Source organism: Thermobia domestica, chromosome 9 (assembly GCF_964235325.1).
Source record: "Thermobia domestica chromosome 9, izTheDome1.hap1.1, whole genome shotgun sequence".
Lineage (NCBI taxonomy): Eukaryota > Metazoa > Arthropoda > Insecta > Zygentoma > Lepismatidae > Thermobia > Thermobia domestica.
This window is the reverse complement of record NC_137462.1, coordinates 57444973-57566868: the sequence shown is the minus strand read 5'-3', so window position 1 is coordinate 57566868 and position 121896 is coordinate 57444973. Positions and strand designations below refer to the sequence as shown.

General features: G+C 35.7%; 1 protein-coding gene across 2 annotated transcripts; it reads right to left on the bottom strand.

The window, feature by feature from the left end:
- Positions 1-246: 246 nt before the first annotated feature.
- On the bottom strand, positions 247-63950 carry LOC145694676 (cyclic GMP-AMP synthase-like receptor). 2 transcript variants are annotated; one of them, XM_081771172.1, is made up of 8 exons: positions 63689-63950; positions 39056-39226; positions 33704-33786; positions 28262-28400; positions 24852-25022; positions 20026-20181; positions 12978-13106; positions 247-1048 (listed from the first exon to the last, which is right to left on the bottom strand). In XM_081771172.1, exons 1-8 carry the CDS (start codon positions 63809-63811, stop codon positions 800-802), a joined length of 1221 nt encoding a protein of 406 aa, XP_081627298.1. In that variant the 5' UTR covers positions 63812-63950; the 3' UTR covers positions 247-799. The 2 variants fall into 2 exon arrangements, with proteins under 2 accessions (XP_081627298.1, XP_081627297.1); XM_081771171.1 differs by lacking the exon at positions 247-1048 and adding an exon at positions 4274-10139.
- Positions 63951-121896: the final 57946 nt, after the last annotated feature.

Genomic DNA, 121896 nt, shown 5'->3' with positions numbered 1-121896 from the left:
TCAAGCCTACTGAATTTAGTTCAAACTTCCTTCTGTCCCAGTTTCCATGTTTGAGATTTTAAATTCGATCCCTAATAAGTGATGTGATCTTGGTGCGAAACTGAACTAGAATTCAAAAGAAACGAAATTTAGCTAGTAAATATGACCATAATCACTGCACTTACTAGTCATTGCAATGTGTTTCATTCCTAATTTTCTATTCCCTCTTTGTAAGCATTATCTTCACAAATAATTCTGAACTCATGATTACTTAGATAAAATTGATTAGTTTTTATTGACATGGAACTTGTACATTTCACACATACTTAGTATTTTTTTTTTCTTTCTTTCTTTAGATAATTATTTCAATAATGCATGTTCTATGTATTGATCTTTCATTTGTAAAATGACCCAATGTAACATGAAAGATATTTAATTAAAAAAATTGAGAGAATTTTCGAGCTGCTGAACATAGTTTGGCAACCTAATATTTTTTTAAAAAAATCACAACAATAGGTCTTTTTCTAAATGATCTTTAACCTTATATTTAACAACAGATTTTTCATTTTCTTAGGCTTGAATAAATGATATTTTAATATATGCATATATCGGTTAGAAAAGACCCTTTGCAGTAGATAAGTCGATTGGATTTTCATGTGTTACAATTACAGATTATACATATGTTTCACGCAACTGCATTATTTGAAATACCAGAAAACAAGAGTTTAAAATGATTGTGAATATAATTACTTTTTTTTTCTATTACTTTTCATTTGTTCAAAACAGACACTTCGATGAAATTGGTCATGACATATGAAGTTCAAAGTCTCAGCTGACCGAAGTTGTGGTTTAGCTGCGACACAGGAGGGCTTATTTTGAAAAAATCGTAAAGAACCTGAGCTTTCCTTCCTTCTGTTTCTTTTAGAGCCATTTTTCTGAGAAAACCTTGAATACAGCCCGAAATGTTGGTAAGTGTCACATCATTGACGAAATTTAGGAGGTTGCATTTCTCATCCCAGAAGAAACCGATGCGTTTCTGTTCCAAGTGTGAGTTCAATAACACCAGCATCTGAAATTACAATGAAAAATCACTGCAGTCTTAGTAAAGACCATTTAAAAATTTAAGAGTATATTGAGATGGGGTTACCACAAATTAGGCTGAATTGTCAAGAATTAGGAAGCTCTCTGTGCTGGTTTAGTGACCAGCACGTTCGCCTTTGATGCACGTGGTACCGAATTCAATTCTCGATGTGGGAGAGCACAAAAATTTTAATTTCACTATCATTCATTTTCATTAATCGTCCACCTTCTGTCTCCTAAAAGGCATTATCTAATATGTTAACTTTTACAACAACAACAAAAAAAAAAATCCTTATCAATAACAACTTTTTAAACAAACTGCCCGGATAAAGAGCATGGTGAACATAATGTGTTGATATATATGTACGATAAAAATCAGGATTGATACTTTGACTCCTTCCCCATTGCGATCAAATTAACCTTTATCAACTTTAAATTAAAATGCATTTCCAGTTATTGCACTAAATGAACGTTTACGGGTTTCGTATTACAGTAATTCGAGTCATTGGGTCCTAATTGCATCAATAATATTGTTTGAAAATGAAATGTAATATCATGAAGAAGAAAAAATCATGTGTAATATCCCATTTAGAATGTTTAGAACGTATGTGGTCATAATTACAAATGCAAAATGTATGAGAGAACTATTACCGAATCACCGTTTTTCAGCAAATCGAAATTCCTTCCAACGTGAGGGGTCGTCGGTAGTCTCCCCATTCTTGATTATATTATTTAAAATACGATTACACTATTACACCCTCTCGTGATGACTATTGGCCCAACTCATAGCCGGTAGCATATTGTTAGATGCTCACTCAGTCTGTAATGTATCTATTACTTGTGTATTATTGTCAATTAGTTTAAAGCCAAGTCTTGTCACCACACTACAGATATGTCCAAACTCGCACTTTTTTTACGCAATAATTGGAGGGTGAGAACATGTGCTTTAAGTGGATAGCGAGCAAAAGCCTGAATGCGAGTCTAAGCGATATCTATTGCGGATAAGCAGCTCAACCTCAATCTGTAAACCAATTCAAATGTGAATCTGAATTAGCGCGAGTGAGCCACAATTGTAAAATGGACATCTCTACTATATTGTGCGAATCCAAAGCTGCTGTACGCTATAATACTGGGTTAAGAAATAGTTCATGACCTTTCTTTCTCAAATTTATTTTAAACAAACAAATTAACCAATAATATAATTTCCGTTGTTGCTTACTACTACTCTCCATCGTTCAATAAGTTTTTCGATGACTCGGCAAGAGAAATCTCTCGATCTCGACACAAAAAGAGTTCGTCCAACCAAGCCTTCAATTCCACGTCATTATTGATCAATGTATTGCGCAAAGCGCTCGAAGAGGTGGAGATCTGACGACGTTAAGTGTGTAGAATGAGACAGTGGCTTCCCATTCGAGTTTCTCAATCGCGACTTTGCTCATATTGCTGAAGTGAGAACAGGCATTGTCGTGTTGTAGAAGAACGCCATTTTGCCTATTCGGTCTTTTATACTGAATTTCTTCCTTGAATCAGTGCAATTGTTCAACGTAGAGCTCTACATTGAGTGTTTTGTTGCGCTCAAGCAGTTCGTTATGTCTTCCCTGTCTCATCATACACACAATATAGTCTTTTTGAGGATGAAAATATCTTTTGCTCGCGGAGTCACTTGGTTATCTGCAAGTCTTCTTTTTCTACTTCATATTGACATAAAGATGCCAGTATTCATCGCAAAAGCAATGCGGTTAAGAAAACGTTGTTTGTGAACATGCGTTGAGCGACGTCAAGCGAGTAAACCAGCTACGATTGTGGAGCGTTGTTTCTTGTTTTCGCTCAAAGTTTGACACCCGCGCGTTGTCCACTTTTTGTATGACAATCCATCTGCTCTGCTAATTTTCTGGTCGTTTAACGTGGATTTTCGTGATGAAGGTAATTCAACCGCTCTTCATCGAAGTCAGTTGATCAAGCGGTGTTTGATCCGTCCTTTATGTCAATATTTGCATTTTGAAGCACGAAAACTAACCGCGGGTGGCACCTCTCAACGTAAATTCACATTCTGCTCGTCTGTAAATATTGTAAATTTAACCTGTATCATCACAGAAACCTATGTAAAAATGGAAGTAAAACGTGATCTCATACGTTTCTCCTCTATAACAATCAACACGTTTAGAATGCATGTTGTACTCTCCAAATATCCCCATCATGATAGTGAACAACATACCTGACAGTTGAAAATTCCACTAAAATGAGTATTCACAGGTTGGGGCAGATAGGGGGTTGTAACTATTCTACGCTCTAGTCGACTTTTTTTAGCTACTTTCAAAACTGATATTACTGCATTTTATTTAAACCAGTTCAATACAAGTTGTCGCAAACCACAGCTTTTTAACATTTTTGACAGCGAAATACAAAACTCCTATTCTTTATGTTCAATTTTACAGCCAGAATTCATTTCGGGAGCCGAAGTGTAAATCGTTGATTCCTGGATTATTACTGTGGGAGAACTTTGATACTGGCAGCTGTATGTTAAGTAAATACCTCTTCATGGCTCTGATACGTTCTACCGATAAGAGTTTAGACCAAAGTTTCTTAACCTATGGTACGCGAGCCGCTGTTGGTGGTACGTACGACTTGTGGTGATGCTTTGATGGTGTAAAAGGTTGAGAACCCCTGGTTTAGACGATTTGTAGACTGATGAAAGAGAAGCGTAGTTGCCACACATGGTTACGTGGGCAGTAGAATCATCAGTAATTAGTACGTAAACTGTCAATACCAAATTCATTTCTTGTCTACTATAAACAGTTACTCTTTTGCAATATTCCGATACACCAGTGAATACTTAAATTTGCGTACATACTCCGCAACTTGCTACTTAATTGCAAAAGTAAAAAAACAGAGCCACAAATTAGAAAACAATATAAATTTTAACCCTATTTTTTTCGTTGTCTTTCACATTTTATATATATATAAATCAAAGATTTCAATCCAGAACTTGAAGGTTTTCATTTACAGCTAGAAATAAATTTAAAATGAGAGCAAATTAAAAACGAGAAATTTTCACGGAGAAACACACTAACACTGTTCAAAAGGAACGAACAATGATTTAAAAAAAAAAAAATGATAATATAGATTAATGGTTTAAGAAACCAATTTTATGAAGGATGGACAAATAGGTTTTGTAGCAACTTTGTAGTATTTATTTTAAAAGAAAAAACAAACGTAAAACAAGATAGTTTAATAAAAAAATATATGTAATTTACAGATCTAGTGTGTTAATTTCTATATTTGGTTATACAGTTTGAATGTTTATTTACTACAGAGTCCATATTTCTACACTGAATACTAATAGCTAAAATTACATCAAAGTTGCATACGAATAGCATAAAATTTCACAGTAAATATAGGTAATTAGAATTCAACTTTGTTTCCTGCTAAGCATGTTACAAATCTTTAGTACATTCATCAAGAAGTGTTCCTAACACCCACTAATAGTTTCCCTATAAATAATATTTAAATCTATGAAATACGTCTTGTCAACTATACAACATAATATTTCTGAATGGCGTGTACTTTACTTTATACTCAGCAATTTATGTGTTAAAATAAAACTTCGTTTCCTTAAATTTTACTTTATAACGTACATGCTAATAGAAAGTGACATCAATGATAGAACATGAAAAATGAATACCTATATACGCATATAATCACATGCAAAGTATACGCCATAAAGAAACCGAACTATTTTTTTAAAAAAATAACCAACTTCCTTAAAACTGTTACCGTAGTATGAAAACACTAGAAAGACCTACTATACTGTGCAAATTAATTGGTAGAAGTTTTTTTTTTTTTTTTTTTTTTTTTTTCAGAATTTTAATGAGACTGCCTGTTGTTTGCACTCGGCTTAAACCGTATGTTTATCTGCCTTGATGTTTGACTTTAACCATAAGAATGTATCGGTTCAGACACTTGAACGTGGTATGACTGGTTTCTAACTGATAATAGCCACTTCAGCTTGAGTTATGAGCTTCTGCTCTTTGTAAGATATATGTTGCTTTTCTTTATTTAAAAATGGATATTACTCCAAAGAAACGTGAAAAAAGTAATTATCCTTAAAGAGTACACCTCTATAACAATGAGAAATATCATGTGTGCAATTGGCGTAGGCAAATCAAGTGTATCAAGAAGCCTTCCCTAGTGGCAAGAAAGCTTTCGGCCAATTGGCACGTGCTTGGCTTTTGGCTTTCTACGCTTGTACTTGAAACGCATGCTTTCATACAATCTGCCTTTTGTTGTACTTGCAAGCGATGTTTAGACCCTTCACAGAGCGTCATAGCATCACTGGCCGTTCATTAGCTATTGACTTGACCTGATTTGTAAAATACGTACGTCAAGCTTGAATGAAACATTGAATGCAAGGTTGTCCCCAGCAACTTAGTTACTGGAATCCAGCTCGCGGCATGCTTGCACGTTTTCCAATCAAGCTGGATGCAAGCTTGGCCAACTTGCAATTCAAGCTTACAGCAAGCGGTTTGCAGGTTGTCTCTGATAATAGGGTTACGACATCCAACGTATCTGGCTCACCGACTCCAAAACGGAGACGTAAATATGGAAGAAAAAGAGAAACAACTACACGAACCAATAAAATTCTAATCAGAAATAGCAAAAATAATCCAACACAAATAAGCGAAGACCTTCAAAAAAATATATTGGCTAGTGATTATGATGTTCATTACTCAATTGTACGCCATCTGCTTCTGGAAGCTAAACGAAATGCTGGAAAACTAACGAAAAAAAAGAAAAAGAGCAATACTTGTCTGCTACTATAAAGAAAAATGCTTAGTTTGGGCTAAAAGATGTAAATAATGGACTGCTGGTAAGTGAACGAGGGTGATTTTCAGTGATTTATTTGTACGGGGTTACAAAGCAAATGTCGTTAGACGAAGCAAGTGCTAACCCTTAAGTCATGAACATGTTCAACAAATTGTACACTCCTATGAAACACATGTTTTGTGGCTTTTTCTGAAAAAAAAAGAAAAAAAGAAACTGGAAGCTTAGTTCTTATTGAAGGTATGAATTCGTCCAAGTACTCAGAAATATTACGACGTAAGATCGTTCCATTTTTGCATAACTTTGACGAGAATTTTTAACATGACTTGGTCCCAAGTCACAATTGAAAATTGATCAAGAAATTTATGCTGGAAAATAAAATTAACGTGATTGACTGGCCTGGAAATTCAACAGACTTAAATCCAATCCAAAACTTCTGAAATATTTTGAAGAGAGATTTAGGTAAAATGAACTGTATAACCAAATTACACTTGACAACGAATGCTATACAAATATGGTTCCACGATGATGATAGTCAAAAATATGTGCACTAAATTAATGGAGTCAACATTCACCGACCGATACAGATATATATCAGTGTATATTAAGGCATAGCATGATAAAAAAAGCATTATTTTTTTAAAGAGTTTTTTTTTTTTTTTTTTTTACTTTGTTCCAATTTATTTGTACAGTATAGCATATCTACTTCCTATTAGTGTCTGTGTAATCGGTTTCACACAATTTGGTTATGGTAAGCCTGCAACAGATGGATGTAGTCTGAAGTCGTTGTACAAAACATGTGCGTCGAATCCAACATTAAGTTTTGTTGGATAAATCTTTTACCGAAACGTTGCAGATGGTGTGACCATTATATGCTGATGATGTGCTTTATTAAGAACCTACGTGAATCAATCGTACACCCATGTGGAAGCGAAAATATTAAAGAGGATCCAAAGTCAGAAGTCCCTTGAATGTCAAAGAATGAGGAAAATATAGAGAAACTGTGCACTGATCAAAGCTGATAAAGACATGTAACTACGCAGCGACTATTAGCCATGATTCAGATAAGCAAAGAAAGTTGTACGTTAGACTTAACCAACGATCTGAAAAATGAGAAAAATGTGTGCTTGTTTTGCAAAATGCCTCGCATTTTGACAGAACAGCAAGAAACCAATAGGAAAGAGTGCTGTGAGGACTTAATAGTTAGCGCAGTACACTGATCTTGCTTCTTAAAGAGTATCGTTATGGTAGATGACACCTGGTGTTCACAATGTGACCCAGAAACAAAACACTGTTGTCTGTACAACATTACTTTGCTTAGCATTCAATGGCATTTCTAGATTACCCATCATATTCTTTAAACTTATCAAATACCGATTTTTTTCGTTTTTCCTCAAATTCAAGATGATCATGAAAGGGCATGAAGTTTGCACAGATCGCAAACATTAAATCAAATGCTACCTGTATTTTGCAAACACTTACTGTTAATTATTATTAACAATGTTTCCAAGACCTGTACAAGCGTTGGAGAAAATATATTGCCTCTTGTGGTGATTATTTTCAAGACGATAAACTCACTTTAATGTTAATACTTGTTTCTTTCGAATAAAAAGTTAAATTTCTTTGTGGTCGCACCTTGTTTAAAGCAAAACACATTATCAATTTTATCATCCCAGTTACAAGCATACATACACATAAATAACATTCTACAGGTAACATATATCACAAATGGAATGAAATGTTATTCAAGGTTGCGAAATTTGAAATGCAATCCTCAAATTCCAATTGTATGGAATCACATAGACTCGACGGAGTTATTATGAATATGAAATCTAGATCAATACAATTAGTCGTAATCAAATACGTACGTTAGTAATATATTACACTACTATATATTCCACTATCACAAATATTCATAATTACCAGTTACAGCTTCTCACACCATGATAATTATCATCGTAATTATCATCGATTCACACTCAGCTAGTAAGAATTTAATGACGACTTAAAACACAATTGGAAAAATAATGAATAAAATTTTCAACGAATTCAAAAAGAAAAATCTCCAAAACGAATATTTGTATTAACTTAAAATCCTAAAATAGCGTCATCATTAATATCTACAAATATGACACTTCCACCCAGAATGCAAAAAAGAATTAATAATTAACAATATCTTTATATCACAAAATCACTTTCACATAAAAGAATAAAAACAAAAATATATAAATGGAATTACCTTTGAAATAACTTGTAATATTTTGAATTCCTTTCTTCATATTTTAATACTAGTAACAAGGAATAATGTTGAAAAAGAAAAAAAAAAACTAACTCCAACGATTATTATTATTTTTTCAATCTTGTACGAATATTATTGTTCATATAATTAATTCGTAGTTTAATTCCACAGCTATATACAGTTTTTTTTTTTTTTTCTTTCAATGCGAGATTCAAGTCATATTCACAGCAACATTAAATAAAAGAGAAGAAACAATCTGAAAAACCTTTTAGGCCTATATACTCTGTGCATGCCCACATTTCTATAATTGTTCTCTGCAAGTCAGGGTGTGGCTTCAGTTATACTTCAATTTACTAAAAATCATAAGCAAAGCTGTTTCACATTTTCATTGTCTTTCAGGAAGCCTTCGACATCCGCTTCATAACAGCAGCAACGATGCAGCAAAGTCGCAGTTATCTTCCATATTATCTTCCTCAAAAGTGTCGTTTTTGGTGATTTTATTCCAAGCTGTTGGCAGACCTCCCTGCGAGGAAGAAGTAGCAATGACAGTTCCATTTATTGATCTCATATGACTGTCATGAAATGAACTATTTACTGAAGATATGTCTTTGATTAGATTCTCAGTCTGAATACACGCATCTTGGGTATCGTGCTTGCTATTTTTGTTGCCAATTTCGAATAGTAATTCTGGAGGTACATTACGTACATTACTAAAATATTGTCCGTTTGCTTTCTCAGTCATTGCTTTATTATAACTGCACGACGTAGGTTCTAAGAAGTTTGAAGTAAAATTGTCGGCAGTTGTTGGTACATCTTTTCTATTCGTACCAACTGAGTTTAAGAAGCACAATGATGAACAAAGCTGATCTTCATTGGTCTTACGTGAAATATTTTCCTTCTGTAATGCTGAAAGTAGTTGAACATTTTTGCCACTATCTTTTGATGGTCCTAACGGACGCACGGTGTTACGATTATTGCTACACTTGACTCCTAAACTTTGAGATGATTCGCTACATACATTTGTAAATTTTTTCATACCGTTCTGTTTATCTGCATTATACAATGCACAAAGGATCTCAATATCTTTCCAACTAGAATTATATATGCTTAATCCTTGTTTAGAACTACACTTTTTCTGACTTGCAGAGTCATTTTGTACATGTTTCTCGATATTTAAGCCTGAAAGTTGATTCGTAACATTCTTATATTCATTAGTATTTAATGCAGATGTAAACGTAAATGTTGCGTTTGAACCAGTGGCTTGTTTATATGTGGTTTTCCCGTTTATACGATCCAATGCACCTAATAGCTCTTTAGAAGCATCATTCGACACAATCATGTGACAATATTTTGAGGAAACATTGTTCTTCCCACCTTGATTGGTTAACGAAGACAGCAACGTTTCACTTGCATTAGTACTGACAATAGTTGTTGGTGTACCTTCATCTCTTTTCCCATTACATAGCGCAGACAGCAACTGTGTTCCCACATCACTGTCACTAGCACTGATTACTCCTACTTGCCCTTTACTTCTTCCGTTTTCCAAAGCAGATAACAATACTAAAACCCCATCTAGACGAAACGATTCCGCTCCTAATTTGCTACACATGTTGAGCGCTCTTGACAATAATTGTTGATTTTGAATACTTTCTGTAGCAATACAGTGGTTTGGAAAACCTTTCGAAGGCAGATTATGGTTCAAATTAAGTTTATCAGGTCTGACGGCCTTTGAAACAGTCTGTTGATAATTGACGCTTTTTGAGGTAAGTGACGGTATCGTAGGTTGCGTACACAAGCCTACCTGGGGTCGAGACGGATCCATCTTAAATATGTCGCAAATCAAAAGCTGTTTCTTCATACCCTCTGATTTCTTTTCACCAATTTTATTCATGATCTTCACTATACGATTTCTAATAATGTTTGTAGTATCTGAGTTAACAAAGTGGAGTAAATTAGAATTTGAGTCCCAAAAGAAAGCAATATATTTCTTGTCAAGATACTCCTTCATCCGATTCAGCATCTGCAAGGGAAGGAAAGTAACCATCTCTAAGAAGAATCAGAAATTGAAGTTCTATCAATATATTAGCAAATTTTTCAGCTACAGCACTTCATTGGTGTTTTCAGGGTCAATGCTATAATTAAAACTAATCAATACACTTTTTAAATCACAGTTTAAGACAGATAAAAGAAAAAAAAAGCTACTAGCATTAAATTGCAACTTTTATATGTATAAGTTCACAGCCTTCCACATTTAAATTTCTCACCTCTTTAAGTGTACAATAATGTATTCCCTGTGTTTAATTTCTATATAGCCTTCGATTAAATATAAACTTTTGGTCCGGATATGTGACTACAGCCATACTAGTTTGCTACGAAGCAGGCCAACCCGAGTATTTGAGTATCGTTCTCAAAACAAAAAAAAAAAAAAAAAAAAAAAATCTATACTGTACAATTATAAATATTAATGCACGTTTTAATTGAAACAATAACAAGTCTGACGTCACACGACTCACTCTGGCAAGGAATAGGAGGACGTGTCTCCCTTTTTCTTGCAATGAATAATGCGTTCAGTGTAAACAATATGAATGTTGTAAATTTTTATTTGTTCCTAACAAGGAACATCACCCAATTGTCCGGCTCCGATTTCATTTTATTTTTCCGATAGAGGACATATATTCATTATTTGTGATGGCAGAAATGTTTGCCATGGTGCATGTTTTCTATTTGTCTATAATTTTTAAGAGTTGTGATGTGGTTATTAGAGAAAGTCCCTCACTACCCTTTGTAAACTGAATGTTAATGAAAGAACAACCATGTAGTTACATATAAGGCCTAGGAGGAAGTCGTATGGTAGGTATGACCTTGACCGCAGCCATCTTGAAATCCACCATTTTGAATTAAGGTCAAGTTTTTTTAATGGGAATTGGGTAATATGGTACATAATGTCGGGCTAGAATTTAATCAGGAAAACAATGGTGAAGTTAGTTTTAAGATACGCCCATTTGGGGAAAAGTTACAGGCATATTAATTGTTTATACTTACTACGTGCGTCTTACCTCTGTTTGTAACCCGCGTATTAATGATAATAAGTGGATAAAAGCTTCCGTGATATATATTATGCCTAGAGGGAAGTGATACGGTAATTGTATCCTTGACGGCAGCCATCTTGAAATCCGCCATTTTGAATTAAAGTGAAGTTTTCAAAAATTAAAACCATAGCATGACACACCTCATTTTAATAGTAAATTTTTCCAAAAAGTCAATGGTATGCTTATTTTTGTTCTATGGTTAACCAGTATGAATTTAGGACTGCTTTAATGTGCACCAAATGTCCATTATTCGATCTTTCAAATTGGCAACACTTTTATTTTTCACCGCATGTTTTAAGATTCCAACTGGCACTTTGCAATTGTTACCATGGTTCATGTTTTCTAAACTTATTACTTTTTTTAAGAGTTGTGGCTGATTCGAAATGATTGAGCTGTGGCTACGATTTCTCCACAACAATTTCGAGCCTCGATTATAGTGTACATCGAGCCAGACATAATCTGCTTGAGAAAAAAAACGCTAATCAGTTTATAAGGCTAACCGAAGATGACGATTTAGAAAACATAGAAAGCCATGATAATGACAACTCATCTGACAATGACAGTAAATAAAGGTAAGATAAATAAGAATATAACACATTAAAAAGAAAAAGAAACGCATACGTCTATCACTCATTGCATATAGTACTTCTGTCATTGTTACTAGTACGTGGTACACGTCTGGTGATGACCTTGCACGCTCGGAATATTGTTTTTATAACGCTTCCTGCTGTAGCCAACCCGTTTCCCTGCGCGCTAGCACACGGGGATATGAAAAATCTGGCGGTTTCGAGTGTACGGTTCCTTAACACCGAGTTTCAGTAACATCATAGGTTTCCTAATAAGTTCCCCAACAAAGTATTTGCCGTCCAAGTTCGTTTGTTAATACTACAGTAAAATAAACTGTATTAAATTTTGAAACTAGCTTAAAAGTGGGTAAATTAATATATGATTAAAGAAAATATGGATTTTGTAACTATAAACGAAGAACTATAAATGCGTGAAAAAAAATTACACACACAATCCATAATAATAGACTCACACCTAAAAGGGTAGGTAGATGCTTCCGAAGATTCATTTGTTTCTACACATAGGACACTAGTAAACACATTATTATTATTATTATTATTATTATTATTATTATTATTTGAACGCAAAGTTATCAACTACTAACGTCACAGCTAAGAATAAATTTCCTAATTAACCAGCTGTAATGCACATAACTTCCAAGTGCAAATACTAAAAACAGAGTTGCCATTAGAATATCTGGATAATCTTCTACCTCGAAGATCAAAATAAATTGTCTAGTCTAACACGGTTTCAAGCTAAATCGATTGCTAGAACGCTCCTTTTCATTTTATTCAGAAGAAAGTAAAAGAACCTTAAAATGAACACAAAAGAAGATCAATCTAGGATCACGATACAGCATGTCACATGCACCAGGATCTACTGCATTCTCTTGGCCTTGGAGAGTTAGCAAATAGATTTCTTGCATAGCGATTGTCCCAGGATAACTTCGACACAGTTATTATAAAAGCAAATCAAGAAATCTTGAAAGTTATTATTATGTAACTTACATACCGTAATATACCGCAGAATTGTTTCAATTGATCGCTGGTATAATCACTTATGTTTATCACCTGATTAACTTTATCTATTAACTATCACGTAAGCATTCCTTTGTATTTTACTTAACCACAACTGGCGCTGTGCTTCTATTTTCAATCCTACTCAGATGTCGAAATTAGTTATTTTGCTTCCAAACAACTTACCTGACAAAACAGTTTTCCCATTGGTGTTTTCCATTGCTCAACGTTTTTGTTCTTCTTGTATTCTAATAGGAACACCGTTTCTATGTAGTAACTGGCAAGTTTGTCCCACTTATATGTGTCACGCAATTTCTGAAACATACACATGAATATCTTTATTTTTTTATTGTCCTTCAGCGATAAATATTGATATGTTTAAAAAAAACGTATGAAGGGACCAGTAAAAATTTCGAGTATTCCAACTAAAATTTCTTTCTATTGATAGAAAAGAAAACATGTTAAAATCATTGAAAAAATTAAATCCGTACAAATGCGAGTATACTTTTAAAAATATATCGTATACCTATTATTATGTGCAATTAATATCTTATATATAAAAATGTTTGTTTTTCCGGTACATAAATCCAAATGGTTGGTCTGGCATAGTTCTAAGTACCTGTATCGAAGAGACTGTAGGATACGCATGTGAAACTCGCGGACCGCATGCGGCCCATGACTGATTTTTATTCGGAGAAAATAATATGTCTATATATATATATATATATATATATATATATATATAGGGTGTTTCAAAAAACACCGACAACGTTTGGGAAATGATTCGAGACACCGAGATAAGACAAAAAGTATAAACCAAGCTGGGTGCGCAAACGCTTCCTTTCGGAGTTATAGGCTGCCGAAAACATGAATAAATGAACTTTAAAGATCCATAGCTCCAAGACTATGGGATCTACTCTAGTCGGGTCAATACTTAACTTAATATGTGTCCTATCCAAAAATCCATATTCAGAATCCTGCGGTACTTCCGGAACATTTTTATAGAGTTGGTAGTTGGTGAGTACTTCAAATTATATGCCGGTAGCGGAACTCCCTGTATAAAAATTGTTGTGGAAATACCTCAGAATTCTAAAACATGTATCTTTGGGTAGGACACATATTAGTTCCTAAGTGAAGTCTTCACCCGACTACGGTAGGTAGGTTCCTTAGTTTTGGAGCTATGGACCTTAAAAGTTCATTGTTTTCATGTTTTCGGCAGCCAATAACTCCGAAAGGAACCATTTGTGCATTCAGGTTGGTCTATACTTTTTGTCTTATCTTGCTGTGAGGAATCACCTTTCAAACGTTGTCGGTGTTGTTTTGAAATACCCTGGATATATATATATACAAGGAAAAATATAACTATATTAAACATGAATGGTCAGGTATAAACATTTGAATGCGAATTATTACTCTGGAAGAAACGTTTAAAAACGAGAACTTGACACACTTCTCAACTTGTACTAAGTACAAAACAAGTTCAAGGAAGTCTGTTTTAAACGAAACGTAAGCCGAAAAAATGTTCATGTTTGAAGGCTAAATTCCAACAAAGATTCTGGGATGTCAGATCTATCGAAAATAAGCTCTCCCTGTTTTCTTTCCTTTCACGAACCGACGTTGAGAAAGCAAACGCAGTACGACTCAGTTCAAAAAGCAATAATCCAGTGAAGTGGTTATCCCTAAATTTTACAAATACGACACTTGCGTGAGCCGTTCTCAGAAACCATCAAATTTGCATCGTACATGGTTTTCATGTTCGATGTATCAATGTAAACTACTTTTCTCACTTGAGATCCACATTAAGACATTCCTGTGGCCTCTGTTCGTAGTGCGTGCACCATGTCTCCGGACATTGGAAGTTGATTGCAGGAGAAAGATGTCCAACGTTGGGAACGAAATAATAGGAGGTATCGTTTCCATCTATCACCCTAATTTCCTTATGTTCCTTTTTTTTTTTTTTTTTTTAAAGAACTACAACATTAAGTAAGATTTTGTATTTACTACAACATTAAGTAAGATTTTGTATTTACTCACTATATATTTTTTATTTTTAATTATTTTATTTATTTATTTATTTATTTATTTATTGCAGCCCGGTACTGTTCTATACTGATGATTATTTGGCTTACTTGAGGTACTGAGTTTGGCATATCTCCTATAGACTATTTAGAAATTTTGACGCGCATGCTAAGGGTTAAAGAGGGACTTCAAAGGGAAAGAGGTAGTTTAAAATTTCTGCCAAAATTAAGAGTGTCTCACCAGTTCCTCATGTTAGGAAGATGAAACAGTGTGCAAACTCATTTTTAAAGACAAGTTGATGTACACATGTAACTTAAAATTTGAAAAGGTCGCTTAGAGCCAAATAATCAAAGGAAGGGGGTGACTATAAAAATAATCGAAAACATCCGACATTAGTGTCGAATCCATAACTTTGGGGTAGATGAGATGAATAGCGGCACATAAATAAGTATGATATCGATACTAATATACCGTGTGGGACATTGTGAAACTGGAGCAGTGATTTCTGAACTGACAAGACACAAAAAAAGACAGAACACCGTTTGGCAGATGATGAGAGGTCAGGAAGATATTTCACAAGCTTAACGATATCTACATATACGAAAACACATCGGCAGCTTGTGCATTAGCATCGTCAGAACATTATGAAGAATATTGCTGCAATTCTGAATGTTCATACGGAACAATATGGTCAATTCTTACGCGTGATTCGAATACGAATCATGTTGTTATAAAGTTCTCGTCCACGCTTCTGTGCTGAATTTTGTCAAGGGCTTCAGCAACGTCCCATGTCAAAGGTCATCATTAAATACGAGAATTGAATCTACTTGTACGATTCAGACAGTATATATATTGGTGTTTTATTTAAATGATATCGCATCGTAATTTGCTACACAAAATCATACGAACTTGATGCAAACGAAATATTGGATCAGAAAATGCGATGTTTTTACGATCATAATTCAATATCGAAATGATCTACTTTTGCAACAAGAAACAGTTGTCATCATCATCTTTCCTTCACGACAGAATGACTCTCTTTTAATGTTACATATAGTTAAAATTCAGTGATAAATGATTCCGCAAAAATCAGGTGTTTTCTCTAGGGGTCTTTTAGGTTTTCAATGATACAAATCAATCTACTACGGACCATATATCATATTACTGAAGTTGAGTTGATTTTGAGTTTAACATCCGTTTTAGAAGCGAGGTTATATGAGACGGGACCTAATGATTAACGTGGAATCCGAACCACATGAGCTCCCGCCGGGAATCGAACCAGGGTCTCCCACGCCAAAAGCGCATACGCTAACCGCTTAGCCACAAAGAAGCTTATCATATTACTGGAGACTGCCTATACAGCTGATCATAAAGGTATCTTGTGCACATTGATATTCCTCCTTGGCGTTGAGCTCATTTGGAAATAAAGCTCCTCAATACCTTTTAAGATGCAAGGCTCTAGTACATGTTTCGAAAACTAAAATCATTACCAAAATTACGGAACTTTAGCTGTACTCCCTTTTCTGTTCCTTCGTCTTTTCATAGTTGTTTCAAGTTCTGGTAAAATAACTCGTCCTCCACTGAGACATTGCCGTAGAATGAAATTAAACATTTTCACAACATTCCACAAACTAGAATATTCTTGTTTCTTTGACATTACCATTGCAAACAAATCATCTAACCTGATGCTGCTCATCTCCTCTTCGTAGTCTCTGAAGTCATGAGACCCCTGAATTTCAGTACAGAAAGACATAAATTGACTCTATGCTTTCTCAGCTATAGAATCAGATATTTTGTTATGCTCATGCAGAGTTTGTAGGATGCGTTTCATCCTAGTCTGAGCAAGTTCTAGATTGTTCTTTTGTAGCCTGAGTTCAAAGCTGACAGAGCACGTACCAGTTTGTACTTCAGAGGGCTCTTTTCCTTAATCTTATTGATTGTGCCGAGCACAAACTTTCGACAGTCAAGCCTGAGAACTAGTTTATCTTTATCTAATGCTTCCAGTTCTTTCAGTAGTTTTTCTGTCTTAAAACCGATATCCACGAAGATCACAAGACATACTTCGATATCTGCTTTTACATGATCAATCATCCCTCTCTTTGTCTCACACAAAGTACCTCACTCCCTCAGCACGAAGTAGCAGCACTACATCACTATCATCACGCGAATGCTGTATCATTGTGGTCCTCTTCACATGTTAATCTGTACAACTGAGTGAGGAATCAATGTTAGATCGAAAAAAAGAATGCAGATTTACGTTCCCTGACTTTCCATGACATTTTACGCAAAATACATGATTTCCCTGATATGTTTTATTTCCCTGACTTTCCCTGATTTTCCACAATATGGGAACCCTGTACATAATAATAGTAATAGTAACCAATAATACCGAAAATTTGATGCAAAACTTACAAACTGCTACTGAAATTTAAATTTGTTTAGCAGCTTGCTACCCAAAAACCAACCTATATATATATATATATATATATATATATATATATATATATATATATATATATATATATAGGGTGTTAATGAACTACACTGACAAAAGAAAAAAAGTTCATATGGGCCTATGGCGAAAAGTGCATAGTTTCAGAGCTAGGGCTGTTCAAAATTGCGAAAAAGCTAAATTTCAACAGGCCCTATTTCGAATTCCAGAAACTGTGGATGGTGGTCCTTATCAACATAAAGGAAGCTAAGCATACACAATCCCAAAATGCATATTTCATCAATTTTCAATAAGTGTACAGGGTATTCCCTACAGGGTGTAATTCGCAGATATGTCTCAATAGAATTTTTAGATATACCCTGATTTCAAGGAGGGTCCAAACTTGGCAGGAGGTAAGCCTTGACAACATTGGACATCCAATACTTCGGAGGGAAGTCGGAAGTGTTAGGAACCGTCAGCTCCATGTTCTTTTATGTTCGGAATAACGTGTGATGGGATGTATTTCGTCATGGTATATTTCACGTTTTCTTCACTTATAAGTGTGAAAGAAAACATCACAGCATGCGTTTTCCCGAGTACAAGAGACCATGCTGCTGACGATCCTTAACACTTCCGACACTGTGCCAAATGATTCCGTGTTCACTGCTATCAAGGCTGATCATCTGCCTACTTTGAACCAATCATAAAATCAGAGCATATCTCATAATTCGGTTGATGGCTGTCTGGGAATTTCACCCTGCAGGGAATACTCTGTACATCAATTGAACATCAATGGAATATGCATTTCTAGATTGCGTATTCGTGACTTCCTTTATGCTGATAAGAACCACCATCCGCTGTCTCTCGAATTTGAAATAGGACCTCTTGAATTTTGGCTTTTTCGCGATTTTGTACAGCCCTAGCTCTGAAACTATGCATTATGAGTTTGCCTACAAATGTCATACTATGAACGCCAAGACCTACTACACTGATTATGGGGAGATCACTCGGTGAAAACGACCTGAATTGTTCTGAAACTATGCATTATGAGTTTGCCTACAAATATCATACTATGAACGCCAAGACCTACTACACTGATTATGGGGAGATCACTCGGTGAAAACGACCTAAATTGTTCTATGTTGGCAATTATGACAATGCACTTTTCACCGAGACCATGTAGTGTGCAAGTTTCTCACTCATAACAGCACTATCATTCTTGTGCAACCCCTCCACTCACCAAATGTAATCTCATGCAGCTTCTTCCTTTTGTTGCAGATGAAACTGAAGCTAAAGTTCGCCGTGGAGAGCGTGAAAGAGATCCAATGGGAATTATAAAAATTCTTTGGTACGCTTCAGAAAATGACTTCCGACATGCCGTTTGACAGTTGCAACAGCAAGAAAGATGTGACTGCACTAAGGGTCTATTTTAAAAGAGACACTATCCCACCTTAAATCAAGTAATTTCATTCTATACTATACATTCAGTGTCGAAATTTTTGATACATCCTCGTATATGCATCTCAAAAAATTCTCAACTCGACATTTTGTATTCGGACCTGGCTAAGGTTTTTGATTCCCTTCCACACCATCTTTTTATATACAAACTCAGTTCTAGATTCAATACATGGTAAATTACTTAGTCCACTAGAAAACTATCTCAGTAATAGGACACAACGAGTTTCAGGTTACTTTTCAGACTTTATTCCCGTAACTTCTGGAATTCCTCAAGGCAGTGTTCTGGGTCCACTTCTATTCCTATTATACATGGACGATCTGCCTTCTTTGTTCACAAACAGTTCTAAGCATATCCTTCTTTCGCTGATGTTTGCAAATTCTACAGACAAGTTCAATATGAGTACGACGTTCTTGCTCTTCAGTATGATGCTTCAATCTTTCTCAACTGGTGTAACTCTTGGAAACTTAGCTTAAATACCGAAAAATGTGCTTCTCTTACGATCTTTACTTTAAAAAAAAACTATAAACCACATTTACAAAATTGGTCATAAGAACATAAATCCTGTTTCCTCTTTCAGAGATCTTGGTGTTATTATTGACAGTAAGCTTACTTTCGCAGATCATATAAGCAAAATATCTTGTACTGCTATGAGAAAACTGAGACTCCTATATCGCTTCACTGACATAAAAAAACCTAATTCCTTAAGTTTTTTCTATAAGTCATATGTTGCTCCCACTATTGAGTACTGTTCTGTTATCTGGTCTAGGCCTGCCCTACGCATTTAAAATAAATAAATTCTATAATTAATTTATTTTTAGCCATTGTAACCTATCGAGTACCTCACCTCCGAACACTTCCAAAAAATGACGTTCTAAATTCCCTCAATATCAAACCTCCCCTAGTAAGAAACAAAATTTCTGATCTAATATTTCTGCATAAAATTGTAAATGGCCATATATCATGTGAACAGTTATTAAGTCAGATCAATTTTCGCGTACCCGCTAGAACAACATGGTCGAGCGGCGAGGGTAAATATTGACCATAGGTCTCTTCTAAATCGAATTATCAGTACTTATAATCAGTTGCCAGAAACTGTAGACGTTTTTTTTCAAATGAGTACACATTCAGATCCTCTATAAATAAGCTATTTTTGTAATGTTGCTGTTGTGCTGTACCATCTTGAGCTCAAATTGTTATTCAATTGTTATTATCAAAATGTTAAAATGTTTCAGTGTAAAATGGCTTAGTGCTGTATCTGAAACCTATTATAAATAAATAAATATATTTCAAAGAAAGAAACAAAGAAAGGAAGGTGCAATACTTACTTTGAACAGTTTTATGATTGGCTTCATGTGAAGTAAGCCATTGATTATATCCTTCTCGTGGTCATAGAAGGACAATCTCCAGAAAATGTCTTCCAATTCCTTTCCATCTTTTGCCTTTTGGGCCTTAGGGACTGCATACCACGCCCGCGTTTTCAGCTTAAATTAGAACAACACATAATTTTGAAGTGACAAATGAATTAAAATACTGAACACATATATCGAACATTCACACATAATGAAGTTCTAGTTTCGTGATTTTAATTCAGTGAGTAATAATGATATCAATTACGAAACAATATACAGATGGTTATCAAAATAATAGAAAATGCAGCTGAAGAAAGTACAACTTATGTGATTAATGTGACGTTGGACTACATTTCGGCCTTAGAATAGCTCTGATGCGATGTGAAATGTCGCAGAGGTAGTGAATGATAGGAAGTAGAATATTAGACAATTCTGTACGCAGTGCATCATTCAGTTCTTTAAGAGCGATGGATTCGTGGATTCGTATTTCCAGTTCTTTAAGAGAAATCTGCGATGGATTCGTATTTCCAGAACGTACAACAGATATTCAATTATGTGCAAGTCCGGAGATTGGATAAGCCAAAGGAGGTATTCCAACCTCATCCTGATAATCTTCCAGGCACGCAGTAACCGCTCCTGCTGTGTGAGTAACCAGTTTATCATCCTGAAATATGGCCTCATTGCCTGGAAACAGCATCTGAACCGTAGGATGCACATATCCCCTAAAATGGCAGCAGAATGACCGTGACGCAACCGATAAGCGTTAGCATAAGCCCTGCTAAAAACCAGGATATTGAGGTCCGCAGCATCACAGAGGTTGTTTCATGACTGAGGGATGACACAGCGGATCAAATGCTTTGAGCTACATGTAAACACGGCCCGTGGCTTGAAATAAGGTGAGCGATAAATCCTACCATATCACAGTTATCAGCGGTTCATGTCGCACGTTCATGGCACCATTGGAGTCATGTTAGAGCGTTATGGTCCCTTATCAGCGGTTTCTCCCGTATAACCTGACGCCATATATTCCTGTCATGTAACTCACGGCAAACTTTGTCACCTAGACTATGGGAGGCGTCACTTTAGTATCTCCGTCACTTGCAGCGCAGTCGTATGATGATTCTGAGTGACAATATCCGGTTTAATGATCGGCGAAATCTATAATTAGGGTTGTCTTCCGATGACTGTTTCTTTTCGTCGATGTGGTTTTGCTGTCAGTTTTGGAGGCAATGAACATTTTAGACACTGTCCCTCGCGACACATGTAATACACCACTTTCGTCACACTCGCACCACATAACCAAAATGCTCTGCTTAGAAATTAGAAGTCGCGTATTTTACACTAACATCGTTTACTCAGTTCATGACACATTGTTGTTCTACTGCTCCTCACGTAGTACGGAGTTTGCTCTAACGTCCCACCACAACCTGGCGCTACGGTCGCCACTGACCGTTACCAATCCAGATTCAGTTTATTTTCAACTCCAGATATTTCTATTGTTTTGATAATTATCTATATATTTCCTATATACTTTTCCGAATGTTCACAGTATTTTGAATCCTATGCTCAATATTACCTGGTAAAAATCAGTATGTTCTCATGACACAATTTGCTAGCAGAGAATTGAACTATTTTCCTTTCTTATACAGTCCATTAACTCTCTCTCAAGTATTTTTTTTTTTTCCTCTCGGGGTAACCGTAAAATTACCGTAGCACCTATTTTGTTCTTCATAGGATGCATGGAAGTAATATAACTGCGAAAGGAACTAAACTAACGCACGATTGTAACCGTTAATTTCAGGAAATCGTATAAATAGTTATCAATGCCGAAATTTCAATGAGAACTCCACTTTCGTCAGCAGTATATTTATTTACGCAAACACATACTGCTGTTTCAATCATATTTCGTGGCTTGGTTAAGCCTCACCTATATTACAATAATCTGGAAACTAAATACATAAACCATACCTGGGGAGCAGCAAATATATTAATATTTATGTTCCAATCACTTATTAGGGTTTCAGTTGTATTATGTAAAAGATTTTCTCAACTATCAATCTCAGAATTCTAGTTGAAGATCTATTAAGTTAAAAGGATAATCAGAGAATGTAATGTTTTTCCATGAAGCCAGAATAATGAGAACACCCTCTTTGGCATTGTATAAAGATTTTAGTTTCCAGTACTATAATCATGCCACTGTATGAATTGTCCTCCAATCACGTAGCAGTTGAATCTAAAGCAGAAGAAAGCGCCAAACGGCGCGCTTGTCGCTGACGAATGATTACTTCATGCCCTTGAACACACTCGGCTGTTACCACATCACGGCAATAGGCAAAAACAGTATGGCCGTAATTGATTGGGGAAGATTTAGAGGTGTGTGTGCTAAATTGCAACACAGCATTAGTTCCACGCGCTTTCAGGTCAGCGAGGTACACACGTGGACTCGATCAGGCCGGCAGTTACAGCGGGAGTAGTATAGTAAACAAATACACGATAAAAGTGTGTCATGATAGGAAAAGAGATTACAAAACAGGGCAATTCTGTATCTAGGATACAGAATATTTAGCAACTCTGTACAAGAAACTTCTTTCAGAGTTTTCGTTTTGATTTACAAATATAGAGCAGGTGGTGTAGTTCTTTACCTACCTGAGTTTTGTAGTTTTCTGTATTTTGTAAGCCATTCCAAAAAAAAAAAAAAAAAAAAAAAAAAAGTAAATATGTTCTTAAATTTCAAATTTTGGCTTTTTTCTGCTTGAAGTTTCTCCTTTAGAACAGAATGCCCACGTCATTCACGAATAAGCAATTCAATCTCGAAGTCTCAACGACATATAGTCAGAAAGTAGACAAAATAAGGAACTCACGATTTACAGCGACATACAGTCATGGGCGGAGCTATAGGTGGCATTGCCCCCAACTATTTGACAAAAAATAAAAATGCCACCTATAAGATGGCCACCTACCAAAACCCGTCAAAATTTGAAAGACCGACTAAGAGGTCTGCCCCCTCTCCAGCAGAAAACCTAACTCCGCGCATGCGTACAGTGTATAGGCCTAAGGGCTATAATAAAGGAATGTCACCTATAAGAACCCTAGTTTAAATTGAGTGCGTGAAAATATCTGGAACTGTCTACGATTTTCCTGTTTACAGAATCACAACATTTAGTCATCTATACACAGGATCAGTTCAGAAAAGTTGAATCAAATGAAGCTGTAGCTTGAAAATGCTATTATTTGAAAGAAATTAAACCTTACTGCTCTCACAGATACAAAGACATATATCTCGACAAAACTAGTTATGATTGTGTCGACAAAACTACTTGGCGAATAAAGAAAGATCCTACGATTGTAAAAATTGCATGATTGAAAGTTCAGATAAGAAAAGGGGAAAGGACTGTGATTTTGCATCATAGTAGACAATTGATTTCGTGAAACATACTTTATATATAACATTAAAAAAAAAGAAGAATTGTGTTCCTGCCGATTATCATTGTAGAAATATGTGAATGCTAGTTTCAGAACTTCGTATCTGGTAAAAGTTTTAATTTGGTGCTAAGTCCGATAACGATAGCTGCATGTGGTACAGAGTTATACTACTGACGTAATGCGGACATTTTTTCTTTTCAACATGTCAGTGGATTCTATTATATTTATGCCTTAGTTCATTTAACATTTTTCATTACTCGTTTTTCTTATTATACAACTCAAGCATTTTGTAATGACAGTTCTGTATACAATAATAAAATGATTTTAAAAGTTCTTACATTCCTCAATGGCTTTTGCTGAAAGGAACAAGATATGGTGTCCACTTTCGTTAACGAAAAATTGTGGCAATATTGTCCCCCTGCACGGGAAGAAAGTATGTTGTAGGTACTTCTGGTTATGCTTGCAAAAGGGGCTCCTTCTGATGAAGGGTACAGAGAAAGGCCCTTTAAATCTGTCCCTGGCTTTAAATGGTCTTGGTACGCATAAGTAAAAGCTTATTGCGTTTTACAAATTTAATTTGATCAATAATATTTTTTTTTTCTGGAAAAGCGATCTTCACAGTGTCTCCACGTGAAAATTCAAACTAAACCCAAGATGGTTAACATTAAGACGGTAGCTGGTACTGAGTATGTATTCATAACATTTCCTTCCATCCATATTGCTGATCTCTGCAGTCACTTCTAGCGTTCACTTTCATCAGTTAAATCATCCGGTCGAAATTTTTGAAACGCTTTATTTATATCGTTACATGACTTCGCTAATTCTAGGTAGCTTATATCAAAATTCGTAAAGGATCACCTCTGTTTCCTACCGTTTCATTTTAGCACAGTACTACTACGTCAGTATAAACAGTGTTCCGGAAAGAAAGTGAACACTGGACATGGTGGTTTACTGGTAGAGAACGTACCTCTGCTACTAGAATCTCTAGTTCGATTGCAGGCTAGGTGAGTTTGCGTTGTGCAAAATCGTGTCCGTGAAATTTTCTCGGCCTTCTCCCGTTTCTTCTCATATTTTATTTCCACCAATTCCTTTATAATTATAGAGTTTCACTAATCACTCGCCTCCTTTAGCTTGTAAGACATAGAAGTAGAATACAAAACTGTAAGATTTTCGGGAAGAATCGGTAAACTTATACATGACTGTGTTAAGTAATCGTAACACTCATATAATCTTGTAGACAAAACTTGTAATTGGTAGTAATCTTTTACTTATTTCGTGTAATAAAATTAATTCCGCAAAAAGTTAATCTGAAATGCTTAAATTCCGTATTATTCAACTGAAAGTAATACGACAAATAAGAATTTTCAGATTTCACTTACTACATCTTTGCATGGTACAAAGTTGAGTTCGGAAAGTTGGAGCACTGGTTTTGGTGGCCATTGCTGTGAGGTGAAGTCTATTACTGGAACCAAATCCACAGAAATGATTCGATTTCTTTGTGGAGTACGAATCTTCAGAGTGTATGCTGGTCCAGATCCAGAACGTATGATCTGCAATTAAATCAGAAAATAACACAAAAATATAAATTAGATTAATGCTTGTACGTAACGTTTTTAAATACGTCCCGTAATAGGAGCGCAAACTGTGATAAGTTAAACAGCAACGATACATTTACTACTAGTACTACTAGTAGTACTAGTACATTATAAATGATTCATCGGGTTTTAAAGTGAAATATATAGAAAACTACTCGTACAATACATTTGTGCTAATGATGAAATGGAAGAACACATTAGAAAGCTTAATCATAGATGAAATAGTTAAATTTCTTACTTTCGTAATCCTGGTTCATGGTGATAAATGGCAGCACAAGCCTAGTTTCTAAAATGGTGTCTATGCAACAGAAAGCTTTCTGTGTGTCGGAATATGAGAAGTATTTTTCCGTTGTTACCGTACAGTGTGTATTCCAGAGACAGTTTGCTACTGCAGTAAGCTCCAGGATCGCGTTACAACTGCATTTACGACCATTAGTAGGGAGATGCTAGGACGAGCTAGACTATCGCGTAGATGTGTATCGATTATACATCTTTTAATACAGCTGATTCAAACCCAATGAATCATTCATAATCATCCTGTATTATTATTTATTATTGTGAAGTTTGAGAATATGTTTACAATGAATATTGCTAGGTGATGCAAAGGATCCAAAATTACCCTAGGATGCAAGCTAATAAAAATTACACTGCAGTTATTAATATGAAGATCATTTTTGTACCAAGCAGAACTGTTGACGGTACAACTTCTACAGACTTATAAATGGGCAAACGTTCACATTGAACTGGGTGATACCTGGTTAATTCTTTTATACCAATGTCATTATTTCCGACTTTCAGTACATAATTTACTTACTTTTCAAATTCCCTTTCGCTTCTCAGTTAACACATCCTCACATTGAAGATAAAACCGGGAGCAAAAGGGGTCGACACAGTCAACACATGTTCTCCCGTTGGGAATCAGAACCATGAGCAAAGGAATCCACACATGTGCGCTCATTGGACATCAAAACCAGGACAAAACGATCAACATGTACGCACCAGTTGGGGAACAAAATTGGAAGCAAAGGAATTAGTATATACTTTCGATGAAGATAGAAGCCGGGAGCAACTCGGCCAAGACATATTCTCCCACTGGGAATCAGAAACGGAAGCAAAGGGATGCAGAAGAGCCCCTATGTATGCCCATTGGAGATCAAAACTGGGGGCAAAGGGTTTAATATATGCTCTCATTGTGGACGAAAACCTCGAGTAAAGGGACAAACACATGGTTTCTTGTTGGGAATCAAGAAGCAGTAGCAAAGAACTCAATACATATACTCCCATTGCCCACAGAAACCGGAAGAAAAAGTTATCAAACATGCTTCCATTGGGGATCAAAACTGGAAGCAAATAGGTTAACATGTGCTCTCATTTGGGATCGAAAATGGTAGCAAAGGGATCAACATATGGTCTCCCATTAAGGATCAAAGGTGGGAACAAGGGGATCAATACATGTGCTCCCATTGGATCGAAACCGAGAGCAGGATGTTATCAAGTGTGATTCCATTGAAAATCAAAACTACGACAAAACTAACCAACACATGTGCATCCACTGGTAATCAAAACGGGGAGCACAGAGGTTAGTTTGTGCTGTCATTTGAGAGCAAAACTGGGAACGAAGGGGTCAACACATTCTTCCATTCGAAATAAAAGTAGAAAATAATACATATCCCATTGCGGAAGAAAACAGGGAATAAAGGGGTTAACATGTGCTCTCATTGAGGATCGTAACCAAGAAGAATTGCTCAACATCTGTACGCCCATCGGGGATCAAAACTAAGAGCAAATGCATTAAAACAAGTACTTTTCCATTGCAAATCGAAAGCGGGTACAAAGGGGTCAACGCACATACTTCTACTGAGAATCTAAACGAGGACAAAATATGACAGGTCATATATGCCCATTTGAAATCAGAATTGGATGCAAAGGAGCTCAGATTTGCACCCATTGAGGATGAAAACCGGGAGCTAGGGTGTCAACACATTCTCTCACTGGGTATGGAAGCTAGAAGCAAGGGATCAACACATGTGATCCAATTGGGAATCAAAAGCGGGACACAAGGGGCCAAGACATGTATACCCATTACGACCAAAACTGGAAGCAAACGGGATAAGATATAATTTCACTAGGAATCGAAATCGAGAGAAAAGGGGTCAACACATGTGCTTCCATTGAGGATCGAAAGCGGAGCCAAGAAGTCAACATATGCCCTCCCACTGTGAATCAATTGAGGGCAAAATTGGTCAACACATGTACGCCCATTGGGGATCAAAAGTGGAAGCACAGGTTTTGACATGCGTTTTAATTGGGATCGACAGTGGGAGCAAAAAGATTAATACATGTATCCCCACTGAGAATTAAAAGCGGAAGCAAGGGGTGGACTCATGTGCTACCGTTGGGAATCAAATTTGCGAGCAAACAACTCAACATGTCTCTCTTTGAAAATCAAAAAAGGAAGCAAAGGTCTTAACAAATCTGTTACAATTGAGGATCAAACCCGAAGTCAATACATACGTCTTCTGGAAATCAAAATTAAGACTAAGAAGTCAGCAAGTGCTTCCAATGGGTACAGATAAGGGAGCAAAAAGGTCAACACATGTACCCGCTTTGGCAATCAAAAGCGAAACGGATGTGTCATACATGTGTTTCCATTGGGAATCAAAGAAATCAACACATGTACCCCATTGGGAAACAAAAGCGGGAGACAAGGAAAAAATGAAATGAAATCTTTAAGTTTTACGTCCCACGATTATGCCGGTTAGGCTAAAGGAGACGGTGATAATGAGAGGTGAATGAAATGATGGAATGAAGAAAGTGGGAGAACCCCGAGAAAACCCACGAACACGATGTTTGTCCACCACAAAGTCCACACGGCGCGAGCTGGGATTGAACCAGAGACCTCAAGCACCGGAGGTGAACGCTCTACCACTGAGCCACCACGCCCCCCGCGGGAGAAAAGGAGTTAACAATCGTGCTTCTATACAGTTTCAAACTGGAACCTAAGGGATCAACACATGTACGATCATTGGATATCAACACTTGGAGCAAAGGGGGTCAACGGATCAAACGCGGAAGCATAGGATCAAAAACCAGAAGGAAAATTTAATAGTTTAAATATTTTCAGCTAACTTAAATAATTTAATACAACCTGTTTATGCGTACGATAGTTTTGAAACAAAAGAGCATGAAATTACCTCGCATCCTCTGATAACGCATCTTCCACGGTTTTCTTGCTCTATTTGATTCAACGCCTTATCAACAACACTACGAAACCAGAAGAAGAATGCATCTCGTTTCAAGTATCCATCTTCTCGAATCCACTTCTTAAAAATTCTAGAAACAGAACAGAGTAAACTGAAACATCGTCTAGGAAAATATCCAATGATTTTTTCCCTAGTTAGTCCATAGCATTCCAAGGCATTGGTAATTTTAATGAATTTTTCATCAAACCAAAGTTTTCCTTTTGTCATTGACGAACTTCCTTTATAACACAATTTATTGAATGCATTTAAAAAAAGATTTCAGAAATCTCAGTAAGTAATACCAACGACTTTGAAGGAAACTTTGTGTCATACTATGAATACAAACTAATGCTTAACAACTTCTCACATTTAGAACCACGATGATAAAGTACTTACACAAAACAAACTGAAACATCTTAAATAATTAGAAAGCAAATTATTATTATTATTATTATTATTATTATTATTATTATTATTATTATTATTATTATTATTATTAGTAGTAGTAGTAGTAGTAGTAGTAGTAGTAGTTGTAGTAGTAGTAGTACTAGTAGCGGTAATATATTGCTATGTTGTTTTAGTTTCACAATTATATTCTATAGTAGAATTCTACCATAAAACCTTGTTTTACTGTATCAGTTTTTTTCTCTCTCCCTAAAGTTGGTCACGTTTCTTATGAATCAATAATGCAGAGTTCTTACTGCTTTCACCTCCACATGAAGTTCTTGTGAAATCAGCCCCCACGTTCCCCACAGCCTACGCTTTCTGCTAACAATTTCTCTTCAGTTTCTTTCTTGTACTACCTTTGCTTTTATTTATAAGTATACTGTCACTATTCTTTTGTTTTTTTTTTTTTTAAAAAAACTCTACAACTGTCTACAAACAGAATTACATATCTATACAATATGGTGTAAATGTGACCGAAACTTTAATCGAAATGGAAAACATCAACACTTAAAGAAGGTTAACATAAAATCCTGACCAAACGTTGACCTTTGCCCCAGGAAGTTACTGAAATTTAAGTCAAAGAAGAAGTTCGTTTCATCTTGATCTCGCTCAGTTCGGTGGCTAACTCCTTTTGATCACTTCCTTCTTTCGGACGTATGCTCTGTTGCTCGAAGTTTCTCATTTATGCATCCAATATTCTCTTTTCAGCTTCCTTTGTCTTGTACTCACTCATTTCTTTCTTCTGCTTGTGCAAATACTCTTCGTAGCTTCCCTGGAGCCTTTCACGTAAAGCAATATCTTCTACTTCTAGTGATTTCCACGTGTTCAGTGCCTGTTGTACCTGGTTATGAATATGTCTTTGTCCTACAACAGTATTTTCATGCATTTCTATGCGAGAATGAGTCAGATCTATACTATTTTTCATAAATGTCCGTATTCTTTAGTGCCAGCAAGCAACTTGCTGTAACCAGAGTCAAAGTCCGAATCCGTTACAACTTTGAAAGATTTCTTCAAGTTCTGCTATATTTACACTCGGGAAAGAAATGTATTCTTTCTTAGAGTTTTCAGCAAGCATATCATCTATAATATCAGACGTATGAGGTTCATGTATTAGAAGAGATCCTCTTTTGCCCTACATGGAATGAATGCTAAATTACCTGCGTATTATAGAAGACAGGCCTTTAACTGGTCTGTTCTTTAAAGGATTTCTCTGTTTAAGTTTGGGAATCATAGAAATTAGTGGCAGAGTCAGTTATGTAAAAACTCCAGTTTCTGTTTTTCCCTAACTTAGCTTCTGTTCCTATTTGTCCAAGAACATTTATGGCGGCATATTCAAAGTCGACATTTTTGCTCATAATAAGATTGTTTTTCCTTTTGTCACATGAACATTTAATAGCTGTCTATCTGTACATTTCAGCAATTTTAGTTTGCGCATAGAATCGTAAGAACTCGTAAAAGTTTTCCTACAGCATCAAAGACGAATGGAGCTATTGATCTTGAAGTCTGACACTTATACAGGCTGGCATTCAATACCTATAATCTTGCAGAAAGCCAGTTTGCATTTTATAAATGAATCGTTTACTATCATCCTCAGGGTTTCTACAGATCTCGTATTTGACAGCTTTGTTTGCAGTAGAAATTTAATTACATAGTCTCAAATTCACAATACCCTCTGAAAACAGGTGCCATTTTCGAACTATCGAACGCCACAAAACTTCACTGTAAATTCTGTGCATCCTGATCTTAGTAAACTTTCTCGATGATTAGTGATTCAGTGAGCAGGTAGTGTAAGTGACGCAGGAAATTACACATATTCCAGTCCACCGATTCAATTCAACACTATGTTTTATCCCGACATGGATAATATGCATGAAGAATTTACCGAGATTTAGCAAGCTTTCCCTTGACTTACCAGTAATCGTTCTGATGAGGTCCTGGAGGCGAGAAACTAAGTTTAAATTGTTTAGACCATCAACAGAAATTTGTAACAACATTGGGAAAATTCCTTTGGCAGAGGAAGGCAGAGGGAAAATTCCTTTGAGAAACTTGTTTGACAGTTCCTCTGTATAGACTTTCCTTGAGGAACATACTGATTACGTAACATGTAACAACTTTGATCATCACCGCTGGTAGAACCTTGCAACTATATCTATTTTCCCCTTCTGAATAAAATCATTTAAAGCCTCATCGAAGCAGATCAGAAATCGCAAGCTTTCAAGCGGTCTAGTAATTGCTCTTGAAAAAAATTGTTCCAATCCGATACAATTAGATACCAAACCTTGTCTCGTCCAAAGTGAACGATTTAGTAATTTGGCTATCGGAGAACATCGTCTTGAACACAAAATTTAAGTTTTTGCTCGAATTGAATGACATTCTTTTGCACACAACTGACCTCAAATAATTTCGGCTTTGCACATTTCATCTTTTACACTTAAAAAAAAAAAAACTGTCGCGATTTTCTGGATCATTTTTCTTCACCTTCTTAATTTACGTTTTCTTCACATCTATCTCTCTAGTTGGAAGCTAAAGACTCTGGAGGCCCAAAATCCTCTTTGATATTCTGAGCTTGTAGAAACGGAAGCTAGGTTTGTGTGTGTGTGTAAAAAATAAATAAAATAAATAAAATAAATAAATAAAATAAAAGCTGACAAAGTGCAGACTAGTCATTCTCCTCAAATTTTTCAAGGCTGATCCTTTGGTGTGAGACTACAAAGCTTGCTTTCCCACACTGATTTAATTTACACTGTTTTACACGCTTTACAAAACGCTTTAAACCTATCACTCTGCACAGTTCCTACCCATGATAAAAGATGTGAGTCTTTGAGGGACTCGATATAAAACCAATGATTCATAGTGGCATTACGAACAAAGAATCTTGAAGTTACATTAAAGGCTTTTCTGGCATTCCTCTATTTATTTAAACAAAACCGTTCGAGGAAACTTCAAAAATCTCTCCTGACTTTCAATCGATTCTCCTGACATCCCCTGATCATCTTTAATTTACCGGACTTTCCAGTTTCTAAGAACAATGCAATGGTCGTCATTTAAGTAGTTTCAAAGCTTATTGAATGCATGCATTCTCGAATCCATGAGTGGTTCATTATGTGGCCGTTAACCAAAAAATGATGCACTATCCACGGGAGAAAAGGATATTCACTATCATGTTCTTGGTTCAAAGCTCTCAAATTTAGACTGGATGATACTGCAATTTAATTATGTTTATTATTTATTTATTTTTTAATAAAAATGTGACAATAATCCATCCCAATTTTTGTGGATCCCGATTGTTGATAAGATATAGCAATATAACTAGTTATGAATTTTATGGGACATTTCGATCGTGAATCCTTGGATATTCATTGGGCATCAATAAATATATTCAATTGCACATCCAACGATGTCCATAAATAGTCCTTCCAGCAGGCATGATATCAAGTCCTGAACTTTAATATGATCAACTTTTGAACATACGTTTTGTTACTTTTTATTCATTGGTATGACATGATTAAATTACTGAATGTTTGTAATGAACATGGTGAATAGTTCAAAATATAGACATCGGTGACCAATGACTGTGCCAAGCACTAATAAACTTGCTGGACGATTTTTAAGAATAAACAACCTTCGAACCAATGCTGTGTTCATACATGTATAGAGCTGTTATCTTTCTTTCCATACCTTCCTCGTTTCTGCCTAGCAGTTCTTGTCCAAGAAGTAGTCCTGGAAGAGGTACTGCCTCCCGAACCTGATTGTAATGGAGGACCAGGCATACTCCTCCTCCTAGAATGAAATTAATTCTTTAGTTTCCCCATTCCTGATTGTGTCGTCTATCTTATACGGGAAACGGTCGATCAGTTCTTGTGAACACTGATAAAATATGGAGGTTAAAACGGGAGAAACTTGAAAACATCAGGAACTTATTCTCCACTAGAAGTTCACACGGCCTGTGTTCAGATGAGGATCCATTCACACCAAAGGCAAGCGCTCTCAACACTGAAACACTGTATTCATCTGAGCACTTGGAATGAGATACGTACGTCAGTAATGAATGTATGCTTACAAGGGAAATAGTTCGAGGAAGAGGTGAACTCTGTCAAATGAAACTGAGTGAGCAAAATTTTAATGCTAATGCTGGGCAAAATATTTTAACCGATTTATTAATCTTTCAGAGGTTAGCCAAGCAATACATATATTACGTACTTTCATATTCCAAATATGTATACTGAGGAAAAATATTAGGGGACTCGATCTACAAGGTGAACCTGTAAATGCTCATTCTTGCGTAATGAAAATGTTTTTCTTTATTTACATTTGTTATTTTTTCAACGACACTGGACTGCTTAATGGAGAGAAAGCAATATTATTCAAAATGGCCCTAAATTGCCTAAAATATGAGCGATATCAAATTTCTGCAATAGGTCAACAAAGAAATACAACTTCTGTATTTTTTAAATGTTTTTTGGTACAAAGTAGTCGAAATTATATTTAATTTTTATTATTTTAGAAGTGTTATTTTGATCAACTTCTGTATTTTTTTTAATGTTTTTTGGTACAAAGTAGTCGAAATTATATTTAATTTTTATTATTTTAGAAGTGTTATTTTGATCTTTTAATTTATTTATATTCTGAAAAAATCTGTACGCCATTAGCCTTATTTTGACAAGACATATAGCCTCGCTACTGACATCCTCACTAAACCCTAATTAATCAGTCAATTGACACTTGTGTATGTCTTTGGCTTACTGTAAGAAATAATAGTAATTTCAATTTTTTAAAAACAACGCTGAAATCTGCGAACCACGATTAAACACTTGGTGGTTTAGTATATAGGTACTACCATAGACCGATTTGCAATTGAGTTCAGCATTTTCTTATGACCATATACAGTATACATTTTTTTTCTGTATATACTTGTATTTGTACCCATGTTTACGAATATTAACTTACCTTGTGAGTACTTCTGTTTTTTCTTCGCCTGGTGACTTGATTTTCAGCTTCACAGCGCCAGGAGCTTTACCATCGTACAGAATCTGGAAGGATATATGAATAATATTAAACATTTATCTATATTGATACTCCTAAAGTTCGAATAACTATTCGAACAATCTACTACAATAAATACATAATTATTCGAATAACGAAATGATTAATTATTGCAATAACGCATGTCCGAGTAACTTTGATAACATTAATCTATATCTTTCTTCTTTGTCAATAATACAGCATTATACATTCTATTATTATTATTATTATTATTATTATTATTATTATTATTATTATTATTATTATTATTATTATTATTATTATTATTATTATTATTATTATTTGAATGCTAAAAATCCTTATGTACATACATTGTAAAATGTTTTGAGTATTTTTAAATAGGAAACTAAAACTGATGCAACAAACAGAACATAGAACAGTATTATAATTTACAATCGTGAAAACGACAATTAATCTTATATCCATATATTATAAATTGTTAATCACAAATAAAGCGATTTTTGCCTAGTTATTTTACATTTAAAATTTAAGAATCAAATATACTTATTATTTGATGAGGAATGTAGCTATTTCTGTAACATAAAATATTCTGTCCAAAATTGGAAACTTTCGAAGTGAATGCCACAAGGAGTTTGGTGAGAGGAGATTGATTACAAAAGGAAAATTTCGTCCAAAGCTTTTCCCGGAGGGAGAGTTCCTAGTATCGCGGCTACGTTCCCTCTTTGCACAGCCATACTTATTCTTTGAATAAGATAGGATGAGGCTCGGGTGTCTTCTGTGTTAATAGTTATGCGGTGTCCAACTTCCTTAATGAAGTTTAGACCTTCCTGACCCCAGGACCCACAAGTTTCAATGGCTATGGTGACGAAGTGGTATTTGTCCAAGAGGTTGTTATATTTTCGTCTCTTTTCATATTCTCTGCGAGTTGCAACCGTCCCAGCTTTTGTGGAAGATGAAGGAAGATTATTATTATTATTATTATTGCTAAAGAATGGTAAATTGTCTAGATTCGGGAAATTTCTTTTAACAATGTGGTTCTAGAAAGAAAAGTACTTTTAAATCCAGTAACAGACACAATAGCTGAAATACAAGAGAGCCTAGATAATAATAAGTTAGCTGCTTAGCTATATATAATGAGCTATATTTTAAAGAAAGCCTTTTAAATGCTCAAACACAACATTACTTATATAAAAAACAAAGCAAGAACGAAAAAAGATAAGATAGAGAACGTAGGTTTTAGAGGGATAGCATATTTATTCCCGGTGTTAGAAGTAGCTTGTCCAAACGATTACAACATGTTCCAGTAAATGGAAAAGAAAATAACAAAGTAATAACAAAATAAAGTATACTTCAAAACTCTAGATCGGGAACCTTGTTATTTCTAATATATGTCAATGATAATGCAACTTGACCGAAAGCAAACACTTCCTATTATTAATCTGAGTTACAATTTCGATAATATAACATTGCCTTCATCAGACAAGTTATTCGTGTAGCTACAACGAGTAGTATTCGGACATGAATGACGTCCATCTCAATTTAAAAGGCAGAAACACATTATTTTGTGATGATGGTGCAATATTCTATAAAGTAACACGACTGAAGATTTGATACATAGAGAAGAAGGTGGTAATATGAGATGTTTCTCTTTCAATCACAGATCAAGTTCTATCACTTTCGATCATAGATCAAGTAACCTTTAGTCCCAATCACTGAAATGATAAAGCAAACTATGTTGAAACTGAGCTTAAATTTATTGGAATATGTATAGACAGACAACTAGCCTGGAAACAAGATGTAAAATATGCGTGTACAAAGCTCTCCAGAGTGCTCTTTCTGTTAATAAAACTAAAAGATACAATTTCCCATGAGCATATAAGAAATTCATATTTTGCATTATTTCACATTATAACTGGATATGAGATTTTGTTTTGGGGTAACAGTAGTCTGTCAAATGATGTGCATGTTTTGCAAAGGAAAGATGTCAGCATCAGGGAAGCTGATGGAACACATGAAAAAGAACACTGTAACCCAGGGAAGCCGATGGAACACATGAAAAAGACCAGTGTAACACTCTATTTATCACGCATAAGATAATGACGGTAGTTAATATATATATATTTATGAAGTGCTACTTTACACTAAGCAAAAGCTTGCAAATATGAAGCGCCCTTTTATTTAAAATATTACTAGGCTGTGTATTATAGTATTTACCACCAACTGATTGTTTATATGGTAAGCTCTATTTTTTCTTTTTATTTGTATCTATACGTCTATCTCATTCGGACGTTGTTTATTGCTTCCAAAGCGCTATGGCAATATTCTATTCTATTCTATTCTATGGGCATCACTTTTTGTGGGCGAATTATTTATTTAGTCATTATAGTGGTCAACGAGCAAATGTAAAAATGGAACACGTTTCAGAGTAGAGACCCAAAGAAGAGTGGTGGTAATATAGGAAAAGGAAAAATTACTTTCTTAAGCATAAACATAACAGGAGAAAAAGTTAGTGGTTGTTAGATTCCATATTCGTTTACGTTCACCCTATTGAGATGATATGTTTCTCGAATTCCAATTCGAATATATCGACACTTGTCGTGACATTTTCCTTGTTGAAATATCTTGCTTTTGCTTCCGGTATTCCATACTTTTTCTAATACATTTTTCGTTTTTAAAACGGTTCATGAAGTGATCGAACCAGGCACGACACGCCATGTCGTTCTTGAAGGGATTTTCAATATTACTTCGTTTCGCTAACTGATAAGACTAGTCTTTTTATATCCTTTCATTCAGTCCCAAACATTTACTTTCCACAAGAATAAGATGCTCGTGCAATTCTTAATCCAAATCAATTTCGGAGAAACCACACTTCAGGCGTTTTATTCACTGTAGATTAAAGCGTAAAGAGCGTTACTTTCGGCATTTTGGAACGTTTAGATTCTTCCATTAATTTCATTTTCCTCTCCTTACCTTCAATTACTGATTATTTCGTACCATTCCAAAATTTTCTCCTAATTTCATTTTTTTTTTTTTTTTTTTTAACCTTGAGGAATTGGTCCTAGCTTTTACTGAAAATCTTTGAAGTAACACAACCTATGACGAAAAAGGGTTGTAATACGGAAATCATGATTTTAACAATTTCCACACCACCACCTACGTCATGTTTTCAATAAACCTTCCTAAACTGTCTCTTGAAATGTTATTACGTATTAAATGCAATCATATTTTCATTCTTTTCTTCTTTGCACTGAAATAAATCCTTTAAAAATCGGACATCCTAAAAAAAGATTGACTCGATTTGACATTTTCAGTACGATCAAAATTTTGTTAATTCTTTCTGTCCCAGGAAGTATGGCCCATAACTTTTTTAAAAAATTATTTTAGTGGAACATGTCATAACTAAAACTGAATTTTATCTGTTCTTGTGATGATGATGAATGATACTTCTGGAAAATTAATTCTTTTTTAAAAACGTTTCATGCAATTTTATGCTATAAAAATGGAAATCACAGGCCTGAGAGTTACAAAAATATACAGGGTTTTCATAAAGTATGGACGGATTTAATTCGCTTATAATTTACATAAAAATGCTCATATTGAAGTCAAATAAAGTGCAAACGGTAGCGGAAGGATTAAATTTTTACCTGTAATCTGCACCAGCTCAGTTCATTCACCGCCAAACCTCCAACTGGGCGTCATTTACGTCCACACATTCGCGTAGGACCGTCTAGGAATCGACTTCTGTGGGCTGTTGATGATGCTTTCCCTTACCCTGCTCACTGTTGCAGGCGATGTTGGCGGCCTCCCACTTCGAGGACGGTCCAGGACGCTTCCTGTCTCCAAGAACTTAGCATGCCACTTTCGGATTGCACTCTCAGTCGGTGCCGGCTTTTTGAACTCTTTGGTGAACTTTCGACACACCAGAATTGGCCTTGCCCTCCCTCTCTCTCTCTCTCAACGTGTTCAGAGTTGCCGCTTATCTAACAGTGCTGCCAACTAAAAATTTAAACCTTCCGCTACCGTTTGCACTTTATTTGATTTCATTATGAGCATTCTTATGAAAATTATAAGCAAATTAAATCCATCCAGACTTTATGAAAACCCTGTAGATGTATATCTAGCTTTATGAATATTATATATATATATATATATATATATATATATATATATATATATATATATATAGGGTGTTTCAAAACAACACCGACAACGTTTGGAAGAGGATTCCTGATGCCAATATAAGACAAAAAGTATAGACCACCTGGGTACACAAATGCTTTCTTTCGGAGTCATAGACTGCCGAAAACATGACAAATAAACTTCAAAGGTCCATAGCTCCAAAACTATCGGACCCACCGTACTGGCGTCCAGACTTCACTTACGAATTAATATATGCCCTATCTAGAAATCAATGTTTCAGAATGCTAAGGTACTAATGCAAAACTTTTTAGAGAGAGAGTTAGGCTACAAGCATATAATTTGAAGTACTCACTAACTACCTCTATGAAAATTCTTGCGGAAGCACAAGATTCTGAAACATGGATATTTGGATAGGGCGCATATTAGTTCCTAAATCAAGCCTTGACCTGACTACTGTAGGCCCAATAGCTTTGGAGTTATGGACATTTAAAGTTCATTTTTATATGTTTTCGGCAGCCTATAACTTCGAAAGAAAGCATTTGTGCACCAGGTTGGTCTATACTTTATATATCCCTATATTACAAATCTATTTGGTAACAACTATGTTCTTCGTTTCTTAACTTACCCGCAGATAAATGAGTATGCACAGGCTTATCATCAAATATTTGTCCAAGAAGGGGTCAGCTCCAGGCCGGTAGCCAGCCCAAAATTTTAGGGGGGCCCGGCTGAAGTTAGGGGGGGCCCGTTCCAAACATATTATAGTTCATCACCATATTATACTTCACTTGCAAGCCTACTGTAAAATTTTTAGAGGGGGCCAGCAAAAATTTAGGGGGGCGGCCCCCTAACCTCCCCCTGGATACGGCCCTGGTCAGCTCATAGTTGGGAACCTTATATACACAGTACAATCTATCAAATGCAAAACTCATCTTACCCAAAACTGAAAACACAAGGTATGCATGGAATTCAATTATTGTTTCAGTTATCTGTCCCTCAACTAATGTTTTGAGTTCAGTAAGGCTTCGGAAAAATGATTATAAAACTATAGTACTGGTATTTTGTACATGCAGTGCAGTGAAAACATTCAAGAGTGGTCAGATATGTCACTCAGTATTATTCGAAATTCGAAGTATATGTGTACTAATAATAACTTACCTGCATTTTGGACTTCAGCGAACCAGGATTAATGACAAGATTTAAATCAAATTCATCTGGCTCTACAATTTTCAGGTTGAGATAAGTACTTCCTGTAAATCGGATGTTTTTGTAGCACAGTTTAAACACCTCATCTTTCTCCTTCATTTTCTTAGTTAAGGTTTCCATCACCTGTGGGAATAGAAGACCATTGAAAGAAAATCTGAGTCATTAACCGTGTAGTTAATATTTTGTTTATTTATTTAAGAACACAACAGGTAATTGTACCCAATTACAGTGTTCACATCAGAGTTACATAGAATAGCTGTAATACATCTGTGAAATTTATCTTGACTCATACTGTGTGTATCCAGAACATTTTTACATTTACTCAGTGAGTTGTACCCTGTGCCCATCCTCCACGTTGGTAAGTATTTTATTGCATTTGTTCGAGATTTCTTACAATTAAAGAAACTTCTATTGCCCACACATATCGTCCCTCTCGAGACAAAGAGAGGTATGCAATATTTCTGCCAACTCTGAGATCATTTTTCCCTAGACAAAGCTTGTACAGAAATACAGTTACGATAAGACCCCCCTTCTGTTTTTATATCAGGATTTTTTTCTATTATTATTATTTTTAACTTTGAACCTGTGGGGAGTTGGTTATTAAACACATTTAAAAGATAAGATTAGGAGAACGAGCAAAGAGATAGTGTCAGGTAGTTTTAATTTGCATATAAACATTATATTTTTGAAGCTAAACAATGTGAATTATTACAATCGCTTACAGAGAACATTCATTTTTACTTGTTAAGAATTAGTGGCATACGACATATCTACATCAAAATCTATACCTGACTGGCACAAATAATTTCTCGAAATCTTTTTATCTATTATCTACTTGTGATAACAGTCGTTCCGCTATCTTCCAATCAACTAATATATGTTTATTATGCATTTTCATATTATCTTTTCACGTATCTCTCCTGATAATTCTAGTTATTGTGATCATAATTCTGTAAATGAATTCCAACATAATCCAAAATCGATCTGTCTTTTATAAGAGGGTGTCTACCAAAATTCCAAAATGGAATTTCGTGACTTTTTCGTGACCTTTTCTTTACCAAACCATAAAATTTCGTAACATTCTCCAGAGCGAATTTGAGTACGAATTAGACCGAATTTTCATTCTTTGCTTGCGATTTAGAAGCATCTAAAGCCGACCATTGACATTTTTAGTGGTAAATTTTGATGTTTTATAGAACAAAATTTTCCAATCTGTACTTATATTTGTACAGATAAAAAAAAATATCGTGATTCAAAAGCTAAATTTCGTGACTTTTTCTTAACTTTCATGAATGTTTTCTGATTTCGTGACTTCTCCGTGACCGATAGACACCCTGTATGATCTTTAGTAAGACTTGAAATTGTTTGTTTAATTTTTGTTGCGAAACTTGTAAAAAAAAAAAAAAAAAAAATCCCACATAATCGAGCCATGAATCAGAATAAAAATCACCATAACTTCCACATAGCATAAGTACGTCCACGGGATGTCCGAGACTGAGCCCGCAACGGACGACGGGACATCCCGGGATTATCCGAATGTGCTCCCGGGACATCCACAGGATTTCCGCGGGAGATCCAGATGTCCGCTAATATCCCGGGATACGGGATATTCAACGGGACCACAAAGGGGTGTCTATTGGTTTTCCCTCGGACCTCCTGTCCCATCTGGGACGTCCCGTGAACATCCTACATGGGAATCCTTCAGGACGTCCCATGCAGGACGTCCATGGGATGTCTTCTCATTGTCCCGGTAATCCCGGGAACCGAATAGGATGATTGGGATCAAAATAGGACATCCCAGGGACGTAGTGTGCTATGTGGGACTCCTGACAATAAATTGTCTGAATTGACAATAAAATGACAAAATCTAAAACGAGGAGAGTTTTGAAACTTGGTTTTTCTTAACCTTTAATTGAAACAAGATACTACCCTACTATCGAATGAACAATATTAACCAATACAGTAAACTATCGATTATCTGCAGTCTTCCTTTCCTCTCCTTTCATTCTTTTTTACTTTCAAGCGACGAAAGGAGAGAACAAAATCTGGTGATCGTGAAAAAACAATCAAATTCGAGATTTTAACAGATTTACACGTTTCATAGCCCATTAAAAAAAAAAAAGTGATTTTACGACATCTGTCTGTCCGTTCCGATTTGACACTCATCTCGAGATCATATCGTTCATCGTCAGGCCGGCTCGCAACAGGCGCATTTGCACGGGGCAGCAAATTTACAGGGGCGGCAAAGTCTGTCATAACTATATTATTTAAATTAAATCTTTCTTATTGGAAACAAGACTTCATGATGATGGTAGTTAAATTTACTACGCTGACCTATTTGAATACTTCATTCATAAATCATGTTTAGGTCGCATTAGTTTAAGGTCACATGGACAGTGCTAAAGCAAATGGTCAAACATATCCCACCATCAATTGCTTTATTGTTGTCAAATACAAGAACTCAATTCTCGAACAGTAGCGAACACTTGCTCCATTTAGTTAGTTAATGCAGTTTTGATATAAAAATAGTCTTGTCACTAACAAGTTCCTTATCATTGAAGGTGGAAACAAGTTTATATATATATAAGAGCTATTGCACTGGAACTGCAACCTGGTATATTGAGATTAAAGCTCGATGTTGAATTCTATAAAAAGGATTATCATGTTTCCCCTTCAGGTGTGTGAGCTTTTATCTTTCAATAACACAATAGATTAGTATTTAAAGATAAAAACAGACATAACGAAATTGTAGTCGTAGCGTTTAGGTCTTTCTGAGTGCGAGTGCTCTTTCCCTCCCCTTCGTTGTTCACGGTGGGATAGCATACTTAAAATCGTGGCTTTTAAGATTTGTTCTTTCTGGAGAAAGAGGAGGAACAGCAAATGATGTCATTGCACGGGGTGGCAAATTATCTAAGGCCCTATTCATCGGATCGAGACCAAATTGTAAACTTAAAGTTTTTATGTGATCCTCCATTTTTTTTAAACTTTCTTGCAACCCTTAAAAATAAGGGTAGTTTAATTAAGGGTAAAAATAAAAATTGTGATTTTCGCAAAAACGGCTCTAACGATTTTGTTTATATTTCACAAATTAATTTTCCAAACATACTCCATTACAAAGTAGGTCATTTCTCTGTGAAAAATCAGCGAGATGTAGGCCTAGTTTATTCTTGAGAGTGAGTTTTCTTTCGAATGATTTTCTTGAAACAACTCAGGCGATTTTTTAAAAAAAATATTTCACAAATATTTCATTAATGACCTGACAATGTGGCATAACTCGTCTACAAAAATGTACGAGGGACAGTTTATTTTTGGGGATGAATTTTTCTTGAATGATTTTCTCAAAAACGACTATTTTCTCAATTAAACAACTCAGGCAATTTTCTTTATATTTTATAAATAAATCATTAATAACTCTATATTATTCTGTAATTTTTTTTTTCGTAAAGAATAAGCCCACTTTTGGCTCGCAGCACAGCAGTAACGCGGTTTGACATTGAAGCAATGAGGCCTTACTAGGTGGCTGAAGGCATGGCCCATTACATCTGCACACACAATCTGCACAAACAAAAGTACCGGTAGCTCTAAATCTGTAAACATGTCAATGAACAACAAAGATTTCAATGTCATATAGATTTTCAAGGACGGATCCAAGGGGGGGGGGCTAAGGGGCTATAGCCCCCCTTGACGCTCAAGTTTACACTGGATAAAATGGACTTCAATTCTGCTTTACACTGGATAAAATGGCAAATTATGCTTTAGCCCCTCCCTTGATGATATCCTGGATCCGCTACTGTAGATTTTAGTGGCAAATTCTACAGCAGCAGTTCGTGATCATGTGTTCACCGGTTCTACATCGGAAAACGGGGAGGGGGCGAAGGGGGACGAGAAAAAATATTGGGGTGGCGGTCGCACCTCCTCGCCCCCCTGTGTCGCCGCCACTGCCAACCAAATGACCAACAACTTTGGGAATAACCACAGTGATTCATGAGGGAAATCACACCGGTAAAAATTAGTTTGTTTTTCCGCTTGAAATTAAAACAAGAAAAACGACAATTAAGAATACATTAGATAATTTTTATTCTCTTATCGGACTTCCCTTACGAGCGCCTCTGGCCAAATAAACTAGTTAATTTTATTTTTATTTTTTTAGTACTTGCATACTTGTCTGTCTACTCATACTCGCTGACGGTAACATCAACATATCTGACTTCCCCTCAACCACCTTCCTCTTTCAACAAGAAAATATTTTCTGCGCATGATCCACACACTTGTAGTTGTTTCATGCTTACCGGGATATTCCCGTCGAGTGAACCACGGTAAGTTCTAAGTATATACTACAATTGCATCATATGTTAAAGCTCATGGAAACGGGAATCTTTACCTAGAAACTAAAATAATGCAGTGTTGGCAGTTATTGATTTTTTGCAACATTCCTCCTCTGTTTTATCATAGAAAGCAACGAATGGTAATAATAATAATAATAATAATAATAATAATAATAATAATAATAATAATAATAATAATAATAATAATAATAATAATAATAATAATAATAAAAGAACAAAAAGAGATAATGTAAAGAAATGTAATCTGCTTTTATACGCCTGTAAGAGCCTAGATGTAAATAGTAGCAAATTCTAACATTACAACATTGTGTATCTAGCTACTCGCAGACGTAGTCACACGAAACGAGTCCTAGCATTGATATATTAGAGTTTAGGGAGGAAATTTGTTGAAACGTTTAAGCCACTTACGAACTGAAAACTAAGAATTTAAATTGTAAAAAACAAACACGAGATTATTGCGGTCATAACCACAAACAGGCGCGTTATACAGGAGCAAAGGTACAATAGCCCTGAGCACTGGTGCAAATCCCTGGTGGTGAGGGGGACATGTCCCCCAATCTTGGAACTGGGGGACTGCCCCCCCCCAATAATCCGATTTGAATTTTTTTGGGGGGGAGAAATGTGATGATTTGTGTCCGACTGCCACAAAGAAAAGAGATGAAATTGATGTCCGTTGCTGTATAATATACAGCAGGTTTACCTCAGAAATCAGATTCATCTACCGTAATATGAATCTCTCCTCCCCCCTCCCACAATAAGCCTCAAATCTCGCCCCCTCGCAATGCTGAAGACAACTCTGCTCCCTTGATCCTTCACAGGATTATTTTCCAACTTCATAAGTATTTTGAACATCACTTAAAAAAAAAAGGAACGATCTTACTGGTCCCCCCCCCCTTATGTTGAAGACAGATTAGCGCCCATGGCCCTGAGTAATAAACATATGGGCTTACTAATCAATAGTATCGTAATATAGGCCTACTATTGAAAAAAGTTGAACTCTATTATCGGTAAGAAATTCCCCCCGCTCTCTCTAGCAAAACCGCAAATAACACTTCTACATTGAAAATGAAATCTTTCAATTTTACGTCCCATTATTATGCCGGTTAGACTAAAGGAGACGATGATTATGAGAAATGAATGAAATGGTGGAATGAAGAAAGTGGGAGGAAACGGCAGAACCCCGAGAAAACCCACGAGCACAGTGTTTGTCCACCACAAAATCCACACGGGGCGAGCTGAGATCGAACCACTTCTACATTGAGGAAACCTTAAAGTATATTAGGTGGAGTGGTAGGAAATGTTAAAGGAAATTAAGGAATATATCATGTACTATAAAGAACTGGAAATACCAGAGTGTCTTTGGAAGGGTTGGCTGTTCGGTACGTTATATTAGATTTAATTTCCAGCAACGAAACAGTTTCTTCTAACTTTATGGCGTTAAACAAGATGTAGAAGACCAAAAGTCCGGTTTCACCGGCGGAAAAGTGGGGAGCGAAGGAGAAGGAACCCCTTTCGAGGCTACTGGGTTTCTCATACACTTCATATCGGGATTAATAGAACAAACCATTGTCATCGGAGTCACCCATCCATACATAGTCTCGAGCAATTAGATCGGTAAAAAGACAAGAAATTAATTCCAAAACGATCCACATTACAGGGGAAGTTTCTTATTAAAACACTACTACAAGGAACCTTCCCAACATTAACTTCATTTTTTTTTTCAAACTGACTTCGATGCGATATTCAACAAACATTTCCATTTGTGTTAAGTAGCAGAGAAATCGGAATGCCAGAGCACTGATTTACTGTCTGTTGACTTTTATTTTCAACGCTAGCGACGTGCAACAGCGATCAACTGTGGTTCGCTGAGTCCCTACTTCGATTCCAGGCCACGTGTGTTTATGGTGGACAAAATAATGTGTGTGTTTTTTTTTTTGAGGGAGTTCTCTCCTCCTACATTCCTATTCCACAAATCCTTTGCTATTCAGTCTGTTTCATAAATCATCTGTCTTCTTTAGCATATAAAGCATAACCAAATTATCTTTCAACATCAGCGGCAGTAAAAACATTGGGCATCAATGTAGATAAAAAAAAGTACGCCCATTATACTACTTAGAAAAAAAGCTGAAATCAAAACAAGGACTCAATGCACTACAGGTGAACGCTCTACTACTGAGCCACCGTGGCCCCAATAATAAATATGGTTTAAACATTTTTATATCTCTCCCTTCGTTAATTTGTCGTGACGCAGAAGGATCCTGATAACTTTTAGATAAAATTAAGAAAACTATCAGGCCATAAATTTTGAACATTACTTTATAAAATGATACAAGAAATTTTCCAGACGAGATAAGAGAAACTTCTAGAGAATCGAGACGAGACGAGATTTTTTACAAAATTTACGTGGGCAACTCTAATAATTAGTTACAATCAGTTTTAAGTGACTGTAACAGTCAACGCCTCTTGTTAATGCATTCTAAATTCTAAACTTTCGCGAGCCACTGGTTGGAAATCACTGGCTTAATTATTCGCGTAAACTATTGCATTACATCCTAACTTTAGAATACTGTGCTACGAAAAAAAAACAAAACAAACAAACAAATGAGTATCCATTATATATCCGTGTATATCTTTCATTGCATTACTGCTAGAGACAGGCACGCACCCAAAAATTTTGTTGAGACAGGTCCAAGTTTGAGGAGGTAGTCTAATAATACAAGTCACTATGTTCATGTAGTATTGAACGGGTGTTACTCTACAGCCGGAAAAAAAAAAAAAACATAAGTAATTTTTAAAATGAAATCTTTGAGTTTTACGTCCCACGGTTATGCCGGTTAGGCTAAAGGAGACGGTGATGATGAGTAATGAATGAAATGGTGGAATGAGGAAAGTGGGAGGAAACGGGAGAACCCCGAGAAAACCCACGCACACGGTGTTTGTCCACCACAAAGTTCACTTGGCGGGGGCTGGGATCGAACCCGGGACCCCAAGCACCAGAGGTGAACGCTCTACCACTGAGCCACCGCGGCCCAAGTAATTTTTAAGTACTGACACTTATGTTTTCACGAAAAATGATAAAATTCTATTTTTTTTTTCACCAACAAATAAACAGTACAGATGATGAGTAAAGTTCAAAGAGCTATATCAAGTATTTCTTTCCTAAACAAATATTCGTTTTATTAAGAAAGTGTACAAATGTATATCGATTTTACAAAGTTTTAGAGATCATTACATGTTAAGTCATTAAAAATCACATTCAAACTCTCTCTCTCCAAAATAAATAAATAAATAAATAAATAAAGCACTAAGGAAAATGAGAGAAAAATCGTACTTTTTCATTGGATAGTCTGGCAACACTTGTGGAGAGAACTTCTATTCTTGTGACTACACTGAGGAAACTGAGGAAACAAGACATCAGGGCTCGAGAGAGGAAGAAAATAAATTTCAGGTTACCTACATGTGCAGAGAAGCTTCCCTGTTAAAATGCACATTATACACAAACCGGATTGCTGTAAGTACTGTATCTACACTTAATTTTTAATGTTTATTTTTTTATTTTTTTTAAAATAAAGAACTCCCTCAGAAATAATAATTCTATGCAAGAAATGCGTATTGTGCTGCTCCACAGTCATTGACTATAATCTGTGTTAAATTTACATTTTAGTGAAAATTAGATAACAACGTTATATTTTATATTATAATTAAAATATTTGATTTCTGATTATGGAGATTGCATCAACTCTATTGAACATAAAATCTCAGAGCATTACACACAGTGTTCGGAGTCATAATGATTTGCATAGATAACATGACTGAAAACTATGTTTATACTCTCATAACTATAGTTACGAGTTTTAAAAATCTAAAGTTAAATTATCATGTGTTGGTTTTGAGAAAATCGAAAAAAAAAAGAAAACTACTGGTTTCTAAACTACGACGACCACGATACGACTGAGATGAAGTCAATACTAAATAACAATCTTCTCAAACTTGCCATTGTAACAGAGGCACGACGAAAGTGTACAACAATGGTTCTCAACCCATGTGTCGTGCAGTCAAACTGTGTCGCAAAATTTTTAGAATTAAAAAAGTCATGAAGCTTTTAATAATTAGTTAAAAATTAATTTTAAATACGGTGTAAACTATACCAGCAAACTCAACCAGCGGCAGTAACAATGCTGAGTATTACATAAAAACTTTAGTGACAATGTTCAGTACCACACAGTAATTACTTTATAGAAACTTATAGTACACCTTAAAATTTGCCGCACTAAACTTTCTCATTCGAATTTCTTAACTCTAGGACTCCATTGGACCCCAAGACTATGTTTGACAGTTCGTCAGTATTATTTTCCGGGATTCTAAGGGTTAAATTAAATCAGTTTGTACTGCAGGTATTAATGAAACATCTTCTTGTGAAATACGAACAAAACTATAAGTCGTTTTAGGAAAATTTCGCCCAAAGAAACTCATCCATACAAATAAACTACCCCTTTTAGATTTTTTTTAAATAATAAAATGACTTTATACAATATGTTAGGGTTACTAATGATATATTTCAATATAAATTAACAAAATTGCAGAGATATGTATTATAAAAGCTGAAGGAACGTTGGAGGGGGGGGAGACAAGTGCATGTAATAGCTGGATGGTAAACACGTTCAAAATTTAGATTACTATTGATTATTCTCATCTTCATTCGACGATTTGACCTCACAAAAAAAATCTTTATTCTTTCCATAATGTCTTTATGAGGTGCCTTCCCATACGAGGTTCACCTTCCACTTGTTCTCGATCTTTTGAAAAAGACTTGTGCCATCTGAGCACTTGGGACCTGGATAGGACATATTCTCCGTAAGTCCTTTGTAACTTTTCATAAGTCACATTAGCGGATTTGCCAATCTTTACAAAATACTGGTGCGTCGACGCGGAATTTTAGAATTTAAAAATCATGAAGAATTTACCACTTATTTAAAACTTATCTTGAGGCAGACTGTAACAGTCAGCTTCTCCAGCGGCATCAACAGTGTTCAGTACTACATATGCATAGAATCACTACCTTATAGAAATTTACGGGGTCTTAGTATTAATATAAAAAATTAATAAATAAATAAAGTAAGTGTGTCGTAATGTGGGTGTTCAGGAAAGTGTGTCGCCAGCAGGGTTTGAAAAAACTCGGGTTTTTCTGAAAAAGTCCGACCCACCTGGGCCCATATGGTTTTTTTGGGCATTTCGGGTTTAATTGTTTTTTTCGGGTATTTTGGGTTTGTTTTTTTCGGGTTGAACCCTTTTTTAAAAAATATTTCAATGTCTTTGGGGTAAAAGTGTTAAAATGTGATTTATATTTCAAGATTATCATTGTCACAACTTGCAACAATTTTGTATTCACTGCTCCTTTTTTAAATGGCCGCCATTTTGAAATTTTACGTTGTATCGCCGCCAAAATGTAGGCCTATACAGCTAATTTAGTGTGTTTCGTGCTCGTACTCTGAAAATTTCACCCTAAAAAACAAATTGCGCTTCGTAACGTGGATACCTGCTATTTTGAAAGAAATGGCAGCCATTTTGAAATTTTACGTTGGTTTGCCGCCAAAATATATACAGGAAATTTAGTGTCTCGTGCTTGTACCCTGAAAATTTAAACTTACGAGACCGAAAGTGGTACCCTGTAGTATGTATGATACAGGCAGACGAACGAGCAAATGTATATTGAATCATCCCAGTAGCCTCAGTGCAGGACCATAACTTGTGGGGGGGGGCAGGGGACAACTGCCCCCAAGGAAGCTCCCCGCCGTTCGAAGGGGGGGGGGCACTTTAAGACAAAATTTTCTTACTCCATATACGATACGATCATGAATTTATAAATGAAGCATCAAACAGGTTATCACTACATTACATAAAACAGCACACAAAAGGTAAATAAAACAAAAATGAGTCATGGGCCCATTTCAGTAAAAAAAAAAAAAAAAAATGTGTAGTATACGGAGCCCTAGAAATAATATTTATTCGTATGGCTTTGAAATTTGTCAATATTATCTCCTTAATTAATTTGTCATGTATGGAACGGGATCAGGGGCATAACTAACGGCCCCGTAGACCTTACCGTGCGGGAGGGCCCACAGGCTCCGGGAGGCCCATAAAGAGTAAAGGAAAGATGGAAAGAGGGGGCCCAAGAATTAGTAAAACAACTTTTTCTAGGGGCCAAAATACAAGCTTGACCCCCAGAAAAAATCTAAGCTATGGCACTGCCTCAGTGACGTTCGCCAAATATGAACACCAAATATATTAATTTAAAACAAAAATACAATTCATATTTGAAAAATAAATATTTCAAAATGTGTTAGACATAAATATTTTCCAGTGTAAAATAAATGGTTTTATTGTTGAAGTTCACTTCCGATACTTTATGCGTTCAATTACGCGAATTTCCCGAGCACTTGTTGCAAGACGGTTCTTTCCAGAAAATTAGTTTAAAACAATTAACGAAGATATAATTCATCTATATATATAAAAGAGAACGTACAAAATTTTGTCCGCTCATCACGCTAATACGGCTGAACCAATTTCTTTCATTTTTGGGGGGTTATTAGGATTTGGACCCTAGATGGTTTTTATCATATCACTTTAATTTTTAATTACCAGTGTCTTGAGATAATTGACCATTCAGGTGTCCATAACGTACAAATCCTTTGTTATTAGTTCATCATAGGTAAAAATAAACGTATTTATATGCAACCCGCATGACCGTGAGGATCGGCGGGTTAACATAAATGACAGGCGATATACAGCGGAAAATAGCTTGAATCTTCTGTTTAAAATTTTTTAATTGATTTGCTTATTTTTACAGACACTTTTACAATATGCCAGCACCGGGATGACCGCAGCGAAGCGGGGCGGGTTAACATAAATGACAGGCGATATAATGTTAAGATTTTCTGCAATCTTCTATGGTTTTTATCATATCACTTGAAAGCGAAAAAGTAAAAATTATCTAAGTAACAAAGTTTATTGCGTTCCGGGGTGACCGCAGCGAAGCGGGGTGAACGCTGCTAGTATTTTATAAAGTAAATATTAAAATTAAATATCTTCCAGCGTAAAATAAATAGTTTTATTGTTGAAGTATTCAGTTTCGATGCTTTGTGCGTTCAATTGCGGAAACTTCAAATAGTCAGCATTTTACTTCAAATAGGCTATAAGCATAATCCATAGCTTAATTTGTTTGTTCTATAATTATCTCAGGCTAAGGTAAGTTTTTATTATTATTATTATTATTATTATTATTATTATTATTATTATTATTATTATTATTATTATTATTATTATTCCTTCAGTGCATTCAGAACCTTATAAAGGTCTTATGTTGAAAATTGTTGTATACCTTAACATGAAAACATCTAATTCGCCCAAAGAAAGTCTAAAATCTGATAACATTCACTTTCAATGTGATCAATATACTAACAAAAAGCTATAAAAAAAGTGTTTTTTTTTTCGGGTTGGGCCCAATCGGGCAAACCCTGGTCGCCAGTGATAAAGGTTAGGAACTACTAACGCTGACGTTAGGCGAAATTCACTCGGGATTCAAGCCCTGTTCTGAAGTTTTGTGTCAGTGCCCCTTTTACACTGGATTAAGTAGAAAAGTATTTAAGCTTTATTAGAAGGTCACAGAGATGTATCATCATTGGAATACCCAATAGGCTTACGCTTAACTAAAGATATGCGATTTTCACTTAGCACTAACTGAACCTGCGCTCTCTACACAGCGCATCAGCATAAATCTCCTTCTCATTCCTCACAACATATGTACATGTCCCTTTACAGACACAAGTGAAAGACGTATTGATTAAGAAAAATAAACAAGGGGTATCATAAAGGGGAGATTTTTTCGATTTTTTTTAAATATCTCGCACCGATTGCAAGATTTGAGCCTACTTCCAGTTGGAGTTTCTAATTCATATATAACCAGTGTTTTCTTTCTTCTTGCATGCAGTATGTAATAAGCAAATACATTACATATACAATTAATTATAATGTCAGTATATATATTGTGTTCATTGGGCAAAACACTCAAAAAATAAAGATTTATCTTAAGACTCGAGAAATGGTTATCCTTCCTTTTTCACTATTATTTGGCCATGGAACAAACACCTGAGACATATACAACCTCAATATACAACATTGTGGTGTTGGAATGTATAACGCATAGGATATGATGCTTTAGTTTTTTTTTCTTTTTAATTTCAACGCTTCCATCGTACCCTAAAAAAATGTAATAAAAATAATGGCCATGTTTTTTAAATATTCAATTAGAACTGGACAATCTACACTAAATTTCCAATCGATCAGTAAAAACGTCATCTTTCTAGAGCCTGTAGTTTCCGAGATCACATTTTCGAAAGAATTGGGCACAAACATATAAACATAGTTTAAAAGAATTCGGCAGATGGAAGATGCATTGATTTTAGATTTTAGAGAAGACTTATTAAAATACAAGGCTTTGAACAATAATTTTATATCATAAACTTTATGAAAAAGATATAGTTAACTAATTTAGACTATTTAAAGTACAAATACATAAAATGTTTGTCTCTGTTAAACGTGAAATCACACATAACCGTAAATGAAAGATTTGAAAGCTAAAGTTATAGGTTGGAGCTCAGGCGCTTTTAATTGCTGTTGTAGCATTTTAATAGATAGTTCGGTACCTTATATGATTTTACTGCCTTCCAATCAACTCGGTATCCCAGAAAAGAAGCTCCGTCGCCTATGATGATTACAGATTCTTACGGCAATCGGTATATCTCATAAAATCAGATAAAGTTACCGATGTTAACTCAAAACACACAGTTTGCAATACGCTCATTGGTTAATCCAACGATGAAAATGTCCCACACAGAGAAAAATCCGTTCTCCAGACAGCGGTATATTGTACAAATATACGGCATCCTCTTGCTTACTATAGAAATCAGTACGGAGCATACTCTATCCGTATGCTACATAGGCACTGCCCTTAGGTGTTACATCATTGCCGTTGCAGGATGTCTGACATCTAACAGTTTCCCGTATATCACATGCATATACTTATGTTACCTTCGTCAGCTATATGTTATATACGTCCATTTGTACGTGAGATCCTGACCGTCTACATTGTTTCATATGGAAAGTACGTATATATGGAACACTTATACAGAAAGTATTATAAAACACGCGTTTTCAGTTATACGTCTGTTGTACGTCTGCCTAAAAACTACAGGAAGTACACATGTAACCTATCTTTTTAAGTATGCCACCTATAACTTTTTTCTTAGTGCAGTTGGAGTCAATTATTGATTTTTTTTTTAAGAAAACAAAACTGATACAACGCCCTTCTCTAGTGTGAGGGGTCAATAGTTTGATCCCAAACCAAGTGAGTTTTTTGGTTCAAAGCATTATGTCTGTGGGTTTCCTCGAAATCCTCCCGTTTCCTCTCCCAAAATTATTCTGCCAAATCTTCCATAATTATTCACTTCCATTAATAAAATGAAATATTTCAGTTTAGCGTCCCACGATTATGCCCTTCATGCTAAGGGACACGGATGATTAAGACAAGTGAATGATAATGGAAGAAATGGTGGAATGAGAATATGGGAGGAAAATGGGAGTACCCGGAGAAACCCCCACGGGCTTTCATTAATGATCCGTCTCCTTTAGCATAACGGGACCCAACCATTAACGGTGGTGAGTACCTGCTCCATGTTTCTTTTTCAACCTATTGATTTATGAGAAATTATTTTCCTGTTTTCTTTGAAATAAGCTGGAATATATTAGTTTATTTCTTCCAGCTCTTTTTTTCTCCCTTTTTTTCTTTCTCTCTCTCACAATATTACTTAAATCTAATCATACTGTATTATCTATATATAAAAATGTTAGGCTTATATGTTTGGAGAAATGTTTATATGTTTGTGGACGTTTATATGTTTGCTGCCAATTCTTTCGACAATGACATTTCGAAAACCACACGCTCTAGAAAGATGCCGTTTTCACTGATCGATTAAAAATTTTGTGTAGATTGTTGAGTTCTAATTGAATATTTTTTTAAAAAATGGCCGTTATCTCTTTATTACATTTTTTAGGGCTACACTGAAAGTATTGAAATTTTAAAAAAGTAAAGCATCATATCCGACAAGTTATACATTCCAACACCACACATTTGTATACGGGTAGAGTATATCTATCATGGCCGATGATAGTGAAAAAACGAACACTCAAACAATAAAGATTCATCTTAGACTACACAAAAGATTATTTCTCTAATCTACGACGAATCTTTATTGATTGAGTGCTTTGCCCAATGAACACTATATATCACTGACATTATAATTAATTGTGTGTGTAATGTATTTGTTTATTAGGTACATACTGCATGCAAAAAGAAATAAAACAGTGGTCATACATGAATTAGAAACTCCAACCGGAAGTAGGCTCAATTCTTGGAAACGGTGCGAGATATTGAGAAAATAATCAAAAAGAATGTTCCCTTTATGATACCCCTTGCTGATTTTTATCAAGACGTCTTATCTGTAAAGGGACATGTACAGGTGTTGTCAAGAATGACAGGGAGGTTCATGCTCATATGAGAATGATGCGCTGCGCTGTGTGGAGAGCGCAGGTTCTGCCAGTACTGTATTAAAATTATACAAATATTTAATTTTCTAAAAGAAATAAAACAAATAGATTTGCAGACAATTTAGTAAAATTAAATCATTAAAATGCAACAAAATAATTCCCCATAGAAATCAATTGGCTAAAAAAAAAAAAAAAAAAAAGTAAGATTCAACATACTAAATTAAAAGATTTCGTTTCTTTTAATCACGTTTCGTATTCGTCTATAACAGTTATTATTGCTATTATTAGTGCTAGTAAATAATAACAAATACATTTCTCAATCTTTATAGGTTATTTCCTGTTGTGCTCCGGAAGTATGCAAGGCCAAACCTGCAGCCGACAGCTAATATCAGAGAGCAACAAAACTAGCAGTGTGTAATGTAGTCTATGATGTGGTTTGTATGGCGTAATATTTTCTCAATTAATATTGCAATTGGCAGTGATAATAGATTTCTAGCACTTCCGGTTATAGCACAAAGGTTAGAGTGGAGATGAACGCAAGGTGAGCAGAACTTCTACTTTCAAAAACTGGACGCATACGAATCGGCGACGGGGGAAGGGGAGGAAGGGTGACTTCCACATTGCATTTTGGGACTCAGCAGTGTTTTCAATTTACAAAATACAGAAGTAAGAATAATAACACAGCGTTTCTAACTTAAGTACTACTACCCAACAATACTTTTAACTACTTCAACACTCAGAATTCCCACTCAATTCCCACTTGAACCACAGAACACTCAATTCTCATTTGAATACTAAGAAGTTCTAGGCACGGCTTAACCTTCCCAACGCAGGGGCGGATCCAGGACCAACTTCAGGGGCGGGCGGTGGGTTGTCATACTGCTACTTTTAAGGGCTCCAAACTTTGGGATGGGTTCTATTTATATATATAAAATAAGAAAGTTTCTTCTTGTGGGGGGGGGCAATCGCCCCCCTCTGAATTCGCCTCTGTCCCAATGAGTGTTGGTACGGAAGAGTGTAGAATTAGCATTGCCCATTTATATTTTGAATAATAATTACGGGACACCTGGGTCATGTTTGCTTAACGGGATATTTAGGCGTCCCGTTTGAGAATAAGACGGGACAACGTTTGAAAATAAGGGACTGTCCCGGCTAAAACGGGACGTCTGGTCACCTTGGACGAACGCTTAATTAATTGCAGAAAACCACTTCTCGCTATCTATTAGCGTTTATAATCTATAGCGATCAAACGTTAAGATCGGAAGTGGTTCATTTTGTCCACTTCTGGTTTGAGTAGAATAGAAGAGAGAAGATAGTATCTATTGTTATAAGGGTAAATAGATTTTTTTTTTAAAAAAAAGCACTTGTCGCTCTTATGGTTTTTGCTGTATGTAACCTAAGGATATTAGAAACCGGAAGTTGTAAATTTTAGTAGTTGTAATCGGAACTGGAAGTTGCAATCATTTCCAATTTTAGTAAAGAGTTAAGGATGGAGACGAGTTGAGTTGAGTTGATTATGAATTTAACGTCCCGTTCAGCAGCGAGGCTATATTAAACGTGGACCTCTGATTAACGTGGAATCCGAATTACCTGAGCTCCCGCCGGGAATCGAAGCCGGGTCTCCCACACCAAAGGTGCGTACGCTAACCGCTTAGTCTGTATTTTGAAGATACTTAATCGATTCCGGGAAACCGTCTCTCGCTTCCCTAATACTGATCAACATTAAAACCGGAAATGATTGGTTTCTACTTCCGGTTTCAATATTATCTCCATCAATGAATTCAATTCCACCTGTTTCCTTCTTTTCCCTATTCTTTCTTCAGAAATAAGGAAAAAAGAAAAAGAAAGCGAAAGGGGAGAAGGAAAAGTAAAAGAAAGTAAAACAAATCCTTTTTTAAAAAAAAAAAAGATGGATTCCGAGAAAAAGATTGTTCTTCTTCTTTTCCTTTTTTGCAAAAAAAGAGAAAAAAGAAAAATAAAGAAAAGGGAAAGAACGAAAAAAACTTCTTATCTTCTTGTTTACCGTTCTTTCTTTCTATTCTTTTATTATTATTCTTCTTTGTCTTCTCCCTTTATCTCTTTTTCTTTTTCAAAAAAAGAAAAAGAAAAAGAAAAAAAGAAAAGAAAAGGAAAAAGAAGGGGAAAGTTCTTTCCTTTCTAAGCTCTTTTTAAAAAACAGAAAAGAAAGAAATAAAGAAAACCTAACTTTTAATTCTTTACAGTATTTCTTCCAGACGTTTTTGGCGGCACTCCCCGGAATAATAAATAGAATAGTAACGTGTAAAAATAATCGTGCCCCTTCAAATACTAACTGTGCCCCCCCCCCCCGGAATTTTTTTTCTGAAAGAAGCACTGATCCACTATATTCTGAACAAAGTGATATACCAAGTAATTCTTGAGATTTTTTCTCTCCCGGACGAACGCATGGACACAAACACGGTACTACATACATCCTTGAATTTCGTTGAATCAAATTCCTTAATAACAAGCAGAGAACGTTTATGGAGCACTTCCTTTGGCTACTTTTCTCTTTACCTGTAAATGAGGGGAAGGCGATGGATTATCGATTCACGTATCTCCTGAATGTCAAGAGCGTTCGATCCGGGTGTGCATACAGAGTATTCTTGATATATAGGTAGGCTTATATCAGTTAGTCTAGTAAAATATTGAGCTGTTTACGCGCAAGATGGCCATATATATATAGTGGTGGATCCAGGATATGATCAAGGAAGGGGCTAAACCATAGTTTGTCGTTTTATCCAGTGTAAAACAGGACTGAAGCCCATTTTATCCAGTATATACATGAGCGTCAAGGAGAGCTATAGCCCCTATAGCCCCCTTGTATCCGCCACTGTATACATATACAGGCAGGGGCGGATCCAGGATATGATCACGGGAGGGGCTAAAACATATTTTGCCGTTTTATTCAGTGTAAAGCAGGGACTGAAGTCCATTTTATCCAGTGTATACCTGAGCGTCAAGGAGGGGCTATAGCCCTCCCTTGGATCCGCCACTGTATACAGGTAACCAAGAAAGTTCTATCGCTTTTTCACCGATCACCTTCGAACATCGATATGTCACCTAAGACGTACCTGGGAAATCAAGCATAGTCCCCATCAGCATCGATGACCTTATGCCAACGTTCTTGAAGGCCATGGATTCCAGCGCGGTAGAACTTGGTGGGCCGTGAAGTGAACAAGATATCAAGTGCATTTTACACCTCTACTAGGGATTTGAACTGGCATCCTCTACATCCTTTCATTTTTCCTATTATTTACTAGCAATAGCATATTAGCAATTGTATATTAGCAATTAGTCACCCCACACCATTGCTACAACTTTTCTTATCTTAATGCTATAAGAATCGTATTATATAGTTCTTTACTTTCTTACTATATTTTGACAAGGGAAATGCTTTCGTGGTCACCGCGGTGGTTTGAAGATGAAGAAAGCTGTAGCGAATAGAGACAGACAGATGGTTAGGCTGCCGGAAGACCATCATAAACAAGATAAGTGCTCGAGAATTTTTCTCGTGACCTAGGCGCCGGTTCTCAACCCTAGGCATCACAACAATTTCATACATGGGACTTCATAATTTTATTTTTTTATTTAACTTATTTAGGAGCCAGACTCCTATTTCCAATCGTCTTGACTACCTGGCGTCCAGGAGTTTTCGAGCCTGAACAAGAGGAATATTGACAGAAATTCATTGTGTTACTTATATTTGTTACTCTGAAACTTGAGCTTTTTCTTTTCAATAACCTCACTTGAAATAGTGTTCTAAGTATACAAACATAAGTTTATTTATAATCTTTCTCCCCTTCAAATAGGCCCGTATCCACGGGAAGCAGACCCCCTAAATTTTTCAAGGTAGACTTGCAAATAAACTATAATATGGTGATGAATTTGTATAATATGGTTGGATTAGCCTCCTAACTTCTACCGGCCCCCCTACATTTTTGGGGTGGCTACAAGCCTGCCCTCACCTCTGAGATCATTAATGTTTGGTATATGGTGATACATTTGCAAAATATTATATCGTGAAAGTATTGCGTTTTGTGTTCTGAGGTCTATATGAAAAAAAAAAAAAAGCATAAAAGCAAAACGTTTGAACAAGTTCAGCCTTTGGTAAGTTTAGTTCAGTAAATTGATTTCTCTTATATTGTTTCATTCATTGGAACAGAATATTGTGTTCATTACTCGTCATATATCACAAACATTAATAATCAAAGAACACAGAGGATCAACAGAGGAGCAACAGTGGAGCACTCGCCTCTAGTGTGAGAGGTACCTGGTTCGAATTCAAGCCATATGAATTTGTGGTGGACAACATTGTGTCCGTGGGTTTTCTCGCGATTCAGACTTTTCTCCCACATGACCATTCCACCGATTCTTTTATAATCATTCACTCTCATTAATCATCCGTCTCCCTTTGCCTACAGGACATAATTGTGGAACATAAAAGCAGAAATTTCATTTTATTTTATTCAGCCATAAGAAACTGTAACTAGTTCGTTATCATTACTGTGAGACTATATCTGTTTATTTGTTGGTCTAAATGTTAACTCATGTGCTCAAAGCACTTCAGTCAATTTTCGTAAATGTTCACATGGGCTAATATAAACAATTTACGAATACCGGTATGTTCCACGGGCTAAAGAAAACGACAGTAAGCGCGAAAATATTATGATGAAATAATAGGCCTATTATTGCCAACAGATGACGAGAAGAGCCCTAAAACAGGGGTGGCGGGGAAAGGTCAACGGCACGGTCAAGTCCATTTTCGGTTTTTAAGGTGTGGTCTATACTTAGATGTCGTCTGCTATTCCGGGTAAAGTTATCTGTGTGCTATTCCGTGGTGTCATTTGAAACGCGCGTTGTGCTTTGTGTTTCGTGCTTAGTTTCGTTGTGTTTTTCGAATTAGTGTGTTTTTAATATTATAATATACTGTGTTTTAGTGTAATGGCGAGCTCTAGGAAGAAAGGCGCGACTATTCATAGTGATTGTCGAGAAATAATAAGCAACATTGTTGAATTCTGTGACCGCGAATCAAGAGAGAAACAGTGTTTAGTACCTCTTGGTCAAGCCACAAAACGTGCTTCTAGAGCTACAGGTTTGTCTGAATCAACTATAAAAAGAATTCGCAAGGAGTCTCTTACACGGAAAATGCATTCTCCGACACGAAAATTGATTTCTCCCGGTAAACACAGGAAAAGACCCGATCACAGAAATGTCATTGTAGACGATTTTGATTTGTGTGTTATAAGAAATGCTGTGATTGAAATGTACGTGTCAGATCACATTGTACCAACGTGTGCTAAGCTTTTAACTGTAGTGCGGCAAAAAATTCATTTTCCTTGGAAAATAGACTCACTGCGCAAGGTATTGAGACAGTGTGGTTTCATTTGGAAGAGATGCAACAATAGGAGAAAGGTGTTGATTGAAAGACCAGATATTGTAACGTGGAGGAGTAAATATTTAAGAGCTGTCAAGAGATATCGGGGAGAAAATCGCGCTCTGATATATCTTGATGAAACTGGAGTCGACAGCAACATTACAACAAAGAAGTGTTGGCAGTCAGACGATGTCGTGGGGGTCCATGCGAATGCTAGTTCTGCATATCGACTCATAGTTGTGCATGCAGGAAGCATTAATGGATTTGTGCCGAACGCGTGTCTTATATATAAGGCAGGTAGTAGTACAGGTGATTATCACGGTCAAATGAATGGTGAGAATTTCCAGAAGTGGGTTAGAGAAAAACTTATCCCAAATATTCCTCCTCAGTCTGTCATAGTAATGGATAACGCTCCTTACCATTCAGTACAAACAGAAAAAGTTCCTTCGGGCTATAGCTTGAAAACCGATATGCTCTCCTGGCTAAAATCTCGACAAATTAGCTGTGATGAAACCATGAGGAAGGCGGAATTAAACGCTATAATTCAAGCCAACAAACCTCGTGAGAAAACGTATCGTGTGGACAAATTACTTGAAGAACATGGCCATACAGTGCTTCGTCTTCCCCCGTACGCGTGTGATTTGAACCCGATAGAACTTTCGTGGGCCAAGGTGAAAAAATATATACGTGACCATAACACGACAGGGTCACTTTCATTCACAGCACTCCAGGAACTTACCTCAATTGCAATATCATCATGCACTTCAGAAGATTGGAAGGGTTTCTGTCAGCATGTCGAAAAAATAGAAAAACAGTATTGGGAGCGGGACGGCTTGATGGAAAATGAGGTAGAAAAAATTTTGATTTCGTTTGGAGGAACAGAAGATAGCGACAGTGAGCCGTCAGATGATTCGGATGGTGCATTCGAGGGTGAAACAGATGATGACAGTGACGAATTGGCACAGCCGTTATCACAGTAAAGGGTAAGTACCCTATTCATTTAGTTTTGTGTCTAATTTTTGTTATACTTGTTATACTTGCGTTGCAACGATATTCCTTGGTAAAACATGAAGGTGGACGTTAGGGATACGCACAAGACAGGATTTGAGGCTGTCTCGACTCGAAAATATGTCGTGAAAGTGATGTCTCGTCTCAAAAAATAAATATGTTTCTATTAGAAGCACTCTGTCTCGACTCGAATTTTTTGACGAAAATTCTGTCTCGTCTCGTCTCGAGCGAAACCCTAGTGGACGTTACTTAAATGGAATCGCAGGTATCACTATTCATCATCGACTCCGAAAAAACTGTGGAATCGACAGTATCATTTCTCTCTAGGGTATAAGTGACATTTGTACCAAGTTGATTGGAATTTCTCGAAACCAATGCTGGCACATGCACACATACACACACACATACACACGCGGATACATCATATGATCAAGAGGGGGGCTAGGCTGTATATAGTCTTCAAATTGTCCAGTAAAGGATAAAATCAACTGCCATTTATGCCGTGTAAATTTTGATGTAAAGGGGGAGCGTACTATAGCCTCTATAGTTCCCTTGGATCCGCCTATATGTGTATATATATACATATATACGATATATCAATCACTCATATTTGTAAAATACATATTTAAATATAGAACTTATACGTTGCGCGCAAGAAAACGAATGTATTAATTAGATAGCATGAGAACTCGTATAGGGAACGACTTGCCGAAACCCCCCTGCGAAAAGTGGGTGAGCCCATACCTACGTCACACTACTTCTGCTAGGGCTCTTCTCGTCATCCGTCCACTGTACTTAATGTGTAAGTAAAGTAGTTCGATAATAGCACTGGTAAATTATCAGAATGCTCATGAGCACAATTATCGTCGTAAGTTCGTGCGTCCTTTTGTTGAACTCGATAAAGAATTTAGACAATTTTTACTTGGAGAATTTTTTTCATGTATTAATTTCCTTGGGCTTCCTCCTGAGCGCATAAGTATCGATGTGATGTAAGGTACTATGAAGGAAAGATTTTTTGAAAATATTCAACGGCGAAGGGCAATAGGGGAACAATTATATTAAAATGTACATCTCTCCGAATTCCTGACGGTTAGATATGAAATTTGGTATATGGACTTCTCATCATTCCCGTAGCCAGCCCAAAAATTTAGGGGGGCCGGTAGAAGTTAGGGAAGGGGGCCGACCCAATCATATTATACTTCATCACCATATTATAGTTCATTTGCAAGCCTACCATGAAACTTTTAGGGGGCCAGCCAAAGTTTAGGGGGGCCCGACCCCCTAGCCCCCCGTGAATACGGCCCTGCTTCACATTTAAAATAATAATAATAATAAATCAGGCGTTTCAAGGATTTTTAAAAGTATTATTTAATTTAGAAAGTAGGAGAAAGCGGTGAGATATATCAAGGGCGCACCTATGGGGGATCTACCGGGTCCTCACGACCCCCAAAAACTCAACATACATTTGTACACTTTGCATTTTTTCAATAAAACTAGATTTGTTTACCAGGTAAATGAGTGACGTAGCATACAAATTTAATTTTACACTTTACCTGTACGCTTTCTCTTATAAAAACAATCTACTTTTATCATTTTTTTTCTTGAAATATAGGCGGAGCAGAAGTACTTTTTACTATTACTTATAGTTTTTTTTTTTTTTTTTTTTTTTTGGTGCAAAATACCTGGCAATACTATATACATAGATGTACTGGCTTATACTATAGAACCCCCAAGGCTTGGAGCCCTTCCAACAAAAGTTTCTGGATGCGCGCATCTGAAACTCTTTAAGAGGCCTCATCCCGGCGAAATTAAAATACCGCTAATTTTACGGTAATCATGTGATATCTTCAAATAGATAAAAGATAATCGAAATGTGGAAGGCCTAGACAATATCATTTTACATGAAATACCGTTATCACGACTCACTTATTTGCTTTCGATTTCGAGCCATTTTGAAAATCGGCATTTATTTTCGCGTTTCTAAATGGCTGCAAACGGAAAGCCATTAGGTGACTTGTGATAACGGTACCTTATGCAAAATAATATTGTCTAGGGCGCTCTTGTTCCACATTTCAATTATATTTTATCTTTTGAAGATATCACATGATTACCGTAAAATTAGCGGTATTTTAATTTCACCGGGATGAGGCCTCTTAAGTTTAAAGATACGAATTTTGGTTTTTAGGTTTTTAATCTAAAATAATTAAATACATATTTCAGTGGTTTTAGATGTCTGTCCTAGAATGTTGCTCATGTCCATACGGGATCTCGAGTTCAGACAAATCCACGGACGTCAATGCCACCGGGACGTGTCCCCCCCCCCAATATTTGTAAAACGGTTTTAATCCTCCCCCCTAATATTTCAAGTATCTTAGATCATAGGCCAACCACGTAGCAGTTTGCTACGTTCACAAAACAATATTAGACAAAGTGGATATGAAAAAAGTGCCACAAAAATTTATTTCCAATTGTGAAACAAAGACTGTAAATTTTTGGCCCTATGTCGATAAAGGGCTCCAGTAAACTGTAAAGTAACTAACATTCTTTTTTTTTTTTTTTTTTTTTTTTGATAGCGAGGACCAAATCGGGTTTAATGTAGTTAAAATAAAACAATTTTGAACTAATTTTTTAACTAGGCTTATACATTGTTGAAGCTCCTTTACTTTAGTTGTAGGCTTGTAGACCTAAAAGCTGTTTTAGATACTTTATTTACTTCACACTACTTTTTATCATTTTGTTTCTGACATACACTTGGTGTCATTTAAGTTTAATTAAAATCGTTAAAAAATCATAAAATCGTAAAAAAAAAAAAAAAAAAAGGTTGAATTTTATTATTGAATAAACAAACTGTAAAGTGTACGTATGTGTTTTAGTACCACAATTTCCAAAAAAGTAGACTATCAAAAGTAAAAATAAAACACAAAAAAGTTATTTGCTTTTTAAGTCAAAAATGCTTTAAAATGCAAGGTACGTACTCTTTATTATTATTATTATTATTATTATTATTATTATTATTATTATTATTATTATTATTATTATTATTATTATTTTCAGGAGGAGGATTCCCAGTTTTAAGAGGGGCATAAATACACCTCTTTTTCCCCAAAGTTGATGTGCTGCAGACGCCAATACCCACACCAGTACGTAGAGACATTTGCTAGTCAATGATAAAAAATATTCATCATACGTGCAAAACCATAAACAGAAATTATAAATATGTTTTGTTGCTCTTACCTGCAATAATATTGCCTTCGATGATTTCTTTTCATCATCTTTCACATGAATCTGGCTCAAAATGTACTTCAATGGTTCTTCAAGTTCTATGAAATATTTAGGATCAATCTGTAAATCGGACATTTTTTCTTTTCACAATCATAAATATATTCACTTAGCTGCACTTTAAACACTCTCTGCCGCACCGAGACTTATTTCTGACTTCCCAACCGAGAACCGACAATGGTAAGAAGTAAGTTTCGTCAATCAGCTTTGTACTTCATTTCAGTGTTGCCAAATCAGGAAGAACGATTTTCCCCTAAATCGCAACTCCAACTCCCCTAAATTTCATTAACACTCCTTATAGTTTTAAAATTGTGTTAAGATCTATCTCGTGGATAAGCGGTTAGCGTTGAAATGGAAGACCTGGGTTGAAATCCCGTTGAGAGTTCATGTGGTTCGGACCCCACATTAAGTTAAGTTGTAAAGCGATGCTAACTCCAAATCAAATGAAAATAGTGTTAACATTTTATTTGTCATAATACCTAACATCATGACCATATTTAACATCTTTTGCACCCCGAGCCACTAAAAGAATGCCACCTCCTCAATGTCAGTAAATACCAGTATAGAATTTGAGATCGAGAAATGAATAATCAATATTTATACGAATTGAAAACTGTATGTAATTTTGGAAGTTAAGCAACACTAGAAAAATTTTGAAGTTATGATAAAAGAACACGGTGTCAACAGTGAAAGAAGAGAAATGATGAATATACAGTACATTCATAATTATAGTATGAATCAACAATTTCTAGCCAAATATGTTCTTGTTACATTGATATTTACGAAATGTTAAAATCTCGAGTCATACGCATGTGGGCTTACATAATAAATTTCTAAAATTTGCATAATTGATGTATAAAAAGAACGTGGTCCGAGAAAATTTCCCGTCCTCCAAAACTTGCCGGTCCCGTACAAGTGTCCATATTATTCCAAACGTAGCCCTGAGTTGCGATTACCAGTTAGTCCCTGCCTGCGAGTGGTCCTTGGTTCGATTGCCAGTTAGCTACTTGCCTTGAATAAAGCCCTAAGTAACGGTTAGGCTTGCCAGGTTGAACTGTAGGCAAGCCTAGAGACAGGGGGATTTGTGTAACTGAAGTCACAAATTTAAAACTTATAAGGTTTCTGCATGTCATTACCGTGGTTACTTGTAACGGTTGTAGGCCTAACTATTATTTTAGTAAATATATATGCTTCAGAATCCTGCAGTATTTCCACAACAATTTTTATAGAGGTAGTTAGTGATTACTTCAGATTATTTGCCCTAAGCAAATTGCCTGTACAAAAATTGTTACGTGAGTGCCTTAGGATTCTGAAACATGTAGTTTCAGATAGAGCAAATATTAGTTCCTAAGTAAAGTCTTGACCCGACTACGGTAGGTCCCATAATTTTGGAGCTATGGACCTTTAAAGTTCATTTTTTAATGTTTTCGGCAGTCTATAACTCCGAGAGGAAGCATTTGTGCACCCAGGTTGGTCTATACTTTTCGTATTATTTTGGTGTTAGGAATCACACCCAATCGTTGTCAGTGTTGTTTTGAAACACCCTACATGTCTTATGTAGTATTGAGATGGTGTTACCCAGTGGGATGGTCCACCAGGTCCCGGCCCCCTTCTCAAAAACAACGATAACTAGATATATATTTGTACATTTTCTTTTTTAAAAACAGTACAATTTTTAACAGAGAAATTGTTGATGTAACCTTCAGATTTTGATTTCACACTTCGTTTGTACACTTTCTTTTCTTATAAATACAGATTCTATATTTTTTTCTGAAAATATAGATGGAAATACTTAACAACTACTACAACATCCTAAACTTTGACATGTTAAACATTAGAATGAGTGAAACAAAATGTTGCTAAATGAACAAGAAAGATTTATTTTTGTTTTATTGTTCTTATTTACTGCTCTTTTGACATGAAATTTGCCACTTGCCGATTATACACATACTAACATTATAAGAAATACCGGGCGAATTCGTTATCAAATTATATTCCTACAACAATATATTTATAGACATGCGACAAGAATTTTGGACATAAGTATACGTCGAAGTTTTTAAATGTCCAGACAGAGTGACCTGCCGTGGATACTCACTTCTTAGCTGACTGGTGTAGTAAGAATAGCCCATATTGCATTGTTTTGAACAGGTTTGCGGATTTGATGACTCAAAAACACACGCAAAAAAAAAACCTTTATCCTCCCCCTCTCCACCAGCAAGCTTCATCCTTCAGAAACACATTGATACCAAAATTATCTTTGTAGCTCAATTAGGGGCTGCGCTATGAAAGTTTAAAGCCTTGAGTCAACAGTTGCGTCTTTCGGCGTCTAAAGCTTTATACGATAATGATGCTTCTGAAATTGAATAAAATTTAGTTTACAAGGCAAGTTATCTTGGGTTTGTCACAACCAACTTCGGTTTCCTTTATTATTTTTCCGATGGTAAAAGTGGGGAATTGCGACTATGCATTTTAGAGGAATGAGCACCGTTGCTGGAGTGCTTGAAAATTATTTCTTGTTTTCTCGGATGTAGAAAAACATCAGTTCAATACTACTTAGACGTAGTGGCTTGTAGTATCGGACTCCCTCCACAACTTCAGACCCACTCCAACAAACATTTCTAGGTGCGCGCCTGTAGTTGAGGGTGTTGCATATTAGCTTCCAGCGTGATCTCTCAATTTAGTTTTATACACCCCGCTTAGTTGAAGATAGCTCAATGTAAGCAGGCGCGACAGCATTGTTTAGGCCTACATGTTTAGGCCTTAAATATGAACTAATAAGAGGGCAGGGGCGAATCCAGGATGGACCGACTTCCGGGGGGGGGGTTGTCATACTGCTACTTACAGCTACAGTAGAGCGTCGATTATCCGAACGTCGGTCAACCGAACGACCGCTTAAGCGAACTGTGTACTTGCTCGCTTAAAGGATTTTTTAAACGTTAATTTTGTGTACTGTGTGTATTGTTCATGTAAAATGCGTATGTAATATGTACATATTTTTGTTTAATAAACTGTACCACATACTATATATTCCTACTAAAGTTGCCTTTGTACGTTACTTTGTAATACTTAAAGAGATGTCTGTTTTTATGAATAAATTTACTGTACAGTACTTCTTTTTGGCAAATAAACATGTACAGTTCGATTATCCGAACAAACCAGTTTTCCGAACACCCATGTCCCCCAATTACTTCGGATAATCGACGCTCTACTGTACTTTCAAGAGCTTCAAACTCTGGGACGGGTTTTATTTATATATATAAAATAAGAAAGTTTCCTCTTCTGCGGGAGGAGCGATTGCCCCGATCGCCCCCTGGTTCCGCCACTGTAAGAGGGTAAGGGGCGTGAAATTTTCTTGAGCTCTGGGGCATAAAATACCTAAATACGGGCATGACAACAATTATGATTATCATTTACTACCAAAAAAAAAAAAAAATGGTGATATTACAGATATGAAAATGCAAATCTTAGAATTTATTTCCATCGAAACCATAAGAATTTTAAGTTTCGTCTCCATACTTCTGTTAAATTATTATTAAATGAAAAACAGCTGAAGCAGCGCAATGACACAACGCTTCAATGAAAATAATTTAAATTTAGTATTTTTTATTACAAAGATATAACCCTTGCAAATAACTAATAACTTAGCAGTGACGACGCCAGCTCCAGCTACAATATATAGGCCTATACCACTCAAAACCATATCCACGAAGAAATTAAATGTCGACTAAAAGCAGACAATTCGTGTTATTATTCAATTGAAAATCTTTTTGTCGTCACAAATTCTGTCGAGGAATTTGAAGCTTAACATATATAAAACGATAATCATGCCTGTTGTGCTGTATGGTTGCGATACTTGGTCGTTTGCTCCAAGTATTTCAGAATAAAATCCTGACACTGAGACGAATATTCGGACCCAAGAGAAACGCAAATGGGGAATCACGGAAACTTCATAACGAGGAACTTGATAAATTATACCGTTTACGTTAGGGTTTACCAAGTCTAGGAGACTCAGATGGGAAGAAAGTACCCCCCCCCCATTTTTACTAACCCCACTAATATTTTCACGGTAGGCTTGCAATTGCAAATGAACTATAATATGGTTGGATTGCCCCCCCCTAACTTCTACCGGGTCTCCTTTACATTTTGGACTGGCTACGGGCCGGCTCACGACCCAATTTGTTACTGAACTACAAACTATTTGAGACAAATATTTTCCGGAACTGTTTCTGTCCAACTAAACCACTGACTGCTGCTGAGCATACCTTATCACCCAAATTTGCAGGAAAACTCTCGAGTAAGCAACACTGGTATATTAATGTACGGAGGGCAACCTCGCTACTGTTCTGCCATCTGTGAGTCATGTGATATACACAAACAGTGTATCTAACTAGTAAATGTAAGAAATCACATATATGCTGTAAGTGGTTTATTTTTTGCAAATCTTTTTTTAAAACGATGTATATTTTGTCTGTAGTTTAACGTTGATTTTCAGTAAAGCTCATGAGAAATGCAATTTAAAATAGAATTCAAACCACTCAACTCATGGGCGCCCGAAGAAAATGTTTTAGGAGAGGGCTCAAATCCCTGGTTGCCATATTACGTTTGGTATTTTTTTTTATTTGTATTTAGAAAATCTTAAGAAATTTAATACTTTTTCGTGAGCCAGGAGTGCTCGGGCCTCACCCTGTCCTCCCCTTTGGGCGCCCATGACTCAACTCCCACCAAGTACGCACTTTAAACCTGAATTTTCTTCACTAAAGGATAAATACTAACCACCTTTTTGAGGTGGCGAGAGATTTCTACTCTTTTATCTTCTCGTTTCATACAGTGTATACGTATATGGGCCTACGTAAGAATATCTTACTATAAATCAATATAATTACTGTACGTAAGAAGTAGGGTTCAACACTGTAAAAACGATGGGCATAATGTACCCACAAGCGGGTTTTAGGGCGCAGTTGAACCCTCGAGAGAACAAATTATTGTTGAAAATGGTAAATGAATCCGAAAAGAGGTAAATTTGGGGTAGAAAGGAGCATTTTGAGGATGAAGAATGGTAAATTTTGGGAGACAGAATAGTAAATTTGGAGTGAGAAAGTTAAATTTAAGGGGAAAATGGTAAATTTTGAGGAAGAATGGTAAATTTTGGGGGCAGAAAGTAAATTTGGAGTGAGAAAGTTAAATTTGAGGGAAGAATGGTAAATGTTGGGGACAGAATAGTAAATTTGGAGGGAGAAAGTTAAATTTGAGGGAAGAATGCTAAATTTTAGTTTTCGTCCCACGATTATACCGGTTTGGCTAAAGGAGATTTTGATTATCAGAAATGAATGAAATGGTGGAATGAAGAAAGTGGAAGGAAACGGGAGAACCCCGAGAAAACCCACGAGCACAGTGGTAAATTTGGAGGGGGAAAGTTAAATTAGAGGGAAAATTGTAAATTTGGGAGATTAATGGTAAATTTTGATGGAAGAATGATACATTTGGAGAAAGAAAGTTAAATTTGAGAGAAGAGTAGTAAATTTTTGAGAATGAATGGTAAATTTTGGGGGAAGAATGGTAAATTTAGAGGAAGAAAGTTAAATTTGAGAGAAGAGTAGTAAATTTTTGAGAATGAATGGTAAATTTTGGGGGAAGAATGGTAAATTTAGAAGAAGAAAGTTAAATTTGAGGAAAAATGGTACATTTTGGGGATGAATGTTAAATTTTGGGGGAAGAATAGAAAATTTGAGCCCAAACTCTTAGAAGGAGGTATTTGTATCCGTGGATGGGGCATGCAGGGAAGATGTTACCCTTTTAAATAAATCGATCCTTGATGTCAAGGAGCAAATTAGTTTACATTGATGTCAAGTAGGGTAAAGGAACAGCACATAAGCACAGTCGCGAATGTACACACGCGTACACACAATTATAAAACAGCAATTATTTACGCACATACATACCTTATCGACCACAGTAAATAAACCATAGCACTATAGTATTTAGTATAACTTAATTATATTAAACACTTCAGCATGTGAGAGCAAATTAGCATGTTTTGACAAATATTTTCAAGAACTGAATATCATTCAAAAATCCAAGGGTGGTAACTGCTCCCTCCATTACCCCTTACTGCGGGCAGGCAATGAAAGAACGATCACAAATGCATTAACCTGTACGAGTCGGAAAGTGTTTATTGAAGCATTGTCATGATGTAAAACGATACATTCTCCATATCGACGTTGTTTTGCTTCAGTCCTACGTAGAGTGGTCATAAATTCAACAGCTAAAAATGGTACATTAAAATAATTTTAGAACAAATAATTTCACAGTAAAAATAAGAATGTGAAATCTAACAGTATTTATTGTGTAATTGGAAGCATAATATAGCAGATTACAGAATGAGCATATAACTATATTTTATACAATAAGAATTAATTGAGTTTTATTATAGTGACAAAATGTGTTATTGTTTAAAACAAAATCGGGATGATATATACTACTAAACGAAAATATAAGGTTTGGTATGATATGATCTGATTTTCGATTATCGTCATAGGAGTAGTCCTAAGACGATATTCGAGAATCAGTTCATGTCAAACCTGTTATTTTCGTCAGCGGTCGCTGACACTTGGTGGTCTCTCGCATGGTTCCTGCACAATTCTCTTTCGGCTACTTTTGAATTCTGCAGCCCATCACTTCACTTTTAACGTATGACGGCGCTTCCTTCTCCAGTGTTTGCAATATGTCTTTATAAATCTGTTTTCCGACAAACCTTTTTGGAACAAGCGTCAATTAACTGCACGTTGTTTCAGTCGTGAGTCTTGCGTAGACGTTGTCATGCTCAATACACACAATGAGAGGTACAAAAGCATAAAATATGTTCATTATAATTTAAAATTTGTCATTTATTCACTCAAACGAACTAATTTCAAAATGAAATTTTAACAGTTGATTAGGAAAATACGATTTTCAACCATGTTATTTCTCAATTTGCTGTCTTCTTGGTAGTCACAATGAAAGGCATCATGTGAAGAGATGGCGTGGGCCAATGAAAACTTGATTCATGACCCCCTAACCTACCAACCACCGTGGCTCATGAACCACTGGATCCAGGACCCTCCGCAACTTACTCTGACCCACCACCACCAAAACTCATGGTCATCAACTCTGACACATGATCCACGCCCTCGGTAGGTCGCAGTGGATTACGCCTTGTTGACGACCCACTGATCCACTCACAAATCTTGACCCACTCAACCACTATGACCCACGACTCTCCGCAACCAACTCTGACTGACCATCCACCAAAACCCATGGTCATCAGCTCTGACCCATGATCCACGCCCTCGGTGGGTCGCAATGGTTCGGTGGGTCACTGTGGGTTGCAATGGGTCACGTCTTGTTGACTCACTCAAAATCTTGACCCACTGACCCATTCCATCTGTGTATGTGGCATGTTTCAGTACCAGTTTCGCATAGACATGTAATTTTGTTGTAATTTGTAATGATCTTAAATTAGGGCGGCACAAAGTCGTCACTCTATTGTATAAATCTCCCATGTTGGCAAATAATTGTTATTTATGTATTAAGCAATTTATTTTTATTCTTCACAGATCCAAAATACATGTGGATGAGATGCATAATTGTATCAATGATTTTGAAGCAACAATGGGCAGGTCATTTTGGTTCAGCGTGAATTTCGTCGTCGATTTCCTATGCATGTGACACCAACTTTCCAAACAATGTTACGTCTTGCTGGTCGCTTGAGAAAACTAACTAAACGTGGGACAGCAGGAAAAGTGGGCAGCCCTATACCGTTCCTCCAGAACCGAAAACATAATTGCTGTGGCTACAGAAGTCCAAGTCGACACTCAAACATCAACCAGACGTCGGGCAACGCAATTGGGCATCAACAAACGATTGTTACAGCGAATTTTGACAGAAGAGTTACTGTTGCTCTCATACAAAGTTCAACAACAAACCAGTTATTATTACCTGCAGGCCGCCAGGCACGAGTGCAGTTTAGCCAAGCCCTACTGAACTTCACTGGTGTAAATGAGAATTTTCGATTTAAAAATCATCATGAGCCACAAAGCGCATTTTCGTATGCGTATATGTGACTAAGCAAAACTTTCGTTTCTAGGTCTCCGATAATCCGCGTGTGACTCACAAAAAGCCATCAAATATTCTCAAAGTCACTGTTTACGAAGAAAAAGGCATTGGCCTCTATTTCTTTGCGGACGGCGTTGGCAACACTGTGACTGTCTCTAGTGCATATTACAATACCATGATCAATGACTCCTTGCTGCCACAAATTGACAAATTGCGTTTGAGAAACATGTGTTTCCAGCAGGATGATGCGACTGCGCATTGGAGAAATTGGTTGGTCATACGTTTTGTAGGTTCAAAAAGTGTAGAGTAACTCAGGAATCTTTGATGCTAGATAACTCATACTACTCAATTCAATATTATATATATCTAATAAATATGACTACTTAGAGCAGTAATTTTGACAAAGCCCTAAAGAGCATATCTACTCCTGACGTTTGTGCATCATTTTGAAGTGAATATTATATATATATCTAATAAATTCAATATTATATATATCTAATAAATATGACTACTTAGAGCAGTAATTTTGACAAAGCCCTAAAGAGCATATCTACTCCTGACGTTTGTGCACCATTTTGAAGTGAATATTATATATATATTTAATAAATTCAATATTATATATATCTAATAAATATGACTACTTAGAGCAGTAATTTTGACAAAGCCCTAAAGAGCATATCTACTCCTGATGTTTGTGCACCATTTTGAAGTGAATATTATATATATCTAATAAATTCAATATTATATATATCTAATAAATATGACTACTTAGAGCAGTAATTTTGACAAAGCCCTAAAGAGCATATCTACTCCTGACGTTTGTGCACCATTTTGAAGTGAATATTATATATATCTAATAAATATGACTACTTAGAGCAGTAATTTTGACTAAGCCCTAAAGAGCATATCTACTCCTGACGTTTGTGGACCATTTTGAAGTGAATATTATATATATCTAATAAATATGACTACTTAGAGCAGTAATTTTGACTAAGCCCTAAAGAGCATATCTACTCCTGATGTTTGTGCACCATTTTGAAGTGAATATTATATATATCTAATAAATATGACTACTTAGAGCAGTAATTTTGACTAAGCCCTAAAGAGCATATCTACTCCTGACGTTTGTGCACCATTTTGAAGTGAATATTATATATATCTAATAAATATGACTACTTAGAGCAGTAATTTTGACAAAGCCCTAAAGAGCAAATCTACTCCTGACGTTTGTGCACCATTTTGAAGTGAATATTATATCTAATAAATTCAAAGTTGAAAGTAAATTCAAAGTTTAGAGGCAGTTGGATAATCTTTAGTTCTTTTCTTTACCTTTGTTCTGCACGAAGAGATATTTTTAAATCGTTTGTTCTAGTTGACATCTCAAGCTGCACTTATTAAGTACATATTTTATTTGCTATTTATTTATTTAGTCAACACAACAAGCTCTAGGTCAAGTTACAGTATATAAACACATTTACCCACAGTGATATATTTTAACAAGATTATACATGTTCGTTATCACATACATTTTAAGTGTATTCTTATATACTGTACTCGATTCCAAAAACATTTATACCAGACATCCTTTCAATTGCATTGTAGGCAAGGGCGCCGATCCTGGGGGGCCCCAAAGTTCATGTGGGCCCCCTATTGTATTTATGAATATACAATATTTGGCATAATTTTAGTGCAATTTGTCTTAAAATCCTTATATATATATATATATACCTTCTGCATTTGAATGCCCCCCCCCCCAATTTACAGAGAAATCGGCGCCCTTGATTGTAGGAAGCACTCATCCTCTAAATAGGAAGGAGGCTTAGCGAGGATATTTGCTTTTGCCTTTTTGTAGTAAAATGTACTGTAATTTTCTACGCGATCTTACCTGACGGGACATTAAATCGAACCTTCGAAATAAGCTCGAGGCAGTCAATTTTTACCACATGTAGCTAATTTGTGTAAAAATATAAGATCAATATGTTCTCTCCGCTGTTTCAAAGCGTGCATTTTGAAGTTTTGTAATTTCCAGATATGAATCATATTTGGGTATATGCCAGTTTTTCTATAAGAGTTGAGTAATTTCAAGAATTTTGATTATATTCTTTCAATTACATCAATGTGCTTTAATGGTTTTGGTGGCAAAGACAGAAATGAATATTTCAATTGCGATCTCACAGAACAGAAGTAGAGTTTCATTAATGTCACATCGTTGTGGAAAATCTTTGCCTAATCACATAATAAAGCAAAGTTTTCGATATGAATTGGTGGGTGGGTGTGTAAAGTGCGTTAAGTCAAAAGTTAGTGTTTTACAGAAGTCAGCCGTATTTGAAAGTTCAGATATAAATCCAAAACCCAGTTTTGGGAAAATGATTAGCTGTTGTGGTTCTTTATGTAAATAAGACTTTTATTTATTTATTTATTTATGTCTGAAACCCAAAACCGTACTTTTGAATTTGTATCTGAATGTTCAAACGGGACTTCTCTAAAACAACTAACTTTTAACTTAACGCACTTTACACACCCACCCACCAATTATTAACACATACTGCATCAAGCCTTTTGAACACTTTTTCCTGAGCCTGGGAAGGAAAGCGAATAGTTGGCAACAGTATTTTCTGCGATTAGCTAATAAGGATAGGAAGGCTGTAAATTTCTGCCATCTATCGGAAACCTTGAAAACATTTAAAAGGAATGTAAATACGCGAGCTCATGAACTGTGTCAGCAGCAAGAGTTGCCAATCCAACCATTAATTGCTAAAAGTAACATTTTCATACATTATGTCGATTAGTCAGTGAAAATGTACTGTAGTTTTGAATCTTTTTTTTTTTTTTTTTTTTTTTTTTAAGGAGGGAGGCGGGATTTTCTAGATATATATCCAACAATTTTATTTTCGCACAATAATACTGTATGTGATTTCGGACGTTATTGTCAATGCGTAGCGAATTTCCATGCAATGCGTGTCTCCTTGTAGTTTTAATTTTGTGCTAGGTTCAGGGGCGGCGGTTCGTGGGTGGGGGTGGGGGGCAAAAGGGTACATTTGCCCCACACTTTTTTGAAGCGACTCCTTAATGTATAGATTCATTTGGAAATCAAAGTTTTTGTGTGTGTTACTGGTTCATAAAAAAAAAAAAATCTGCCATACAATACTTGCCCTTGCGTGAGTACGTATTGGTTATTTGTTTTCCCGTGGAGATAAGGAAGCTACAGAAATTGCGTTTTAATTGCATTTCAAGACAATTAATAATTCAATTGCGTGTTTCTTTAAATGTCCTAGCATATATTTGTAATATTTACTGTCTTTTATTTTCTAAGAGTAATAATAAACATTTAATGGCATGTGTGGAATTAAAAATATAAGTTGTTTATTAATCCCCAGTTTCAATATAACTTCTACAAAACTAGACTCGTTATTCTTTACTATGATTAATATTATCCTTTCTATTTATTTGTTTTGCAAATTTGTTATTAAATTATCTGATCACACAATTTTCCAGACAGAATTTTAAGATATTCATGAGCAAGGACTGAAATCTCTTCTTACACCTTCGTTGTTTAAGGGTACAAAGTGCTAGTAGTACCTACTTGCGTTGCTCTTGTCTATTTACTTAATAAAATATGAAATACGATGTACGGTATTTTAACTGAAAAAAGATAGTATCCTATTAGTTATACAACCTTTTCGTCAAACAAAATGTTAGAAGCAAACCAGGAAAACTATTGATATACAAATATTCAGATCATATCTTGCCTCCCCCACTTTTAACGTCCAATCGCCGCCACTGGTTAGGTCAATAGTACACCAACACCCAATATTTCACGGATTATTATAAACGGAGGGAAGGATTCAAGGGATGTTTAATATATACATCCTTTTTTAACAGTAATGATTTCAGAAGGTATCCTAAGGGGGGAGGGGATTTCTGTATGTATGCTGGAGGTAAAAAGTAGTACTGCGAAAATACTAGGAACCCATATTGAGCAACATAGAAAATATTGCTCCCAGGGAGAATTTCATAATTTCCGGGTAAAATCCCTCCTTCCCCGGCTATCCCGAAATCATCACTTCTTGTCAATGTTGCAAGTAAGGTGATTGATTCTTTACGCTAAGGGAGACGATGAATGAGGCAAATGAATGATGATGGAAAAAATGATGGAATGAGAATGTGGAGGGAACGAGAATACTACGAGAAAACCCACGGACACGGTTTTGTCCACCACAAACTTATTTGGCCGGGAATCAAACCAGGAGCTAATGTCATAAAGAATATTACAGTATACATTAAGTGAATACAGTGGCATTATCAAACATTATACTTTCTTTAATATTACACTTCTGTTAGCTACGTATAAAATTAGCCGAACTCATAACTCAGAGGGGAATTACTCAGAGTCGTTCTTACTTGTGATTAGTGTTCATACTAAGAGTTTCAGTATTGAATTATTTAAGTTACTCAAGCTCTTAATATAACGCTAATCACACATAATAACGACTTTGAATAAGGCCCTTAGTACCTTAGCTTTTTTTTTTTTTTTTTTAGCAAGTTTGTGTGTCATTTAGCTACTTTCTGAACATACACGTTGGCAACACTAATCAGCAGACAGGTCCCGTTAGTTTGTCAATAACTGGACGGGAAAATCCCGTTTTCGATAGTAATTCTTACATTACGAATGCCAGTAACTTGTGATAGTGACCTTTGGGGGTCTATTGACCCGTATTGCTATACTTGCGGGAAATTTTCAAGACTGCATATCAAGCGTAAAGTGAACTTACAAAAACTACTTTCATTCCTTTGTTGTATTTCAATGCAATTTAAGTCTAAAAATAAGTTCCCGACTGGATGAAATTCCACCGGGTTTGGACACCCCCTCCTCGTAAACTTACCCTTAATAACTCGATTTACATTTGTAGACTTTCTTAATTACTATACTTTTTCAACAAAGAAATTATTGATGTAGGTAGCCTAAAGATTTCTGACTTTTCTTATTAAAAAACTAATTCTCCAGTTTTTTTTCCCCTGAAAATATACAGAAGAACAGTATTTAACAATTGATAATCATCTTTACGGATATAGAATAACATCGATTCAATACTATAGATACACAGTAAGGATGGCCAAAATTTTCCGGAATCCGGATTCCGGAAAATTTATTTCCTGGAATCGGAAATTTTACTTTCCGGATTTCGAAAAAAATCCGGAATTCGGAAAAATTCCAGAATCGAAAAGGTAATAATTCCGGAATTGACCATCCCTAATACACAGCAGGAGCGTCATTTAGAGGGTAGGGGTAATTTTTCTCCCGAGTTTGGGGAACACGTGCTATTAAAAAATATGTATAACTATGAACACATGCTTTAAAAAATGTAAAACTCTTGTATATCAATGGACAATCTCGCCCCAGGGTCGGATTTCCCAATAGGCCCGGTAGGCCTGGGCCTATGGGCGCAAGCTCCCAGGGGGCGCACGGCCGAGAGAAAAAAATTTAAAAAAAATATCTAGAAATAAAAATAAATAGCCATAACATATTAAAAAAAAATCAGGCTAATAAAGCATTCTGATTTTGAAGTTCATTGGAACAAATAATTGTTGGTAAAGTTAAACTATTTTTCAACATTATGCATCAACTTCGTTACAACATTGATCTCAAACACGGGAGAACTGGCTGTAGGGATGTCGTTGAGCGTACTACAATTTACTATTTGTACATACAAAATATCTAGTTTTACTTTAAAACACAGTTTTTGTGTCACGTTATCAAAATACTTCATGTAAGCTGTGTTTCTGAGATTAAAACTATTTTATAATGTATTACAGAGTTTTTTAAAATTTATTTTCCCAAACGGCTAAATTGAACAAAACCAAAGTTATTCACCAATCTTTTGTTAATATACGAGTATTTTGTTAAGCCCAGAACCAAGCAAGTTCCTCAAAAAACTTGCAATGATAAAATTGCACCGTGGGGTGGTGTTTAACTAATTAACATATAGGCCTGATGTAATTTTTTAATAAAGGTTTTTAGGAAAGTAACTTTAACCAGATTAGGGGGCGGAAAAATTACTGGGCCTAGGGGCGCCAAAATGCTAAATCCGGCCCTGTCTCGCCCCCACTCTTTCAGAAATCTGAAACGACAATACTGATATACAGTAGATGTGATGTCTTGTAGTGTTGGACCCCTCCAATAAATTAAACCTTCTGGTTGCGGGCCTGCCTAGGGCACACATCTGACCCGAAAATTTTCTTATGCTCACACTTCGGGGCCAGGGGTAAATTTACTTGTGCGTTGTTTCCAAATAAACAAGTTTCCAGAATAACAGTTGATTTAAAAATGATCAATTTTATTTGGTTAAAAAAACGTCGCAACTCTTTTGATCATTCTGACTGTTTGAGGCCTATTCAGAATTTTTTTTATTCTTCAAACATCTGCGTTGTCCCTTTGAGAATGTAATGCGTATTGTGAAAGAAATCAAGTAAAATAGTTTTTCCACAGGTTTAAGTTCTACTATTGTCCATTAGACTAAAGGTAGGACACCCAGATGTCCTGGTTTAGCGAGAACAGCCTCAAATTTACAGATCTGTTCTCTTGTCCCGAAGACATTGTTCGGGGCTTCTAATACCCCGTTTTTCCTCCACAACATAAGTTTATGTCATTCGTGCGATATGTATACCACTCGCTTTTGTTAGTTTGAATTTGATTTGATTTGAACTTAGCATCCCGTTCAACAGCAGGGATATATGAGACATAAACTTACAGCTTTAAGTGGGATTCGAACCACTTGGTCTCCCGCCCGGAATCAAATCCGGGTCTCTCATGTCAAAGGTACGCATGTTATCCACATAGCCACGAGGGAACTCTAGCTTTTAGTCTCGGTGCAGACGAGCAGAAAAGTCTGCTGCGGACCCGCAACAGACTCGCATACACTCGCGCGGGCGTCACAGATCAACCAGTTGAGACGAGCAGGAAAGTCTGCTGCGGGCTCGCAACGAACTCATGGTGGGTGGGGGTGGGGCGTTTCAGTTCAACATAGAAAACAGTTTATTTTATTTTCATGTACAGTTGTTTTCCATGTTTATTGATTTACGTAATGACGAAGGGAAGTTCTTTCAATTATTTTCGCGTCAGCAACACTTCGTTTGATGAACTCTTAACGGCAAAATTAAAGAAGAAGGTACTATCATAAGACTTCCGATATCACCAATTCAAATGTTAGCTGTTTCATTAAATGTAAGCTAATTATGTTAGCTAATTATCGTTTGTATGAATGCAGAAAGTAAGACATTCGGAGACCTATTCATAGACATTTTCAGTTGTTAGATCTATTAGTGTCCACTAGCGTGGATTAACTGTCGCGTGACTAATTTCAATTTTTGGCATATGTTGGCAATTTTAAATTAAAAATTAGACATTTATTTGAGCGTTTCCAAATATTCCTCTCCTAAGAGGGTTAGAGAGGCATTTCAGTAACAGTAAAATTTCCCTTTATTTATTCACAAAGAGCCGAATGTGAGAATTCACTTCGGTTAGAGATGTAAAATTCGGAATCTAAACCCCTAAATAAAAATAATGGAGCACAGGTCCAGCGTTTTTGATTTTTTTTCTCTTGAAAAGGAGAAGGGGGATTTCTATAGTAGTGGGGTCACGGTGGTTCAGTGGTAGTGTGTTCACCTCTGGTGCGTAGCGTCCCTGGTTCGATCTCAGCTCGCGTTAAGTGGGCTTTGTGGTTGACAAACACCGTGTTCTTGGGTTTTCTCGGGTTCTCCCGTTTCCTCCCACTTTCTTCATTCTACCATTTCATTCATTCTCATCATCACCGTTTCCTTTAGCCTACCCGGCATAACCGTGCGACATAAAACTAAAAGATTTCATTTAATTTCTATAGTGAAATTTTCCTTTATATATTGAGAAAGTGTTCAATGTGAGGATTCGCTTAAATTGGAGATGTGAAATTCCGAATGTAAACTCTTAAATAAAAATATTTGATTTAGTGTTTCCAAATATCCACTTCTAAGGTGGGAAGAGGGGACTATTTTTATAATTGTGATATTTCCCTTTACTTATTCATACAGTGTCGTGTGTGAGAGTCTCTTAAGTTAAAGATGTGAATTTCAAATATGAATTATTACATAAAACAATGGAACATGTTTCAAGGCTTTCGTATATTCCCCTGCTAAAAGAGGAAGAGCTGTCACTTATATAATATCGAAATTTCCACTTATTTATTTACAGTCTTAGTGGATAGGGGAGTTCAAAATTTATGTTAAAAATAGAGTATCTAATGGGGTTTGTAAGTACACTTTTATTGAAATGCGATCATCAGGGGAAATGTGGTTCAAATATTTTACAATAACTATAAAAGGATTTGAGAAAATCCCCAATATGTGTAGCACACCACAAGGAGGCAATGCAGCAAACGAAAACAGAAAAAGATGGGCTGATTATTTTGTAAGCTACATAGGTTGAGTTTCATGGCAAATTTTTAAAGTTGTTCTTTATATCAAGAAACATTCAGTTGCTATCTCTAAAATAGCAACGATGTGCACAATATTATCAATTATACGAGAACCAATGATATTTTTCTTACGTATCCAGCACGCTTCTTTTTAAGCTCATGAGTACCCTGATTTTCAACTAATTTTCGTGTTAAATCTAATATTTTTAAAATGTAATAGGTTAGAAATGGACTACAAACTGTCAGGCGAATAACGATGTTTCTTTTCTGTTCTGCTATTATGTTGATGGTTGTTTTGGACTTCACCGTCTCTTTTCAGCACAGAGGCTATATAATACGTGACCTCGACCTAAAGTATAATGATGTGTTACAAATGACCCATTCACTCCGGAGTGAGTGATATAAGAAATCTCATCAAGGAACTGCATTAACAATAGAAGCTTGTTCTCCAAAACTATTTGATGTCATTTAATATCACAATAAAATGTTCGTAGGCTCGTTGCTGAAAAGGGGTGCTAAATGAAAATCAAATGTAAATACTACATGAAATTATTATTATTATTATTATTATTATTATTATTATTAATAATAATAATAATAATAATAATAATAATAATAATACATTCGCTCAGCCGCGTAACTCGCAGCCGGTGGCTTGAGCATTCAAAACCGGCGAGATATCATCATTGGGAATGTTTATTTTTTTATTTTCGTTATCTTTTACTTCATAAGTAAAGGAAAAAGGTAGAAAAACAGAAAAGAAGGGAAGGTCACGGACAACCACAGACAAGGGATTGATAAACAAAAATAAAACAAAGCAAAAAGGAAACCAAACAAACGAAAAACAAAACAATTAAGACTTAACGATATCTCGACTCTAGTTTTAAGGTGTTATTATGTCACTAGTAACACAACATGAATATTAGATTTTCACATTAAAAGGTAATAATAATACATATCAATGCTGTTTTGCCTTCTTTGTTCTTTCATTAAATTTCTCACATAGGCTTACGGTCTCACACATCTTGTTCCACGCCTCTCGATTTTTACTTCTGTCTCGATAATTTTCACACTTTAAACATCATATCTCGTGATATTTTTGTATTTCGTTAATGAATAGTTCTACATCCAGTTCTTCGATTTTCATTTCTGCGGGCGCGAGAAAGTCTGCTCGTGTGGCTTGACTCATTGCCAGCAGGGATGGCCACAAAGTTCCGGTTCCAGCGGAACCGGTTCCACGAGGAACAGGTTCTCGGATATCCGGTTTTCAGAACCGGTTGCGGAACCGGTTCCGGACCTGGATCCGAAAACCTGGTTCAGAACTGACCGGTTCCAGACCTGGATCCAAAAACCCGGTTCCAGAACCGGATCTTAGAAACCGGTTCCAGACCTGGATCCGAAAACCCGGTTACTTTGCATCTTACTGTTTTGCTTGCGTCTTTCATTTATTCATTTTCAATTCATGCTGGAAGATTTCATTGGTAATAAATTATTTTCTTTATTTTTACACTAAATTTTTGTTATTGTCTTATATTGCCCTTCACACCGTTACACCCTCTCAACCCGGCCTGAAACAACATCCCTACTTCATTTGTCGCCATAGTTGTACTCAAGTTTTTTCACTATTTTTCAGACACCGATGCTACGTCCAGACATTACTACACAGAGTTAGATCCAGACTGCAGAAACCTTGATTGTTGCTGAGTCCAGAGATTCTTCAAGAATCGTCGCTTATCTTCAGACTTTGTTCTCTTTATGTTGTCTCTGCTATCTGCGAGATCTAGTTCTGTCGTCTCGTTCCTATCAACTGTTTTTAGAACCTCCGAAAATGGTTCATTTTAGCTAAAAAAAAAAAAAAGAAAAGAAAAAAAAGAAAAAGAAAAAAAAAGTGGAGTGGCGGAGTCTAAAGGAACCGATTGGGATCTGTTTTCGAACCCGACGGCGCCGAACGACACGGTAGGCGCCCTAGACAGCTAAGGAGGAAGCTTCAACACCTCATTAGTTACGTAACCCATTCCATTTATTGAAGAATTTACATTACGTAAGCTTATGTAGCTCGATTGAAATATAATAAAGTATGTATAAATTTTCCCTTTCTATCCACGTGTCATCAAAATAAAAACAATCACTTTTCTTTTTATAAGGTATCTCTTTCTTAATCCCATTCCACATTTCCCCCACTATCCGCATGGTCTGATTGTCATTGCCAGGACACCCTCTGGGAGGAGCGATCTACGTCACACCGTCATAACACACACACAAAATCGTCTCTTAAATACTCAAGTCACAGAGATCAGACTTCATCTTCGTCAAACGGACTTTAGTTTTGTGTCCGTTGTTTTTCGTCGATTATTTTTGGGAAGTCGCTATTGGTGACCATCGGCTGTTGCTGCTTGTGGCTTTGGATAAGGACCACCAGTCTTCTCTTGAAGAGAGCCCATACTCGAACCAGTCGTCCAAGGCTTAGAGGAAGCCTGTAAGTTTCGCCGTGGATCGATGGAGAAGTACATTCGCCTAGGAGTGAAGCCGAACTAGGACCTCTTTGTCCAGGTGGAAACGATCCTGATGTCCCAAGATCGAGACCTGTCTTTGCAACACCCGCATTGATTTCTGCGTCATGGTTTGAGAGACGATTCGTGACGTCATTGTACTGGTTCCTGAAGCAGACGAAGCGACCATGTAACAAGCAATCATTGCAATACTTCCCCCGCACACAATCTCTTGTTTCCCTTCTCATGTACCTTCTACACACACTCTAAATTTGATTGTTGAGTATATTCTATGCCCATGATAAACTTACATCCTAACTACAACATCTATTCCACACGCACAGCCTTCTGAAATAAAATTAAATGAAATCTAATCTTTCAGTTTAACGTCCAACGATTATGCCCTTTAGGCAGGGGCGGATCCAGGACGGACTTCTGGGTGGGGGCGGTGGGTTGGAATACTACTACTTTTAAGAGGTCCAAACTCTGGGATTGGTTTTATTTATATATATAAAATAAGAAAGTTTTCTCTTCTGGGGGGAGGGGCGATCGCCCTGATCACCCCTTCGGATCCGCCACTGCCTTTAGGCTAGAGGAGATGGATGATTAAAGCAGATGATTGATGATGGAAAAATTAGTAGAGCGAGAATGTGAGAGGAAACGAGAGTATCTCGAGAAATCACATGGGCATTATGTTGTCTCGGGGATCCAACCAGGGACTTTACGCACAAGAGATAAGCGGTCTACCACGTGCCTCCCGCACAGCCTTCTGAGTTTTTCACTTTACCAATTCCACTGGCTTCACCTTCGTTGAAAGAGAGAACTGGTCCCCTGCTTCTCTGCTAACCGGTCTGAAAACATCCGTTTTGAGTATAGCTAAATGCTGCCTGGTCTCTCCACTTTAGCCTAGTCCTAAAAATAGCATAAACTGGAGGCCAGTTCAGTACAAATTTCGGATTTTTGAAAACGTTTTTGCGTTAAATCTATAGGAAGTCGACTGTTCTCACTGATAAATACCCAATGAACTGTTTTCAGTAATAAATACCCAATGGACTGTATCTAGTGATAAATACTCAGTACACTGCTTTCACTATTAAATATCCAATAGATGTTTTCACTGTGAAATACAGAGTGGACTGTTTTTACTGATAAATATTCAGTGGACTGTTTCCACTGATAAATGCAAGCGAACAGATATTTTTCACTGATAACCCCACTGAACTGTTTCTATTTACAGCACAGCAAACTGCTTTCTCACTGATAAATACCCAGTGAACTGTTTTCACTGTTAAATATCTAGTGGATTGTTTTCACTTATAAATAGCCAGTGGACTGTTTTCTTTAATAAATGCTGAGTATACTGTTTTAACTGATAAACAACTACTGGATTGTTTTCACTCATAAATACCATATGAACATCAATAAAGTGATTATCTATTCTAGTGAACCCGAACAACCATGTCGCGGAAGTTTAAAATTTAAAAATGAACTTTATATCGTACAGAAGGTTTATAAGATTAGAATACAGAATACATTTTATTTATTTATTTATTTATTTTACCATGAAGTCTTTAATAATATGTCAAAATAAGTTTTGAGGCCTTCGGAAAATTAAATTTCTAGTTTAACGTCCCACGATTATGTACCGAGGCTAACGAAGACAGTAAGTAATCATGGTCATGAGTCAAATGGTGGAATGCAGAAAGTGAGAGGAAACGGGAAAGTCACAAGCGCAGGCTTATCCAAACTAATTCTCTTTATCAAAATCAACTCTAATTGAGTTTGTTCAAAAACAATACCTAGAAATATGCCTTGAAACTTTATGGGATGGAATTGAATCTTTCAATTTAACGTCCCGCGATTATATTCTCTAGGCTAAGGGGGATAGATGATTAAGGCAAGTGAATGATGATGGAAGAATGGGTGGAATAAGAAAGTGGGAGGAAACAGGAGTACCTCGAGAAAACCCACGATGTTGTTTATCACAAACACACTTGGCCGGGATCAAACCAGGGACCTCCCCTTATATATAGACCAGGAAGTTTGGTTGCGGGCATATAATTTGAAGTACTCACCAACTATCTCTATAAAAATTGTTGCGGAAGTACCGCAGGATTCTGGAACTTGGATATTTGGATAGGGCACATCTTAATTCCTGAGTGGTCTTGATCTGACTACGGTAGATCCCATAGTTTTGAAGCTAAGGGCTTTTAAAGTTCATTTTCTCATGTTTTCGACAGCCTATAACTCCGGAAGGAAGCATTTTGCACCGAAGTTGGTCTATACTTTTTGTCTTATCTTGGTGTAAGGAATCACCTCCCAAACGTTGTCGGTGTTGTTTTGAAACACCCTATATATACACACAATACTCTATCAGATAATCCAGTACAAGTTCTGCTTTGTTTTATTTTGTCTGTCTCAAATACTTCACTGTTATCCAGGTAATTATGGACTGTTTATGAATATCACTGGGAAGAAACAGAAATATCACAAGGGAGAAAAGTTGGAAGGTTGTTCCGCAGCCGAGAGAAGGCGCATTCGTTTACTTCACTCGGTTACTGCATTTATTTGTTTCACTGGAGTAAGTTATCCCATGTTCGTGACCCCTTCACAACGAAGACAACAGAAAAATATCTAAATCTACTGTGAAATATCAATTGAAGGTTTCCATAGATAGATGTGGCATGTGTTGGTGTGTCTTTGTACTTGTATATGTTTGAAAATATTTGATTAATATTGTAATGTACTGTATATGTGTTTTTAAATTACAGACGTTCAATGTGCTGAATTGTCGTCTGGAGAGAAAGGTAGTCAAACTGTCAATGCAACCTTTCATCATGTGAAACCAGAAACCAGAGATCACACCATGGAAAGATTTTCAGGCAAAATTACCATAATACTGAACCAACAAAAAACGTTTGAAGTGGAACATTCATTATGTCTCTTATAAATGTAGCGACGATAAAGTGTCGAAAGATAGCATTCATCACAAAATGCTTTAATACGGTTTACAACTGCAAGGAATTTCTAAAGATTGTAAGGCTATCAGGAACAAAAGATTAATACTTTTGAATAAAAATGTTACCGTATTTTACGGACTATAACACGCATTTTTTTCTTCAAAAAATTGTTTCCAAAATTTCATGTGTGTCTTATACTCGAAGTTAATAATCTTTGAAGAAGTGTGGCATAAGTAACGCTCTCAATGACAGTGAAGACTATCTTATTAAAATTATGCTGAATGATTCTTAATTGTCACGTTTATATGATTTGAGATATTAAAATATAATGGAAGATGAGTCATCATCTAAGAAGCGATACGGCACCCATATAGGAGTACATTTATTGAGTAATTATAACCATCACCTCAGATAATACAAAAGAAACAATACAAATGATATGTGCAAAGTTATAACAGAGACTCGAGTAGCAAAGTGGTCGGAGTTTGGTTATCAAGAAGTCAGTCCTTGATATCTCTCGTGCGTATTCATGAGTTCATGCAGTCCCTTTTAGACACTGATAAATCATGTAATAATTATAAGCACAATGCGTATTCACAGCCCATAGAGTCCTTTCATGGTCGTCGGCTCTGATCGTGACATCTGGAAGGTCCTGAGAAGACAGTTGACACCAAACGATGTGGTTCAAGCGTTTACTAACTGATCGGAAGTCTCTCACACTGATCGAACTCAAAATTACCATTTTTTACAGTAATTCGTGGTTTATTTTGAAGTACGCCAAATGAAAATGTTTTTCTTTTTTTTAAGTCAAAATAGACACTTAGAAAGTGTTTATGGAATGTTTTGGTTGTTTTTTGAAAATTCCACTTGTGTACTTGATTCTGTCAACAAGGTCATAGGACTTGTTTTTCTTTTTAATTTTGTGCTTCGATCACTTTTGATGTTACCTTCTCGGAGTGAACATAGAATTTACGTGAGTATAGCAATTATTATTATTATTTTTTCATCACCTGTCACTGGAACATAATATTATATATGAAGAGGACAACGATGACGACAACGAAGAAAAAGAAGAGAGTTCAGATGAAGATTTTCAGCGATTTTAAAGATAATTTCGGTTTTATAATCTAAGATTTTTTTTTAAAGTCTGGCTTTGCAATTTAATAATAAAGAAAGATAAAAATGACATTTAAAAAATGCTTAAAACTTAAGCCGCGTCTTATAGTTCGTAAAATACGGTATCTGTTTTATTTAAATCGCAGCTCATATGCCTGTTATACATTAGAATGACGTATCTTGAATACTAGTCAAACTCTTTTTAAAAATAATTATTAAATATCGCTGAAGACATAGGCAAAGTTACGTAAATTATGAGTTCTTTCATTTCGGTCTAAAACTAGTTCAAAATTGTAATATTTATTCAACAATTAGTGAAGAACTGAGTTAGAATGACTCATCTTCGTCATCGACCAAAATTGATTTGAAATGTACGATAAAAGCTTGTTAAATGTATTTAAAAAAAAAACTACCTTAAATAAACACTGAATTTCGCAAATCGGTAATGTTTCTATAAATTCCCTGTTTTCCTTTTGTGCTTAATAAGAAGAATAGTATATTTTACATTTGGCTTAGGTTTACTTTGCTTTCATTTGATTTCTGTATTTCCTGTGACATTTATTATTAGCAGAAACCCAGCTGAAACAAATAATTTACAACGACTCACCAAAGGTAGTCGTTAACCCTGGTTCGGCTGATAATATCAGTATATCTTTAGTGGCAGTTATCGTTTACACCTTAAAATATCTTCCGTAATTATATTCACTAGTACGCTCACCTTTTATACTGAAATTACAAGTCCATGATAAGTATTAGATAATTTATTCGTTGATACTCTTTTAACGTATATTCACACAAACTGACTTGCAATCATAACATGTCCATTGAGTATCTATAAACAACTACATAGCAACCAACTATACAATAATAATGTATATTTTTTACATATTAAAAACATTCTTCTTTTGTTATTTTTTTAAGTAACATTATATCAGGTATAGTGCTTGTGTAGAAGCACTTTCTGCCCAAGGTACAAGTAATTATCAACCGATGCAAAGTATCTCGTTGTATAAAATGTCGCCCGATGATGGGACTAGATATAAAAGTTACAAGCGAGCTTGGCTTTTATATTTAAGAACCACTGGTCCGTTTATAATAATGGTATTCTATTAATTGTGTCCTTTACATTTTGATCGCCCCTCGTATATAACTTCATTAAGTTTCCTTCATATAAATACATTTATAATAAGTCTTTTATTTCATTAATATTTATCTTTTATTATAAAAACGTCGTCGCTTACTAATATAATCAACGAAGGGTGCGAAGTCAAAAACGTAAGAAATAATTTCATTTTAAAACACATTACAATGATCAACAGTTTCAATCATTATTAAAAACGGTGATGATAACAATGTTTGATCTTTCTAGGGCGCATTATATAGTAATTACTTTAGATGATATTTTACAGTATACATCGTATCAATAAGGCGTCATAATACAGAAGAATCTTATGCGAGTAACATATAAGGTGGCGCATGAAGACAGTCGTCGAATAACTAGCTTAATAGAATGAACCTTATACTTAACATAATCCTTGATAATTAAGTTTCAACAAAAATCAATATAATATAAATAACCTTTGCTTTTAATCAATTATAAATCGAACTATAATTCTTCACATTAACAAGACAGAATTAAAATCATTTGAAAATTATCATTTATTGAAACAGACGTAATAAAGTATCTACGGGTCCATTACCTACTCCTTTAATGTGTTGTACTTCAAAGTCATAAGGGTTGTTTTCATTATTGACATTAATACATAAATTTGAAGATAAATGTTCATGAGAATCTATAACTGATATGGGTTTAACCCTTACTTCATCAACTGCATTCAGTTTAAATTCGTACTTGCATATGATTCTAATAAAGTACATTGTACTGCACAATCGTGATTATGTTCCGCACTATTTTGTACATGAATTGCGTCATGACTTTGATTTTGATACGAAGTGCCATCTCTTGAATTACGATTACGTCTATCCATGTAGTTTACTGTATTTCTGGAATTTCGCCATGTATTTCGACTGTTTTTGAGTCTACTTCGATTAAGTGATCTGACATAATTATTGTCACGATTGGTTAGGTTAGGTGGATACCCATCATATCTTTGCCTATTTTGATCGTTCTGATTGTTTAAATTTGCTCGATTTAGGTTATGTTCCGTATTGTTCACATTACGGATATTTAGATTCCGAACAGGTACAAGGTGATCTGAATTGTTTTTAATTTTACCTACTCCCGCTTGATGATTCAGTGCATGGTATTGAGTTTCATAACATTGGACAAGCATTAATAGGTGGTTAAAACTCATGAATTGCGTAGAAAACAGGATTTGTTGTAATTTAAACGGTAGCAGATTTCGAATAGATGCAATCACTCTAGATTCCGATTGCAACTGATTTACGACTTTTAATTCGTTATACGTATTTACAACAAAATCAACAACAGATTTGTGCAAACGAGGATTAAAAGGTTGGTTTCTAATCGTGGCATCTCTGTTTGCAAGTAAAAAGTCGTTTTCGTAATTTGCAATCAGCGCTGCTTTGAATTCCTCATATGTATTGACGTGATCCCGTACTGCTTTAAACCATAAAGAACATGGTGGGAGTAATAAATGAGGGATTAGTTTCATATATTGGGATTTATCTATACACATTATACTGCATTCATCCTGAAATTTTTCTAGGAAAGAAGTAGCATTTTCATTACATTTACCACTAAACTTACTCATAGCACGTATTTCGCTCATCTTTACACTTAACTTTACATTCCTTTCACCATTTCGTGTTCGTGTTGAGTGACAATTTTTACCTACTGTGTTATGCGTGGTTCCACCATCTCTTTTCCGCCCATCTGTATTCCTTGGATGAATTCTTTCCAAAATAATGTCCTCATCGGATGGATTACTTGAAGAGGAGATAACGCAAGGTCCACGTCGATCTGCTGCGGGTGAATGCGAGGTCATCTCTTGTGAACAAGGGAACTCCAAACGATCATTAACCATGTTGTTGTGATATGCGTTGTCCTTAATCTGTAACGTCCTAATTTCCTCTTGTAAGGTAGATATCAATTGAGTATTTGCACGTATTTGATTAGAATTATCTGTGACCTGAATCTTTTGCTGACGAACAGAAGATTCTATTACTTCCAAATCCTTTTTTACACAATTGACTTCTTGGATTACATGGTTGTAATTATCCTGGCAATCTTCAGATAGTCTTTTCAGCTTTTCATCAAACTGTAATGTGATGTCTCTCACCGCCTGGATAACAGATTGTTTCGTCTCTTCTGATTTTTGGTCTATTTGTTCCAATCCTCTACTCAATTCGTTGGACATCTGGGCCAAATTTTGCTTCATGGCTTCTAAATCGTCTTTTCGGCTTTGTTCCTGTCGCTGTAATGCCATTAAAATTTTGTCTTCTAATGTCAACATTTCGGGTGTAATGGGAGCTATATTTTGCTCGTTGTTAACACTGTCAACAGTTTCATTCTCTACTATCTCACCGATCATAATTTTTCTTGTGATTACTCTGCCACTTCTGAGAACAGTTGAGTTCGTATTCATGAACCTTCTTACTGAGGTAAATTCACCCTTACTTTAGACTTCGGGATATGAATTTACAAGAGTCCCGGGTGAGGTAAACCAAAAATTTTACAACGACACACCAAAGGTAGTCGTTAACCCTGGTTCGGCTGATAATATCAGTATATCTTTAGTGGCAGTTATCGTTTACACCTTAAAATATCTTCCGTAATTATATTCACTAGTACGCTCACCTTTTATACTGAAATTACAAGTCCATGATAAGTATTAGATAATTTATTCGTTGATACTTTTTTAACGTATATTCACACAAACTGACTTGCAATCATAACATGTCCATTGAGTATCTATAAACAACTACATAGCAACCAACTATACAATAATAATGTATATTTTTTACATATTAAAAACATTCTTCTTTTGTTATTTTTTTAAGTAACATTATATCAGGTATAGTGCTTGTGTAGAAGCACTTTCTGCCCAAGGTACAAGTAATTATCAACCGATGCAAAGTATCTCGTTGTAAATTATAATGGTCGAGTCATTGAAATAAAATCCTGAGGACACAGCTGAAGAAGTAGTGTGACCGGCCAGATGACTTTTATTAGGTATTCAAGAAAGAAGAAAAAGTGTTCTGTCGAACTCCACAGATAGAAGAATGACAATATCAAGTAAGACACACCTAGAAAATTAGAAATATTCTACAATTGCAGCAATAATCTATCCACGCTAGAGCAAACTGGTTGAACTAACAGTCAATAGAATGTGAACAGTGTAGAGTCCCAACATTATGAGTTTTAGACCACACTAAATGAAAATGAATGATATGATTCAAGCTATGTATTTTAGGAGCAGAACTTGTTTCCATTAAAACGTCTAAATTAGCTTACCTTGCAAAGAAAACGTAAACGTAAACGTAAGAAGAAGTAGACACTTTTAGCTGTGTTTTGATTGTACTTTTTTATTTGCACTTTTTTCCTTAATGCATGCACCTTTTCTTAATGTTATCGTATTTTTGCAATTTTAGAAACTTCTTCGTTTACCGTATTTTATTCCTACGTATAATCTTCAACGTGCAGAAGGGGTTGGTTCTGGGGGTTCGAAAGCCCCCAAAATCACAACATTTTTGTAAGTTTAGTATAATTATTAAGATGTGATTTCTGTGGAGAACTTTCAAAGAACGTAAGAAGCCAAGAAATGTGGAGCAATTGAAGATAACATTGCTGAAATTACTGGTATCATGCGGCGAAGTATGTTTGCTAACCACCATAAGGATGTTAACTTCTGAGAGAGACAGCTGAGATTATTTTCCGTATTTTCTATGAACTTTTCGACCATATAAGTATTTTAATGATAAATTCATTCTCCGCACGTAATTTGATGTACCGATTTTTGAATCACTCCCTATATACTTAATGGTCTCACCCCTTAATGCCAGAGGTAAATGATATACCACTGTGCTACCGTGTCCCCTAGATATTATTAGGCTGGTCAAAATGATATAGACCCTAGGTAAGTATAAATCGTCATGCGTAGGTTTCAAGAGTACAAGAATTTTTTTTTTAAACGTAAAACTTGATGCTGAAGGATAAATTATTAAGATGAAAGTAATAGTGAAACTGGTTTACTGTAATCAAAATTTTCATTATGTCACTTTCAAAATGACGCTGTACGTTATGATCAATTATATAATTATAGCAAAATATTACGATCAAATCTTAAAGTTTAATTTTTCTTTCGCTATAGTAGGGTCGAAGGATAAAATATATTATATTAACCTTAGGAATTTCAAGTTTATTTTGTTTTAATTGTATATATATATATACAGAGCGTTCAAAAAGTCTCTATACACCTGAATTGTCACATATTCAAAGCAACGAGAAAATTATTTTACTCAAAATTTATTATATTTTATGGCATAAAAGCACTATGTACAGGGCGTAGCATATACACACAAATTTTCACAGAAAATGTTGGAAATGTCCCCCATGAGCCTTTAAACATGCTTGCACACGTTTCTTGTTGTTCTCAAATACTCTCACAAGTTGTTCATGTGGAATGCTATGAGCAAAATCTCGAATAGCTGTTTCGAGTTCTTGTAGCGTGGGGGTTCCCTTTATAAACAGAATTCTTTGCATAACCCCAGAAGTAAAAATCCGGAGGAGACAAGTCAGGAGACCGAGGTGGCCACAATCCCTTTGAAATTATTCGATCTCCAGAAACCTCTTGCAGCAATCTGATGGAATGGCGAGCTGTATGTGCCGTAGCACCATCTTGTTGTATCCAAGCATTACGAATTTCGTCTTCCGTTACTTCTCCCATAAACTGGTGAATAATTTCACAATAACGATATGTGTAGCATTTTTTCTTCATCGAGCACTGACGGTCTACCACTTCGATCATAGTCCATTACCGTTCCAATGTCTCTAAATTTATCGATCAGTGCCCTTACAGTGTGACGATTCGGAACAGGTGTATCCGGAAACCTAGCTGCAAACTTATCTTTGACTGTCTGTTTGTATTCACCGTGTTCACGGAACACATGTTCAACCAGAAATATTCGTTGTTCCAAAGTTAACACCATTGTTTCAGAGACCGCTAACTAGATGCAACAATCACTTCAACGTCACTTTGCCGACTGGAATCTAAGAAAGGAACTTCACGCAAGGCGATAATATAGCAGTGTTGCAAACCTTCGCATAAAATGTTATTTCATGTGACTTTGAATGCGACTTTGACTTGCCACGATTCAGCTGTATAGAGACTTTTTGAACGCTATATATATATATATATATATATATATATATATATATATATATATATATATATATATATATATATATATATTTGTGGGCATTGCTGACATCTATAGCTTTAAGCCCGTCACGTATGAAGAATGTCATCCTTCTGTGAGCACACTACCCGGGGGAACGAGAAGAAAGCGACTTGGGGCCTATATGTTAGGTACCATCCCGGATTTTGTTTGATGTTTATGAGAAAAACCTAGGAAAAACTTCAATCAGGATGACTAACTTGGAAAAGCTGTTTGTTACACATTTTTCCGATCGATGATTCTCACTGGGAATCGAACACGAGACTGCTCGTACCAAATGTGAGAGCACTGGGACTACGATTCACATGGTCAGCCAAGTTATTTTAGATAACAGGTCGTCTCGAGAAGGCTTCTCAAACCCACTTAGTATTTTCTTTAGTATATAATTACTGGTAAAGGAATATTCACAAGGAGAGGGAGTACTCAGACTCATTATCCTATTTTCTAAGCTACTGATAAACTAAGTTTTTATACATCACTATGCAAATTTCAAAGTAACCGTAACTACCAAATAACATAAAAGAACACTGGCTGATAACATTTTGTTGGAATTCGTTTTCAAACAAAAATTATCTTGTGAGTTCGAGAAGTCCTCCGGTCTTGGATTTTTAAAGTTAACCGATAGAATGTATCAAACTGGAAAGAATGATATGCTTGGTGGTAAATTCTGACTTTTAGGTTTTTGGAAAATGGAGAAAAATTTTTATGACCTTAAAAAGTATGTCATTGATGCCAACCTGCGGGACGCGGTTAATAGTTCTTATTTTGCTAGAGTAGATTATTCATTTTCCATGTATGGACAAACACCGTGTGCGTGGGTTTTCTCGGGGTTCTCCCGTTTCCTCCCACTTTCTTCATTCCACCATTTCATTCATTACTCATTATCACCGTCTCCTTTAGCCTAACCGGCATAACCGTGGGACGTAAAACTCAAAGATTTCATTTCATTTTTCATTTTCCATGTACTGTTTAATAAAAATATACAGTGTTAAATTTCAGATTGTATCTATTGTTCTTTGATTTCTCCTAACAGACACATATTCTTAACAGTGACACATATACTCCTAACAGTGTCATAATACTCTTAACAAATGCTCCTAATAGTGTCACGCATACTTTTAACAATGCACACATACTTTTAACAATGCACACATACTTTGAACATTAGCACACATACTTCCAACAGTGTCCTATACACTCTATCAATGCCACACATACCCCTATCAGTGTCACACATAATCCTAAGAGTGTCACACATATTCCTAACAGTGATACACATAGTCCTAATAGTGTCACACATACTCTTAACAGTGACACACATACTCCTAACAGTGGCATATATACTCCTAATAGTGTCACACATACTTTTGACAGTGCACACCAGAGATGGAGTGGGTCAGTGGGTCGGTGGGTCAGTGGGTCAAGTTTTCTGAGTGGGTCAGTGGGTCGTGGGTCAACAGCATGTGACCCACCGTGACCCACTGTGACCCACCACCCACTGTGACCCACTGCGAACCACCGACTCAGTATGATCTACCGACCCTCTCTGCTCACTGCATTGTAGACAGTACCTTCTGAAGAGTGGTAAATTTGTCTTCGTTTTACTTTCAAGACCTTCATTTCCCTTCCTTTTCCACTTGATTCTGTCTACTTACCTGAGGTGAGTATATCTAACCAAGTGAAAAAAGAACTTCAAGACTTTTGGATATTGATATTTTTAATTATAATAATAGCAATAGCACTTAAACTACTACTTGGCTTTCGAGATCTGTGAGCTTTTAGAGGAGCTAACTCCTGGAAAAATTACATTTATGTATCACTGTAATATATAAATTATTATGTAAAAAATTGAATGTAACTATGTGTGCCTGATCATCACGGTCAAATTGCAAAGTCTAAATAAAATTACTTTTGGAATATAGTTAGGCCTTAATCCAAACTGGGATATTATATTGCGTTTATTATAATGCATAATATCCTAAGGAGATAGAGAATATCCGAATTTTTGCAAAAAAAAAAAAAAAAAAAAAAAAAAATGAGTATCTCGCAAACCATTAAACTTCCGGAGCTGAAATTCAGTGTAACTCTTTATTGAAAATAAACAGAATGTGTCCTAGCATTATTTAAAATTCTCCTTTAAGTGTGTGTGTGGGTGGGGACTTTCTATATATGGAAAATTGGTAATGAGTTGGTTTGTAAAAATGATCGTAAACGATCGATGTTATTTAAGAAAAAAATCAGAAACAAAAAATACAGTGCTTGGCTTCATATATCCATTGATTTCTACTATAATAATTGCTGAAGCTTATGTTTATTATATGGAGCGCCTACAGCACAGGGCAATCAACCCAAAAACTTGTGACTAAAATAGGCATAAAATTAGTAGGCCTACTGTGGCTTAATTACACGGAAATTTTAAGTTTGGATTGTACGCATAATTATATAGAAAATTTTACACTTTCTTCCCCTTTACGTTGTTCTACTTACCTTGATTTGGAACTTTCAAATTTCATCCTTTTTTCCACTGAAAAGTATTGATAATTCAACAAGGCAATAATTATACTATGATAATTTAATTTGAATTCATCGTAATTTGGCACATGGCAAACAGCAGTGTGGTAATTGAAGCGGAAGAAGGAGGGAAATTCCCATTCACCTCTGAACACTTTCCAGGTTCGTTCCCTTTCGTTTTCTAGACGGGGTAGGGAACTTGGTAATAGCATCAAACCTTCATGTGTGAAAATTAAATTTATAAACAAATAAGCAATCATCAGTTTATCAGGCTTTAATTGATAATTTATTCACAAGATTCCCTATCGAAGGCGTGGTAGATGAAGTTTCTGTTCTCCATGAGTCGACATTGCCAACTGACATGGTCGATATGGAAAAGATGCTGTATGGTGATAGAGAGATCATACGTACTTCTTGCTGAGTATTTCAAAACTGACTAAGAAAAATCGTTATCAGACTTACGTCTAACAAGCAGATTGTCGATGAGGAGTTGCAGAAATCGGGTAGAAGTATTATCAATTTCCACGACAGAGTGCGAACGGGGATTTCCCCGTATGAATTTACAGGTGACTGATATAGACTAAAACTAAGACTAAGAAATAGACTAAGACTAAGAAATAGACTAAGGCTAAGAAATAGACTAAGACTAAGAAATAGACTAAGTACTCAAACATTGTCTAACTTGTTGTTCATCAATGTTAATGGCCCACCGCTAGACAAGCTCGAAATAGACGAGCTAGTTATTTCTTGGCTGAAGGATGGACATCATTCCGCTGCGGATGATTTACCACGAAAAAGTTACCAACAGGAAATAAACCCGATTTAAGATTTGTTTTAAGGTGGAAAATTACGAATTATGGAAACTGTATACTTGTATTACTAATGGCTTATTTGTGTTATTCAACTTTGTACCTATTTTTTAGTAAGTCTCTTCTATGCTTTAGGTAAACTACTTTGAATAAACATTCATAATAATTGCAATTATGCATATTTGTAATTTAAATTTAACGTGGTGTTTTAGTGATTACACAAATTACAATAATGAGCATACTTTATGGAGATGCTCTCACATAGGGTACCCGAGCACCTTTATAAACTATGAAAAACTGATTTTTCAAGTTTTTGTGAGAAAAATACTGTGAACTGAGAAACCATAACCTTTTCCATATTGAGGGGTATTTTCCTGCGAATATGTTTCTTTTGGAATGCGTTCAGAAATTAATACTTGCAAGTATACTCTCTTAGTACAAGTATATTTTAGGCACACACTAATTTCCCCCACTTCGAAGTGTTTTAATTTCCTCACTGACAAACACTTTACCATTTGATATTGTAAAGGTCAGATCCACCGTTATTGTAACAGAGTGGTGCTTGAGCGATTGACTAGAAATTCAAACTCCGATTAGTGACAATTCGCAGTCTTGTTTTATTACAAGTGTAAACTCTTTAGTCAGTACAGAAGAGGCCGTGTATCGTGTTCAGAGGTGATGACGATGGATTTTGGTGAGTCAGAATAGGTTACAGTGGATGAGAGTGGTTCATGGTGGGTGGTGGGTCATGGTGGGTCAGAGTGGGTCACGGTGGGTGGTGGGTCAGAGTGGGTCACGGTGGGTGGTGGGTCACTGGGTCATGGTGGGTGGTGGGTCAGAGTGGGTCACGGTGGGTGGTGGGTCATGGTGGGTCGTGGGTCAGAGTGGGTCATGGTGGGTGGTGGGTCAGTGGGTCGTGGGTCACGGTGGGTGGTGGGTCAGTGGGTCGTGGGTCAAGTTTTCATTGACCAACGCCAACTCTGGTGCACACATACTTTGAACATCGGCACACATACTTCTAACAGTGTCATATATACTCTGTTAATGTCACACGTACTCCTATTAGTGTCATACATAAGTCTAAGAGTGTCACACATATTCCTAACATTTGCACACATAACACTAACACTCTTTCCGGAATTACATAATTTTAGGCAGAGTAACTTACTTCAACAGTTTTTTTTTTTTTTACCATAACTTGAGAACAATTTGATTGGTTTGGATTGGATTTTGGAATTTAGCGTCCCGTTCAACAGCGAGGGTATATGAGAGTGGACCTACAGATTAACGTGGGATCCGAACCAATGAGCTCATGCCAGGAATCAAACTCGGTTCTCCCTCTCCAAAGGCGTGAACACTATCCACATAGCCAGGAGGATGCTGAAGAACAGTTTGAGATATCAAATTACTGTAAACGGCATTATGATCTTCATATCTGTTAAAAGCCATTTATGTAGTTTGATGAGATACTTATCTAAATAGCTTTTCGAGATAAAGGATTTTGAAAAAAAAAAAAGTAAAATTTTCAACCCCTTGTAAGTTTGTTCGTATTCATTCGAACTCCGTCATATCATGATCATACTATTAGACAATAAAGTACTTTGTGCATTACCCCGTCTGTCTCATTTGCTTTATTACTGTTGTGGAGGCCACAAAAATTTGGATATTTCTGATACAGTAGGGTCCTTAGTATGATAAACTTTATGACAGAATAAAAGAGTTTTAGGATTAGTGAGCATTAGAAAAAGAAGAGTAACCTTCATATGCGGGGTATGAGCCCACTAGCTTATCTTTCTATGCCTTAGTGTACGGTGCACGTTGAGTTTTGATATCAAAGGTGAAAGTTTAATTCTTTTAAGTGTGGTATTGTTTGTTTAACTTTTACATTTGAAGTATGTAATAGTCTGATGTAGTGCCATTTGAAAAAGACATAACTTTTGTTGAGTTGGCAACGCTTCTGACCTTATGGTATAAGTACCCCAAACATGTCCCCCTACCAATATTTGCATGGTACAAAATTTCAGCAGCATTTTTTGTCTGTTAGTTTAAAATTTACAAGAGGGTATCAAGGTAAATAATCCATCCTGTATAATTTATGTGGGTGTATATATCCCTTTTTTCGAGCACAAGTCGAAATATAAGTTTCGGATGGGTCTTTATTAAACTTTACGAAAGGTAACGTTCAACCCACCACGCAGTGTTGTCTCGCTGGCTGCCTATACGAACGGCGTTTGCATCCCTCCTGCGTGTTATCCCATCTTCGTGCATTGAGATAAATCTGCGTTTTTTTCGCATATGTGTGATGTATGCACCAAAAGCAAAAAGACGCATTTTCTGTTTTTGTTTCTTCTTTCTTCCTGCTCCTTCTCACCCTTTTCTTTCATTTTCGTGACACATTGTGACAATGTTGTACATGTGATTGGTCCATTTCCGGATGTCCTGCTCTCTTCTCATGGGTGCGTTCTACCTCATTGAATTGCGTCGACTATGGGTAGTATTTTGTACATTTAACCTTTTCCGATATCTCTTCTCGTTCTCGCTATATTCCACATAATCTCATTTTGACCCCATTTTTATGCCCGTATTTGACCCTTTCAATGCGCTTGTTGGCGGATATAAAAAAAATAAATATAGCTTCTTTTTCAATGTTCTTTATGTCTGTGCAATCTTATCACAATCGGTGTGTTACACCTGGGTACCCTGCCTTGTAAGTATTCACTTCACACTATCGTTTATCATTATTTTGTTTTTGACATACACTTGGTAGCATTTAAGTTAACTTAAAATCGTAAAACAAGGTTGAATTTTACTGTTTGAATGAGCAACAAACTGTAAAGTTTTTTAGAACACATTTTTTTTTTAAAAAACTAGACTATCAATGGTAAAAATTTAAAAAAATAAAGTTTCTGTTACCTTTTTAAAAAAATGTTTTAAAATACAATGTACCAAGACTATTTTTTTTATTATTTTCTGGGGGAGTGCCCCCGTACCCCGTGCTTTCCTGGGGGTATTATATACATTCCAGTCTTCCGGTAGTCTGTCCCCTCCAAAGTTTATGTGCTGCTGGCGCCAATGCTCTGACCAGCGGCATGTACGTTTGCGGTCACCTGATATAGATGTCCATACGTATGCGTTCTTTAATTCAGCGTTGCCATTGGGTACCATGAACATAACTTGCCCAATAAGGAAGAGCGTCTGTTATCTTGTCTTTGTGCCGTTAGATGTTCGCGCGCAGTAAGATGTTGACGCTTGTATTACTGGTGCGAAGTTGTTGCCTGTCGTGGAGTAAAAATAGGTAATTAATTTTAGTGATATTTTGAAGCTGATCATTAGTTTAACTATTAACAAGTAGACAACGTTTTTCTTTCCAGTATCCCTGAGTATTTATTTTTTAAATGAAAATTTTTCTATCATTATTTGTGATTTGTAAGTCCACTGTTAAGCATGGAGGAATGGCCGACAAAGTTACTATTCGTTAATATTATTTAGTAGCTGTATGATATAAATAAGTTCTGTTCGAAGTGTTTATTTTATATGATTTTTTTACAGTAAGAATCAAGTAATAGTTTGAGTAATATTAAAACTCAAGAGATATGTTGTAAAAATGAATGTTGAGGTGGGAACTAAATGCAAGCTACAAACATCAAGGATTTCAACAGATGAGTGAGAGCTTTAGATACTTTATTATTGCAGTATATTACTTCTCTTCTGTGATTAAAAACAAAATTTGTGGTGATATATCTCATGTTTCGAGTTCTACTTTAACATTTCATTCCTTGTCTTCTGTGAAGGTCATGCATACGTGACAGGAAGAAAAGTTTAAGATGGCGGCGGCCGCGATTAATCTGACTCATCCATGCTGCATTAAAGCATTTTACCGGTATCTTTACACATTTCAATAAGTAATACTTTTAATTTATTTGAAATAGGTAAATGCTTCACCCAAAGTACGTAAAACGATAAGTAGCTACTTACTTGGGTCAGTTTCAAGTCAATGCATTCGATTCGTTTCATACGTGTAAATGATCATGAACATGTTAAGGAAATTTGTTTAAATTTATTGACTACATATGTTATAAGCATATAAAAGTTACTTGGGAACTAAGATACTATTTCAAAGACTGGGGTAGAAAAATAATTCCTGACTGTCTGTTCAATCTTTTTTCTTTTTTTTCAAAACAGAATCACAATCACATATACTTAACTGTTGCTTGCTTGGTTGAAGTCTAGCATCCGTTTCAGCATCAAGGCTATATGTGATTTTTATATAGCTGAACATTTTTATATATACGTGTAACTATAATTTGAAGTGGAATCCGGTTCACCGTAATGTTCAAATTTCAATGCTTTCCCCACAGGGAATTGAATTTCTCAACCTGTGCACAAGTATATTCGCCAGCTACTAGACCAGAGTGAAGGCCCAAAATTAACTGATAACGTCAAGAATTTTAAAGGAGGCTCGAGTTTCACTCAAGGGAGACTCAAGGCGTTTATCTCTGGTGGGAAAGATCCTTGGTTCGATACCAGGCCATGTAAGTGCCTGATGGATAACATTGTGTCCTTAGGTTTTCTCAAATCTATCCTATTTTGTATCCCAACGATATAGAAGTAAATAGATTATCTCATCCTTAGTTTTATTTCAATCCTTTTTGAGCCGTGTTGATCGTTGGGAACTGCCTATACGAGCTTACATTTCCCCCTATTTTCGTTTATGTTTACGATAAAGTCACATGTAACTTATTACTTAATGTGAATGATTTTGTTACACGTGGGCCGGAACTCGATTTCCAATAGGAAAACAGTATTTTCTGTGTTAACTGTGATAGGAACTCAGAAAGAATGTCGATCAACCGTATATGCTAATCACACATAACTTAGTTGAAAATAGTCTGGTCGGCAGTAGCCCTTCTTAATACCAGTGCACTTAGCTTTTACTTTTGAGTGCATGCATGATTAAATCTCATAAAGACGTATCTATGATGATTTTCCAAACTGAAAGACAATTACATTTCAATCTGTGGTACGTCATCAAATTTTCTCTCTTACGTTTCAGACTTCGGCGCCGTGCTATGGAAGTTTAAAGATATCGAACACCTATCAGTTCAAATCATTGGTAAGTATACATATATATATTGTTTTGTTCAAGTGCCTTCTTGTTCCATGCAATTTTATGTAAACTTTTATATATCATAATTCCATAAGGAACAACATAGTTTCAGTTTAAGAAGAGTATAACTTCAGTATCATCAACACAAAATAATACAGTATAATGAAATAATTTCAATATTTCATTATACAGTTTAGTTAAGAATGATGCATTGTAGTGGAGGCCACCTATTCCAAAATGTAAGTTTATAGATAACTATTTACAGTTAACATGATTGCATCTCGTATTTAATTCGTAATTAGAAGCACTCATTGAAAACTGAATCAAGGGGAAAGAATACGTCATAGCAAAACATGTTTTTATATTACTTAATACATTATATTATAGTATTATTTATAACTTCGCCAAGTAAGTTTATAATGGACAACATTTTGTTCATAGGTTTTCTCGAGTACTCACGTTTCTCCCACATTCTCATTCCACCATTTTATCCATAATCATTCATCTGCCTTAATCATCCCTCTCCCTTAGCCTAAAAGGTATAATCATGGACGTTAAATCGAAAGATTTCATTTCATTTCATTTATGACTTCGTATTTAAACTTCCAACACTATAGATATAAAAGGGACAGCTATATATTAATTCGAGAATGCAATTAAGAAGGGTATGTATATAAGAATAGCTGTTCAAGAATACGCTAGTGTAGCTTGAAGATGACAATGTAAGAATTACAGTATTATACCCTGGCCGGCGAACGATGATTTCTGACAGCTCAGCTCGCGAGGACGACTGAGAAGTGCGGTGTTGCCATGTACTTCTCGCGCAAAGGGAGAATTTTCAGCTTCCTCGTTGAGGATGAGAGGGGGTGAGTGAAAGTTTGGCAATGGCGTCAGGTTCTGAGCCTAAGGTTGGTTGACCTTCTATCTTCTGTTCGCTTGCCGTGGCCTTGTGCAAAGCTGTCAGAAATCATCGTTCACTGGCCAGGGTATAGCAAGAAGTTTAAGGTCCCGCAATAAGTTTGTAAGGTACGCCTAACTACATGGAAAAGTTAACACTGTTTTTAACATTATAAGAATTATTTACAATATCTGGACATGAATTTTTTAAGCTCTGAAAGAAGCTCCAGAAAGAGAGATTAAATATGAAGTAGATTCGAAATGACAAAAATGCACTTAATTCCCTTGCATATTGAGCGCACCATTAAGGGTGCTGATTAGACTTCAACAAACAAACTAGAATTTTCGAGTCCTCTCTCCAAAGTATTCTAGCTGAGACAGATGGCGTGATTCTGTAATTCATCTCCCTGAGGTGACATAATGTGATGGGGTTAAAGCCCTGATCGTGATACAGAACCCATGTTAATGGTAGCTCCAGTTCTCCATAACCTTGGTATTACATAAGGGTATAGAACACAAAACCAATATCCTTCAAATCACACTTCTAAATTAAAGAAGTAGCTACATAGTTTCCTCGCCCCCTAAACTAAATATTCAATCTACTTGAAGATATTCGTAAGAAAAAAAAAAATAAGTTTCACAAATTGAGTATTTCCAAACCCAGTCCTAAATAGCTTTAACTCATTACCTAGCAAGATTGTTTTCTTGTACTCCCAAATATCGGATTGAATCCATTTTATATAGTGCCCACGAGACGAGATATGACGTTTTCTCATCTCGTCTCGATTATCAAAGAATCCTTTCACACCTTGTCTTGCTAATAGCAAGGTACAGCATTTACGCCCTGATTAATTTCATCTAAAAGTTACAACAATTCTTTCGCATCACGAGAAGTCTACGGAGGGCACGATGTGGAGGGTGTGTGATTTCCACATTTCTTCTTTGGTTGGCCTCGCGCTCGTTTTCCATTCAGTTCTATAGCATTCACTCGGTGTCATGTCTCCTGAACTTCTTAGTTTTACATGCTCAGACCATATAAGTCTACTTTCTTGCAGTTTTTCTACTACTAATCTCACCTTTACTGTTCCTCGGGATCACTTGATTCTTAAGTCTGTCTTTCTGCGTCACTCACACATCCACCATGCCATTTTCATTTCTGCAACATTCAATTAATGTTCATTTCTCTTTCTGGTCGTCCAACATTTCGCTCCGTATAATATTGCAGGTCTTACTACTTTTTGTAAACTTTTCCTTTAAGGAATATTGTGGCCTTAGATCAAACAGTACTTCCATCACTTCTCTATCCATTTTATCCAATCGCATTCTACATTTTTTCATTACATTTTCTTCTATTCTTGCATTTTCCTGTAACATTGATTCAGAATAACTTAATTTCTTCGTCGTGGCCACCTCTTTTTCATCCATTCATATTCTTGTATTTTCGATTCAATTTTTGCTGAATTGGCAATGTAAATATTCTGTTTTGGTTTTACTAATTCTAAGTCCTTTGCTTTCCAATGCTCCTCTCCAGGTATTTAATTTTTCATGTAGTGCTGCCTTGGTCTCACTCACCAATACGATGTTGTTCGCAAATAACATATTCTAAGGCGTGAATTCTTGGATATCCTTTGAAAGCTTATCCATTACAACCACAAAAATGTCTGGTCTAAAACTAGATCCTTTTTGAAGTTCCACTTTAAGTGTGAAGTCTTCTGCTATTTCGTACGCGCTTCTCACACCTGCTTTATATGAATCATACATATCATGAATTGTACAGATTTACTGTATGTGTCCGGAACACACTGTTTCTTCAGTGTCCACCGAACAAGATCCTATGGTACTCTATTTTAAGATTTTTCTATTATTTCGGCCTCTTTCCTCCTCAATCTTGCTTTTATCACTCTCTCCCAAAGCTTAATTGCACTACAACTTTTATTTCCTGTAATTGTCACAATCCTATACATTTTCTTTGTCTTCGAAAAGATGCACAACATAGCTGCTTCTTTATTCTTTCGGTATATTTCCTGTTTCCAACATCCTATTAAAATGTCGAGTAAATCACTGCACTCCTTTACCTAAATTTGTCCATGCTTTGATAGGGATATTATCCGGTCCTTGGTCTTTACCACTTCTCATCTTTTTCATGTTATTTTCCAACTCTACCTTAGTCACAGGGTGAACAAGTCTCAGATTGAATGGCAGTGTTTCACAAGTTTCCTTTAGGTTTTATTCTTTGGGAAGTTTCTGGAAATACTTCTTCCATTGCATCTTCAAATTCTCACTTTTTAGAATTTCGTAATTTTTACTCTTGATGCTACGCACATGTGAAATATCTCTCTTTTGTCTCTCGATCATCTTTGAAAGTTTGTATGTTTGTTTCTCCCACTTTGTTTCAAGATTGTTGTATAACCCGTCACAAACCATGCTTTTTGATACACTAACTGCCTTCTTGGCGTTCTTAATTATTTCCTTATAATTCTTCAGGTCTTGTTGTGCCAGAGTTCTGTCATTTTTGTAACATTCCTTTTTCTCCTTCGCAGTTGCTTGAACTTCTTTATTCTGCCACCACGTATCCTTATCAATGAAGCATCTTTCTTTTGTTTCCCAAATATTTTTCCAAAGAAGAAGATATTTCCTATGTCAAGTAGGAGGAATGTGCTTTGCTTTAAAAGTTTACACTGTTAAAGAAATGTTGACAAATCACTGTGTAGGTGTTTCAATCTATAGAATTATAAAGAAAACAGGAAGTACCCAGTACTGGGCCACAGGAAATATTAAAACGACGTTTTAATTACTAATATCTCCCTAATGTCTGTTAATAAATCCACAGTTACCTTATTATTATTTATTAAGAATTTTTAAAAAAATGAAAGGAAAGTCGTGTCAATAGTAAAAAATAATGGTATTTTACTAAGAATATGGAATTTAAATTGTCACAAAAACTACGTTAACTTTCAGTTACTCAGTAAAAATCAATTGAAGAATGAAGTTAAAAATTATCAAACTTGGGAAATTTCCTATTTGACAACAGAATTTAACTGAAGACTTCTACTGTTACCTGTACTACTGTGCACTGATACTTCTAAAATCATATTTGTGCTTAGTTTTATATTTTAAAATCTGCTTTTTTTCTTTTTATAAAAAAAGCAAGTCCATAAAGGATGTTTGTTTTTGAAGTTGATGTTTAAGATCAGGTTTGTTTACTTATTCATCAGCTGATATGTGAAACATAGATGCAGTAGCAGATCCACAGGAGGAGGTCCACCGGGGCCGGCACCCTCCCTAAAACTTCCTAACTCAACGTACATTTGTACCCACTCTTAATAAAACTATACTTGTCTAACAGGGAAATGATTGATGTAGCATAAGCATTTGGTTCTACACTTCATATATATACTCTTTCTCTTATAAAAACAGTCTAGTTCTTAATTTTTTTTTCTGAAAATATAGGTGGAAGTACGTGTATTTTACAATTACTTATCTGGTACAGAATAATACCCGTTCAATACTACATAGATAAGCGTAGTGGCATGTATCATTGGACCCCTTCCCAACAAAAATGTCTGGGTGTGACCCTGCATAGAGGCAATATTCATGAAGTATGCATCCCGCATCTCACTTCAATCAGCGGGTTACAAACCATTCAGTTTTTTTGGGGCAGTATCCCTCCCTCTCTTGAAAAAAAAAAACTATTTTTCATTTAAAAAAAGAACTGAAAGGCTAAAGAAGATATCCCAATGCATACTGCAGGTGGAATAATTTCTTAATGTCAAAACTACAGCGGTGCAAATCTGCCTTCAATATTGGAGGGGACGGGTAAGACCGTTCCTATACTTTATTAAAGCGCTGTTCAAAATATTTATGAAGTTAAAAAGCAATGCTGTAGAGGATCAGGGTGAGCAGAGTTGTCTTCAATATTGGGAGACGGGCAGATTTGAGAATTATTCTGGGAGGGGGGAAAGATGAAACACATTACTATAGATGAATCTGATTTCTGAGGTGAACCTGTTGTATATACCAGGCGATTTAGATAAAGTAGTAATACATATCAGTATTACAAATCAGTGCTGTGAACACATTCTGAAATCTGAACACATGCATATTTATAATTGGTATGTTTCTATTTAGGCATCCACAATGATCCTCATCTACAATGTGTAGATGAAAATCACATTTCAAATCAAATTATTGGGGGGAACAGTCGCCCAGTTCCAAGATTAGGGAGTACATGTCCTCCTCATCCCCCGGGATTTACGCTAGTGCATAACTACAAAATAGGAAAGACTGTTCTATCATAATTAAATTATATTGACTTAGATTCAATCGATTTTAAAAGTCTTCTAAGTTCGTTATAAGATGCAGAAGTTCACATTCTTGATGATCTATACATATTCTTGGTTAGGATTCTCTTCATCTCAGAACTAAAAAAAAAAAAATGTTTTGTATGAAATTATTCTGAGAAAATCTACTGTTAAGTTTTGAAAATATCTTCTAAATTTGTGATTATACCTTATATTGAGAAAACTAAAGGCTTGTCTTCGAATAACAGTCCCAGATTATGACGCACGGGATGGAGAACTAGCGAGAATATAGCCTAGGATCTTGCCACTATTTACGATCCAGAAAATCCAAACTGTAAGTTTACTTTGATTGTAGTATGTTTTACAGGTTAATGATTTGTTTGGTCTGTATTTTATTAAATACAGCAAGTATTTTATTAAATAAAAAGTACAACAAAATTGAACAAAACATTTTATTGAACGAATAGTTTTAAAATAAACTTCTTGCACATGTGCTTATTTTACTGAACAAAAAGTGAGTGTAGATAAAGTTCATTTCAAACTTATTGTTTGGTACCGTTGAGGGTATGTATATACAAGGGTGAGGACATTTTGAGGGTCGTACCTTTCCTGAATTGTCGTGAATGCCAGGATGGTACGTAACTTATAGGTCCCAGGCCGCTTCCTTCTTTCCCTTTCATTGTCACTACTAGAGTCTGCACACACAAATAGAGCAGGCTTCTTATGACGTAACTCACTTAGAAATGTTTGGTAAAAGTTAAAAGTTAAAATTATCTCGGATATATCAATTGTTCTTGTTAAAACTTTCAGTATTTACAAATCATAAAAAGCTGGACATACAATAATGAAACAGAATTGAGATAGAAAAATGCGAGAGTACGTCGAATACAGCGTTTTGTTTGCGCAAAAGGTCCATTCTCATAAGGTAAACGTTATTCGTGTGAGGTACCTTTTACGGAAAGGTCACCATTTAACTCGCGTAGCGTGGTCGCTAACGCTCTCGGCTTCGGTGCGAGCCGGGTTCGATTCCCGGTAGAGGCACTCGGTCAAAAAAGTGTAAAAAGCTTTTTCAGGCCAGCCATCCTGAATGAGGTTTTCCTGGGTTGTCTTCATTCACACCAGGTAAATGCCGGGATGGTACCTAACTTATAGGACCTAGGTCGCTTCCTTCCTTTCCTTTCCCCGGATTGTGTGCTCAGCGAGGGACGTCATCCCTCATACGTGGCGGGAGTAAACTGTGCCTCACACTAACAATCTTTACATACCGTACAAAAGTTTCCATATTTTAAAAAAAATAATGTATCAAGTGGCACACTTAACCTTTAAAATTTTTAGGTGATCTATCAGGCCCCATGATAGGTGACCTTCGGGGCAACCAGAATTCCCTGACATTTGTGATTGAGAAGCATCCGATATATATAAAGAAAATTCCATTGAGCTGTAACTATACTATGACATGCCCATTCTGTATAAGGCTCCATGTCAAACTTTATGTATGATTGATAAAGAAATGTTCCGATAGAAGAGATCAAATTGCAGATAAACTTTTCCGTATTGCTTAAGGGATACTCAGACACTACATATACTTAAATTTTAAACTAATGGTAGTGTACACATTCAATTGTGTACAATAAAACACTAAAAGAGGCACATAAACTTGATCTTGGCTTTTAAGTTTGAGTGGTGACTGAGGGGCATGATTTTTACATTATCTCAACAACACTATGTTCATGAAGGGCAGAACTATTAAAGTGGATCTTGAAAAGTTCGTAATAATAAAAAAGAAGACTTTGATGTGTTCCCTTGACACTTGCAAGATCGTTGTCCGATAGTTACAATTAATTTTTAAGATTTACCTGAACATTTTAAAACAATTTAATCTCTTTTATCTGAAGATAGGGAGAGAGAGAGAGAGAAAGAGAAAGAAAGAAACTAGAAGCTTTTGCACGGCACACAGGACAAGATGGGAATTCCTCCTCCTACATTCTCCAAAGTGAAATATCTTTGGCATATACTTGGCTTGATAGATTTGAAGAAAGTATAAATTATAATTTTATTAAACTTTTCGAACTAAATTTTTGATTCATGGTTCCATCTGATACTAGTTTTTAGATGAATGATTTCATACCAACCTTGGAATAGGAAACTAACAAAAAATTGCTAGCTTTACCTACGTCAGAAACTAAAGTATACGTTAACTGCGGATTTATACATATTCAATTCTTTTCAAATTCATTTGTAAGAAACACCTAAGATGAATTGTTTAGGAGAGGCTCCGAATGCTAAATTTTCTTCCTACTTAAGCACTTTTTTATGTATTTCTTTTTTTAATGTTATTTCAGTGGTCTGATAATGAGTTTCCCATTAAAATTGGAATTTGAAAGAATAAAGTTGTCAATACAAATGGTATGTAAGTGTTCGATAAATATAATGGATTCTCAAACTATAAATGTTTCAATTATGTACTTTATTTCATTTACATGTGATCGTTTGTCAGGAAACAAAAGATAATCACTCGCGTAATTATGCTCACGGTATAATATTGCCATTTGCTCTTCCTTGGAAAATAGCCTACAGGTATCAAAGATTATTTTATAAAGCATTAAATTAATCTCTTATTTTTCTTAAAACGGACGCCTATAAGTTACGGTTGAAATATTTAATTGACTTTTCTCCCCTCATTGCAATGGTTTTACTATGACATACATATTGCGACTTTCTGTTTTAAAAAGAAAGAAATAGCACAACATTTGGAACAGAAACCAATACTTGATTCCTTGAATCCCAAAAGGATTGTTTGGGGTAACATTGATGTGTTTTTAAAAAGTTGTGGCTACTTTTGAATTGATATTTCTTTTTGAAAGAAATATTTGTGGTACTGTTGATATGTTTTTAAAAAGTTGTGTTCTAAATTCAAAGCTACTTTTGAATACATTTTCTTTTCAAATATCGTGCAGGCCTTTGGAATTTTACTTTAACTTCAGAAAGTTATATCTATATATTACACCTTTTCTTGAATGGTGGAGCCTAAAGCTGGCTGATACTTCTATGATTCTTAAAAATTCATTGGAGACCCCTATATATTATTATTATTATTATTATTATTATTATTATTATTATTATTATTATTATTATTATTATTATTATTATTATTATTATTATTATTATCTATAAAGGGCAATCGTGTTTAAATCAAATGCTTAAGTCTTAAGACTGAAGAACTTACTGATAGTAAAAAGTTGTTAGCTGATTCTTTAACCCCTTCCACTTCGATTTATTTTCGGAATTTTGATAATTGAAGTATAAGTTATAAAAGTGTATTATAGATGGTTTATCGTTATATAATTTTCAAAACATCAATATAGTAACCCTACGTGATGCTACAATAGCTTAAATTTTGTGACGAGTGTAGCTTGTCATTGTGCGATTTCGCACCGGGAAGCCATGACGAGCTAGACTCGTCATTTCAGTGCAAGGGATTAATATGAAAATTATTCTAATTTATAAATTTTCATGTTTTGTATTATGTAAATTTATGTAAAACAGTGTCCGTAGTGATTAGAAAACACTAATTGCCTAAATTGAGTGGACTAATTTATGATAGTTTTCAAATGAGTCTAACAATATCAACATTTATTTTATTCTATCACAGAGATACGTGAAACTCTCAGAGAATGCAATATGCAATAAGCACTTATCATTATAAATAGTTTACTAGCAACAGCTATAGTCGATTCGCGGAGGCAGAGCTGAGGTGAAGCTCACGACACTGCAGACAAATAGCAAAAACTCCTTACAAATTCTCTGGTGTCGAAGTAGATGTTGATCCAGATGAAAAAGAGTGATGTTAGTCACAATGCAGAAGGGTCTTTAAATGAAATCTTGGAATGCATCCTAAGTAGCATATTTCCCTGTGTGACAGGTTCACGTGTCTGGATCGTAGAATAAGTTTGGTATCTTCGAAGCGACCCTGACTTAATCCACATTCAATTTTATTATTGGTATTTTTCATTCCAGGTAGACTAAAATGTTTACATACGTTTAGAAACGCAAAATTTTAATATTTACATATTCGGAATTATAAAGTTTATGCTACAAGTACAATACAGTATTTTCCTACTTGACGAAATTATGATCGGAAATACTGGAGGTTTGTGGTCGGAAATTCCAGCTTCATGTCAATGTAGAGATTTATATATATTTACTAATAACGTATACGTTATTAGTATAGTAGACTATAGTAGAAATATTGCGGTCTTAGGTTTGAACTTCGATTTATATATATATATATATAGGGTGTTTCAAAACAACACCAACAACGTTTGGGAGGTGATTCCTGACACCAAGATAAGACAAAAAGTATAGACCAACCTGGGTGCACAAATGCTTCCTTTTGGAGATATAGGCTGCTGAAATCATGAAAAATTGAACTTTAATGGTCCATAGTTCCAAAACTATGGGACCTAACGTAGTCGGGTCAATACTTCATTTAAGAACTAGTATGTCCCCTATCCAAATATCCACCTTTCAGAATCTTGTGGTACTTCCGCAACAATTTCTATAGAGGTAGTTGGTGAGTACTTCAAATTATATGCCCGTAGCCTGACTCCCTGTATGAAAGCTGTTGCGTGAGTACCTTACGATTCTAAAACATTGATTTTTGGATAGGGCACATATTAGTTCCTAAGTGAAGTCTTGACCCGACTACAGTAGGTGCCATAGTTTTGGACCCATGGACCTTTAAAGTTCAATTTTTCATGATTTCGGCAGCCTATAACTCAGAAAGGAAGCATTTATGCACCCAAGCTGATCTATACTTTTTGTATAGACCTTAATATTTCACATTATTAGTATTTAACTATTGAAAAGTGTCCAAAGATGAGACATATACCAATCATAGATTTTAGTATATGTCTGATATGATATGAGCCGAAAAAATGATATTGTTTAATGTAAAATCTCATGAGTAGTAGTTTCCGACAGAAAAGGAGAAAAACTCATTTCTTTGTAAACTTAGAATATAGATTTGCTTACAGCTGCATTACCCCCAAAATATAGAATGTCATACTTGTAATAGAAGTATATGAACCCATAGTAGACTTGTATTAATCCTTTTACAATTAATGTATCCTTGAGCACTCTTAAATCATATAGCCTCGAGTTCACCAAATATCAGTTGATAAATTACATGAAGTTGAAGAAAGTAACATGATTGTGGGTAAATTCTTATATATAGTTTGCAAAAATTAAAAAAAAAAACAAAAAAAACAAGAATTTGTGGCGTTAAAATATATATAATTAACAATAATAATAAGCTTTAACTTTCCTATACTCGCCGCGACCTTATCCTGATAGCCGAGATACGCAACTTCAATTCGGGCGACTCCGCGCGCGTTACATAGTTCTTCACGTTACACATATAAAACATAATTTAGGAGATCAATTCAAAGAGCTAATTGAGTTCAAGTATATAAAAATGTTAATACAGAAACAAAATTTAAAATAAAAGGTACTAGATCTATTAGTACAGGGTTATGAAAATAACGTCACGACTCAGAATCGGAAAGAGAGAAGGAAAGGAAAGAGTGAAAAGCCGGTAGCTAAGATGCGAGTCTCTTGCAAGTGTTGCAAGATTATAAACTTGAAAAATCTTATATCAAAAATAGATGACCAGTAAAATTAGTTAATTGATCAATGTTAGAAATCGTCCACAATGGATAGGAAATGGCTTAATATTTTTATATGATATATAAATTAGAGTTGCTACCCCGTAAGAAACTTCTATGCCTGTTGATAAATGAAACAAAAGAAAGAACGGGACTCACATGTAACTTCTGCAACTTTTGTGCAGAGAGTAACACTGCTCTGCCAAATATCGTCTTCGTGCGTGCGTTAGTGTGGGTACGTGGGTGTAGTGAAACTGAAACCATGGGGAGTGTTAAGCGCGAAATTGAAATCATGAATGAATTCGAATTATCATTTTCTCAGTATTATCGCAAACACGAGGAAGTGAAACCTCTTTAAAGTCAAGCAAAGTAAATTTTCATCAATGTGTACGCCCGACTAAGAGAAAAATATGCAGACAAAACTGTTGAAGAAATTGTTGATATGATTGTTGCCGGTTCGCAACTGGTTTACTCATTGCTAACGTAGAGTTGCTGTGCTTTGAGAAAAAAAATCTTATTTTTAATTTATTATGTGGGAGGGTGGCTGCTCGTGTGTTTCTGTTTATGATTGACCTTTTCAGGGTAGATATATGATAATAATTTCATTTCTTATCCTTTCTTACGTTATTCAATTGAAATGAATAATCAAACTAGTTTTCATGCTCTCGAGTTTTAATTGTGAGGATTGCAAATACATCATGTGCGAATTTCCAGTACATTTATTACTATTGTCGTGTCTTCATGAATTATTAAAAGCAAATAGACCAAGAAACATATTTATCGTTAGCGGTAGGAAAAGGACAAGAAATCACCTCTCCGTGCATATCAGCTGAGACCCAGAGCAGCGCCAGTTAAAACCCTGGCGATTGAGAACCCAACCAAAAGAGACACACACATACAAAGGCTTCCCTGCGAAAAGGTTCGCGCGCCAAACATGTACTAATGCGCTTGTGATTCGGCTCTCAAGTTAACATTGCGTTTAGTATAGAAGTCGTTACTTGTTTGTTTACTGTATACGTAGCAAAATCCATTATTGCTGTCCAAATTGGAACACCATTCTACAAAGTAGCTGGGAGCTTTGCTGTCCTTTTTTATTCATTTTTTATATCTAAACAATTTTAACTTTAGTACATTTTCCATTTTATTACAATCTTTACTGTCTTACAAATATTTTTACTGTGTTTGGCGCCACTTTTCTTCCTGCTATACATAGTATAAGTTGAAAAACAAGTTAGCTGTTGACCGGCTAATCGTCCATATTGGATGGGCCATTTTGTGATACATTTTTATTCTAAAACAATAATCTTTGATATAGTCGACCTTGGTTTGATTAAGCTGCGACTCTAAAACTTTATTCCTCGAAAGAGGATCAAGACAAGACAAGAAAAAATCCGCTATTAACTAACAAATTTATACTTATTGTTTGTTTGATTTTTCCCTAACGTTGACTCATTCCTTCACACATATACTACTTATAACTTTAAAAGCTTTAACCAACTTTCTTCCAAAGCTCATCTTTCGTCCGGTTTTTATGTTCACCAACATAAGATCTTACCGGAAACTTCGTGAATAAATAAATAGGTATCTGCATGAATTGCTGATGTCATATACTTGACCAGCCTTTATTGATATACTAACATTTTTTGTGTGGGTATTCTTCTGGGAAACAGGCTCTAATTGTTGACTTAGATTACCTAGTGATGACAGTAAATCAGTTCGACAGAGTAGGGATGATGGTCAGTTCATTTCTTAAATGTTTAGAGGGTACATGCTACACTAGGAATCAGGAAGGTTGATTGGAGAATATATTTAGGGTTATTACATGTAGGAACTCAGCTAATTGTGATCACACTATCCAGATAGGCATCTGAGTATTCCAACTGATATTTCACCAACGCAAAATATTCAGACTTACTAGAGTCTCATGACGTGAAGTGCTTAATAGAGGCTTCAAGCAGTATCAAATTTCATTAATTGAATGATAGCTTTATAATTTTTTATGACACCATCTACTTCCCTAAGTGGGACCAAAATACTGATTTTATCCAAGGTGAGCTTTCCACCAGGAACCGAATCCGGGAATAAACAGCACATACGTTAGCTACTAAGCTCCTTGGTCGAATTTCTTGAATTAAAATTAGCATAAATAATTCTCCTAGAACATGACCATGATTATACGGTATTTTCCTCTATTAATAATCGAACTTCTAAACAATACAATATCAGAGAGTCTTATGTCGGAAAAAATATAAATTGTCGTATGGAAAAATGTGTGAGTAATTTTGGTATTATTATTCATCCATTGTATATCCATCATATAAGGTCCTCGATTCTAATTCCCATTTATCCTTTCAATTCAACTCGTTTTGTTTTCCACGCATTCTTAATTCACAATGGAAGGAGAGTAACCACCTCACCCTTGGACTTCACTCTATGTAGTCCACATTACTGTTCTAAACAAACGAACATGCACGCCTGTCCTCAAGAACACCTATGTATTATGTGTATTTAGTTATTTATGAGTTCAGGGTTCATGCGCGATGTTATTACTTAGGGCGTCCAATCCAATTGAGAGGGTGCTACGGACAAACGACTTTTTAATTTTTACAATTGTTTCACGTTAAACTGTGATTTTATTTTATTTATTTTTTTTTTTAAAGTTTCATCAGAACATAGTATACAACACAAAGTACCAACCAGCGGATATAGTAGCCATCTCCTTTAAGTTTAACATCTTACATAGCAGTATTGAAACATAAAGATAGCTTAGTGTAGAAATGAACAAGATGTACTTACCTCGGAACTCGAACCCAGTCTTCTTGTGAAAAAGGGGTACAAGAAGGAATATGTTAAATTATCAACGTAGGGACATGCAGTTAAAGGGCAGTCCTTCCATTTTCCAACTTATCTTGTAGATGTGGTTGGGAGCGGGGACAGGAGAAAATACCGTACTTTAATATGTGAGAAGTTTGTGAAAATGTACGTATTTCATTAGTAACCTGCAGTTTAAAGCCAAAACGTTGTTCAGTATGGTATATGGCATCAACGTGCAGAGTGGGGAGCCAGAGTACACTTGTAACTTTTGCTTCATAGAAAAAAACATTATTATTTAGTTAAATTATTGTCTAGACGTTTACGTATACCAAAATATGCTGATATCTGAATGTCATGCAAGGACATGTTTAGAACTAAATGATATAAGATTTTAATGAGTTAGGTATATCAAAACTTCTTTATATATATTTACTCTGTCAACGTGTGTGTGTCCGGGACACACAAAAAACTCAAAAACTACTTGATAAATCACCATGAATTTTGTCCGGGACGCAGAGGATCGAACGTTAGGAATCGAGTTCCTTGATGAGGTGATCTATCGACTGGAAGTGATAGAAATCAACCATTTCCGGTTTTGATGTTGATCACTATCGATCAAAGATGGCAAATATGGCTAGAAGTGGTCTCCTGTAATCGATTCAGCGTCTCAAGAACACATTTAATATATCCATCCTGAATTCTCTACTAAAACTAGAAATCATAAAAAAAAAAAAATCGATTATAACTTCCGGTTTCATAGCGAGAAGCAATTTCTCAAGAATCGATTTAGCATTCTATGAATGGGTGTCAACTTCTCTCTCAACCCTCTATTCAAACAGAAAGTGGCAGAAATGAATCACTTCCGGATTTAAAGGTGTTTGCTATAGACTAAAAAAGACAATACACAGCAAAAAAACAGTGTTGTTAGTACAGTATATTCTATCTCTACTCTAGTTTCTCTACTGAACCCAAAAATGATAGAAATCAATTACCACTATCTGTTTTAATATTAGGCCTAACCGAGAAAATGTCATGATGTTACTAAATCTTAAATATAACAAAAATTGATTCCCATAGCAACATTAAAGGTTTCTCGACTGAGGAATAGAACATGCATTGTTGAGAGTAGACTATAGACAAAGTGCAAATAAAATTTTTAATGCCTCCTCCAGTTCCCTCTCAAGTACACCATAATTTTAGTGTGGGGAATGATGGCCAGGGGAAAAAGCTGGCGGACAAAAGTAAGGGAACTTTAATTCTTATCTTCAGTACATCGTGAGAAACCAAACTCCTCTTCGTAGTGTACACTGTGAGACTACTAGTTTAGTATTCCCCCTTTTCTCTGAAATATACATTGAAAGATTTACTGATAAAAATAGCTCGGGTAAATTAGAGAAGTAACGGAACTACAAATTCGAATTAACGCAAGTTCTTGGGTAATAAGCTGCTTTATATTGCGCTTTAATTTAACGTATTGTACAGTCAATTTCCACTAATACTATTTCTGAGCAATTACTCGTACTTCACATCATAGAAACAATTAAAATTTGTGAGTAATAATTGTCAGTTATAATTGACAGGATTGTGGCTCTAAATTAAAAGATAAGAATTTCAAAAATGTTTGTGAAAGCGAAACTACAGTTCGGTCTGGAAATATTTATTGTTCCCTTAAGTGTTGTCCAAGAGACGAGTCGGGATAATATTTTCTAGACGAGATGCAAGACCTGACAAAAACTCTTCCAGTTGAAACAAATATGCTAAACAGTACTTCTACGACACTTTTGGAGGAGAGAGACAGCTCCAAATTCCGTCTCGTAAGCAGCATTTATAAAAACGAATGTAATTTTTTCACATAGAAATACGCAAGTTTTCTCATCCACTAAATTAATATTCAACATTTCGCGTTAAGAATTCACTTGAGAACTAGAAATAATAGTTTCTAAAAATATTTCCGGAATACTGAACGCTTAAAGAGTCAGAAGTTCATAACTGTATTTGTATCATGGATGAATTACAATTGTTTTCTAATTTCGATGATTCTAGTAATTTTGAAGGTTTTTTTTTTTTTTTTTTTTTTTTTTTTTTTTTTTTTTACTTATTGCATATGTCTGCTGTATACTCAGAATGAAAATGAGTCCTATATACGCACTAGAGACAAATCGTTAATAAAATTTGTTTTATGAACTAAGAAATAATGGCTATGCTGATCACCCAACATGCTTTTAGTTTTTGAGTAAATTTTGTCTTGGGACAAGGGAAAAAAATGAGAGATAAAATTTCTAGTTTTGCATCTCCATCAAATTAGGAAAATGAAATGAAATCTTTAAGTTTTACGTCCCACGTTTATGCCGGCTAGGCTAAAGGAGACGGTGATGATGAGAAATGAATGAAACGGTGGAATGAAGAAAGTGGAAGGAAACGGGAGAACTCCGACAAAAACTATGCACACGGTGTCTGTCCACCACAAAGCTCACTTAGCGCGAGCTGGGATCGAGCCAAGGACCCCATGCACCAGAGGTGAACGCTCTACCACTGAGCCACCGCGGACCCTTATCAAGTAAAGCTAAAGGAGACGGGTGATTACTGATAGTGAATGACAATGAACGAAATGGTGAAGTAAGAATGTAGGAGTAAACAGGAGAATCCCGAGAAAACCCACAAACACGATGTTCACCACCACAAACTCACTTGCTTTGGGGTTGAAATAAGAACCACAAGACCCAGAGGTGAGTACTCTTCCACTGAGCAAAAGTAATGCCCAGGGGAGAGGGGAATTGTGAAAAGGGCTACACTGGAACACTGTAGTGTACTGAAAATTCGCGATTACGGTTCTTTAACACGGAGTAGGATCGCAATTTAATTTATTTTACTTTTGGGGGAGCGATTTACCAAATCCGGGAAGAGAAGGTAAGATCAGCCTCATCCAGAATATACTGTGCATCACCCTGCTAATGAACTACGAATGCCAGCGATTAAAAAAAGAAAGTGTTTAGTACGAAACGTAATATTTGTAAAAAGAAAAAAACAAACTCTTAAGAGCAACAAATTTTCCGAAGTAGGCCCACTCATATTACCAAAATGATATTAAATTAACTAATCATCATTTCCATGATTTTTCAGCGGAACAGAAATTGAGTTTACGAGAAATGTGCCGTCTGAAATTTGGTACTCAGATTTCGGCGTATAAGAAATGACATGGAAGCAATTGCTCGTTTATTTAATAATACTTTTTTCGTTTTGGTATCAGGTGCACTTACTATTTATTTATTAGCATTCTTTATTTTGTCCAAGTTATTTAATTATTTCTTTTTAAAGTGGTTGAAACTGTAGAGAAGACACTAAGTAGTAGCATAGACACTGCCTGCATAAATGTTTTCCACAAAAAATACATTGCGTTTCTAAATCATGTGATAAAATTATACTCTCTATTTGCATTTACTTACTCTTAAAAGTGCTTATAGTTACATCTATATTTAAAATACGTTTTAGGGAATCTTTCCAATAAAGAAAAAATGTCACATTCATATTCATATTTGTTCCTTTTGAATCTTACTGTATCAGCGAAGAAAAGCAAAAAAGATATCAAAGCCAGCATGATCAAAACGGCGGCGAAAGAGCTAAGATGTAATTTTTCAGTTCTTACAAACATATATCGCCCCTGCAGTCACCTGCTATATACACGATTAATGTTTACGCACTCTTGAATTCAGCAGTAAATCCGTATTTGCTATTGGATATCATAGCGATAAGTTGACCAATCAGAAAGAGCGTCTCTTATTTCGCCTTTAAGACGTTAGATGGCAGGGCGCAAAAAGTGATTGTGTAGTGGTGGTTGTGTGGTGAATGTGATAGTGGCTAAAGTGAAACAATTTTCAGTATAAATTGAAAGGTATTTCAAGTAATAATATTTTAATAAGAAGTTCATCTACTAATTATAACCATGAGTATTCATTTTTGATTCAAATGGAGAACTTCTATCTATTATCTTGTAATGTAGTAGATGCGCAGTAATGCATGGTAGGCTAATAAGGAAAGCTATTATTTTCTAATTTAATTTATAGATTGGTAGCTGTTTCACATGAGCAAACTTTATTCTAAGTATTCATTTTCATCTTTTGTTGCGATCAGAGGAAAAATTTTGTTAATTATTTGAGTAATATTAGGAGTTAAAACGATGTTGGATCATAAAGCGCCATGATGTAAACTGAATGTAGGCAATAAAAATTATAACAAACAATGCAGGTAAGTGCTTATTACAGATATGTTATAAGATATATGCAGCGATACTTTTTTCATTATTATTTACAAGAAAAATGTGCCGACATAACTGACGTTTCCAATTCTATCAACACCGTGTTCCTTGACATCTATCAAGGTCATGCATACGTGACAGGAAGAAGAGTTTAAGATGGCGGCGATTGTGGCTGATCTGACTCCTCTAGCGTACTGAAACAAAAGTGGATTAGTTGTTCTTTATTTAAAGACAGGATGGAATTAATTGTAGCGTGCAATTTGCATGTATGTAAGAATAGAAAGGTCTCATTTATTTTCTACGGTACAAAGAAAATTATATTGAAGGCTAGATGAAACATAAAACTCCTGTTGGTTGGTGTTTCATCATCCTTTTCTAGTAAAAGGCTTTATGACTTATGAACCTATAATTTAACGTAGGATCCGAAACATATAAATGCTAACTCATTAGACACCAGCATTACTCAGAAAATTTTATAATTTTAATAACGATTAATATTCCTTTTTTTTTTTTTTTTTTTTTTAATGAATCATGTTCTGTATAGAAGCTCAAAAATGCTAAGTAGGGTTAATTGTGAGACAAGAGTTGAGATTGAATCGTCCCGAAAAGGAGTCATGAAAGTAATCTGTAGTTTCGGAAAGCGCATCTGCTTCATTGGAAGAGCTCTGTCTCGACATGCTATCAGGGGCGGATCCGGGGGGGAAAGCGATCGAGGCAATCGCCCCCCCAGAAGAGGAAACTTTATTTTATATATATAAATAAAACACATCCCAAAGTTTGGAGCCCTTAAAAGTAGCAGTATGACAACCCTCCGCCCCCCAGAAGTCTGTCCTGGATCCGCCCCTGCATGTTATCCAGTCTCAAAACTTCTATCATGTCTCATCTCGTGGTCAGCCACAATAATATGTAATCTAGTCACAATCCCTGATATAAAATATTAAAACGATAGTACTGTATTTCTATATATTGTGACTTTTCTCTGAACACGCATGAATATTAGAATTTACTTAGTTTCCTTTAATTTTTCTTACAAGAGCTTCTTTTCGGATCAACTGTGAGTGGGTAGAGTGGTTCAGTGGTAGGATGTTTTGCTTTGGTGCGTTAGGTCTGTTGTTCAATCCCCGCACAAGGTAAGTTTGTGGTGGACAACATCGTGCCCATTGGTTTTCTCAGGGTACTCCCGTTTCCTCCCACTTTCTCATTCCACCAATTTTTCCACCATCATTCACTTGCTTTAATCATCGTTGCCTTTAACCTAAAGGGTCCTTAACCTAAAGGACGTTAAACTGAAAAAAAATTAATTTCACTTCATTTTTTAGATCAACTGCTATTACGGAAGACCTGTCTAATATGAACATACAGTGCAATATACACATAATTTTTTTTTAAATTGCAGTTTGCGTTATAATAAAAATTTCAGTCCTACAAAGTTTACAAATTATTCGTGAAGGAAAATGTTTCCCCTGATGTCCATTGGCGCAAATCCCGGGGGGATGAGGGGGATATGTTCCCTCCAATTTTAGAACTGGGGAGACTGTTCCCCCCAATAATCCGATTTCAATTTTTTTTAGAGAAATATGATGATTTTTGTCCTATTTCTACAAAGGAAAGTGAGATGAAATTCATGTTCCCCAGAATAAACCTGAAATTTGCCCGCCTCTCAATGTTGAAGATATCTCTACTCTCTGATCCTCCACAGGATTATTTTTCAACTTCACAAATATTTTGAGCATCGCTTAATAAATAAAAAATAGAAACGGTCTTACTTGTCCCCCTCCCCCCAATGTTGAAGACAGAGTTGTGCCGCTGCCTGATGTCTAATATGTAAAGACATATATTGTTAAATGAAACTGATATGTTTGTGATTGTTTCATTTTTGTTATTACTTGATTTCTATGTAGTTCGTCTTTGTTGTACAACAATGTACAATGAGTTGATTATGTGAAATTACTAATCCTTAATCCTTAATGAGTTCCCACTGTTGATCTAGCATTGATCTAGCATAGTCTATTGGAGGCCTACTTGAATTACAGAGTAGATTATTATGCTCCAGGGAGACATAAGTGACGTTGATGGGGGTCGTTTTGCTGACCATACATCAATTTATTGAAAGCCGCATGGTCGACCATATTTCTTCGTACATTGTAATGCAATGGAATTTACTTTTTAAGTTAGGGACCTGTAAATGATAAAACATCCCGAAAGACGTATTTATTATGATTTTCTAGACCAAATTATCTTTTCTAAGTAAATCATGATCATTTTTTCTCCTGTGTATTTCAGATTTTCCACTCCCATTTGAACATCTGAGAGAGCTTG

Bases quoted from the DNA above. Each gene is read 5' to 3' on its own strand.
- LOC145694676 (XM_081771171.1), bottom strand. From the start codon at position 63,811: ATGTCCGATTTACAGATTGATCCTAAATATTTCATAGAACTTGAAGAA. The intron at 39,227-63,688 runs GTAAGAGCAACA...CTATTCCCACAG, and splicing joins CGAAGGCAATATTATTGCAG to GTGATGGAAACCTTAACTAA. The intron at 25,023-28,261 runs GTAATTTCATGC...ATTTAATTGCAG, and splicing joins GCGTTATCAGAGGATGCGAG to ATCATACGTTCTGGATCTGG.